Genomic DNA, 105300 nt, shown 5'->3' with positions numbered 1-105300 from the left:
CATGATTTTTGTTGTTGACTATAGTCGGGTAGCCACGTGTAATCTTGTGACTGGTAAACTTGGAAAAATTCTCTCTCCTGGTTGTTGTGATCTTCTGCACACCGCGTATTGGTTACATGGATGGATGGATGGATGGATGAGATGAGATGAGATGAGATGAGATGAGACAGATGGGTTTGGAAATAACCAAATACAGGGCTAAACCTAATAAACCACAACCACTGGTCAAGTTTCGTGTGGCATTTGTTTCATATGATCGATTCCCATGGTTAACAGAGGAGAGGAGAACCACTACTCGCCAACTTCCTTGCGTGGAAGGGTTAAGCGCATTTGGCGAGACTGTAATGAGGTGTTATAATGAGCGGAGCAAGTCCTTAATAGTCATCCGATTAAAATTCATTATTATCTATTAGTATTAAGTTTGTAGGGAGCATTTTTGCTCACTATTTTAACCCAACATGTACTTTCATCATTATTCTTAACATTTGACACATGTCATCGACATAACCATAGTTCCATAAATACAAAGCAAAGAGTTAACTATAGTTATATCTAAGGTCTAAAATATCGATGATTTTGGAAATATCCATGGTCCAAAAACATGAAAATTTTGATGGAAATATCGGGAAACTATCGATATCGGTAAAAATTGAATAAAAACCACGGAAATTGTAAGAAAAACTTGAAAAAATTTATTGAAACTTTGAGGATCTTTATTTAGTCAATTATCTATTAGTTTATCACAAAAAATTGTAAGGAAATGCACGGTGGGTTAAACTAATTTAAGTTGATTATATAACAAGCTGACAAACACTGCGAGTATAGAAAATGTGTAGTAATTAATGAAATAAGATTAAACACACCATAATCATTTACTACAATATTTTACACTTTATATATATATTTGGACGAAATATTTTACACTTTACACATTGCATGGTAAGATACATGAGTGACTTAGTACCACATAGAGTTACTGTGAGTTCAAATTTTTTACTGTCTTCATCATCTCTATGTGTAGAGTAAGTGCATTGTGAAGAATAGTTATCAAATGATAAATCCCCAAAATAGTTTTGCTTGTAGTAATTAACATGCCACCTATATGAATCTAAGATTGGTTGATGTTGTCCATATAGCGATATTTTTTATATTTATCAATATTATCGCAATATTTGGACTAAATGTTGTTGAAGCGTGTGAGAAATTATCGACTTCGATATTTTTCGATATTATCAATAATTATACGATATATGTATGGATATGTTCCAAAATATCCTAGACCCAAAAAAACCATAATATCCTCGATATTTCATAGATATTATCGATATTTTATACCTTGGTTACAACAAAAAACTTGTATATCAAGAGGTCAGTATTGATTTGTTATCCCTAATCAATCATGTTCTGGCGGACAATTTTTCTACATTACAGAACTTGATTAATTAAAAATAACAAACTAATGTTATCCTATGACATGCAAGTTCTTCTCATTAAAGGAGCTTTGTACTCTATTGTGTCATGAGTCACTTTTAGAAAAGATAATGGAGCATAGCTTAGCATAACAAGCACTAGAGCTGTATTCAAAATAGCACTAGCAAAAAGTGTCAAAATCATAAAGTGGCAAACACATCCATGCTTCCTCCAAGTTGATGATGACCATATATAATATATGTATATAAAAGAGACATCTCCATATATAGAGAGCTGTGGGCACTTGCAAGGTCTAAAATATCAATGGTTTCGGAAATATTGGTAGTTCAAAAATACGAAAATTTTAATGGAAATATCGGGATATTATCAATATCGATACAAATTGAATAAAAACCACGGAAATTGTAAGAAAAATTTGGAAATTTTTCTTGAAACTTTGGAAGATGTTTATTTAGTCAATTATCTATTACTTTATCACAAAAAATGGGAAGGAAATACGTTGCATGATAGGTTTAACTTATTTAAGTTGATTATATAACGAGCTGACAAACACTGCGAGTGTAGAAAATATGTAGTAATCAATGAAAGAATATTAAACACACCATAATCATTTATTTATAATGATTTACGACAATATTTTATATTTTATACATTGTATGGTAAGATACATGAGTGACTTAAGACCACATAGAGTTCCTATAAAGTTCAAATTTGAGTGATTTACACTAACACCTCATGAGGTTTTTGACTTTTTTACAAAAATCCTTGAGGTTTTATAAATTACAAGCACACCCCTGAGATTTTAAATTGTTTTCACAAAACTCCTTTTCATTGATTTTTCATCAAAAGAGTGATGATTTAATACAAAAAAATTCTCCAAATGACCAAGTTGGCCTTTGAGACTAGATTGCATATACTTCATTGAGGTTAATTTTGTCATTTGCATAAGTTTTTTTTTTCCAATGAAATCATCAATTTTTGGACAAACAATCAACGAAAAAGGGTTTTGTGAAAACAAAACCTCAGGGGGTGTTCGTGTAATTTTTGAGACCTGATGGGGTTTTGTGAAAACACAAGAAACCTTAGGGGATGTTAAATAACCCTTCAAATTTTTCATTGTCTTCATCATCTCGATATTATAGCGATATTTTGGCCAAATATTGCTGAAGTGTGAAAGAATTATCCACGTCGATATTTTCCGATATTATCGATACTTATACGATATGTGTACGGATATGTTCCAAATATCTTAGACCTTAAAAAACGATAATATCCTCAATATTTCGTCGATATTATCGACATTTTAGTCATTGATTATGTCAATATACACAAGTCAAGTTGTGAGAAAGGTAGTGAAGGTATACTTTGAGTTAAAGTGATAAGTAAAAATATTTCCAAGTTTCTAATGATCCATGTGAGAGCCCCGTCCAACTCACATTCCATGTCATCTCCACATAAAATCCATGTGGCATTCTTACTTTGGTAAAAGTACCAACTCTTATCCCGACTGATGGCGATTTACCTCTTCAGATATTGAAAGAGAAGTGTTAATCAAAATAAATCGGTGATGAACAGTTGGAAGAATAGTTGGTGTGTCTGTAATTACTTCTTTGCAATTTTTGTGTTACTTACAAATAAATGTGATGCCCTATGACCTCTTCATCCATTCCCAATTAGTTTTGAAGTTGGATACTCTTTAATGTAACTTGAGAACTGCGATTTGGTTTTGTCATATCTTTCTACAGAATAATCTGATAAACATGGCAGAAAATTTGTTTTATCAATCAATCGATTCCTTTCTACAGTGATCTGATAAACATGTGCTGTGTTTGATGAAGATATCTTCTTCATCACATGTCATTTGAGTTGGAGTAGAGATGATGTTCTCTGATGTAAACAATTACTTCATCTGCAGTCAGATATTTAATCGACAATCCTCTTGAAATGCAATCCCTGAAATACATTTGTAAGTTTTCAGTTCCTTCCACATTCCCCTTAACATGTTTGCCAATGAATCACATTGCCTTTACCTTATTCTTGTAGAACTTATTTGGTTCGGTACAACATCGTCCACGATTCTTATGTTGCCCTGTAATAAAAAAGAGAAGAACTAACATCAAATGGCCAAGAAAAGCAGCGGACTGTAAAGAAGCTTCAAATCAAAACTGTTCAAGAAATAAAACGTTTTGCACTATTTCAAACCATCACGAAACTTTCGATTTCACAATTTAGACCAACCCTTGTATACAATGCCAATTTGCATAATTTATAGTCAGAAGAGACATAGGTGTAGAACAGAGAAATATCATTTTGGGTAATAGTTAATTGATCTAGGTGTGTAACTAAGAAAATCCACTGTTTTACAACCACTGAATGACAATTTGATTGACTATTACAATATATGCGCCAAAAAGCACTAAAAAAAATCAAGAGATGTGATTGATTACCTTGTTTTCTTTCAAAATTTCATCATTTGAGATAATTGTATCAACATCTTGTCCCTCCCTGCGAATGCAAACCACACCATAATCTCTGCATATGCCTCTGACCTGACCAATAAGTACAAATGTTATGGTGGATTAACACCTTATTTGACCAGAAACGGACCAATTCAAAGGGATTAATTAAACCGTACCCCACTTCAAGTGTTATGGTACTTTGCATTATACAACAAAGATCCACCAAGTGCTCAGTTAATTTCTAGTCACACACTATACATCTCCATTCATGTGTGATTGTTGTTGGACATTATGACCAAATATTCTCCTAAGAATTATTCAACACCTTTTAAGGTTACTGAACTAAGATATAAGTAAAACTCTCCAGATGAAGTCGTTGTATTCTACGGTAAGTTAGTAATACAGGAAAAATGAGATGGTTATCTTGTAAGAATAAACTACACATGACCACTAGAATATAGAATTACAGACATACCTGTTCAGAAATCCAAACTCCAGGAATGCCAAAAGAGTGGAGTAGATCAGAGCCACACACAAGCATGCACTTAAGAGATTCTATCAATAGCAGAAACAGAAGTCAATCATGTTGCCTCCAAATTAACAATGAAGCAGCTTCTCAAAGGAAAACGAACGATAACAGTTTTGCAAATCTTACCACTGGGTATCAGCCCAGCCTCAGACAAGAAATCCTTGACTCTAGACAGAACAGTTAAAGTGCGTTGGAAGTTACTTTGTCTTGCCTGTAAAATTGGTTTATAACTTCTATTTTTAAGTACACAGAACAGAACCCTAATGGCAGTAAATAAATAAGTCACATACTGCACAACAAAAGCATCATCTCAGATTCTAGAGAATCTGTACAGTGGAGAGAAAGATACCTCCCAAGGATCAACCATTATAAATTCTGAACTCTGGCAGGCTAGATGGCACAACTGTATACGATGTTCGGCTGATATAAGGCCCTACATAACCAACCAAGTGACCATGTCAGTTTGTGGCAATAGAGGGATTTGTGATATCTGATCATATGATCTAGCTACAGCACTTACTCAGGCATAAAGAAGTAATAAACCCCATAATTGCATTAACAAACTCGAATAAAATGGAATAAATGTGTTGCTTCTACAACCCTGGTTGAAAGGGGTCCAGGAAGAAGTTGAGCTATGTGAATAACTTCCTAATGTAGCCTCATCCCAGAACTCTGTTAAAAATTGCCATGCATACTATGTACCTTAATCCATGTGCTTATGAAAGCTCTTTCTACTCCAATGCCTACAGAAATGCTATTAAAGGTTACATACCTTCTTATAGTACGCATCATTAACAGGCGACATATAACCTCCAATGACACAAAAGCCTTCTGAATTCAGTGCATCTCTCGCCAGCTCTGTGCACAAAAGCAAAATTGATCAAAATATACAATTGATCTGCAATTTCCAGTGAAAAAATGAGCAAAAGATCCCAAAGTCAAAAGTAGAAAATGAAACCCAAGGGGCAATTACCAGATTCAAATAGAGAGCGCAATTCACATATATGTTAGCTGTCAAAATGAGAAACTTACCGAACATTCGTAAATGCATATAAGTAGGAGGATTGAAACTTCCAGTTGCTACTAGAACTACATACTTTTTGTCCCTAGTTTAGATGGAGACAGAGATAGAGAGTCAACATATTTTCAAAAAAATTACACCTCCTAGTATTAATTTTGTCAACCTTGACATTCATGCTTGAAATTTAACCAACAAATGCAATTCTTCCCAAATGAAAATGTAATGCCCTTAAGATAGACAGGACTAGGATTAGCTAAGTCACTGATTAAAACAGAGAAAAGCATAAAACTAAATAAATACATTCCTTTTACTAAAGTTAAAAAGCCAAATTCAATCCTTGCAAGGCAGCCATATCCAACGATTCCACTAGTAACAAAAAAACAGCAAAAAACAGTAAAATAAAATTGACAATATGAACGTACTTGTCGTCGCGATTAACCAAATGCAGAGCTAATTTACTAAGAGGCAGAGGGATGTCCATGGCACCTGAAAAAGTTTTAAAATCCATATTAAAATTAACAAGGAAAAATAAAACAACAGATAACAAATGAAAAAGCAATAGGTCTCCGCATTACAAGTTACATATATTATCTGTAGTAATTTAAGATTAAATCAGAAGATGAAAAAAATAAAGCACAAGCAGCCTAAGTGAAAATTAACCCAAATCAGAAGCTAGTCCAAGACTAATATAAAAGTCTCACCTCGTCTGTCTGCAAATGGCTGGTCTATGTAGATTTTGGAAAACAGAGAACCTGCACCTGTGCTTTGACTAAGTTACTCAAAGATACATACACTATTGACAGAGACGAAACTGACTTGCTCTTCCAAATTAATCAAGTGGTGAATAACAATATAAAACAGAAAGAAAGGTTTGCAAAATTTGTTTTCACGCAGACAGAGAGGTTTTTCACGCAGAACACCGAGAATCTGGAACTTCTGTTTTTTGTCTTTCCTGGCAGCTTCTGATCGAGTTCTTCCAGTCAGACACGCCCAATCCCATCTGTTACCTAGGTAGTACCAAGCCCAATGGATCCATGGTAACCACCTATTGATGCGTACTGGGCCCTCCTAGGCGTAGACCCAAGAAGCCTCCATCTCTCACCACATTCCACATCATCTACATGTGCCATTCTAACTGCTGTAAACAGTCATCAATAGAGTTAATCATTTTATTAGTCTCTAAACTTAAACTTGATTTGCATTTCAGTCTCTCAATTTTCAAAATCGTTATCTTGGTTCTTCAATTTCAGTTTTTTTATGACAAATGGTCATGTTGTCAATTTTGTTAATTTTTCTGTTAAATGCAGGTGCAAAATGGTATTTTTGTATTAAATTGATTAAAATATGAATAAAAGATTTAAAATTAAACTATAAAATTAAAATTAAACTCTCTCTCCCCCCCTCCCTCTATCCAAATTTCTACTCCCCAAAACTTGATTTTTTTTTTGTTGGTTTTTTATTTGATTTTTAAAAAAAAAAGAAATGATATTTTTTTCAATTTTTTTGTTGTAAAATAAAAAAATACCATTTTGCCCCTGCATTTAACAGAAAAAAGTTAATAAAATTGACGACAGGACCATTTGTCCTAACGAAAATGAAGTTAAAAGACCACGAGAGTGATTTTGGAAATTGAGGGACTCAAATGCAAATCAAGTCAAAATTCAAAGACTAATAAAACGATTAAACCATTATCAATAATACTACTTGTAGTGAAATTATAGAATAGTACTGGAGTACGGTCATATTGAGAGTTCTTTTATTATTTCTTTTATAAACAGAATGCTTTTAATGATCCGTTTTTTTGTTTCTTTTGAGACATTTAGAAACAATTTTTTTTGTCCCCTACCGATGCATTTTTACATCCCATAGCTTCGGCAGATCGCTTAGCCCCGTTCATCTTCGGCACAAGAGCCCCTATCAGCCTTTTCCACTCGATACGCTATACCGAAGCGACGGTGGCTCCATACCCTGAAAGGCGGATGGGAGGACTCTATAGTATTTTTTGGAGGCTACCTTACTCCCCAATTACACTGCCCATAAAGAAAGCCTCATTAATAGGAACTTCTACTGTGGTATACCTTGTACATATATTATAATATGAGTGGATAACATGGTTGATATTTCCCCTTTTAGGAAATAGTTTCAACAAATATCCACTTATATTATAACATGTGCACAGGTTATATCACGTGACCGTATTACCGAAATATACTATAATTACTCTTATTTCTACCACATTTACTAATCACCTTGTTGATCATCTCTTTAATAGAGGTGAGCCTAGGTAAGCCACACTAATGTATGTGAGACTCACTTGTATTAGAGAGGTGGTCAACAATGTGGTCATGGGGGTGTATTCAATTGCGATTTTAATATATTGTAATTACATGATTTTAATGTAATGAATTTCAGCCGAATTTGTAATTATATGATTCTACTCATGATTTTAACAGATTGCAATTACATAATTTTTCTTTTGATTTTAATTCACTTAGGATTTTACTTTTGATTTTAATAGATTGCAATTACATGATTTTATTTATATTTCTATACAAGCTTGAACTCTATCACCCATCATCATTCACCTAAATACATAACTTGAAGGAATATACCCAATTTTTAGGGTTAATACAAAGATGGAGGCACAGTAACCATCAAAGATTAGTCTAGGGAGAGTACACCGAAATGAACAGTGTAACTCCCAAGATAGCCACACATGGCTAGAATGAATACGTTAAAGAAACGCAACACAACTGAGAAACCAACAATAGAAATACAAAAGCATAAGTAGAGGCTAGAAGCTACATCCAAAATCACCAACACCTAATGCAAAACATATAGCACCAGAAATACAAAATAAAGAAACATAGTGAAAACTCCTAGCCCAACCCCATGACTACTCCTAGTTTTTGTCAAAGCTTGCACCAAAATTGTGGAGTAAAAAAACACCTTGCATCTTATCAACGTCTCTTCTAGATCGTGGGTAAGGCTTCTTCTTTCTTTTTTTGTTTTGTTCTTGGTCCCAAACATTTTAGGACAGGAAATTAGAAAAAATATTTAGCCATGTATGCTGTATGCGCAGCAGCTACGCATAAAAAAAAGAAAGAAAAAAAAAAGCCTCTTTGAGGCATTAGATCAAGCAACTTGTAGGCACACCGACAGAGTTGTGGAGGGCTGCAACTCCCTGCGAGGAAATGTCTACAATGAGCAGGAAATTCTATAATAATAAAAAATAATTAAAAAAAGTATCAAAAATATAATTTTGCTCCAAATAAGCTTGTCTACAAGGAAAGAAGAGCTATTGGAAAATGCCCATTAGCTCCAGAAGATGCAATATCGTCTTTCTTGTTAATGTTTCTTTATCATCTCTCTTATGAAAGTTTTTTTTTTAATGTATAGTCGAAGAGTGGGTAAAAAAAAAGTATGAGAGCATATATGAGAATAATGCATAGGAAGATGAGATTTGTTATGTGATTTGGTATTTATATCACACACTCAAAAGTCTCACAATACATCATTTAATGAAATACCTCAAAATCAGTAAGTTTTTGAATACCACGGTACTTTTTCTTATATTTTAAAAGTCCTAATTGAATACCACTGGACTTGTATTGATTATTTAAAAATCCTAATTAAATACCACCGAACTTGTATTGATTATTTAAAAATCCTAATTGAATACCACCAGATTTTTATTGATTACTTAAAAATTCTAATTGAACCACCATATTTTTAAGCTTCAAAACAATCTATTAAAATCACAATTGAATACACCCGTAATTACAATCTATTAAAATTGCAATTGAATACACCCCCCTTATAATTACGTTGTCTCTATAACATTGTTGGAAGCCTATATTTTGAAATATTTGGGCCTGTTTGATAACTATTTCAATTTTTAGTTTTTACTTTTTATTTTTAAGAAATTGAAAACATAAAATTTATTTGGAAACTGATTGTGAAAACAGTTTAAAAGTTTTTTGGTAACTGATTTAAGTTTTCAGTTTTATGTGGAACTTGGAAATGACATTTTTTTAGGATCAAATTTAAGCTCATAGAATGAAAGTACGTGTTACAAAGAGTTAGTAATATTTTTCAGTGTTAGGATGATTTTTTTTGTCAATTTTGAATTTGGAGGTCCTGAAGCTTGGATTGAGTCAGCGGCCGAATGCAAGAGTCGAGCACTCGAGTCCAAGTCGAGAGGTCCCAAATATCGAGTTTTGGTAATTAGAGTGCAATGCATGTGTGGTGCTGTGAAATTGGTGAACAAGAAAGGAGTGCAAAAAAAAAATGAAAACAATAACTAAAAACTGAAAACACTTTCAAGTTCTTTTATAAAAATAAGGGTGATTTTGAAAACTAGATTTCATTTTTTAAAAAACAAAAAACGGAATTTGTTACCAACCATGTTTTTCAGTTTTCAATTTCCAAAGAAGTGAAATGTGAAAATGAAATGGATATCAAACAATTCCTTTGCAATTTGTATTTGCACTAGTCATCAAACTTTCACAAGCGAGTTGATCATCATCATTTCCCCCATTTTACTAAGCAATTTCTTCATCTCCTTCTCCACCGACACCCAACATATGAGTTCTCACCAACACATCACCTCATTAGAATTGTTCTCATGTTTTGTGTAAGTTGAGTCACGCATGAGGGGCATGTTGAGAATATAATCTCACAAAAGAAATGTTAAACCTTGCATTAGTACTACATGTAATGAATTGCCCTAGGCCGTCTTGATTCATTCCTTGTTAGATTTGAGTTTGGATATATACTCTACATTTTATGATACTCCATTAAGTGACTTGCTTATTCCTTGATAATTGTGATATGATTTTGCCATATCTTTTTTTCTTTTGATTAAAAACACCAGAAGATATGTTTTTCCATTCAAAGAGACGGCAAGTACATAGGATAAAAAGATCAAGATCTTCCATACATTGTAACAGAACAAAAACAAAACGCGCAAACAAGATAGTTGTGAACAAGTTCTATTCTATTTTGTTAGTTGGATCTGTAAGTTATGAAGTACTTGAACTATGGTTGTAACATCAAGCCGCAATTATTGACCCAAAACAAAAAAACATCAAGTAGTAAATTTACTTCATAACAAGAAAAGGAAAAAGTGTACTTTATTGTGGTGAACAAAAGTTGAAGTACACTGTTACTGGGATGAATGTTGATGTCTCTCTCTCTCTCTCTCTCTCTCTCTCTCTCTCTCTCTGTGAACACTGTTAATCTGCTAGCTCCAAATCACCTTGATCTGCTGATTGGCTTTGCCTTGTTTCTTTCGGTTGTTTTCTTCGGTACTTGTGCCTTGTTGCGTTGTGTGCTGGGTGGCTTTAATTTGGCGGCGGTTGGATGGTGGAGCCTTGTTTGTGGTGTCTCTCTTGTTGTGCAGACGAGTTCACACTTGACACTAATTATTCACATTCCCAAGAATCAAGGTTGATAAAATATATACATATATGAATGGGAATTAGATTATTTAAGCAAGAAACCCAATAAGATTTGGGGGAGAGAGAGAGAGACATGGGGCTGAAGGTGTGATGACAGAAGCATAGAGAGCACAAAGGAGAGAGATGCTGCCTGCCATGTCGATGTCCATGCATTTCTTCATCTGTGCTCTCTATCTTCTGTCAACAAAACCTGGTGCTTCTTCTCCCACACACATATACATATATACCCTATAAATATGGGAAATTTAAAACAAGAGTTCAACTTCTTAATTATAGTAAGATTCAAAGAGGAGAGATTTCCTTCTTCTTATCAAACAAATACCAATTAAAACTGCAAAAAATACAGTAGCTAGAATAGAACCCCTTTATTTAATTAGTACCTACCAGAAAAAGAAACAGACAAATCAACAAAAGTACGTCTTTAGATGTGATTGTACGAAAAACTATCCAAAAAGGGGAAATTCCAAATCATGCGTTACACAAAAAGCTTCTTATCATTTATGTGCATCCCAAGATTTACTGATGACATGCTTTTTATATATGTGCTATTACCACTTTATGCAATACATGAATATGGATAAATTTAATTATGGGAAATCAAATTAATAAGCAATAGCAAATAGGGGAGGTAAGGGGATGAAGGTGATGACAGAAGCATAGAGAGCACAAAGGATTGAGATGCTGCCTTGTTCATGCATTTCACCATCTGTGCTCTCTATCTTCTGTCAGCAAAATCACCTATGCCTCCTCTACTAGCTTAGCTTCTGCAGAAAACATATTGACAGGAAATTAAACAGATAAAACAAAGAAGTTAACACAAAGTAATTGGGTGCAAAACAAGCAATTCAAATTTTGCGTTTGTAATTGTCTGGGATAATTGCGTTGAAGGGTGGGGAAAGAGATGCAGAAAGAAAATGGAGAAAAGGGTTTCGAGAGGAGAGAAGGAAGTGAAGAGGTAGCTTTGGATGAACTTAAACGACTTCCAATGCCACTATTTATAGAAAAGGTCTATGTGCTTGTTGGCATGTCCTTCATTCTCATTTCATGCCATTTTTCGTGCATGTAGCCGTTTTTCGTGAGATGCTTAAACGAATAAAATGTTCCCCACAATTATTCACGATAATTATGTGCCTAGTGTCTCACGCAAATCGGTTGTGGTTGCCTACAAAGCAACTCCCCGAAAAGGGTAGCGATTTTCCTACTCACATTTTGTATGTTTGGACTTCTCTCCTTGTTTTAATATTCCATTCTATTTTGAGTGCTGCTATTTCCACTTCCTATCCTATTTTCCTATTCACCTTATCTTCCCAACCACCATGTAAATTTGAAAAAAAACACAATTCTATTTTTCCACCCACCATTATTCCTAAAATACCCTTCAATTATTAATTCAAACATTTATCCAGAACTCTCTCGCTCTCTCCCCCTTCCTCTGCCTCTGCTCTATGCTCCTGTCTCACTCTCTATGCCTCTCTCTTCTCTCTAATAAAAAAAAGAAAGAAAAAAAAAACCAATTGCCAGAAGCAACCAACGTGAAACTCCTCTCCCTTCTTTGTTTCCCCCTTTCAATATCTTTGCAAGCTCCCATCCGATTGAAAAGTAATTTTTTTCCTCATTGCAAAGCAAATTGATGGCCACAACTTTTGCTTGATTATATATCGCCCTCATCACTTTGTCTTCGTTTTTCTTCCCTTTTTCAATCTAAATAAGACGATATGGTGTACATCAAAATTCATTCTTTCTATTTCGTTAGAGCAGTTCTTTATGGAAAGGATTCTTTGGTTTAATCTCAAGCTTCAAGCTTTCATTTAAAATAATAATAATAATAATAATCTTTGGTTTCAGTTTTGGTGTTGGGTTTAGATTTGTAGTCAATTGTGGGATTCATAAATATAGAGTGTTGGGTATTCGTCTCTTGCCTGATCTTCTAATGGGAGATCCAAAATAGTTTTTTTTTTTTCAATTTCCTACGCTATCAGTACTCACACAGAACACAATCGAAATGAAATCATGGATTTTGTAATTTGACTTAAATATGATATGTGAACTGTTCTCATAAAAAGAAAATCGTACTAGGTATTTATTTAATTTGGTTATTTTGTGATTGAAAGGTGAACAATCTTAGGAGTAGATTTGATTCATGCTAAATGTAGAGCTCGGGATTAAGAATGGTAATCCGTTAAGGAAATCATGAGAGGAAAGGCAATAATCTATTAAGGAAGTCACTAGATGAGATGCATGTGACATGTTGTACATTTTATTCTTTTTTTATTGAGAAATTTTTGGATTGCATTTATAATTCAGCTAAAAAAGCCACTAGCTACAAAGAGCCAATACAAACCAGCCACAAAGGGTCAAGCGATCTAACATCAAAATTAAGACATTTTGGGGCCACTCCACTAACGATCACACAGGAGGATCGAAGAAACTCTGGCATAGGCATCCCAATTAAGAGTGCAAACTCAAAACAACCAAAAATAGATAAAGCTTGAAAAAATCAAGTCGTAAATAAAACTCTCGCAAAGGAGAAAGGTGGAAAGCTCTCACAAAAGAGAGGTGAAAAACTCTCACAAAAGGAGAGGTCAAAACTACACAGAAAACCCAAAGAGTCTCTGTGACTTATTCCAAACATGAAGAAACCTCAAAAAGAATGGTGGTAGAGATCCAATACCGAAACGCAGGTAGAGATTCGATGTTGAGACGCATTCGTGCCTGTGATGAGTGGAGGAAAGTCATTACAAAACGAAGACAAATAGGATAAACCTTCTGTCTCTGAAAATTAGGAAAAAAAAAAAAATAGAGGCGTGAAAACGATTGTTGAGGTACGTTGTATTTAGGCGTGATTTACCGATGCAATCTTAAAGGGGAAATGGATCCAAAGAAAGCATTGATAAATTTGATTTAAAAAAAGGGGCCATTATTGCTAAAATTTGGGTATGATTGGATTCAATTTTTATTTATTTATTATTATCTGGTCTATCATTCTTTGGTCTATGCTCAAAGTACTTGTATCGACTATTCTACTACATTTGCGATTGATATATCTGGAGGGCTCTTATGTATTGAGAAAGTACATATTATATAGGCTTATTTGTTGAAATACTCTTTGTGGTTTTTAAATTGTCTCAGTTTTTTCTTTGAAGTTTTAAACGACTCAATCTCCCCATGAACTTCCATTCCGTTACCAAAGTTGCCTCATTTCACTTATTTTCAAACAAAAATCGTTAAATCCGCTGATGTGGCATGGGTATTTTGATAATTTTAACTATTAAATATTAAAAATGTTTCAAATTATTCAAAATAAAAAACGTAAAATAATAAAATAACATAAAATTTAAAAAACAAAAAAAAAATTTAACATTTCCCCAAAGTTTTGCATCATCTTCTTCGGCTCCATCGCACCACCACCCCACTGTACACCCCAACCATTTTAGCAGCCGCCCACAACCACCAAACTGATCTTCCTACACAAACCCAGTTGTCGTCTTTCTAATTTTGATCTCTAGTCATCTTAACCCAACACTTATCGGTGTCCTACGAGATCCATTCACCTCACCCTCCATCGTAACCCCAATCGAGCCACAACTCCCCTACAAGATCCATTCAACCAATCTAACAAATATAAAATTGAACATCGATATGAAGAAATATGAAAAAGATTTTGGCTTTTTGAATTGGGTTTGTCGGGGTGGGGGTGGTGGGAAGGTGGAGCAACTTGGTTGGTAGGCTGGAATGTGGAGTGGCGACTGTGGTTATGGAGTTGTGTGAGAGAGATCAGCAAGGATGGATCTAAAACAGATCTTGTATTCTGCTTCCCTTTGCAACAGTTGGGTTGTCTTCCCTTTTTAATTTTCATTTTCTTCTTCTTTTCTAAATTGGAATGAACGATTTTCATTTGAAAACTAATGGAATGGGCCAACTTTGGTCATTAAATGGAAGTTCCCGGGGAGGGGGGTGGAGATTGAGCCATTTAAAACATCATAGGGATAAATGAGATAATTTAGAAACAACACGGAGTATTTCAACAAATAAGCCTATTATATCTAATCAATTTTAAGTGGTATGAAGTGTAAAGAAAGTAATTGCTATAAAAAAAAAATTGTGTTATAACTTTAGAAGTATGATTCAAAACAAGAAAAATAATCGATACTATGGTTTTATTCTTATTATAGTTTTCTAATAGTTTAGATGATCCGCTTTTTTCTTTCGAAATTGTCCTTAATGGCGGAACCATGAAATTTTCAACGGGTGGGCTAACTAAAGTTATTAGCTTAAAATCTAATGATTATATTTTTTCTTTACTTATATTTCTATAGTCTTTCTAGAAATAAAAGCATACATTAAATCATATAAACTATGCTAGTTCATAGCTCTATTGACTAATTTCTAATAAACTTTGATAAATAAAAAATTATATATTAAATGCAACTGAAAAACATATTATTAAAATGAAAATATGTTCATAGACATGGGCTTAGCCAAGTTAGCTAGAGCAGATGTGCTCCCAACTCTCCACTCGAGTTTGAATCCCCCTCCTTATAGTTTAGATTATATTAAAGTAGAATATCATTTGTTTAAAATAAAAAATAAAAATATATTCAACAATAGAATTGAAAATGTACCCATTTTAATGTGTATTTTTATTATTGCGCTGCAACTAAATTCATAAAGAACTATACTTTTTTGGACTTTAATAAATTAAAACATATTAGGCTATATTTAAAATATGTCCAATACATAAATTTAGGGTTAATCGTTTGATTAGTCCTTGAATTTAGACCCGATTTGCATTTGAGTACCTCAATTTCTAAAATGGTTCCCGTGGTCTTTTAACTTTAGTTTCGTTAAGACAAATGGTCCTGCCATCAATTTTGTTAACTTTTCTGTTAACTGCAGGGGCAAAATGGTATTTTTGTACCAAAATTGATTAAAATATGAATAAAAAGTTTTTAAAAAAAGTAAAAAATTAAAATTGAACTCTCTCTCTCCCCCTCTATCCTGATTTCTATTCCCCACAAACTTTATTTATTTATTTATTTGGTTTTCTTTTATTGTTATTTTAAAGATATAATTTTTTATTCATTTTCTGGTTTTAATATTAAAATACCATTTTGTCCCTGTATTTAACAAAAAAGTTAACAAAATTTATAGCAGGACCATTTGTCCAAATGAAACTAAAATTAAAGGACCACGAGAACCATTTTGAAAATTGAGGTACTCAAATGTAAATCGGGTCAAAATTCAAAGACTAATAAAATGATTAACCCTATAAATTTAATTTTTTCCCCCCTCCCAAAACCTCCCAGGGCTACAGCCCAGCGTAGCGCATAGGCTAGTTCCACCAATGATTGTCCTATACTAGTATATACAAAATGAGTGATTCACAATAATAGTTGGCTATAAAATTTAACCTAATTTTTTATCATTCGATATTGGGGGTGAGGCATCCAAACTCGAACTTTAAACTATAAAGTAAAAATGTGTCTAAACGCGAAAACTACAAGCCAACATAACCTCAAGATCTAGACAATTGAAAACACATTCTCCAAACATTGTTGATATTCTCCTTTATGGAGATAAATTGATATACTTATTTTTGTGAGGATGTAAAGTTAAAAGTTCGTTGACATTGGAAAGTTAATAAACTTTGTATTGCTTATGAGAAGTTTGACTACTCTTACTAATTAATTTTAATTTGAATAATTCAAAAAATATAACTTAGGCATAAATTACATTTTGCTAGTGGAAGGGAACCAAATTGTGGATTATGCAAAGATCCACGCGGCAGCCGGGCTCTAAGTGTTGAATTAATTGATTTATCTTCCCAAAAAATGAGCCAATTTTGAGATGGTTTGTATGTGTGTATGGCAGAGAGATGGTTGCAATATTGCATAAGCATCAAGTCGGTGAGCTTCTGGCCAAAAATAGCATCGTCAGGGATTATGCAAGGCATGCAAGTTGCCAAGAAGCATGGAGAAAGATTTGGGGACTCCCCCAACCAGTCCTTATCTCAAAATAGCCTCATCTTCTTGGAATTTTGCAATGATGAATTGGGTGGTGATTTGCTGGTCCTCTTCCACGGTCCACCTGTCGTCTCCCCATAGCTTTTCCTTTATTCGTGTTGTCGCCATATACCGTCCACCTGTCTAAAAAGTCTTATGCTAATATCTATAATCTTCTCGAGCTTCCCTTCAATTACTTCTCTTTCACTCCGCACTAAGACTTGTTATTGTCAAGGTTAATTCATGTTTATTGATTCCATTATAAGCATATCCTTGAAAGGTTTTCTGGTCAAGGGAAACACCGTTTTAGCATAAATTGTCTTCAAAGAACTAATTCATTGATTCCGTTCATGAACCATAATTTGGTATAAATGGTAAGTTCAATGCCACATGATTTCACATCACCTAATAAGTAGTCACTGTTAAACACAAAAATATGTCATGTGTGATAGTGTGAGATGAGAGTATTATCTCACACTGAAAATAGAAAGCCTTGCATGAGGAGTTTAAAAGATTTGGAGCCTCTCCACTCATTACTAATGGATTTTAGAAGTTGAATGCTCACATTCTAATATAACGAACCTTCTTATTTATCCTGTTGTGATTAATGAATTTTTACAATATACATGTCATGACCGTTTTCTCAATCAAATTCTGCTTCCGAAACTTGCTCCCTGACGTCGCTCATGTTCTCTTAATTTGATTCTACATCGTCTTTGATGAAGGTTGCTGCAAATCACCCAATTGTTCTTTGGCAAAGTTGTTGTTTTCGTGTATTTTTTCGCTCTTATGTGCAAGAAGATCTGTTACAGATGCGGTGGTGGGTGTGGCTGCGACGGCGCTTTATTAGGTGGTGGTGGTAGGGTTCGTCTAGGGTCATGGGTTGTTTTAGAGTTTTGGTTATGTTTGGTTTGTGGGCTTATGGTTAATTGTGGTGATGTAGGCTAATAGTTTTAGTGCGGCTTTTATTCACGTTAGTTGTGTTTTTAGCATGTTAGTTTGTTGCGCTCTTAGGATTGGTATTTTAGATGTCTTATTGATGTCTTTAATTGTACCATTAAAGTTTATCTAATAAAGTTTCTATTTGATAAAATAAAATAAAATAAAAAACTAAACCGATAATTTTTTGTATTAAACAATTAAGATCCTTATAAGGATTCTAATATGTGATTGGTTAAGAGAATATGTAAAGCAAGAATAAAGACAAGTTTGTATTATTGGTTGGGGTTGCGTTATTGGTTGGCATAGTCTCCCTTTCTGTCCATAATGAGAAAGCCACCGAATTCCTAAGACTTATCCTCTTTGGGAGCACAACTTTTCACCAGCATAGAAAGATTATGCTTTCCCTATTTGGGTAGGGAAAAGCTCACACTCACCATTCCCCTAAAATCCCTTCTTAGATATGAGCGCGTTTGAAACATTTTCCAGTTGTGAACTTGAAGCGCGTGTAGTAGGAATAGTAATCTAAAATGTTTGAGTGAGGGGTTTCAAAACTGGAAGAAGGAATGCGGATCTATTCAAATCGAAAAAGATGTGTGGAAGATATCATTCTAGAATTTCTGCTTTTAATCGGGTTATCTTTATTCTACTTCTTCTGTCTATTTCATTGTTATTCATTGGTCACCTCACCTTTTCCTTTGCTGGCGTTAGACGACCTTGACCGTATGTTCTTCTTTGAACTTCTCATGTGGGTCTATGTCTATTGATCATGGTTTATCACAAGGATGCATGCATTTGGGGTTATGAAAAATCAGTAAATGACTTGTAATATTGGATCACTCTGTTAATACAACAATAATGCTAGGGACACCAAATTTGTGCACCAACAATTTCTATTGGTTTTTAATTTTAATTTTTCTTGATTAGCAAGTAACACAATCCTAGCCGAGAAGAAGTCACCTACAATTTCTTACGAAGATTCAGAGTTTTGCGATGACTTGCTGATTGTTTACCAACCAAATCTCATGTTCGTTGAAAGTGTTAAGAGAGACTGAAGTAGATACAGCACACACACTCCTTTAATGAATTTTTCATGTATTTTGATGGTTATATGTTAATGGCTTTCTCAGATTCTGTGTTCGTCATGAAATATTGCTTCTGGTTTCATTTTTCTGTGCATCATTATAAAGGAAGTTCATTTATATATATTTTGTCATGATCTGGTAATGCTCATTGTGCTTTTGCTAATCTTATTTAGTTTATGGATAAGTATAAGCTTCATGCAGATGAATGGCTAGTTGGACTCTATGATGAAAGGCAAAGGTGGGTTCCTGCTTTTGTGAAAGATACTTTTTGGGCAGGAATGTCCACGACTACACAACGTAGTGAGAGAGAGCATGAATGCTTTCTTTGATGGGTTTGTAAATTCAAAAACTACTTTAAACAATTTGTGGAGCAATATGAGAATGCGTTGCTAGATAAAGTGGAAAAGGAGAACCGAGCAGATCTTCAACTGCATATATTCGTCGTATGACGCCATACGACTTTGAAACACAATATCTGGATGCTTATACGGCTATTTGAGTTTAGGGGAGTATTATGTCGGCATATTATCGTGGTGCTAATTGAGAAGAAAATTTTCCGAATTCTAGATAAGTACATTTTAAGAAGATGGAGGAAAGATGTGAAGCGGTCTCATAGCAAAGTGAGAATAAGCTCTGAAGATTGGACTGCCAAATCTGAGGCACAACGATTTGATAAGATGTGGCAGACCTAGCAATTGACTGCGACAATAAATGTAATATGGTGATGTCGATGTTACAAGATGCGAAAATGAAATTATCATTAAGTGGAGTTGCTTATGAAAATGATCAACACATGAAGTTGATTTACCCGAGAAGACAACAAATGACGGAGAGATTTTTGAGAAGGGCTGCAAGATTCTTACTCCACGGGCTATTCGAAGTAAAGGTCGTCCCCAAGTCAAGCGAAAGCAATCTAGGGTTGAGAAAGAAGTTCAGAAAAGAAAAGTGAGTAAAAAACAGATAAAATCAAACAGACAAAATGAAAATTTCAGAAGGATTACGAAAGAACGAACATTTCTGCTGATGTTTCTAGTAACAAAATGAAAAGCAATCGTTACAGTCTAGAGACCATACTCTTTTTGTACTAGTTAGCTTTGATAAGCAGTAATGAACTACAATGGATATATGTAAACATATAGTTGAACATGGAAAAGTTGAATGGATAGATATACTTGTTTTGGGGTTACATTCTAGTGATTTTGAGCAGTTCAGTTATCTTGTTTTCGTGGTTTAAGTTCTCTTCACTCAGCCCTAAGCATAACTGGTGAAATAATAAAACTACAATTGAAAGAGGCTCTATTTGTCCATTGCCACAAATAAGGCTTTCCAATCATAATTTTCATGTAAGATCACTCATACCACATGACATGAATTAGCAGTCTCAGGATATAGAACTCTTTTAAGCCCACTCTTTTATAGACTTTAGCACCATTGAAACGCGACTCGTACGAGGAAATCAAAAACGTTATGTAACATATCTATTGCAAGAGTTTCGTCAACGACATATGTATGAAGTTCATGAGAAAAAAAAAATCATATACACAACAAATTAAAGAACACTCTTTCTTGCTATTCAAAAGCCATTAATATGCTCTTCAGGAGCAACAAGACATCCTCAATCTGCACGAAATTGCCCTGATCGGGATGAGAGGATGATCCCCACAATGATTACGCTTCAAGTCATGAGAGAATAATTGCGCGAGATTACCCTACAAACCACAATACCAATAAATCTCATAGATAAGGGAAAACATGGTACAATCCAATGGCAAAAACAGAGAAGAAATAGTACGATCTAACTGCAAAAATGTAGAATAAATTTCCAGAAATAATTAATGAGTCGTTTCTTGAGCCTAAGTTGATTTTTTCAGAAAGAATTAATAAATTTCCGGAAGGAGGAGAAGGAGAAGACGCAAATAATCCCAACGACTGCTGTGCTTTAGCCTGAAAATAATCCCAACCAAAAGACGCAAAGCTTTTGCTACTGTATGTGGGTATGACGACGGCAAGGGTTGCAAGAACGTGGCTGCAGATTTTAATTTTTTTTACTCTTTATTTAAGTTTTAAGTTTTTTATTATTTTGTCCATAAAATAAATTAACTAATTAGAATTCAAGTTGGAATAGGTTTTTTAAGTATTGATGAGGTGGCATATGCCATATCATTTGAGATTTAAATTCGGTCTAATTTGGTTTTTTAAGTATTCAAAATCAAAACCAGGTTGAATCGGTCTGTGTCGGTTTTTTACTTTCGTTGATTTTTTAGTCAGCCTGATTTTGATTAGTTTTTTCAATCCGGTTCAATTCGGTTTTTCAATCTCGATGTCCGCCCCTACTACTCACCTATATAGCCAAAACTTAATAAGTTCAAAAAACAAAAAAAAAAAAAATCACAAAATTATGTAGGACCGAACCAAGAGCAGAGTTGTGCGTTAAAATCATCCCAAGAGATTTCTTCCATCTCTTATGTAGTTGGTACCGCATGCCTCTTTAGGCTTGACAGAACTAAGGACCAGGGCTAGATCTAACCATTGAAAATTTATATTTTTTGGGCAAATGAAAATATATTCAACTGTATGTAGTCTTAATCTATATATATAAAGCAAAAGACAGAGAATGGTGAAACATTCAAAATACCAGAAAATACCCTTTGTTAATTCAAACATTAAGAATTGAAATTATTAATTAAATGAGGATAATATGGTAAATTCACATTTTTTAATATTAAAAAAATTAAAATTAAAAACAAAATAAGATAATAGGTCCTACTTTTATGGAACATAACTACCCTGTTATCTTTTATTAATTCTAAAAATAAAATAAAAAAGAAAAAGAAAACCAATTAGCACATGCGTGAGGATGTGTCAAGGGGCTAGTTTATTAATATTCAATTGCATATTATAGACTAAATTTAGTGCAAAGTATATAAACTAAATACTTACAAATCATAGTTTTTAAATATAAAACAAACGGGTTTGGCCGAGCCAAGACGAATCATACCACATCGAACTAAAACATGCCAGATTATGGACTGGATTTAGGTTTTAAACCCATGATCCAAGTCGTAACCGAAATTTTTTTTCGAGTTCGACCAGAAGAGGCTTTGGCCCATTCGGTCTCAGCCAGCCATCTTTGAACGGCAAGCCGTGATCCAAATGATGATCCTAAACAAGTCCTATTTTTGCAAGATAATGAGTTTGCCTTGAGACTTTAGGACTCAAAGCTTCTCAAGGCCCATTTTGCTCTAAAATTTGTAGAAATTTGATATATAAAGGGATGTATGCAGTTGACATTGTTCTTTACTTTAGTTAGTTGCCTAGTCTTGCCTTCAATTTAATTACTCTTTCAATCTCTTAAGCACTATATTTCTTTTTATACAAGTGATATTGAGGAAAGGGAGAATGAAACCTATGACATCGGTCATTGGGTGCATAATTAAATTTACAAGCTCCTTATAAGCACTACAGTTAAAATAAAGCAAACATATACTAATATGAGTTTAGCCAAAGCAACCATCGGTCCTCCAACAACTAGAGACGTATATACATATATCTACATGGTCACCCAATCTTTGTTAAATTCTTAGTTAATTATCCTCAAATTTGATCATTTATTTGATCTAATGTTTTTTACTTTTTATTTTATGTTTAGAAATGGTGTATCATGAAGCTATCCTCTCCTTGTGAAATATTGACTTCCAACCAAGAAGAAGCTTGTAACAGCATAGACTATTGGCGTGAGCCAATATTCCTATTAGGAATAGAATTTGTTCCTATTAGGAATAGAATTTATATTTGATTGTAATTATCTAATTTGAGTAGAATTAGGAGATTTTGTACATATTTCCTATTTGTACCCACTCTGTATGTAGTATTATATTCCTCCTTGAGAGAAGAATAAATATATCAGTTTAAACCCTAATTATTTTGAGTTGGTATTAGAGCGGGTTCCGATCCGTCTCTACAACATCAAAACCTTAATCCTAAAAATACCTATTTTTGCTGCACCTACCCTATGCACCTATGTCGTCGCCACCTAATCTTTTGCTGCCACCGCCATCTATCACCATGTCAGATGCTATTGAATCTTCTTCTTCTACTCCTATTGTGACGGTTCATACCGAATCATCCGCCAACCTACCTATGGAATTCAAATTGAATGGATCCAACTATGAGATATGGGCTTCGATGATCGAACTTCATGCAAGTACACAAGGCAAATTGGGTTACCTCACTGGCGACACTAATGCCCCTGATTCCCAAGACCCGAAATTTGGGAAGTGAAAAATTGCTGATGCTGTTGGGAAAAGTTGGATGCTGCGAACTATGGAACCTAGTTTGTCGAATATGTTTCATACTCTACCTACTGCTAAGGAAATTTGAGATACTGTTAATCAGATGTTTTATGATGGCTCTGACATATCCCAACTCTATGAACTGCGGTGCCAGGCTACCCGTCTCAAGCAAGAGAGTCGTCCTGTCTTTACTTATTTTGCCAAACATAAGGCAATCTAGCTTGAATTGGACAAGAGATGTCCTTTTCAGATGAAGCGTGCTGATGATATGAAGACTTTTCAGGCTGCTGTTATGGTAGATCGTGTGTATGATTTTTTGGCTGGCCTTGACGATACTTATGATAAGGTCCGCAGTGATATTCTACGAAGTGATAAAGTTCCAAGTATCAAAAATGTATTTTTTATATTTCGTTGAGAGGCTTAAAGCCAGATTACTATGCTCGGATCCAGCACCAAGATTGGGGAACCTGCTGTTGAGTTTGCTTCCGAAAACACTGCTTTGGTTTCTCGGCCTACAGGGTCAGGCTCTTCTGTTGTTCCGCCTCGTCACCTAACTTCTGCAAAAAAAAGACAAACTGAAGTGTGATCACTGTGGTGAAAAAAGACATACTATCGACACCTGTTGGGCATTGCATGGGGTACCAGATTGGGAGAAGGAGCGGAGGCATTTAAAAAAAGAACAACTGGACAGTAAAGCTCATGTGGCTGTTAGGCCCACTTCTGTGGCTAACATCACCACTGGGCACGACCACTTTACTCCTACTACTCCTCCTCCGACCTTGACCGTGGTTTCAAGCACTCCAACACTTCTGCCTACAGGTAACTTTGGCAAGGCTTTTCATGCCCATGATATACGCGATATAGGTTGGATTATTAATTCAGGAGCTACTTACCATATGACGTATAATTCTGCTTTATTCTCTACTACTCTTTTGCCTCATCGTGATCATATTCTGATTGCTAATAATGCTGCTGCTCCTGTCACCAAGGCTGGTTCTATACTCTTGATACCTACTTTACCATTGGATAAAGTGTTACTGGTTCCATCTTTGTCTAGTAATTTATTATCTGTACTGCAAGTTACTGAGCAGTTAAACTGCGTTGTACTAATGTATCCGTCTTTTGTCTTACTACAAGATATCCAGACTCGGAAGATCGTTGGTTGTGGTACTAAAAATAGGGGCTTTATTATGTGGATAATGTGCTAACTAGTCGAGTTGTTCGTGCTGGTAGCGCTGAAACTTCTCAGCATCGTCGGATTTGGTTGATACATTGCCGATTTGGTCATGTCTCCTTTGGATATTTACGCTAGTTGTTTCCTGCATTATTTAGTGTTGTCAACAAGTCTGCTTTCCAATGTCAAACTTGTATTTTAGCTAAGAATCATCCGGTATCCTACTCTCCAAGTTGTAATAAATGGCTTATGCCATTTGACTTAGTTCATTCTGATGTTTGAGGACCTTTCCCTATTTCTACAGCCTTGGGAGTTCGTTGGTTTGTGTTATCTGTGGATGATTGCACTCGTATGATGTGGTTATATAGGATGAAAAATAAAAGTAATGTGGTCGAAATTTTTTTAGCGCTTCTATAAGATGATTCAGACTCAATTTATGCTTCCTATTAAGGTTTTTCGATCTGATAATGGTGTAGAATTTGGTAATTTTGCGTTATCCATTTTTTTTCACACTAAAGGTGTACTCCATGAGACTACTTGCCCCCATACACCACAACAGAATGAGGTTGCTAAACGTAAAAATGGGCAGATCCTTGCTGCTACCTTTGCTCTTCTGCTTGGTGCGTCAGTTCCAAAGCTGTTATGGATGGATGTTGTTACCTATGCAATCTATCTCTTGAATCGTCTACCTTCATGAGTTTTGGATTTCCAAACTCCTATGCAGGTATATACCCATCATATCTCTGCCTCTTCTATGCTGACTTTGTCTTCAAAGGTGTTTTGTTGTGTCGTCTATGTTCACCTCCACCAGAATCAAATGAGTAAGCTAGACCCATGTGCTCTCCGCTGTGTCTTTCTGGGTTTCTCTCCTCATGAGAAAGGCTATTGATGCTATCATTATGCAACCCGATGTCTATATGTCTCTATGGATGTTACCTTTATTGAGGATGAAATGTTCTTCTAATACACCCGAGCATGTCCTTCAGGGGGAGACTAGTAGTGAAGGACATAACTGGCTAGATTTACAAGGGGGAAAAGTATTGGATAGTTTGATACAAAGGGAAGAACTGACCGAACCGACCAACCTGCTAGACTAGCTGAACCTGCTACACCAGCTAAACCTGCTATTTTAGCTGATGTCACTACTGTCACTGAACCGATTGCCCCTTATGAAACTTCTATAATAGTACCCGATCAATCTCCCATGAATATTCATGACGTAAGTGCTTCTATGCATACTTCTGATAATTCTTATGTTTTACCGCCTAGACAGAACCGTAGCGTCCCACCTGATTGTTACTCACCAGAAAGCAAAGCAAGACATGCTATTGCCCATTACGTGTCTGATCACAGGTTATCTCCTAAGTGCAAAGCGTTTGTGACCATAATGGATAGTATTAAAATTTCAACCCGTGTTGAGGAGGCATTTCATGATCCAAAGTAGGTTGAAGCCATGAATATTGAAATTGAGGTGTTGCAGAAAAATAATACATGGGACATTGTTAATTTACCAAAGGGAACGAAGCTTGTAGGATGTAGATGGGTGTTTACAGTTAAATATAATGCAGATGGTACTGTGGAGAGGTACAAGGGAAGATTAGTAGTTAAAGGGTTCACTAAGACATATGGAGTTAATTATCATGATACTTTTGCACCTGTTGCTAAGATGAATACTGTCAGAGTTTTGTTGTCCTTAGCAGTAAACTTGGATTGGACCTTAAGGCAATTTGATGTAAAAAATGCGTTCTTACATGGTGAACTAGAAGAAGAAGTGTACATGAGTCTTCCACCAGGATGTATGGTTACTGGTGAAACAAGGAACATGTGCATAGTTTGGCAGATTTACTACAACTATGAAGAAGTTTGGTTACCAACACGCAAATATTGATCATACTCTATTCATTAAACATAGGGCTGGTAAGATGACTTTGTTGATATTTATGTTGATGGTATGATTGTGATTGGTGATGATACTGTAGAAATCTAGGAACTGCGGAAGCGTTTAGCATCTGAATTTGAAATGAAATATTTTCTAGGAGTGGAAGTCACTTGATCTAAACATGGCTTATTTCTTTCATAAAGGAAATATGTCATGGACCTGCTAGTAGATACTGGAATGTTTGACTGTAAACCAGCTGATACACCTACTGTTGAGAATCATAAACTTGGTGTTTATGTGGATCAGGTCCCAACTAACAAAGAAAGATACCAAAGGTTGGTTGGAAGATTGATTTATTTATCATTGACACACCTTGATATTGCCTATGCTATAAGCGTTGCTAGCCAATTTATGCATTCACCTAGTGAGGATCATATGGCTGTTGTGATGCGTATTCTGAGTTACTTAAAATCTGCTCCTGGGAGAGGTTTATTATTTAAGAAAAATTGCCACTTGGATCTAGAAGGTTACACTGGCGCAGATTATGCAAGGAATATTACGGATAAACGTTCTACATCAGGTTACTTTACCTTTGTTGGTGGTAACCTAGTTATGTGGCGTAGCAAGAAGCAAAACATTGTGTCTCGGTTCTCTGCAGAGTCTGAGTATAGAGGGATTGCCCAAGAGGTTTGTGAAATACTGTGGTTGAGGTGGTTACTTGTTGAAATTGGGTTTAGACCAAATGTTGCTACAAAGTTCCATTGTGATAATCAATCTGCATTTGAAATTGCTAACAATCTGGTGCAACATGATCAAACTAAGCTTGTAGAAGTTTATCGGCATTTCATTCAGGAGAAGCTGGAGCATAAGTTAATTTCTATACCTTTTGTGCCTTCTTTAGAGCAGCTTGCAGATATGTTGATCCATGCCGTGTCAAAGCGCCGATTTGAATACTCACTTAACAAGTTGGGCATTAACGATATCTATGCACCAACTTGAGGGAGAGTGTTGACATGAGTCAACGTTCCTATTAGGAATAGAATTTGTTCGTATTAGGAATAGAATTTGTTCGTATTAGGAATAGAATTTATATTTTATTATAATTATCTAATTTGAGTATAATTATGAGATTTTGTACATATTTCCTATTTGTACCCACTCTGTATGTAGTATTATATTCACCCTTAAGAGAAGAATAAATATATCAATTTAAACGCTAATTATTTTGACTTAGACTGCATGCCGCAGTTCATGGGCATTGCAGAAAAAGTGCTTAATACGACAATCATATGCCTACTACAAGGATTAGGGAGACTGGCATGCATAAATTTGGTGATTCAGTTTTTCGTTTTTTCTTTAACTATTACTTTTTTATTTTTTATTTAAAGATAACATTGTTTTATTAGGAATTAAGTGAAAGATAATAAAATACATATGGGATCGATGTCGCATTTACATATTTTACTATTTAATAATCTGTGCACTTACAAGTATTACATAAGGTTTAATTTGACTGATTGAATTCAATACAACACCGGCTCGGATTTGGTCCATTTTTACGGGCCTAGCAATTGATAAGATTTAATCCATAATCTCCTAACTTATTTGGATATTCATTAACCCACAAATACAAAATAGTTGGATTATTGCTAAAATTGTACTTTTTTTGTTGGCTTTGGCTATGCATTTATGTCCCTATTGGACTTTGGTCCTCCTTGTTTTGGTCAAAGCTATCTGCCAACTATTAATTGAAGAAAAAAACTTTACTTTCTAAGATTGAGGGGGAGCTCCTTCTCACAATTAATGTGGTTTTGATACATGTTAAATAATTTTAATATTCTTTTTATTTTTTTGTTGAAACTTTTTCAATGTTGTTGAAATTTGACAAACGCCAAAACTCGCTTGATTTTAAAAAGGAGCTCCTCTTCAATTTTAATAAGCCAAGTCATACGGGTCTTTTTTATTTTTTATTTTTTTAGGATCTTTCTTATTGAAAGGGACGATAGCATATTAAACTCACACACACAATACGAGTCTGTATTTAAGAATTGGATAATGTTTGACAAATAAAGATGTGACCAAGGAAAACAAAATTACAGCAAGAAGAAAAAAGAAAGATGTGACCAATTGAAAATGAACACCTTAATCAATTAGTTTCAACCAACCCTTCTTTTAATATATAATTATAAAATATAATAAAAAAATAAATTTATTTTTATTATTGAGTCAAGTCGATGGAGTAGGTGAGAATCCCCATCCCAAAAATTATAAAATATACTAAAACGAAAGATGAATTCTTGTGCTTGCATTTATCCTTTTTTCAAACAATGAAAAAAAAAAAAACTTGAAACTAAAATCAAGAGGCAAGAGCCCACCCCACCCCAAAGTCCAAGAATTGTAAACTTTTATTTATTTATTTATTGCATAGACAGGTACCCAGTTCGCAATTAGCCACATCTTCATTTCAAGAGGAGTTCCTCCTCTTCCTTCAGCAGGTAATCATTATTCTTAAAATAAGGTCATGTTTTTGCCAATGACGCCAAATCCTATTCAAAGATTTGCTCATCCTCCGGTTCTATTGTTGAGTTTTGGTGTTCATTTTCATAGATTGCATTGCGAACTCTTTTCTTTCTACATTTGGTCATTTTTCTGTATTTGGCGTTCTGCTTTGATCTATTGTGGTTATGCCCTTCTTAAAGAATAGTGTGTATAACAATCCTCCAAGAAAATTCAAGTAAATGGTACATAAATTGATGTCATTTCAATCCTAAATTGTGTTAATTATATAATGTGTCAGCTTTACTTCTGTGTTAGTGAATTGGGCTACCTTTCTTGATCTATTTATTTTATTAATTGCTTCTGTAGATCCTAGTAACTCTTGACTTTTTGTATTGATTTATTGTAACATTCTATCAATATGGTGTATGTGATTATTTATTAATGTCTAACTGAGTGTACTTAAGACAACATTTACATTCTCATGGCTAACTATTGAGTATTTTAAAATTATGCTCTTCTCCTAGTGGTATACAACGAAATTCTTTTGCCAATAAGGTCTAGCCGAGTAAAAAGAACCTTGACTTGTAGTGTGTGTGTGAAAAACTAGAGGTGTCAAATGAGCAGGAACGGCCCAACACTGCATGAGCCCAACCCATTTAAATTAGGCACGACACAACTCAAGTACGATTATTGGATGAACGTGCTAGGCACGACAAGAAAGCATGGGGCGTGCCGGATTTAAAAAATTATGCCCAATAGACCGAATCAACCTGCGGCCTGACATGGGTTGTGTTTAGCCCGAGACCACTTCAAGCCCAGCGCGGCCCACTTAACTTTCTTTTTTGTCAAGACCCACTTTACATAAACTATCTCTTAGGGCCAGTTTGGCATTGCTGTGCTGTGAAAATAATCGCTGTCAAATTTGCTGTACGAGAAATCAGCTGTGAGAGAAAGTAGTTTGGCGTTTGGTAAATTTTTTATTAAAAGTGTTGTTGGTATTGATTTTACTCATAATCAAAAAATGATTGTCAATTAATCATTAAACCCAACTCCTCTTCGAAATTGATTCCTGCATAATCAGAAAATGAAAACACTACATTAGCTGCTTTCCCTTATAGCTTTCTCTCACAGCAATTTTTAACAATAAGTGATTTTCTCACAGTTTACCAAACAGGTTGAGCTTCCCAAAATTTTTAAAAAATCACTTATCACCCCAAATAAGTAATGCCAAACGGGCACTTAGCCTCCTTCCCCTCTCGATAACTATACATATAGACTTTAATTTGGTGGCTTTTCCTTCTAACAAATCATAAATTTTTATATTAAACAAATACTACTATAAATCCTCAATTTTTAATCCCATATTAAATCATCAATAAATAAATAAAATTCTCATATTTTAATCCATATTACATATAAGAAAGGTATGAACATATTATAATTTTTTTTTAAATAAAGTTATGTGCAAACATGAGATTTTTATAAATAAAAAAAAAATCAAGTTAAATGGGCCAAACATGGCCCCACATGAGCACGGCCCATTTCAATGTGGATTTGAGCTTTGAGCCGAAGAGGGATTAATAGTTTTTTTTAATAAATGGATCGGCACAAGCACATCACAGCCCAATTAATTAAATGGGCCGATCCATCCCATTTGACACCTCTATAATGAAATAAGTCCACAAAATTTTATGAAGTACCAAAAATGGCCATCGCCTTTTGGAGCAATGACCAACAACTGGAAACTTAAGAACATGAACCTTTTTATTTTATTTTTATTTTATAAATTTATAATAATGACCATTCCCTTCCATCAAGGAAAATACTTGTCTCCTTCTCTAGAAGTAAGAGCTCATACTTTCTTGCCAATCACAGGTTGATATGTGTGTAGAATTCTTTTGCTGTTTCTGATGAATTATTTTACATTTATGTCAAATTGTGATTTGTAGGAAATAGAAATACCTCCTTCCAATTCCAGGGAAGGAGAGAAGTAGTGTCCTTCCATCCATCAAAAGCAACCACTTTTTTTAGTAATAATTGGACCAGTACAGCAAAAAATTTGCAATTAGTCTGTAATTTAAAATTTAGATTCCCATGTAGGGTTACAGTTATGCCGATGTCGATAGAATTATTAGATGAACATTTATGTAATCTTAGCACTTTGTCCTGTCCATAACTATGTAGAGCATGCTGAGAAGAATACATGTACATCTGCATGCTTACAAACTGCAGTGGGATGTAGTCCTTGCCCTGAATGTACTGAGATCAATAAAAACGCTTATCCCAAAAGTGATTCCTAAGACAGTATTCCTAAACACAAACCAAGGTTAGTAGCAACAAACTGCAAAGAAGGGAATATCAGGTCAGTAGCAAGGTAAATAAACCTCGAGTAACCACAAAACATGAATATGAAAATGAAAATGAAACGATTCATCACATACAAAATAAAATGTTGAAAAAAAGAACTGTATATACCTTGAGATCAGATGGTCTTGAATATGCATGAACATGAGTCTCAATATAGAGATGGAAGGGAAAGGGAGGAGCCGCTAGAAATCATTGGAATGGGCGGGCTTGGGAAGAAAATATCAACAAGAAAATTTTCTTAGTGATTTTCTTTCATCCCAAACAGCCCATTCCTACAATTCCCAGTAGCTCCAATCTCCCTTTCCCTCCTCTCAGTCTCCTTCTTCTTGTTTGTTTTTGCTCATAGTCCACATCTTCACCCCTTTATATACACCAATAGACTACCTCCCCACCTACCAAGCCGTCTCTAGAACAATCTATTTTGCAATGTGGTCCTTATATTTCTTACTATTTATCGGATACTTAGAGCATCTACAATCATACTTTTTATTTTTTAGTTAAAATTTAGCTCAAAACACACAAAAGTTATTTGCACTCTTTATAAAATTTGAACTCCAATCATACTCCCTAATTTAAATAGTTATAAATAATTTTAGATTTTTCTCTTTAAATACATACAAATATTTTTGTATAATATGTCAAATTAGAATCCGTCTATTTGTGAAAAGCCCTAACTATTTCTAACAACTGTGTGAAAAGGAGTTGGAAAGGCATCTATAAAGTCATTTTGTTTTTTCTTGAACGTGAGCGTGGTGAATACGCAAACTAAAACGACCTGTAGTAAAGTTAACCTGTGAGTCGCATGCGAATGGAATCATTTTTTCAAAAGGTAACGTACGACATCAAATATTCCCACTTTGAGCGAATCATATGCCCACTTCGTTTCAGTTTTTGTTTGTTTTGCCTTTTTCCTATTATTAATTCAATAGTGTTTGCTTAGCCGTTAATGCAATAATGCAAATTTGTTGGCCTAAACAGTGATTCCAATCAAGTTTGATCTCTATTTTTATAATTTAAAGTAATTTAGACCATCAATTGTATTAAATATTCTTCTTAATATTAAAAGATGTTTTAAATTCGAATCCCATCACCACTATTAATAAAGAAAACTTCTTAAAGTTTCTAAAATGATGTATTATTCACTTGTATTTTCCACAATTTTGTATCAAGCTTGTTTGTTTATATTTTTTTAATGGAATTATTGGGCAAAATTGATTGATATCTAATATTTAAAGAAAAAAACCGCTGTTAATAGAGTCTAGTCCAATGAAAAAGTGTCTTGATTTACAGACTAGTGGTCTCAAGTTCGAGCTCCCCCACCATAGTTAGTATGTGTGTGTGTGAGAAATTATCACTTATACTAAAAAAAGAAGTCAAAAAAAAAAAAAAAAACGATTGCATTAGTTGTAGAGATGTGGGCTGGATTTAGCCCAAAATGATCAAATGCGGTTTCTAATGGGGGGATTCAGCCTAGCCCAGATGGAAACTATGCTCAGTTATATGATCTGTTTTGGCCCAAGCTCAAGCCTGTGTTGGTGTCGAAAGGAGAGTATGTTAATTTTAACAAAGATCATCATAAGCTTCGTGCAACAGAGAAAAGAAACAATTGAACTTGAGAGCCAGAACAAGTGCAAGCTCAATGGCACTGATACCATCTTAACTATATGAGAAAAAGGAGAAACAAGAGAATGAAGACATAGAGACTTTTCTAGTAGAATGATTCGATTCAATTACACATTGATGTGATACTGGTATTTTCACCTAAACTAGTAAGATTACAATGGAGTATTCTCTCATGACCAGCTCGAATTTTATGTTATTACTAGAGATTAGCTTCGGTTGAGAACCGCTTAATCCAAAGGAAAACTTGAGAAAACCATAATTTGGAAACTTTTACACGTTGACCCTCCAGGAAAAAGAGCTTGCGACTTCATCCTGTTTCGCTTGTTTTCGATCACTGCAAGACAAACGAAAAATTTGGTTGATCAATCAACTTTCAATTTATATGACAAAATCGTTTTCGCCTATAATATTTTGAAATAAACCATGTTTTCTTAAGCGGAAGTGATTTAATTTCTCAAATTATTAAGCTCTTTGAAGTGCTAATAGGTGCATGCTCGCATTCAACACAATCTCTTAGATTATTTTCTAGGCCGATAAGGTTAGGGTAAAAACAAATGGTCTTAGTTAATGTGCCAAAAATAACGAATAGTTTAACTGTCAAATAATTTCAACAATAGATACTTGAACGCTTATATAGTGTCAGCTAGACTGGTGATTAAGTACCAGTAGTGGTTGAAAGTCTGGAGATAAAATAGTAATATTAATTAGCCATGGAAGTTGCACTTAGAGTCGTCTCATTGCGTTTCAATTCTTCATCTTCTTCTTCTTGAAAACCCTAGCTTCTTTTCTCTGTTATGATGGTATCAGCCTAAATATGTAGGGTACATAGATTTTGGTACCTAATATAGGGAATAAGAACATTGTAGGTAGTAACTGGATATACAAAATCAAGAGGAACTCTGATGGTTCAGTGGCCAGATACAAAGCTCGACTTATGGACTTAAGGCTCAGGGGGTTTAGCCAAGAACCGGGGTCCGATTTTGGGGAGACTTTTAGTCCAGTAGTTAGACATACAACAGTGAGGTTGATTCTAAGTCTTGATGCTATGAACCAATGGAAATTAAGGAAACTTGACGTCAAGAATGCCTTTTTGCATTGAGATCTTGAAGAGTAAGTTTTCGCGAAGCAGCCACTGGGTTTTGAAGATCCTATTCATCCACAGTTTGTTTGCAAACTTCAGAACTCTCTTTATTGTTTGAAACAAGCTCCAAGGGCATGGAATGCAAAATTCACAGGTTACCTACTCTAGGATTTAAATCATCCCATTCTGATCCAAGCCTCTGTGTGAAACATGTTGAGAATGAAATTGTGATTCTGTTATTATATGTTGATGACATAATATTTACTGGATCCAGTGATGAATTGGTTCAAAGTGTTATTACTGAATTGAGTGCAGTATTTGAAATGAAGGATATATGGGAAGACTCACATACTTTCTAGGCCTGCACATATCTTATGGCTCATCAGGAGACATATTTTTGAACCAAACTAAATATGCTAAAGATCTGTTGAATAAAGCAGGAATGAGTACCCTCAAATCTTAAGAGAGGCTGGTGAACCCTTGTTTGATCCCACCATGCTTTGAAGTATAGTGGGAGCATTGTTGTACATGACATTCACAAGACTATATTTAACTTATGCAGTGAATATTGTGTGTCAGTACATGACCACTCCCACTAATGTTCATTACCTTTTTGTCAAAAAGTATTCTCATATATGTTCAAGGTACATTAGAGTACGGCATCAGTTTTACAAATGGTCTTTGGCAGCTTAGTGCCTACAGTGATGCAGCCTAGGTAGGACTGACATGAACAATAGAAGGTCTACAACTGGATTTGTGGTATTTTTGGGAAGCAATCCAATTTCATGGCAGTCAAAAAAACAGGGGTCAGTTTCTAGAAGTTCAACAGAAGCTGAATACAGGGCCTTGCCCAATACAACAGCTAATATTTCATGGATTCGTAAGGTCTTACTGGATTTACAGATTTATCTTCCTAGCCCACTTGTTATGTACTGTGATAACTTGTCAAGCCCTGGCTTTAAGATCAAATCTTGTTTATCACTCAAGAATCAAGCATATGGATATTGATTTCCATTTTGTGAGGGAAAAGGTGCAAACAAAAGACTTGTTTGTGCAGTACATTCCTACAGAAAGAACAACTAGCTGATGTGTTTCAAAAGGCTTGCACTAGGGGTGGGCACAATCTGATTTTCCCCTCAAATTGGATTTGAAACCAGAGAACTTACACACGGTCAAATTTGGTTTGATTTTTATAGAAAATGTCTAGAAGAATCAAATCAAACCGAACCTATATGGTTCCGGTTCAATTCGGCCCGATTTCTAGTTTAGAAAGATACAAATATAAATATGTGAAGAAGAGAGAAATAGGATGTATAGAAAGATAGGTACAATTGATAAAATAAGAGAGAAAGATGTAGAAGAGATAAAATAAGAGAGAAATGGGTAAATATATAAATAGAAAGAGAAATAGAAAGAAATAGGTTGAAAATAGAGAAAGGCAGAAGCGCAAGAACGGATATGCTTCATTGGAAAAAAAAAAAAGAAATTGGGCTAAAGTATTTTAATTGAGTATAAATTGATACTAAAGCATTTGAGTATTAATTGGACTAAGATATTTATACATTTTATACCATTTTTTTAAGAGAAGAACCTAGAAGGGAACCGAACCAAAGTGGTTCAATTCGGTTTTTGAGCCTAGATTGACTTTCTAAGTCAACACGGATTGTTTTAGGTTTTTTTTTTTTTATACTCGGTTCACCAATTCACTGGTTCAAATACCCACTCCTAACTTGCACAGTCCTATTTTTCTGCAACATTGTCTTCACCTTCGACTGAGGAACTCGGCTGGGTAGGGGAAAATGATAACTATAAAATTAGTTAAGAAGGTAGTTAGTCGGTCAGGTTCAGCTCACGGGCTTTCGGTTAAGTTGGTTAAAGTGAGCTTAGTTGGATTAGTTAGACTGTTTAGCTTGATCATTAAGAAAACTCAATACAGAAACTGAAATACAGTCTTTCTAAGCTTCAATTCTGCTTTTCAAATCTTCTTCCTCTTCTTCTTCTCGAAATCCTAGCTTCTTTTCTCTGTTATCATAAGTATCCAGATAAAGCTCAAGGAAATTCATCAAGAAGCCGCAGTATATATATCACGTCCAAAATTCTCACTGAAACAATAAACTGAAAGAAATGAAAAGGAAACTGAGACGCAGAAGGGATGTTCATTGAATATCCCGTGGCTTGGAAAGGCCCCCAACCTCCATGCTTTATACTGTTCTTCGAAATCTTCGATCTCCTCCATATGGAATTCAACACCTTCACTTCATCACTTTGCTGCACCCTCTCATACAATAGCAAACTCCACTCATAAATCTAGGAATTAAATTAAAATAAAATTTCCTATCCAGCTGGTCTATGAGAACAGCTCTAATTCCGCTAGCAGAAATGGAATTTAATCATTCATCATCTGCATTGTTTATAAAATTATTCAGAAGAAAAATAAATAAATTAAGATGGAGGAGAAAGAGAAGAAAGTGCAATTTGTCACCTTCAAAATAGTCACGTGCGATGGAGTTCAGCGGAGGAACGGCGTGAACTAAAAAGTGAAGAAGCTCATCCTGCATAATTGCCCTGGCAGTGTCACAATGCTGCAACGTACGCCTCTTGCTTCTTTCAGTGTGCAGCCATGAACGAAGTGTGAGCTCCATAATGAAAAGCTCACATGCTTTCGAAAACAAAACCGGAGTCTCCGAGCTCACCTTCTGCAAAGAAAATTAACACACTTTCAAGTTAATCTTTTTGAAACATTACTCTCTAATTAATAGATAAAAAATAAATAAGTTATAAAAAGGGTTTTGCATATCAATTGGTGAATGTGAAGATCTACCTTGACTTGTCCATCAGATTTCATGACTCTTTTGACCCTGGCAAGAGGGAGTTCGTGATGTGCTTTTGCCACTGTATCATACATTATAAAGAATTACGTGATCATTAGTTATACTACATAGAAATTTAAAGAATAGCTTCCGATGGTCCCTAGAAGGGATTAACATGTGCTATAGCCCAGGTGAGTAGTTATTTTATCGGCCAAAAAATTTAATTTAACCCACCCATGCCTACTAATGACAATCATGCCATCACTTATTCAATAATACAATCAAGGAAAAGAAGACAAGACAAATTAATGAATTGATGAATTCTCTTCGAATATTCATAGACATTCTTTTGTGGGACATGTCTGTAAAGTTCTCTCTAAAATGAAAAGTATTTCCATATTGTTCTTACTTTTTTAGCATACTCATGCCAACTTCTTTTTATTTATGTTTATATTTATTTTATTTTATTATGGACAACCTAACTAATTTTCCTTTCACTGATAGACCTCACACATAATCCCTTTAAGTGAAAATAAATAAAACGAATTGCTATGCTGCAGTAGTTGCACCTTTATCTTCCACTCTCCAGTGCTTACATAAGAGCAACTCCACCCATTTTCCCTTAGCCATGGCAAAGGGGAAGCTAGGACAGCCACTATTCACGTGAATAGTAGTTGCCCTTGCAAATAGTATTTTGTGTTTCTACCCGTTGCTATGGCTAAGGGCAATTACTATTCATTTTTTTGTTTTTTTCACAAATTTTTTTACCTAAATAATTAATTTGGATAATATTTTCAGATTAGATTTTTAGGTTCCTACATGTCAATCTTTATTATAAAATTCATATCTCATAATCGGACAAAAATTTCGGATAAGATTTTTAAAAAATAAAACTTGAAAGTGAAAAAAATATTAAATAGAAAGTGAATAATAGTTGAAAGAGACGAAAATATATGAGGATTTGGTGTTAAAAGTAAAGAGTATTGGTTGGTATTTATAGAAAAAAAAATTCATTAATTTTTGGGTATTTTTTTTAAAAAATTTCTATTTTTTTCATTATTTTATTGCACAAAAATGCGCTGCCGTTAGATTGGAGGAAAAAATCCGATCTGAGAGCCCAGACAACGCCACGTGGATGCTGGCTATGGGCGGCACTGTAGCGCACTGACGTCAGCGCTCTGACATCATCCAAAACTCGGGCTCCAAGTCGGGCCAGCCTCCCCTGAGGGCCAACCCAGTTTGCTAGGGTCCACCTGTTGCCCGGGCAAGCCTCTGTTGTTGGAATCACTTTTTTGGCCCAAACTTCCCCCCAGCCCGCGCCTCAGCCTTACTGCTGGAATTGCTCTAAAGTAAATTTAGTCCAGCTCATTTTAAAATTTCGGGTCCATCTATATATATATATATATATAACCCTTTGGTAATGTAGGTCCTGATCAAAACCTTTTGTAATGATTTTTACTTCTTAAAGAAACAAAAGATTTGGAACATCTAAAAAAAATTCAAAACAATTCAAAAAATTGAAAAAAAATGATGGCTAACAACTACTAACGTGTGCTAGCGCTAACGGTGTTTTCAAATTATGATAGAAAAAATTAAAACAAGCACACTTCGACATAAATAAACAGAAATCATATGTAATGCTTTTAACTCAAAAGTACAATAAAAGTACAGTTTGGGTTCAATCCCTTTATTATTATTTTTTTAAAATTTTAAACTTTTGTATGTTTTTGTTTTTATTTTGGGGCACTAGCTTAAAACTGTAGCAATGACCAAAGACAGAAAAAAAAATCAAAATTTGGACCAAGAGAAAAAACAAACCTGTTGTGTTTTGAATTTCAAACAGTTGCTGATTCCAGAATATCTCTATCTCTTCCTTCTGAAGTTCCGTAAAACTGGATTGCTTAGCCTCCTGATCAGCCTCCTACTTAATTATTAGTAAGAAAAAAAAAAAACCAGAAGGAAGAAAATAACACATGATATATATCTTGCATAAGAAACTGGAAGGAAAATACTTGATTTATTTGAATGCAATCTCTAGTCTAATAGAAAATGGATGGCAATTAGCTTCACCTCTCTGCTAGACGGATGAGAGTAGTAATTGCGTAGCTCGAAAGAGCCCGTCGACATGAAACCGTGCATTTCTGGAGAAGTGTTTGAAGAGGGTGTGATATTGATAGAATGGTTCACATCCATAAGCACTGGCCTGAATTGTCTAGCTAGCTCGTTTCTGGTTTCAAAGGCTTCAAATGTTTCTAGTTCTGTCACCTGATTTTCATGTGAAGTGAGACTTTAAACAGTTTTCAGAAGTGAGAAAGCAACATTTTAAATCTGCTTTTACTTTATTTGTCTTTAAGTTAGAAGAATCCATGAGCAATTAAGTTTTAAGTCAAAAAGGAGACACGATGTAATCTGAAACTAGATATTGCTAATCAGGATAGTGTTTATAATTAAAAGAGAATCCAATGAATAGAGTCGTTTTGTGTGTTTGTAGCCCATTGTTTTTCTGGTTATTATCAACCGTTGAACTTTATTTTAGACAAAATCCAATAATTCATATTATCCTGCAACAAAAGTCTTATATAGAAATGAATTTTATTTTCAAAATCTAGAATTTTAGTTGAAAGAAAAAGGTGCTACTTACTTCCCCATCGGTATGTCCATGTCACTAAGGTAAATTTGTCATGGTATCCCTATTTTACTGACGTGGCAAGTCCAGTAAATTATGGTCTCACAATGGAGTAATTTTTTAGTATTATGGGTACATCACGTGGTTGGTGTACCATCCGATAGATGGAAGACATATGAAATATTGGCAATGCAACCTGCCACATGTTATAAAAAGAAATGCAGTAAGGTAGACAATAATTCCACATGTCCTATGTTCATTGGATGGTACAGCCACGTGGGGTACCCGAAACATATAAAAATTTCTCTTCACAATATGTACATGTACATTATGATCTTCTCATCTAAATAGAAATTGTTCTTTATTGTCTTTCTAACTGGACGTTGAGCAATAGAAAAAATAAAAATTGCAAAACTTTTGAGAGATATAAATATAGATGGTTCGTAGTAACAGTTTGGAAAATATAAATTTAGATGTCAAACTCCTTATATGAACTCCCATTTTATACAATGTATACGAATATGATTATAATCAAACATTCACAATTATATCCAGTGTTTTGGCCAAAAACTTTGGAATCATATCCCCCTCTTCAAAGCATTGTGACTCTTCAAAGACTTCCAAATCATATTCTATGAAGTCTTACTCATCTCCACTTGTCTTCTTCAATTAACCATTGCTCATCTTCTCTTGTCTTCTTTCAATCATGTGTTGAACCCTTGTTCATCTATATTTATATCACTTTCTTGGATTCCCTCATTTTCACATATCTTTTCCACAAGGGGAAATCAAGAAGACCCTAGATTAGTAGCAATCATATTTTTATAATAATTATAATTATACATACCTTAGATAGGTAGGATTTCTAGGAGTACTATATATAGGAGATGAGCCACTATTCTGTATACCTGAACACCATCCAATTCCTACACATTCATACCCATAGCCGAAATACCTCTAGGAGAACAAGAAAAGAGTTTGCACAACCTTGGCATTCTACTTGAAGAATTCGGTGCCTTCCATGTCTTCATCAATCATCATGTTTCTCAATAAGCCATTCATGAACTAATTTCTTTTTACTAGGGCTACGATGTAGCATAGCTATGAATACTTAAATTCTTTGATATTGTTAATTCTATATATCTATGCATACGGTTCTTAATGCTTTCAATTAATTGGCCGCTAATTGCATGATTAGAAGAATTAGGTTGCGACTGGAAGGAGATGCCTAATAAATAACTTATTGTAACAAGTACCATAAATTACATAGGCGACTCAGAATATGGTTTGTATAGTCTTTAATATTTTTCATAAACCTTAATGGGTTGTTAACCATCTAAATCCATAACTATAAAGTGGGTTGAGGGTAAAGAATACAACTAATATTACTCGGAAGAGAGTATTTCTAAGGTAAGGGAACATGACTATATCAACTTGTTAGCAAACTTGTCGGCTATGTAATTTATGGTACTTGTTAAAAGAAGCTATTTATTAGGCATCCCCTTGCGGTTTCAACCTAATTATTCCAATCATGCAATTAGTGGTCAATTAATTGAAAGCATTAAGAACAATAACAAACACTCAACATGCATAGATAAACAAAATTAACAATATCAAAGAATTTAAATATTCATAGCTAGGCTACATTGTAGCCTTAGTAAAAAGAAATTAGTTCATGAAAGACTTATTGGGAAACATGATGATTGATGAAGACATGGAAGACACTGAATTCTTCAAGTAGAAAACGACAAGGTTGTGCGAGCTCTATATATATAGTACTCCTAGAAATCCTACCTATCTAAGATATAATTACAATTATTATAAAAATAGGATTCCTACTAATATAGGGTTTTCTTGATTTCTCTTTGCTTGACTTGGTAAGATTTGAACCATCTTGAACTAGGAAATTTGACAACACTCTTTGTAATGAAAGGAATGATTTGGTTTCTTTCCAATTAATCTCCAATCTTCTTCTTCTTACCCCTTTTTAGCTCAATTTCTCCTATTTCAACAAATCCTTCACAATTCTCACAAAACATATTAAAACAAACAGTTTAATCCAAAGATAACGACATTCAAAATCTATGTGATGTTTGTAAAATTCAATCAAACTCAATTAAATTCAATTAAATTTACAATGAGTTCATCTGGCAAGAGATATACAAAAATTGTTTGATATTTCTTCGATATTTTGTTATTGGTTGATATTTCATCAAGAATTTATTTAGATTTGATTGATATTTTGTTAGACAATATTATCAAGGCCTGTATGCGTAAACTGATAACAACATGTACCATCAATCACTCCCCTAACTACATATGAGATGCATGGATAGAGAGAGATGTAGGCTTCCCCATTTTCTGACTTGGATTGAAAGTTGCGTAAAACTTGGTGTATACATATAATATATGTCATCATTGGATGATTAGAAACCCGAGTATTAATGTATATATAGATAATAATCAAATTAATTAAAGAAAATACGAGCAATAAATCAGTAATTGACATTTTTCCCTCTCAGAACCCCGTTACAAAAATTCACATTTTCCTTATTCTTGCTAATTTACGTTGGATTCAGAACATTTTTAGTTCCCAAATCTTTAAACGACTGGTCTATATACAAAAAAAAAAAGGGGGCCAATTTAAACAAAACCCAGTCCCATGTATATATCCATCATCCACTAATCAAAACGAGTCTCTGCTGCCATGGCCAGTTGCAGCCTCTCCTGCTCAGTCAGCGAGTGACGGAAGTGGCAGCGGTGACCGTACGGACACTTGCCGCCAGCTGCAACCATCCGGCAGAGCTGAGTCTTGTAGCGCGGGTGCCTCATCACCGGACGGAGCTCCCTAACGCCGTGAGCAAACTGGCAGTTCTCTCCGTACGGACACGTGCCAGTCTCCTCCCACTTGTTGCACAGCTCCGTCTTCACCATCCCCTGATTGAACACCTTCACTTGGCTCTGCTGCACCCGCACCCACAGTAACAGAACCCGCCCATAAACATAAATTTATCAGACAAAATAAAATAAAATAATAAAACGCCACGTAATAATTTAATTTATTAATTAATTACTCACAGTGGGCGAGCCAGAAAAGAGTTGGCTAGGGACACGTGGCCGAGTCGAGGAGCGGACGGAAATGCTCTTGGGGAGCGCAACCCGGTCTACGACGTCGAACCGGTTTCGCTCGATGACGCTCGTGGGACTGATATCCGAGGCCTCGTCGGAAACGACGCCGTCGCGAGGACCGAGAGATCCGAATCCGAGCCGCCGAAAGTCGTCGAGAAACGACGGCGTGGAAGGACTCTGATACGCGGACGACGAGGAGGATGAGAGGAGGAAGCTCTGGAAGGCGGCCTGCGACGAGAGGAGCTTGACGAGGTCGGAGTTCGCGGACCGGAGATGGGAGTTCTCCAGGCGGAGAGAGTCGAGTTCGTCGGCGAGGTCGCGGAGGTGAGCGCTGCAGAGATCGTAGTGGTCGCGGAGCTCCTGGGACTCGAGGATAAGCTGAGCCTGGGTGAGGCGCTGCGACGTAGCATTGTGATTATGGTGGTGGTCGTCGGAGTTGGAATCGGAGTCCGAGAAGGAGGAGCGAGTGGAGGGAGTGAGGGAGAGGGAGCTCGGGAGTGTGAATTTGGGCGGGAAAATGGAGCGGTACATTGAGGCGAAATCGGAGCCGAAATCTCGGGTCGACGAATCGGGTGAGGTTGGAAAGGCGGCGTTGGTCTCCATATAATAATATTATTATAATACCGAATGCTATAGAAACGAAGGAAACTGAGAGTTGAAAATGGAAGAGGCGCATCAAAACAGTTAGAGGCCATAACAGAATATATATGTTAGTGTTAAGCGTTAGTTGTGCAGTTAGAGAGAGAGAGAGAGAGAGAGAGAGAGAAGGCGTAGGGTTGTTGGTGGTGTTGCAGCAGTTGGTGGAGGAAGGGAATGTTTTGGCGTGGTGTTGAAGTATGTGTGTGTGTGAGGTGCAGAAGAAGATGGAATGGAAATTATCAATGGAAGGTGTGGGTGGATTAAGACATATGTTCGTTGATATAAGTTCTATTTTCTAAGTAAGCTTTTTTTTTTCCTTTTTCCTTTTTTAATAATAATGATACTTGTATTCTTCATGGTTTGCTTCTTTATCACAACTTTAACTAACTCTCTCTCTCTCTTCCTCTCTCTCTCTCTCTCTCTCTCTGGTATGGCCCCTCCTTTTGGTAATTGGCACCATCTCAATCAAATGCACTATGTGTCTATTTAGCTTCCCCTGTAACCAACACCTTGGGTTTCACTCTTTTTCTTCTTTTTTCTTCCTGATGCGGGGGTTTCACTCACTCACACAAAACAAAAGGCATTCTTATTTTATTAATTTAATTTTTGGTTTTTGTTTTAAAAAAATATTTGTTCTCAGTTGTTTATTTCTTAATCAAACTCTCAATTTTATTCCTATAATCCATTTTTAATATATTATTATCCATCAGTATTGTAGGAAAAAAAAAATCATTATTCTGTAAAAATTACATAATCATATGTACTATGTTTCCTTTTTCTTCTAAAATATCAAAACATAGTAGTGATTTTCAAATGTAAACTTTTACTGATGATCAAGAGGAAATTATTCGTACATAAATATTTACATTACCAAAATGACAGTACAAGTACACTTTCATTTTTCTAATGTAAAGATCCGAGTACTAAACACTTCGATTTAATATTGAAATTAAGTAAAGATCATCTCATCCTTGTGAACCTACTCATTAATTAGCTTAAAATAGTAAAAGGTGTAGCACCATGGCTCATACAATCCCACTAAGTACAGACCTTACAAAATGATTATACATAACATCGAGATAGATAACATATAATCAATTATAGCTATTTATGCACGATATATTACTTTTCTCAATGTATCATATTTCTTCGCATCTTAGTGAATCTCATAAGTGGATTACTGGTAACAAATCATAAGTCCTAAAATGAACCAAGATAAGCAACAACATGCTAGAGTCCGTAATACTCAAACATCTATACCTAAATGTTCAACTTCTCAAAACATGTTAAGTATAATTGTGGGAGCAAGTAATCATACACCAATAATAAGATGCCATGTGTACAACAAAGCAATCAAATGGACAAAATTGCCCTTAGCAAAGGGCGAGAGAAGATAAGAAGCATCCAATCAAGCATTAAATGACGATAGTTGAAACTATTGCCCCAAAGTTGGCAAAGGTCGCTTCCTCTGGTAGTTTAAGGCTTCGCCTGAGCCCAAGTTGCCCACATAAGCCTCACAAGGCCCTTCTGATAGACAAAGGCCCATGGACAAGCTAGTCCAATACAAGTCCAAATGCCTGTCGGATCTAAGCCTAGATTAGATAAGGCTTAGGAGATAAGCCCAACACGACTTATCCTTAGGCAACACACCACCAAAAGATCAACCCAAATCTTGGGTATATCCTCATTAACTGCAGTAGCAGTAATTAAGGAGATTACGCTCCACTACTTTGGGTAAATATCTCATACGTCCTAAGTCAAACGGCATATTGATTGGACGTGCACATCAAGGAGTCATGGCATCCACCACTTAGTGTCAAACATGTAGCCTCCAACGGTGGTAAATAAGCCACCAATGGGCCAAATTTAAACCCACCTCCATTTGTGGGAGAAGGCAATTGTTCATTGAACTAAGAAACTCTAACTCTTTCTCTGTTAACAGTGCTAACTTAGGCATAGGAGGCCCTTTGTCTCACATCACACTAGTGTGCTTGAGGACTTACGATTGTTTATCTTTTCTTAGTTTTCAAGGAACAAGAGTTCTTTCTCAAGGCTGATGAATTCATTTCTCACAATAATAGTGCACTATCTGAAGGGACTTAAGCCCACAACCAACTTCCCCAAAACTTGTAACTTACTTGAAGTATCTGTGTCATAAGCCCACTTTGTATAACTTCTCATGACAGGACCCGATCCAAATTCCGCTTTGGAATCCGAGCCGAACTCTGTGCGTGTCCTACACCTAGCGGATGTCGGGTATAAATGACATATTTGCCCTTATATACAAACACGATAAAATAACAAGGTTGACTTCTACCGAAAAACTGGCAGAGTTTCCCTTGTAACTGGTTCAATACCAAATCATTTACACCTGCCAAAACAAGTATATATATATATATATACAACCAACTGCCAGCATACATATATATACATTCCAACTGTTCAATTCTCAGTCTAGGGCAAAACATCAGGGCAACTACTAAGAATTTACAAAGGAGTTAATCCTTTACAAAATAAAAATCCTACATCAAAAGAAAGGCGTGGAAGATGGAAAACCGCTTGGTGGTGGATTCCTGTGCACGTCTACTGCTTGGGGACGCAAAACAACAAAAAAGATGAGTGAACCCAAAAACAAAGTTTAGAAAATAACATATGAACATACTAACCCCACGGTAAAAACAGTTATACAAACTAGCTTATTCTCTTTATTTCTGAAATCAATGCATGTATATAATTATACATTTTGAAAACAGTTTAAAACTATCACCTAGGTGTACCCTTATTTCCGTCAATTCCTTATATCCATCAATTCCTTGCATCACCATGGGTGACACATACTCGCAGGTTTCGGTGAAAGTCAATCCGAGCCGCAACACGTAGGATTCAGGGGACTGTAGTTCACCTGATCCGCATTACTCGCTCCACACGAGTTCGAGTACCAAGGAACTCGTGGGGCAACTGTCAAGTATGCTGATTAAACCGAAGGCAACCAATATAATCTGAAGGCAACATTTAATATCTGGGTACAAGGTGGTTTAAGAAAATATAAAGTTTATGAAGCAAAGCTGTTGAATAATTAACTTTCTGTAACCTTTAAAATTATGCTGCCATTTATCTGACAAGTAACTAGAATTTCTTTTCTTATATCCGTTAAAGGGTATTCCACTCGGCAGCATGCAAAATAAAATATTTAAAAGCATAAAACAGCTTATAACTGAAACTGAACTGCTTAAATTCATTTATTAAAACAAAGAGTCCACTCACTGATAGTCCGAGCTCGCTGGACCTCTTGAAGGTCCCTCCTGCGGGTCAACTGGTGCCCGGATGCCTGATTCAATGACCATAATATTCTATTAATACAATATAGTAGTAAATGAAAAACCCTGACCCCCGGCTCCTAAAAGTACGTGGGTCAATTTAAATTTATCCTTATGCCCATAAAAGCTTTCTTTCCACGTGGGATAGTTTAGCGGTATTTTGGGACTCAAAAAGCGCTAAAGTCCCAAAAAGATCAATCCGGGACCCCACGGGTCCATGACCTCACAATATGATCCTGAAGCCGCTAGAAGGTCCAATATATCTAGGACACATGTCTCGAGGGTATTGGTGTCGATCAGACAGTTGGATTGATGACGATCGTGTAATCGCATAATTTCTAAACCCTAACCCTAGGATTCGCGATTTCGGAGTATCCGGGACTCCGATTCACGATCCGTCGAATCCTACACGTTTTTGAAATTATCTAGAGTAACATATCTGAAAAAGATTACGATCCAACGGTTCAACAGTATTGAACTCGGAAATCGCACAATATGGAAAATCCGTTCGAGGCACAAACGGTATCCAAATTGAGATCCGCCACTGCAGTGCTCATGACAACCTAAGGATCGCATCAACACACAGTGCCACTGCACTACCCTTGCCCACGCGCCGCCGCACGCGCCGGCAGCGATGGGTGTCCAAAGCGATTACGCACCACGGCTCCAAACTCCTACTCTAGGTATAACACCATATTTGGAACCACTTTGGTTCTTGGATCTACCCCAAAAACTGACCGAAAGTGGCCAAACACGGAGGCTGAAAATCGGCCGAGTTCCAATTTGAAAACTGAGCTATCTACCGTCAAAATCGATGCAAACCTTCCCAACCATTAGCTAGAGCATGGAAAATAGGTAGAAATTCATACCTTACTCGACAAATTTAGAGAAGAATTGAGGAAGAACGAACGAACAGTTTGAAGTTTCGAAAAAAATCACCGGATTTCTGCAAATTCCGGCGACACCAGCAGTGGAGTGGAGCGGCCGAGGGCTGAGACTTGTAAAGGAGGATGAGCTGGTTCTTTTGGGACTGGTGCCGACGAAGATGACGGCCGGACGTGGTGGTGGCGAGGAGAAAAGCAATTGGCTGTGTTAGGGGGAGGCATGTTTGTGCGACGAGAGAGAGAGAGAGAGAGAGAGAGGGAGAGAGAGAGAGAGAGAGAGAGAGAGAGAAACTGAGGGAGGAGAGAGAATGAGGGTTTTTAAAATTCTGATTTTTTTTCAGATTACCATTTTGCTCCTTGTAATATTTTAACCGTATTTTCTTCGTTAAAGCTCCGATTCGAGCTCACTTCGTGTCTATGATTTCATTTCGTCGTGCTCTACGTAACGGTGTATGTGGAATTGTCAAATTTCTTTTCGGTCAAAAAGTCAACTTTTCGTTAATAAATTATTCCAATGGCAAAATTGTCTTTCCTCATAATAACTTACTAATTAAATATGAATTTTAGGTTTGGGTCATTACATCTCAAGACATAGATCATATAGTGCATAGTTGTGATACATAAGCATACAAATTGCAGCAAATGTGTAACCATAAGTTTGTAAGCACGTAACTAAGATTTCAACAAAAAATTTGTCTAAGCAAATAAAATTTATATTTCATGTAGATAGGGAGTATTTTTGCTCACCACTTAAACCCAATGTGTACCTTCACCACCCTTCTTATAACTTGACACATGTCCGTACCTGTAACCATAGTTAACTCTTTAATTTTAAATATTTGAAGTATTTAAAATTAAAAAAATTAAATAACATTTTAAAAAAACAAAAAACTTTTTCATTCTCTCTCCCTCCTTCCCGACGAGACCCACCCCCACCCCACAACCAGCCACCCAACCCTAGTCACCACATTCCCCTACAGCAACCCCAACCACTTCCAGACCTTGTTCAACCTCAACCATGCAACCCACCACTACCACCACCCACACCGACAAGATCCGATTGGGGTTCGTCAGTGACTCCGTGACTGGAGCCGTTGGAAGTGAACCATCCATCGGGAGACTCGATTTGACTGAATTCAGAGCATCCACGAACCACTGGTGCTCCGACTTGGTCTCATTGGAGCCGAAGCTAACGGGATGGTTGTTGCTTAGAAGAAAGAGGAAGAGCCTGAACCTTGCGGGCTTAGCGGAAGCTCGGTAGTGCCGACCTTACTTGATCATCATGTGGTCGAGGTCCTTGTCGTTGGTGATGGAGATGAGGGCGTCGAGATCTTTGTCAGAGAGCTGGTAAGTAGACGACGTCGTTCGGGGTGTCGCAGAGGGAGGCGTGCTTGGAGGCGAAAGCGGAGAGTCTTGATGTTGCGATCTACGGCGAGGATTTTGGTGTCATCGCTGAACGTATGCGAGCTGGTGGTCATGCGGGTAGGGCTGTTTGGGGTGGGCCTCGTCGGGAAGAGAGAGAGCGAAAGAAAAAGAGTTTTTAATGTTATTTAATTATTATTTTACTTTATTTTTAAATTTTAAACACTTAAAAATTTAAAATTAAAGAATTAACTATGGTTACAAGCATATAGATAGGTGTTAAGTTATAAGAGCATCTCCAAGGGAGATGTCAAATATCAAACATCAAATTTAAATTTGATGGCTGATGTGGCAATTTGACATCTTACACAGCTTTACATTCCACCCGATATGTCAAATTAAATTATTATTTTATTAAATTTTAGTGTTGATTTATTTTTAATTAAAAAGAAAAGAAAAAAAATAAAATATTCATTTGACATCTTGCTTTTGGAATGTCAAAAATAACATCTTAACTTCCAGTCTTCATTCTACATCAACTTTGACACATCGGTTGGAGTGATGTGAGATGTTATTTCTAGCCGTTAAATATCTATGTGACACTTTTGACACATCGGTTGGAGATGCTCTAAGAAGGGTGGTGAGCGTATATATTGAGTTAAAGTGATGAGCAAAAATGCTCTCTTATAGATAAAGCAGCTGCAAAATTCAGCAAAGTAGTACTAAGAAATGTTATAGCTATAATACCAACCATACATTAAGAATTATAGCAACTTTACTACTTATTATCTCCTTAATTTAAGACTAATGCAAATTTGGGCCACCTTAGTGACCTAATACAAAAGAAAATTTAAACCCCACAGACCAAGCCGAAAACCAAAATACTCCATTTATGATATCCTTATTAGTAAAGAATTTTATCACTAATACAAGCTACCAAACGAGGAAGAAGGCAAAAGAGGTACTCCAAACTCTATACGCATGTAAAAAAAAAAAAAAAAAAGTTTTGTTTGGTTATGTGTAAGGTGTAAAGTAGATAGTGGACCTGTATTTTGCATGTCTAATTATGTATTCTTTTTTGCTTATTTAAATTTCAAATGGGCTCTTTTAGTTTAAATTGGGTTTGTGAGTGTTTTATTTTATTTTATATAAATAATATCTAATCTAAATTATAAGGAGAGGGATTTAAACTTGGATGCAGAGTGAGGAACACATATGCTCTAGCCAACTTGGCTAAGCCCATGTCTACAGCTTATGAGTGCCTTTTTACTAAAGTCTAATGTTTTCAGGGACGTCTAGGTGAGGAGCTCTTTCGTTTTATCGCATACAATTTTGTTAAAGTCATAAATAAATTTCCTATTTCATATATGTCCATGTTTAGAGCCTGGAAACCAAGACTAGGAAAGTAACGGATTTGTGGAACGGATTTGGAGAAATTCCTTAGAAAGGATCAATTTCAAAACCGCATACTAGACGCAGATTAGGCCTGTTGTTTTTGAAAACCGCCATTCTAGAGTCCTCTTCTTCAGCTATAAAAAGTGACTTGAAAACTAGGTTGGTATGCGCAAAAGCTTTTGTCAATCTCCTTTCTTGATTACATATTAAGTTTTGGGTTCTATATAAATATGAAGGTTTCTCAAGCATGTGAAGGGCAAGATGAAGATGAAGATTGTGGTAGTACTCCATGCGTTGACACGAAGTTCAATAACATCGAATCAATGATTTACCAGAGGTATCTCTATTATCATAACACTTTGCCACCAAATTTTCTTGAATTTGTAGAATATATTTTGAATCTCAACTCAATGATTCTAACTTGATATGGTTGCATGTGAAGAGATAATGAAGACTTGGTATAATTACTAAATTTTTTATTATTCATCATGTAAATTTGCTAGCAGATTGGAATTTCTAAACATTAGGGTTGGGACTATGGGCATGAATTTCCCAACCTTCAAGTAAGGGTCAAGACTAGCAATTTCATATTACTATATTAGGCATTGATATATGTGTACTTTCACTTAGTAACTGACTTGATTATTTGCAAATTTAGTTCTGCTTATATAAATGATCAGTTTTGTGAAACTTTTCATTCTGGCGGTGATGGTTGGAGACATCGTGCTGTTCGTAGAATGGTGAGCAGGCAACTTCATCTTATGTTTTTAGGGGTTAATCATTTTATTAGTCTTTGAATTTAGACCCGATTTGCATTTTAGTCTTCCAATTTTAAAAATGGTTCCCGTGGTCTTTCAACTTCAGTTTCGTTAAGACAAATGGTCCTACCATCAATTTTGTTACCTTTTCTATTAAATGCAGGGGCAAAATGGTATTTTTGTTTCAAAATTGATTAAAATATGAATAAAAAATTAAAAAACCAAACAAATTAAAATTAAACTCTCTCTCTCTCTCTCTCTCTCTCTCTCTCTCTCTCTCTCTCTCTCTCTCCTCCCCTATCCCGATTTCTACTCCCCTCAAACTTGATTGTTCTTTTTCTTTTCTGTTGGTTTTTTATGTGATTTTCTTTTGTTGTTATTTTAAAGATATGATTTTTTATTCATTTTTTTGGTTTTAATATAAAAATATCATTTTGCCCTGCATTTAACAAAAAAAAGTTAACAAAATTGACAGCATGACCATTTGTCCTAACGAAAGTGAAGTTAAAGGACTACGGGAACCATTTTGAAAATTGAGGGACTCAAATTCAAATCGGGTCTAAGTTCAGGGACTAATAAAATGTTAACCCTATATTTTTATTTTGGTCTAATTTTTCATTTTGCATTATGCATATGCTATATGGATCAACAAAGTTTCTATTCATTTGATACCTTGTGCAGCCACTCCATTGTGGATGCATCATGTCATGCCACACATACACGGAACTGGACTATGGAGGTGTGAGTTCCACCGAAGACTTATTGTAAACTAAAGCATCTATTGATTCAGGTGAAGTGATAAGTGGCATAAATTTTTATCTGACTTAGATATTTTGTGTTGCTATGCTACTTAAATTATTTATTTAGTAAAATGATTGGAATGATCGAGCAATATTACTGACTCTAGCTAGTCCTCTACTTTTGCAGCTACCAACCAACGCACAAATCCATTAAAATTATATGATGATGATATACCCATTTTATGTATGTAATGAGACAATTGTTCAATCCCTTTTTCCTAGATCATTTCAACACAAGAGTTGTAGAGCACGCCAAGGGCTAGAGACAATACAGAATACACCAAGAAAGAAACCGTAGGGGCAAACAAAGAAGGACCCCCCAAAAAGAGCACAAATGCCATCTCCTTTGTTCTTAATACATATCCCTCACAGATAAGGCAGCGGGATCAAGAGTGGCCTCTTAGCATGACGAACTTCCCACAGAAGATCATCACAGTAGGAACATTTATCGGATGACAAGCGCACAAACGTTCCAACGAACACATCAGGGAGAACTAGGAGATCCCTCAAGGCTGGTCTCCGTTGCCCTATCAGCAAACTCGTTGATGCAAATTCTACACTCACTACGAGAATCTGTGAGCACAGGGTGTCGCCCGAAAAATTGCTCAAAAACAATAAGGGCTCTATCACCACCTGGATCCCAAGTCCCCATCACAAAAAAACCCGGAGAGATGGGAACATAAATTACAACCAACAACCCTAGCTGCCGAAAATCGTGCCCAACGCCGAGAATCCAAGAACGCACAAGATCCATATGGCCCAAGAAAAAACCTAGACGCCAACCACCTATAAACCCCCAACATGCACCGCCAGCACCTTGCGAAACCTTCCATATCACAACCCTCACCACCAAACCACCGAAAAAACCAACACGAGAGGGACCTGACCAAGAAGACGCCATATATCAACACAAGAACCCTAACTGAACCAGATCTCCACAGAGAAGGAACCACATAAGAAAACGCACTGCGAAAATAGGAGAAGGCATCCATGCAGAGGACCACAACCCAAGTGAGGGAGTCGACTGCATGGAGTGGACGGAAGAGAAGGACAAGAAACCCTAGCCGTTTCTCTTGGCTCTCCTCGTGTAATAGAGAGTGACCTTAAACTCCATATAAACTGCAACTTAGTGTGTGTTTTTATATTACTCTTATTTTGGTATTTTAATATAATTGAAACTACGATGTAATGTACATTTTTATGTTACTTTTATATTGGTACTTTTAAGTTTATAACCCAGAAATGGCAACAAATGTGCATTTTAATATTACTCTTGTATTGGTATTTTTATGTTTATATAATTAAAACTGCAATGCAATTTTTATGTTACTTTTATATTGATATTTTTAGGTTTAGTGACCTTTATATCATTACATATTATTTTACAATTAAATTGACAAGTTAAATGCCACTCCTTTTATGTTTTTTTACAAGAGAAAGTGAATTGATATGTTAGTAATGATACAAAATCAATTGCTAAGAAAACTAAGAAAAAGAAAAGAAAAAAATATGAAAAAAAAAACATGAAATAGCAATACAAAAAAAAGGTAGGAGAATAATAATAAACAATAATTATATAGTGTAGTTTCACTTTTTATTTTTACTTTTTATACTTTAATTAGATAAATTTTAATTCGTGAAAAATTATTTTCTAATTTGATAAGAAAAAATAAAATATTTAAGTTGATGTTGAACAATATAGTATATAAAGAATAAAATCTCATAATACCATGGACGGAAAGCCTAGCTTGGTTGCTCATATGCCTTTTTCTGCAAAGCGGAGGATATGGTTCGAGTCCTCTAAATGGCATATCTCGTATTTTTTAAAATTACTGAAGGTTATTTAGCAATGTGCCACATGGCTGCCACCAAAGGGACGGCGGTGGTTTGCGGCGGAGGCGATGGTTCTTGAGGGCGGGTGCTGGCAGGCGGTGGTCCAAGTGGTGGCCCAAACTTGGGGCACCCTTTTAAATAAAAAAGGTAAAACTGTCTTTTTCGTTATTAATAGAAACAGGCCCAATGAATTTGGGCCTTTTGATTGAGTTTTTGCAAAACAAAATTCAAAACCCAGAACCAAAATTAGTCCTTTATATTATGTGACTTATCTAATTTTTCCTAAGGTATATATGAACTTAGCCTTTTAATTGTATTTATAAAATAAAAAATAAAATAAAAATAGTCTTCACTATAACATATAGAAAAAAAAAAAAGTTAAATTATATGCTTTATTTTACCACGATGTAGGAAAAACATCTAACCGTCTAGCTCATAAGCACCAAAACAAACATACATGCACGTTTTGGTAATTTTGTGCTTTAATTTATTTCCCATTTGGATTGGGGTTGTTTTTCCTTTTGTTAACTAGATTTCCTTATGCTTCCTCGTTGCATTAGGATTTCCAGTTCCTAGAACCAATATATATACTAGGCCTAGCCTAATTAGAATTGTGTATCATTGAAACTCGAGGCAGCTTATCGCAATAACAAGATGGCTGGAAGAACGACATGCATGGTCATGCCTGCAGCTGGGTTTGTAATTATAACAATTCTCCTCGCTGCTAGTACCACCGCCGCCGACGATTCGACACCGATACCTTCTGATGGTTCCCAAGTGGGCAGTTGGTTCGATAACAACGTCAAGCCTTTAGCAGAACGCAAGGGCGCGCTTGACGCCGCCCTTGTGACGGCTGAGGATGGTCCAAAACTTATCAAGGTCATGAAAGATGGAAGTGGAAACTTCAAAACCCTCACGGACGCCATTAATAGCATCCCTGAGAGGAACACCAAGCGTGTGGTTGTGTACATCGGAGGTGGAGTGTACAACGAGAAAATCAATATCCCACAAAATAAACCATTTGTGACGTTGTATGGATCGCCAAAAAATATGCCAACTTTGATGTTTGATGGTACGGCTGAGAAGTATGGGACTGTCTACAGTGGTACATTGATTGTGGAATCTGACTATTTTAGGGCTGCTAACATTATTGTTACGGTACGTAATTATTAATTAATTAATTTGCTTTAGTTAGAGTAATGTTATATTATGCTAATGATGGTAATGTATGTATCACGGTCTCATGGAGCGGTTTAATATAATTTGCAGAATTCGGCGCCAGAGCCGGATGGGATAAGGTCTGGTGCGCAGGCTGTTGCATTGCAGATCTCCGGGGACAAGGCAGCCTTCTACAATTGCAAGTTTATTGGATTTCAGGACACTCTTTATGATTACAAGGGCTTGCATTTCTTCAAGGATTGTTACATTGAAGGCACGGTAGATTTCATCTTCGGAAAAGGAAAATCTCTCTACTTGGTATGTCTTGTAATAATAATGCATCATAGTATCATACAATAATTTCTCTGAGTTTAGATCGTATGCTTGTTTATGTTAATTTTATGCTTTGTAGTGTTTATTTAAAAAAAACATGTTGTTCTAATTAAATTTTCATTTATTAGCTCAAGTTGTGACACTAAATGATATAATATATTTTGGTGCAGAACACTGAGATACATGTCCTAGAGCGGAATATTACGGTGATAACGGCACAACAAAGGGATGCTTTGGAGGATAATGGATTTTCATTTGTGCATTGCAAAATAACTGGCACTACATATGTGAGGAGTACATACTTGGGCAGGGCTTGGGGGAGCAGCCCCACTGTGGTGTTTGCCTACACCGACATGGCCAACGTCGTTCATCCTGAACGATGGAATGACTTTGGCCACCCCGAACGTTCCAAGTAAGTAAGCAATTTTCATTATTTTTCTAAAATGTTTTCTTATTCTGGGATCTATTTTTTTATTATTATTTACATATATATATGTGGTAATTTTTGCAGCAATATGTTCTATGGAGAGTTTCAGAATTCGGGTCCAGGGTCAAACATAAGCGGGCAAGCACGCTACACTAAAAAGCTAAGCGATGTAGAAGCCAAATCCTTCCTCAGCCTTGGCTATATTCAGGGTTCCAAATGGCTTCTTCCTCATCTAAATACAAGATCCAGACATATATAGTATAGTTTAAGAATAGGAAATATATACATACATTTATAGTTCCCTATTTCTTAGGTGAGATTGAGCAAAGAGCGCCGCCAATCCTATACGTACATACAATACATGCACACAAGCAATATGTACATCTCATATACGTATTATGTAGTTAAGTAGTTTGCTGTGAAACTTTCAGTTTATGGTTTGAATTTATAGCCATGGAAATTTTATTTATAAGATGAACATGTTCACATTATTTTACAAGTTGTGAAGTTATTTCTTCATCTAGAATAATCACAAGAATTCTTAATTAATTTGTAAGGTTCTTAGTTAAAATCTACACAATAACTTTCTTTGGGCCAGCCACCAGAAATTAAAAATCTTTTTGGGCAAGAATTAGTTAGTCATTGAATTAAATTAATTAATTTGATCTAACGGTTACGAGATTGTGCCTTATCTGAAGACCCTCATTATAGAATGACTCATACCGAGTAGCTTCCTAGAAAGACCATGTCCATGCAAGGATACTAAAAGCCTTCAACTTTTGGAGTCCACTACGCGTCAATTTTGTCTCTCCTCTTTGTTGCCTTTTTTCTTTTTGGGTCTGATCTGAACACGTCAAATTTGTCCTCGGTTTTCTAGTTTCACATTACTAGTTTCCTTTTAATTTTTCGTTTTAGTCAAGTTGAACTCCCAATGGAGATACTTTTCCACAAACAATTAGACTTTGAGTTTAGCGACCTTTTAGTCAAGTTCTTTTTGTGATATTTACCCAAACAATTAGACAAGGAGTCTCTCGCATTGTTGGTGGGGCAACAGTTGGGTTTACTCCCAAATTTAACCCTCTTCACAATCTATAAAACAGGGTAGTTTTGCCACACAAAAAGCAACAAAGAAAAGAAGAAGCAAAAAAACAACAACAAAAAAAAAAAATCATGAAGGCTGCAGGCTCATTGGGTGTGGTTGTATGCTTGTTCTTGGTGGTGGTTGGTGTTTTGGTTGAGGTGGTTCCAATGGCAGAAGGCGACATGACGCCCAGCCAATGCAAGCAAGAGAAGGACCTTCTTGTAAGTGCATGCAAAAGCGCACAAGAAGAACCCGGGTTTCTCCCCGCTCCTCGGGTTATGTTGTGGAGAGTTTTTCTTTCCGGCTTTATGCTGGGTTTTGTCTATTACTTGCTTTTGCAAGGTTTTGTATCCCTAGTTTTCTCGGGGTTGATTACCATCTTTTTGGGGATAGATTGCTTTTAGATCTCTCTTTTTGGAGATATAGCTTTTAGATTTGGTTGGATCTACAATCATTGGTGCTTTTGGATCGAGTGGGGATTTGGAGATGCTGTGTGTGATATTCATTAGAATGTCCTATTGGATGCTGAGTAGTAACGCCTTCCACTTCGTGGTGTTTCCTGTCCTGAAGTACTGGTTTGCTGCAGGTTTTATGGGTCCTCCTCATTTCTAACTCCAAATGAGGTAGGCTTCAAGTTGTACATTTTTGTACTCACTCTCTTGCAATGTTTGTGCCTGTTTGTTCATGTTTTCTAGATTTTCTGTTTTGCAAAAACCTCCTTTGGGGCTATATTCTTCCTGTATGTATTATGGGTATTTACACTGTTTATCAATGAATTTTATTGTTTAAAAAAAAAGAAAGTATAATGTTAAGTTTTAGCTTCAATATTGACCTTGAAAACATTTTATAAAAAATCAAAATTGGCCTTATTGAACCTAGGAACAAAACAAACAAACAAAAGTGAACCTATAAAATATCCGACCGTACTGTGCTGCCATATACTACAGCCTTACAAAAGAATGCTTCCGTGAGGAGAGGATCCATTAAAGCATTGCAAAAGACAAGTTGTGTTTCTACCTATTGTCATGGCAAAAAGAAATTACTATTTACTTTCATTTTTATTTTATTTTATACTTAAATGATTAATTTGGATAAGATTTTCGGTTGTCACGTGTCAATATTTATTATAAAATTCACATCTCAAATTTTAGATAAAAGTTTTGGATAAGATTCTCTATTGCCACGTGTCGATATTTATTATAAAATTCAAATCCCAGATTTCAGATAAGATTTTCAACCTCTATAAGTGCGCCACATGTCATCTCTGTTGGAAAATTTGGTTTATGAATACTACTTTTTCTGTAAAGCATCACAAAAATATATATTAGAAAATTGTAGTTTACACTTATATATATAATACATAGAATAAATAAAATCAATGAAATTACAGCAAAATACATATCTTTTGGGATGTAGAAGTTGGTCTCCATTGAGACTTGAGTAGAAGAATAATTTTAAGTTGAGGCATGACTGTCCTTAAGAGTAGATTTCGCCCCTCAAAGACAATGTCTCGGTCTAGCAAGGTTGTATTGCTGCCTACTCTCCAGGATAAAATAGCCTATGACCCTCATATGCATACACTCGCAATACTTGGATCGGATGAACAACTCGAATCTTTCCCTTGATAAAAGAAAACAAATTGGAACACAAACTCAAGAATGTAGAGGAGAAAATAATGAAGAAATGTGCCAAAAATCTCCCACCAATGTTTTTCTTTTTTGGTGTATATATAAGCCTACTTACTCCAGTGAATGTTAGGTTATTAACCAAGCAATTAAACCACATTTGCACATTAAGAACAAAACTCAACGCTATTGCTCAAAATAGTAAAATCTGATCCCAACTAAGCAATTAACTCACGCAATAAAGCTTGGGAATCAAAACCTTCAACGACTACTGTAAAACCTAAGGCATTTAACTTATTTAAATGATAAAATAAATTCATACAAAAAGTTAACGTAAATAAACCAATTAAAACCATAAAGGAGATAGCAAAACAGACAACAAATTAATGTCCAATTTATTCAAAACCAATACGAAAGTAGTTTATAATTTTCATTAAATAGAATTAAACCACACATTTAAAATTTCACTTTCAACATAAATTAGATAAATTAATTTTGTATTTTGAAATACTCGCAAAAATTCCAACAATCTCTATTTTCTAAATACCGTGATTAGGCAATGACCAAGTTGGACCCAAGACTCACACAACAAAACATCTTCCATGGTTCTCCACGACCCTCCAGCTTCAATGGAATAGGCCATTTGTATTTTTACACAAATGAAATTTAGTAATAGAAAATTTGGTGTGGAAAGTGAATAATATTGGTACGTATTTATGAAAAAAATTTCATCTCCTTATGCCTTAACAAGTCCATCACCGCATAAATGTTTACATTATCAAGATGGCAGTACAAGTACACTTTCATTTTTATAATGTAAAGATCCGAGTACTAAACACTCCGATCTAATATTGAAATTAAGTAAAGATCATCTCATCCTTGTGAACCTACTCATTAGCTTAAAATAGTAAAAGGTGTAGCATCATGGCTCACACAATCCCACTAAGTACTGACCTTACAAAATGATTATACATAGCATCAAGATAGATAACATATAATCAATTATATCTATTTATGCACGATATATTTCTTTTCTCAATGTATCACATTACTTCGCATCTTAGTGAATCTCATAAGTGGATTACTAGTAACAAATACTAGTAACAAATCATAAGTCCTAAAATATACCAAGATAAGCAACAACATGCTAGAGTTTGTAATACTCAAACATCTATACCTAAAGGTTTGACTCCTCCAAGCATGTTAAGTATAATTGTGGGAGTAAATAATCGTACACCAATAATAAGATGCCACATGTATGACAAAGAAATCAAATGGAACAAATTGCCTTTAGCAAAGGGCGAGAGAAGATAAGAAGCATCCAATCAAGCATTAAATGACGGCAATTGAAATTATTGCCCCAAAGCTGGCACAGGTCGCTTTCTTTGGCAATTTAAGGCTCTGCCTGAGCCCAAGTTGCCCACGTAAGCCTCACAAGGCCCTTCTAATAGTCAAAGGCCCATGGACAAACTAGTCCAATACGTGTCCAGACGCTTGCCTGATTAAGCCTAGATTAGATAAGACTTAGGGGATAAGCCCAACATGACTTATCCTTGGGCAACACGCCACTAAAAGATCAACCCAAATCTTGGGTATATCCTCATTAATTGCAGTAGCAATAATTAAGGACATTATGCTCCACCACTTTGGGTAAATATCTCACACGTCCCAAGTCAAACGGCTAATTGATTGGACATACACATCAAGGAGTCATGGCACCCACCACTTAGTCTCAAACACGTAGCCTCCAAATGACAGTAAATAAGCCACTAATGGGCCAAATTTAAACCCACCTCCATCTGTGGGAGAAGGCAATTGTTCCTTGAACTAAGAAACTCTAACTCTTTCTCTGTTTAATAGTGCTAACTTAGGCATAGGAGACCCTTTATCTCACACCACACCAATGTGCTTGTGGACTTACTATTGTCTCTATTTTCTTAGTTTTCAAGGAACAAGAGTCCTTTCTCAAGGTTGATGAATTCATTCCTCACAATAATAGTGCACTATTTGAAGGGACTTAAGCTGACAACCAACTTCGAAAACTTGTGACTCACTTGAAGTATCTGTGTCATAAGCCCACTTTGTATTACTTCTCAAGACATAGATCATATAGTGTATAGTTGTGATACATAACCATATTAACGGTAACAGATGTGTAACCATAAGTATGTAAGCACATAACTAAGATTTCAACCAAAAATTTGTGTAAGCAAATAAAATTTATATTTCATGTAATTATAGATAGTAAGCATTTTTGCTCACCACTTTAACCCAATCTCCCTTCTTATAAATTGACACATCTCCATACTTGTAACCATAGTTAACTCTTTAATTTTAAATATTTTAAGTATTTAAAATTAAAAAATAAAGTTAAATAATAATTAAATAACATTTATAAAATAAAAAACTCTCTCCTTCTCTCTCCCCTCTTCCCGACTAGACCCACCCTTACCCCACAACTAGCCACCTAACCTTAGCCACCACATTCCCCTGTAGCAACCCCAACCACCTCCTGACCTTGTTCAACCTCAACCACGTACCCCACCACAAGCACCACCCACACCGACAAGATCCGATTGGGGTTCGTCAGCGACACTGTGACCGAAGCCGTTGGAGAAGAATCATCAGGAGAATCAATTTGACCAAATTCAGAGCATCCACGAACTACTGGTGCTCCAACTTGGTCTCGTTGGAGCCGAAGCTAAAGGGAGTGTTGTTGTTGAGAGGGAAGAGGAAGAGCCTGAGCCTTGTGGGCTTAGCGGAAGTGCAATAGAGCCGACTGTACTCGATCATCATGGGGTCGAGGTCTTCGTCATTGATGACGGAGATGAAGGCGTCGAGATCTTCACTTGGGAGCTAGTAAGTAGATGACGTCGTTTGGGGTGTCATAGAGGGAGGCGAGCTTGGAGGCGAAAGTGAAGAGATTGATGTTCCGATCTACGGTGAGGATTTTGGTGTCGCCGCCGGACGTATACGCGTGGGTGTGGTGTGGGCCCCGTCGTGAAGAGGGAGAGTGAAGGAGAGAGAGTTTTTTATGTTATTTAATTATTATTTTACTTTATTTTTTAATTTTAAATACTTAAAAATTTAAAATCAAGGAGTTAACTATGGTTACAAGAATAGACATGTGTCAAGTTATAAGAAGGGTGGTAAGGGTACACATTGGGTTAAAGTGGTGAGCAAAAATACTCCCTTATAGATAAGGCATATGCAAAATTCAGTAAAGAAGTAGTAAGAAATGTATTATAATCATGAAGAAAAATTATAGCGATAAGACCAACCATACATTAAGAATTATAGCAACTTTACTACATATTATCTCCTTAATTTAAGACTAATGCGAATTTGGGCCACCTCAGTGACCTAATACAAAAGAAAATTTAAACCCCACAGATCAAGCCGAAAACCAAAATACTCCATTTATGATAGCCTTATTAGTAAAGAATTTTATCACTAATACTTTTCTTTTGTTTGCATAATACATGCTACCTAACTAAGAAGAAGGCAAAAAAAGTACTCCAAACTCTATACATATGTAAAAAAAAAAATTAGGTTTTGTTTGGTTATGTGTAAGGTGTAAAGTAGATTGTGGGACCTGTATTTTGCATGTCTAATTATGTATTCTTTTTTTGCATATTTACATGTCAAATATGCCATTTTAGTTTAAATTGGGCTTGTGAGTGTTTTATTTTATTTTATACAAACGATATCTAATCTAAACTTTAAGGAGAGGGATTTGAACTTGGGTGTAGAGTGGGGAGCACATTTACTCTAGCCAACTTAGTTAAGCCCATGTATGTAGCTTGTGAGTGCCTTTTTACTAAAGTCTAATGTTTTCAGGGACCTCTAAGTGTGGAGCTCTTTCATTTTATTGCCTACAATTTTGTTAAAGTCATAACTAAATTTCCTAATTCATATATGTCCATGTTTAAAGCCTGGAAACCAAGACTAGGAATGTAATAGATTTGGAGAAATTCCTTAGCAAGGACCAATTTCAAAACTGCATACCAGACGCAGATTAGGCCTATTATTTTTTAAAACCGCCATTCTAGAATCCTCTTCTTTAGCTATAAAGGTGACTTGAAAACTAGGTTGGTATGCGCAAAAGCTTTTGTCAATCTCCTTTCTTGATTACATATTAAGTTTTGGGTTCTACATAAATATGAAGGTTTCTCAAGCATGTAAAGGGCAAGATGAAGACGAAGATTGTGGTAGTACTGCATGCGTTGATGTAAAGTTCAATAACATTGAATCTATGATTTACCAGAGGTATCTTTATTATCATAACACTTTGCCACCAAATTTTGTTTTGTAGAATATAGTTTGAATCTTAACTCAATGATTCTAACTTGATATGGTTGCATGTGAAGATGACGCTAAGGTAGCTCACGAAACAACGTAATTCTTTTAGGGGTCATTTGGTACAATGGATTGTCATGTACTGGATTAAATTCTGAGACTATCTTGGATTGGCTTGGATTGGACTAAGCTGGATTAAGTACCGACCTACATTTGGTCCCACGTTGGACTACGAAGCTGTATTGTAAAAATAGTGAAGACCTATGTTATGTCAGACTAAAAAATAAATATTGTGATATTTTTTGAAGGAAAATGCTAGGGATACCAACTTTAGATACCAACTTGTACACCAGCTCTCTAATAGAGCATGGGACCCATTATATTGGTGCGCTCCACCTCTATTAGAGAGATGGTACACAAGTTAGTATCTAAAGTTGGTCTCCCTAGCATTTTCCTTTAAAAAATATCAGAATCCTTAATTAAATTTAAATATTACAATATTTATTTTTTAGTCGGACCCTTTTTAAAAGCTTTCTAATATTTTATATGTAAGCTATTTTCAAGTGTATTTTTGTTAATTTATGTTAAAAAAAATAATTAAAATAATAATAAAATTCTATTTTTTTTAAAAAAACTAGATAATAACATCATAATAGATATAAACAATTGATAAATAAAATTTAAACTAAAAAAATTAATTAACTATAAACTAATAAAATATTTGAGAAAACCACAAATATCTTCTTCTCTTCCTCTCCCCGTCACCTCCCCACCTACAATCCTCCTCAAACCCATTTGTCTACCTCCCCAAACCACACAGCTCAAGCCATGCTTTCCACAAACACAACCATGCATCTTCTCGTCCCTACCACCCCATTTTGCCCCTAATTAAGGCCATTAGATTCTGACCCACATTAACAAAACTAACAAGATGGGGATGATTAGGATGATGATGAGGTCATATTGGATTGCTCACAGTTGGATGAGGCGATGAAAGAAGGAAACGGAACAGCCTATTAATTGGGGAAGAAATATTTCCAAAGGTGACAGACCCACCATTAATCTTCTTCTATTTTCAAGAATCCAAATTCTTCATCCCTTGATTTTTTTTTCCCCCAAAATATGTCACTCTCTGGTTTTTAATTTTTTCAAAATTTCAAATGGAATTATTGGCCTTGTGGGAATTGGTTGTCCAGGGTATGTTGTGGTTGTGCAGGAGAGGTGGAGACGTCAAGTTTCTGGGTTATGCAGTGAGTTGGGTGGTGTGTCACGCCCCAGACCCGGGGGTAGGTGGAAACCCCGCTCCTAGTGCGTGAGAAAGTAAAATAAAATAAAAAGAAGCTGAAACATAGGTTTAAAATAAACTTCTCTTATTAAAAAAAAATATCTCCAAAATCTTACAACTTTACAAGAAATAAATAAAGCTCTTATACTCTCTAATTCAGCCTCAACTAGTTTAGTCCTTGTCTTGCCCACTAATTCATCTGAAAAATTAAACAAGGTGAGGGATCAGCAACCACCGCTCAGTGAGTAAATTATGTAATATGCCAGTCAAGCAACGCCGTTTTACACACTCTATAAAATATCATGAAAATGTACACCAATCCAGATCATATCACATCATCCCTTCATATCTCAGTTATCCTTCATAGCATGTAACCAACCACATGACCCCTATTGGGCTTACTGCCTTATGTCCCCGTGTGGTACATCTATCCCTCGGATATCCCAACATTGAAGTTCTCATGTTCCATGAATAATACATACTTCACAAATATTCCAATATATATAGTGTGAAAGGTTGCATCAAATAAGACATGCTTGACTTGAAATAGAAAGATATTTGTAAATAGAACAAATCCACGATAATTCATGGTAAGAACTTTTAGAACACATTACATAAACCACTCACCTCGACAATGAGAGCCCTTAAAATAAATTGGCAAGACAACACATTTACCTATCTCGTCCAATATCAAATTTCCTTACATCTCTCTTTAGTCATCTCTAACAAATATCATATTGCATGTAGGTTATCTCTAGATATAGTACTAAACAACTTGTAAATGCAAACTCTCTATTTATACAAGAATAAAGGCGGCAACTTCTGGTCCTTGAAGCTGAGCCTCTGTTGAGGTACGTAATTTTTTGAAGTCCTCTTCCCTTCCGCACGTTACTTGCCATTCGGCAAGGTTAATCAGAGGTTAAAATTGGTTGAGTTTGGTTGTTTGATCTTGCAACAGGGTCTCGGTAAGGCGGGTCTGGGAACTCATCATTTTTAGAGGCTTCCTTTCTTGTTCGCACAGGTCTTGCCGTTCGACAAGGGTGCCTTGAACCCTCATCCTCATTTTACAAACCCGCTTGTTTGTGTGTAATCATCAACAAGTAGGCTAAGCCCACATTTGTCTACAAGACCTGCGTCCATAGTCTTTGGAGGGCAGACTTGGAAGTCTTGTGCGCCCGGACTGGGTCCTAAGGTCTTCAGCTGGGTCGTGAAGGTGGATTCGGAGAGCCTTGGGGCTGGGCCTTGGTGAGAACAAGTTTTTGAGAGCACCATTTAGTTTTGTATGGGCCTTCAGTTTAGCAAGGCCAGTCCGTGCTGGTAGTGGTGGGGCTGCAGGGCCCTAGGTGTGAGCGATTGGCTTCGAAAAAGTTTGTGGAGCTGGGCTCTTAGATTTTGGTCAAGGACTTGGGCAAGCAGATCAAACTTAGACTTGGTAAGACTTTTTGTGAGGCCTCCCGTTGTTTCTCCACGGGCCTTGCCGTTCGGCAAGGTCTTTCCAAAGTCCTTGCTCCGTATTTTTTTGTTTTGTTTTGTTTTTTTTGTTTTTGAATGTGAATTTCAAATTGTGTACGTGTAAGAAATTTGAGAGGAAAGATGAAAGGGTGATAAGGTTTTCTCGTAAACCGAGGCGTTGGTACCCTAGGGCTTTATAAATAGGAGTTTGAGGTGACGAAGGCATCACACTTGGAGATTTTGAGAAAAAATGCTTAGAAAGTGAGAAGGAGAAAAGGAGATTTTTGGTGAAATATTTCATGGTGGTGCTGTGGCCAAGGTGATTTCCAGAGTCCTTTCGTGGTGGTGCGAACAAGGTGATATCTCATTTCCCTTGAATTTTTGAATTGAACTGTCCTTTTTGGTGTGAACACATTGAAGACTAGGATGAACACCTTGAATATGAATATGAACGTGATGAACACCTTGAGCATTGATATGAACTTGTTGAATGTATGTTTCAATCTTTCTTGCATGTGCATTAGTTCCTTTTCCTTATTTCTGCATATTGTAGATGTCTGAAAGTTCTGATAGAGAAAGTCATGACCCACCCCTCTGCCTTTGGTGGGGAAGATACTGGGAGTCAAGAGCCCAGCCCATATGTCTGTTCTGAAGATGAGAGTACCCAGTCAGAGCACTTGGTAGAATGGATTATAGAGAGTAGGATGGTAGTGCATGAGGGTAAGAGAGGTGAGCCATCAGTAGACTCCCGAGAGGCTAAGTACAGGGAGATGCAGAGAAACTATAGTGTTTTAGAGGCTCTGGCTGATCGGGTTCTAGCCTTGCCTCATACACCAGAGGTAGGCTCGAGCAACCAGGCATCACCGTCGGGGTTCGTGGGTGTAGCCGTGGCTTCAGCTTCAGAGGGAGTGGACATACGAATTGGTGTTCCTTTGGCAAGACGGAATACACTTACAGAAGTAAAGTTGGCCGAGCTTCGGACAAATTATTGTATTCCACCTTACGTGGGCTTGAGGCTACTCACCACGGCTGATGTGGTTAGATATCCACCGGAGGGCTCTGTGATGATTTTTATGGATATGTACCGGCATGGCTTCAGGCTACCATTTCATCCTTAGGTGCAGATGATGTTGGCCAAACTGGGGTATACATCGGGGCAATATAATCCTAACTTTTGGATTCTTCTGCATAGGGTTTACATTGCGTGGTGCTTGGTTGGGTTGGGGGAGCCGATATTTGAACAGTTTATGTACTTGTACTCGATTTCGAAGCAACAAGTAAGTTTTGGCTGGGTACAAGTCAATTGCCAAAAGGCAAAAGTGAAATTGGCACTTAGGTGACGAGGGGTAAATTTAAAAGATATTCAACCAAGAACGCAACAAACTTCACACACTCTAGACCATGACCAAATACTCTTATGACTAGTCAACTGTCAGATATGAATTATACCAAACAATAACATACACAGAGCATACCAAGATGTACCTGCAAGCCTAGAGAATTACTAGTGACAACCTAGGCACTCAGAAGGACCCGTCAATCTAGGCATCCCCTGTGCTAGCAACAACTATGGTGAAAGTGTGTGAAGACAGCATAATCAAGCAAACACCAAACAGCTGAAAAAGATGACTAGTCAACCGCACAAACCCAGATGACTAGTCAACTATCAAGAACAGAAACCCAGAAAATTTACAGAGATGAAAACCAGAAATTGTTCACCCAGAAACCCACCATTGGGAAAAACTGGGGGTCATCAACCGACCAGGCATTCCACTAAGTAGAAAAAGATTCTTACAAAGAACACTAGCAAGCTCAAGAAATTCCTAGGTCTATTTAGGAAGATGAGCTATACCTCCTTTGTGCAATCTTCTTCTCCAACTTAGCAAAGCTTGAAGCTCAGTTCTTCATGGCAATGGCAGCTCCTTCTCCAGCTCTTTCATCCCATGGCACTAGCTTGCAAGCTCTAACTCAAACCGAAACCAAAATTTGGATTCAAATGAGAATGACCAATTTCCTCAAGAAACCATTCTCTTGAAGAAATTAGTCATGAATCTGACCTAGATATAAATGAGAGATTATTCTATGTAGCTAGATGCAGATTCAAAGTCAAATGCAGTTTTTCAAGAAGAAATCATTTTGGAAAAACTCATAGATGAAATATGGGATGGTTCTCTCGAAGAAGAAGAAGCGAAAGATGGCAAGCCAAACTTTCCAAAACTTCAACCCCAAAAGAGACAGCTGCAAAAGAGGGAATTGATAGCATTTAAAGACAAAAATTCCCTTAGGTCAGAATACCCACATGGCAGCAGAGAGAGAAAGGAGAATAGGACAAAAAGGTTTGTTATCCAGCTGGAAATCCTACAGAGCAAGGATGACTAGTCATACGAGAAATAGATGACTAGTCATCATTTTATGAAAACAGTTTTAATGCCATGATATGCAATGCATACTTAAATTTGTCAAATTGCTTGAACCTCCATAGGATAGATGTTAGTTTAGGAACACCTAGAGAAGCTATTCTTAAACTAAGCTTGAGCTTGATAGAAACAATAAAAATCCTATTACAAAATTGTCAAGGGAAGCCAAAAGAAATAACTCAAAATGCATACATTAACAATCTCCCCCTTTTTGGCTTTCCTTGACAACACACTCTCTAAATACACTCAACCCAAAATCGAACCTAGGGAGATGATTAAATGAAGTACCTGCAAAACAACGACCAAACTCCCAGGCACAAGACAAGCATATTATATCACAGAAATTTGAAGCAATATGCAATATGTGAATATGTGCAATATGGGGTTGAGAGTGTTCTCCCCCTTGTTGATAAGGAAAGAGCAAAAAGGCAAATAGAGAGAAACAGTAATCAAGTGAATTAAACACAAGTCACATAATCAGATTTGAACAATATGCACATGACACAGTTTGATTACAAAGCACAAACAACATTTGTTCAAAACAATACAAGACAACTCCCCCCTATCAACCTACAGAGGGTACAAGATTAAAATCACTACACAAATAGAAACTCCCCCTAAAGCAAAACGCCCCCTTGGAAAACATACTCCCCCTGAGTATCATATAGCATAAAAGAATTAACCTTTGACGTACTGATTCAGCAAACTTTCCATAAATAGCCAATAAACACAAAAATGCATCAGGCTAAAAAGAATAAGAAATAGAGCACAAGTTGCAAGGAATCATACCTAAAGCAATTAAAATCAAGTGGCTCAATGTGTACACATTACACATAAAGAAACTCCCCTAAAAAGACAGAGTTTAAGCAACATATTTATCAAAACAAGGGACAACCAATGAATTTTTCTTTACACACCATAGTGCAAAATCAAGACAAAGCACCAAAATATCAAAATTTAAGGCATCAATCACTGTCAAATTTGAAGAAAGCACCATGCAAGATGAACCCTAAATTTTTGCTCAAAATTGAGGACATGTGAGAAAGAATACAAGAAATAAGTCTCTAGGTTGTCCAAAAAACACAAATAGCTTCCAACAAGCACAAGGAGAAGAGAGTGGACTATGAAATGCACTAGTCACGCATGTCTAAATTTGAGGTGGCATCAAAAGATCAACAACCTCATAGACACAGCCAAGAACAAAGAGATCAAATCAATAGAGATAAGGCTTAGGAAGGCAACATTGATGTATGAAAATGATAAAAACAACCAGCAAGAATGTTGCCAAAACACATGCATCTCAAAGAAACTCCCCCAACAAAATAAATTAGCCAACAATCCAAAACTCATAGCAAGGTAGACTCTTAAGGATTTCAAGAATTATGTTAGGCTAAATCATTGAATATGGGAACACACCTTATTAAGATGACTGGTCATAGACCAAAATGGCGTCATCTAAACACGATCATACATAAACACAATACCAATGTTCGAACAGAAGGTGTAAATGAGATAAGGAGAAGACAAGTGAGCCTTTGTGTTTTGTGTCATAACCAATGGTCTTGGTTCTTAGAGAGTGAAAATTAATTTCACCAATAGGCACAAGATCCCTATTAAGCAGACGACTAGTCAACCACAATCCGCATGAGCATATGTTGACTAGTGAACTCAAGCAATATCATAGCAAGCAGCAATTTTAGTATTGACCCTGAAGAAGACATGATTTTGGTTTTAAAAACACAAACATGAACTAGCAAATATATCAAGTGATCAACGATGTATTAGCTACTATAGCCTAGTCCAAGTCTTCAAGCACAATAAGTAAGAGAGAGAGAAGATAACCACATGTGCAAACAAAATAATTCAACTAACTCTGATAGATAGAATATGAATTAGATTTCATGCTCAGAGATAAGTCAAGATGGACAGAGGAGGTTCAGAGCCAAAAGAAAAACACAAGAGATGAAGAAATATCGCTCTTGGAGAGACAAGTATATAATGAACTTTCAAGACAAACTCAAAGCATAGACTCAACCTATTTGATTTTCATCACTCAATCTGGCCATTTTTTATGTTTGATATTTGCACATCCCAGACTTAAGTGCATGAGTGGCCCAATTTTGCGGCTCTTGCTCTAGATTCTTCAATCAAATCACCTTATACCTTCCTAGAGTCGTGACTACATTGGTCACACTTCCCTTTTTCTTTTTCTTGTTTTTTTTTTTTTTAATTTATAAACAAATTGCCTAAGAGAGTGAGATAAGATAGGAGATTATAACAATGATTGTCCACAATGGATCACAACACTTGTCTCACCAAGAAGACATAAAAACACCAAAAAATTTCATCTAATGGCTCCAAACTAGAAGGGGGGAATTATGCACAAATCAGGCAAAGCATAAAATGATTCAAGCTTCACACCATCAGAGATCAGAAGAAACAGATATTTTTGACATTTGCACAGCAAGTAAACAAAAATTTATATTTCACTAGTCAACTAAAACGAAGATGACTAGTCAACAGTTCTGCAATGTGCTGAAGATAAGGAACAGACAAGCTAATCAATCAATTGAGAAAGGGCCAATGGACTACATGTTTTTGAAAGTCCAAGGCCTTGGTGAGTATATCTGCTAGCTGTTTCACAGAGGGAACAAATTCCAAAGAAAGAATTTTGTCTTCCACAAGATCTCTAATAAAGTGATGCCTAATGTCTATATGCTTAGTCCTAAAATATGACACATTAGGCTTTTTCCCTTTCCAAATCTCATAAGGTGTTTGTTTTGTACCAGATCTCAAAAATACCCTGTTTGAGATGTAACAGGCTGTACTTACAGCTTCAACCCAAAAATGTTTAGCAAGATTTTTGCTATTTAGCATCACCCTAGCCATCTCAACAAGAACTCTATTCTTCCTCTCCACAACACCATTTTGCTGAGGTGTAATAGGAGCAGAGAACTCATGTTTAATTCCCATTTCTTCACAAAATTTCAGAAATTGTGAATTCTCAAACTCAGAACCATGGTCTGTTCTAATTTTAACAAGAGGCAGATGACTAGTCATCTTCTCTTTTTGCAAGAGATGACAAACAGATTTGAACCTTTGAAAAGTATCAGATTTCTCAAGTAAGAATGAGACCCAAGTGAACCTAGAGAAATCATCAACCATGACGAGAATATATTTCTTTCCACCAAGGGACAAGGTTTGGATAGGACCAACAAGGTCCATGTGAACAAGTTCAAGACTTACATTTGTTTGAATGTGTTTGACCTTTTTATGTGACACTCTAACTTGCTTGCCTAATTGACATCCTTCACAAACATGTTGATCAGATTTGTCAAGCTTTGGTAGACCACTCACTAACTCTCTCTTGGACAGTTTATGCAAGTCTCTAAAATTCACATGTCCAAGTCTTTGATGCCACAAGACACTCGTTTCATTCACAACCTTGTTGCAAACAACTTCTTTTGTGTCATTGACACCATCAATGCAATAACAATTGTCCCTTGACCTTGTCACGCTCACAATCTCATTATCACCTTTTCCAATGATTTTGCAACCATGCTTGGAGAATCTAACTTCTACAATTCCATCATCACATAATTGACTCACACTAATGAGATTGGAGGTGAGACCCTCAACAAATCTAACATTCTTAAGCTCGGGTAAACCAGGGATACACACAGTACCTTTTCCAACTACTTGAGACTTGTGACCACCACCAAAAGTCACAGTGCCTCCATCAAAAGGAGTGAGAGATGAGAAGACACTCTTATCACCAGACATATGTTTGGAACAGCCACTATCAAAGTACCAAGAATTGGTGTTTGAAGTAGCAAAAGCATTAAGCACAACAAGACATTTGGTCTGACCTTTTGCAACCCAAGTAGACTTAGGAACAATGGGTGAACTCATTTTAAGGGAGACAAGTTTGGCAATCTTAGTTACTTCATTTAGCAAATGATCAACTTGATCTTGCAAAGATCTGGAATTCCTTTTAGATTTTGAAGACAGATTTCTGGTCTTATCTTTGCTGTACCTATGACAGACTGGTCGGATATGACCAGTCAACCCACACCTGTGACAAGTTGGAACAAACTTAGATTTCTTGACAACCTGCTGAACATCAAGAGGAACAGTGACTGGAGTTTTTGACTTGACAAACTTAGTGGTAAAACTAGACGAACTAGAATCAAAATGATTAAATCCAAGACCACCTTTGTCCCTATGAAGTTTTCCCATATTCAACATTTTGTCAATTTTTGAGGCACCAATGGTCATAGACAAAATCTTATTTTTTGCTTCATTCAATTCTCCTAGGAGCTGTTTGTTTGAGTTCTGAAAACCAATGTTACTTGCCTTGAGCACATTAACTTGATTTTCAAGATTACTCCTAATTGACACAAAAGTAGCAATTTCTTTTTCTAGAGACACAAATTTTTCACTCAACTCCTTTTTGGTTTCTTTTAGGATGAGAATTTCATGTTGAAGATCTTGGTTATTGACTTCAAGATTGAGACTCTCTTCTTTCAAAGACAAAGTCTCTTTGAACAAGCAATCATATTTTCTGCCTAATGATTCATATGACTGGTCATCTGACTCAGAGTCAGATTCATCAGACACAGGCTGCACAGAGACAACAAAGGCAACCTGTTGGTCATCATCATCAGAGGAAGATGAATCCTCTTGAGACACTTCACTTTCACTCTCACTCCAGGTCACTTTCATGGCCTTATCCTTTCCCTTGGAGTAATTTTTCTGATTGTTTGCACAGTCGGCAGCATAGTGTCCAATGCCTCCACAAGTGAAGCATTTGACAGATTTTCTAAAATCTTTAGTGAAAGGTTTGACAACCTTGTTCCTCTCATTAGACCAATCAGTTGATGGTCTAAAATGTCTCTCACTACCAGAGCTGCCCTCTCTAGCAAACTTACCCTTATCCTTAAGAATTCTCCTAAATTTTTTGACAAATAAGGCCATCTCATCCTCAAAAACAGAGGATTTTTCACTACCTTTCGGAGAGGCAACATGCACTCCTTGAAGTGCAATATTTTTTGATTTTTTTGTATCATTTTCTTCCATATTCAACTCCATCTCATAGGTTTTCAATTTTCCTACAAGTTTCCCAAGCTTGATTTCATTTAGGTTTTGAACCTCCATGATTGCAGTTTTCTTAGCTCTAAACCTAGAAGGTAGAACACGAAGAATTTTCTGAACAACAATAAGCTCTTCAATAGGTTGACCAAGACTCATGGCTTCATTTGTGATCATCTCAACTCTCCCATAGAACTCAGAAATAGACTCAGTTTCAGACATCCTAAGTTCTTCAAATTGTGCAAGCACCATCTGAAGTTTTAAGGTTCTAACTTGGTCATCCCCTTCATGAACCACCCTTAGTTTATCCCAAGCCTGCTTCGCATTAGGGATGTGTTGTATATGTGAAAACTGAGTACTAGACAGGGCTGTTACTAAGGCATTTCTGGCCTTCTTGTTTGAATGTGCAGAATACACCTCAACTTCAGTCCATTCTGCCCTAGGCTTGGGCACAACAACATTCTCAACAGTTTTAACTGGAGCAACCCACTCTTTTGTGAGATACTCACTTGCACACTCATCAAGAGCATTAAGGAATATCTCAAACTTTTCTCTCCATGCAGCGTAGTTATTGCCGTCAAAGAAAGGAGGGGAGTTGCAAGAACCAGCAACTCGATCCCTTTCCATAGTGAGCACACCTAAACACCAAAACAAATCCTAGGATCTCTCTATTTGTGTTAAGAGCTGATGCTCCGATACCAATTGAAATTGGCACTTAGGTGACGAGGGGTAAATTTAAAAGATATTCAACCAAGAACGCAACAAACTTCACACACTCTAGACCATGACCAAATACTCTTATGACTAGTCAACTGTCAGATATGAATTATACCAAACAATAACATACACAGAGCATACCAAGATGTACCTGCAAGCCTAGAGAATTACTAGTGACAACCTAGGCACTCAGAAGGACCCGTCAATCTAGGCATCCCCTGTGCTAGCAACAACTATGGTGAAAGTGTGTGAAGACAGCATAATCAAGCAAACACCAAACAGCTGAAAAAGATGACTAGTCAACCGCACAAACCCAGATGACTAGTCAACTATCAAGAACAGAAACCCAGAAAATTTACAGAGATGAAAACCAGAAATTGTTCACCCAGAAACCCACCATTGGGAAAAACTGGGGGTCATCAACCGACCAGGCATTCCACTAAGTAGAAAAAGATTCTTACAAAGAACACTAGCAAGCTCAAGAAATTCCTAGGTCTATTTAGGAAGATGAGCTATACCTCCTTTGTGCAATCTTCTTCTCCAACTTAGCAAAGCTTGAAGCTCAGTTCTTCATGGCAATGGCAGCTCCTTCTCCAGCTCTTTCATCCCATGGCACTAGCTTGCAAGCTCTAACTCAAACCGAAACCAAAATTTGGATTCAAATGAGAATGACCAATTTCCTCAAGAAACCATTCTCTTGAAGAAATTAGTCATGAATCTGACCTAGATATAAATGAGAGATTATTCTATGTAGCTAGATGCAGATTCAAAGTCAAATGCAGTTTTTCAAGAAGAAATCATTTTGGAAAAACTCATAGATGAAATATGGGATGGTTCTCTCGAAGAAGAAGAAGCGAAAGATGGCAAGCCAAACTTTCCAAAACTTCAACCCCAAAAGAGACGGCTGCAAAAGAGGGAATTGATAGCATTTAAAGACAAAAATTCCCTTAGGTCAGAATACCCACATGGCAGCAGAGAGAGAAAGGAGAATAGGACAAAAAGGTTTGTTATCCAGCTGGAAATCCTACAGAGCAAGGATGACTAGTCATACGAGAAATAGATGACTAGTCATCATTTTATGAAAACAGTTTTAATGCCATGATATGCAATGCATACTTACCTTTATCAAATTGCTTGAACCTCCATAGGATAGATGTTAGTTTAGGAACACCTAGAGAAGCTATTCTTAAACTAAGCTTGAGCTTGATAGAAACAATAAAAATCCTATTACAAAATTGTCAAGGGAAGCCAAAAGAAATAACTCAAAATGCATACATTAACAAAAAGAGAGGGGTTATTTTTTTGGTCACAAGCCTTCTACTCAGAAGTCCTGGAGGAATAGGTGGTGCCTGGCTTATGGTGATTGGAAGTGTCCGCCAGGGAAGATCATCACCAAACGCATTCCTACCCACTTCCAGTCTATAGGTCCTTGGCCCCATCATTTAAGACTGATTGTTGTGCTGTTGTTTATTTGCTTTCACTCTTGGTTCTCCATTTTTGCTTGTGCAAGTGTAAATGGCTGAGTAGTATTTAACCTTTGGTGCAGATTCAATGAAGTGGGGGCCGATCTCCAAGGAGTAAGAAGAGGAAGTTGAGAGGGTGAGGTCACTGCTATCATAGACCGATCGTGAGTACCGAAACCTAGTCATCCAGAAGAATATGTTTGAGTCTGGCCTTTTGCAAGGAAGCAAGTGCTTGGGTTACCTTTGTTGTTTGTCTTCTGATTCCTTTGTGTAGTTGCGACTAACTGAGCTTTTGATGTGCAGTGGCAGGTGTTATAAATGGAAGCATAAAGGTGGTTATGGATATTGATGACGCCGAGATGCAAAAACGATTGAGGGAGTCTTACGCCAAGAAGGTGGAGAAAGGGGGTGCCCAGCGGCAACTGGGAAGCACCCTAGGGATGACGATGAGGGGCAAGTTGCCGATGGTCTGGGAAAGAGAAAGGCGCTAGAGGAAGCTCGCCACAGTGTGATGGGGACGGAGCCGAGGCTTTCTTCTTTTAATCTATAGGCACCGTCGAAGCTCCCTTTCGGCATTGAGGATGTTTTTGCGAAGGGGGTGGAGAAGGTGGACTTCTCCAAGCTGCGTTGGCAGAAAAAGGAGGTGAACCTGGCCATGCATCTGCAGGAGGTTCCTCTGGTGATCGTCTTCCTGGAGGGCGTGAAGAGCGACCCTGAGGCTCTGGCGAGGACTCAGGCCTCTTTCTTTGCAGACCAGGCCCAGGAGACGATCCTTACTTCTGTTTATGTAAGTTGTATATGTTTGTGGATTTGTTTTTACCATTCTGGTTTGCTTTGACTGATGATGCTTTGTTTTGCAAGCCTTTGGCGAGATGTATGTCAACATGGCTAATGCAGATAAGGAGATACAGAGGCTGAAGAGGCGTGATGAGATGGCCAAGGGTAAGATGGCTGAGGTGCAGTAGGCCATCCGAGAGAGGAACACCCTGCTGTTGCAGAAGATGGCGCTGGCCAAGGAAGTGGAAGAGCTTAAACGGTCGAAGGCCGAGGAGATAGTTGATGCCCGAGCCGAAGTGGTCGAGTCGTTTCGTAGTTCAGAGGAGTTGCGCAGCTATATCATGGATCAATTAGTGGATGAGCAGCTTCGTTGGGAGGATAAGCTGGCGAGGTTCAACCCTTCGGTTGAGATCAACTTTAATACGAGCGGCGAGCCTCCTTCACCTAGTCCCTCTACCGATGTCATTGCTGTTGCGCCCGAGTTGGAGCCGGCCACTGCGAATGCCCCTTTTACCGAGTTCTGAAGGCATTGCCTTCCTTATGTGCTCTAGCTATTTGTTTGAAACACTTGATGTTTATTTCTGTTTTGTATGAACATTTTGCCTTGCTAGGGGCAAGGTTATTTTGATTTACTATGATATTAGACATGTTGTCATTTGATATCGGTTGTGATAGCAAAATAATAATCATGTGATTGATAAGAATTAGCCAGAGTCAGACGTTTCATTAGATAAGTGTCGAAAGGCAGAAGGTACAAGAGATGGTCGAGTCGAGGCTCAAAACGAAAGTCTAAAGAAACATAATGTCCTAGGGTCTAGGTATGTTTACTTATAATTGTACTTGAGGTAATCAGCGTTCTAACGGTGAGGCAAGGTCTTGCCCATGGGATTACGAAGTTGATAAGTGCCGGGGCGGCAGACTTTGGTGATCTCGTAAGGACCTTCCCATGTAGGACCCAAGGTACCTTCAGTAGGGTTTTTGATGGCCAAGGAAACCTTGCGCACCCAGTCCCCAATTTTGAATGCACGGGGTTTAACTCGGGAGTCATAGTATTTGGCGATACGCTGTTTGTACGCGACGTTACGCATGTTGGATTGGTCACGAAGCTCTTCAATGAGGTCGAGGTTCAGGGCTAATTGCTCCTCATTGACCTCGGTACCAAAGGAAAGAGAGAACGGTGTTTCTCCTGTAAAGGTACGGAAGGTGGTGCGGTAGGACCAGAGAACCTCTGGGAGTAGCTCTGGCCATCAACCCTTGGCTTTGTCAAGCTTGGTCTTCATAGTTTTTTTAATGATCTTGTTCACGGTTTCAACGTGGCCATTAGATTGGGGATGGGCTGGGGAGGCGAGGCAAAGACGTATCTTGGGTTGGAACAAAATTGCTTGAACTTGGCATTGTCAAATTGCCGGCCGTTGTCTATGATGATGGTGTTGGGGATGCCGAAACGACATACGATATTTTGCCAGACGAATGTTTCAATGCGAGCTGCAGTGATGGTCGCTAAGGCTTCAGCTTCAGTCTACTTGGTGAAGTAGTCCACAGCTACGACTGCGTACTTGACTTGGCCCTTGCCTTCAGGCATAGGTCCAATGAGGTTAAGTTCCCATTGGGCAAATGGCCAAGGACTGACTATGGCTGTCAATGGTTCAGCTAGAAGTTGTGAGATGTTGGCAAACTGTTGACACTTGTCGCACTTCTGGGTGAAGGCCTGGGCATCAGTATGAAGTGAGGGCCAGAAGTATCCTTGCTTAATGGCTTTATGTGCTAGTGAGCAAGTGCCGGAGTGATTGCCGCAGATGCCCTCATGAATCTCCCGAATGACATAATTACCTTCCTCTGGAGTCAGGCACTGGAGGTAAGGGAGGCTGAAGTCGAGCTTTTATAGAGCACCATTGATGATCAAGTATCTTGCGGAGCGATAGCGAACACGCCGCGCTTCAGCAAGATCAGCAGGTAGCGTCTGGTTCTGCAAAAACTGAAGGATGGGGTCCATCCATGTGGGGCTGTGATCGATGGTGCAAATGAGTGGTGCTTGTGTGCTGGGCTGATCCAAGAGCTCCATGTGGATGTTGCGACTAATGCCTTGCTCTATGGCTGAGGCTAGCCTGGCCAAAGCACCAGCATGGCTGTTCTCAGAGCGTGGCACCTGGCTTATGAGATAAGCGTTGAAAGTTGCAAGCAGGTGGCAGGTATGCTGGAGGTAGGATGTCACAGAGATGTCCTTGGCCGTGAAGTCCTGGTTGACTTGATGGACAACGAGCTGTGAGTCGCTGAATATCTGAATTTGCTTGGCGCCCATCTCCTTGGCTAGCCGAAGGCCAGCTAAGAATGCTTCGAATTCAGCCACATTATTGGAGGTGTGGAATTTGAAGCAAAAGGTGTACTCAAGGACAACCTTGTCTGGGGAGAGGAGAACGAGGCCAACCCTACATCCTTGGGTATTGAAGGAGCCATCCACATATAAAGTCTAAGGTGCCAGTGTTGGCGATGTGGTCTTGGCTCAAAGGAAGATTGGGTTCGGTTATGATCTTGGTAGTGGCCGAAGTTTGGGGTTCTGTGAATTCTGATATGAAGTCAGCGACGGGCTGGCCCTTTGTAGCTGGGCGGGGTTTGTAGTGGATATCAAACTCACCAAGTTCAATGGCCCACTTAACCAACCTCCTAGAAGTTTCTAGCTTCTGCAACACTTGCCTGAGCGGTTGGTTGGTTAAGACATGGATGGTGTGAGCTTGGAAGTATGGTCTGAGGCGTCTAGCCGAAACTACCAGGGTGAATGCCAGTTTCTCAATGTTTGGGTACCGAACCTCGGCATCTTATAATGCCTTGCTAATATAATGCACCGGGTGCTCAGCACTTTTCTTTAGCACAAATGTGCATTAATTTCAACAGTTTTGTATTCCTTGTTTTGTAAGAGTTGATTACCATCTTTTTGGGGCTGGATTTTGGTAGAGCTTAGTAGATCCGCTCTTTTTGTGCTAGATCACTTTCAAATCTCTCTGTTTTTGAGGTGGAGCTTCTAGATTTGGTTGGATCTACAATCATTAATTGGTGCTTTTGGATATCAAGTGGGGATTTGAAGATGTTGTGATATTCATTAGAATGTCTTATTGGATGCTGAGTAGTAATGCCTTCCACTTCCTGATGTTTCCTATTCCAAGTTGTTTGAGAGATTGTCCTATTGGATTCTGGGTATTTACCCTAATGAATTTAACTGTTTGAAAAAGAAAAAGAAAAAATGTATAACGTTAAAGTTTTAGCTTCAATACCGACCTTGAAATCATTTTATAAAGAATCAAAATTGAAAATTGGCCTTACTAAACCAAGAAAGAAAACAAACAAACAAAAGTGAACCTGTAAAATATCTGACCGGGCTGTGCTGCCATATACTACAGCCTCACAAGAGAATGCCTCCATGAGGAGGACCCATTATCTATCCATAAGAAACTATTTTAGCACTAGGAGGTGGAAATGGGACAAAATATGTGAAGTCGGTGTCAGATATCCATCCAATTCAAGATAAGAAACCTTTTTAGCACTAGGAGTAAAAGAAGACAAACAAAACCAATATTCAATCAATTAAACCAAAAAGTTACAATAACCTCTCGCATTTTTCCCTACACCATGAAAATCCAATCCAACATCAACGCCGACACTGATTCCTTCTGGACTTGGAAGCCAAGCCCTTTCAACGAGAAGCAGCAGAACGAAAATCGATTCTCCATCGCTGAAATTTTCCAGAGCAGCCAAAAAGCAGAGAGAAAGGTGTTGCTGGGGCCTGGAGCTGGAGCTGGAATTGGGTGCGGTGCTGGAGTAGGGTTTGGACTAGTTGGAGGGCTAGGATATGGTGCTTGGCCATTCAACCAAGTAAAGCTGGTGTTTGGGGTTGGGCTGGGTTGTGGGATCGGGGTCGGATTCGGGTTTGGACAAGGAGTTGGGTATGGAGTTAGCTCCGACTCTCTAGAGTCTTATGTATCCAAGGAGAGTTCAGATTCCAGGGAAGGGATTCAAGTGTATCAGAGATATTGATTTTACAAATGCTTTTATTATGTCCATGCAATTCACATTATTATGTCATATGTTCTTATTCACACTCGACCAATATTGTCACATATTATTTAACAATGGTTGGAGCAAAAAAAATAGTGAAATCATATCTCACAATGAGCATGAACCAAAACGTATCAATGCACAAATGGCACAAATTGGAAATTTCATTTGGTTTTTGTAACACCTAATAATATACCCTAGACCTATAAAAATATCAACACTCATATTATAACGCGTAAATTAATTTCGTTACATGATAATACGACCGCCGTGTTCGAAATTATTTCCAAATCGACTACCCTTAGCCCTTAGTTTTAGAGTGTAGATACAAATCAGACATAGTATGGATCCAAAAGCAACCTCATTGGGCAAAAACTTTTGAAATTTTGGTTACGAATAGGCCCAATGTCAATAGAAGGGCTAGGGAGAGCATTTGGAACACATGAATGAACCAAAACCAACTTAACGAGATGAAACAAAAACAGTTGCCTTAGATCACATTAAAAGAAAATAAATAGAAACCTACTTTATGGTAAGAAATTGATTGGCTGAGTTCACACATAGCAATTTTGATAAGAAATGATAAATTCTAGCATATATTCGTCAAACCATCCTGTTATTCATGACCACATATTGGTTGATATTTTCGTACGGTTCATCTTTGCCTTGAGAAGCATGCACTTGAACTTGATGAGACGAAACACCGGCCGCCGGCATCATCGGATACTGCTGCATGTAGGGCACAGTTGGGTGCATTAGCCGAGCATAGTACTGGCTCATGGATGAGGAACTTGGAGGATTAATGTTACCATTTAACATCATCATGTTCATATTCATATTGTCCACCGTGGACTGCATCATTGGATCATTGAAATTACTTTGATACCCCTCCAGTGGTGATTGAGAATGAGCACTGCTGGAAGCCCCTGAGCTGAATTGAAGAGTACTATAGTTATAGTTGCTCTCCATCAACATCCACATTGCCATGGGACTCGGATTATGAGCCACAAGACTATTCAAATATTCATTTGAATTGTCAAGTTGAAGCATTTGATCAGACGATTGATGATGATGATGATCAAATGATGAGACTGGATGCATATCCACCATATTATTACTCAAAGATCTCATAGGCTTTTGGTCCTCCTCACGCACATGGCCTTGCATGAAATAGTTACAAGGCTGCTTTTGACTTGGTGACTCACCAATGATATTATTATTAGGGTTTCCACCCATCAACATTATTTTGTTTGGTGCTGCTTTTCCCATGCAATGTATTTGATGCTGATGACATTCGGCTGATTGTTTCCTCTTGTTAAGTAATGTTCTCTTGCCAGACTCGAGCTTTGTGTCCAGCGTATTCAGAAGCGCCTCCAGTTGATTTTCGGAAAAACTTTCAATACGTTCATCCCATGTTGGATACTTGGCCTCATACATCTCCTTCCGCGCTCTGTAGATGTCAACATGGACCTTGGTTTTCCTGTCCCTCAACAAGTCAGACAAATCAAAGGTTTTCTTGGCTGGTTTGCGCATGATGCTGGCCTTGTACTTGTTGATTATGCGGTCAACCTCGTCGCGGTTTTCGGGCCACGTGTGGAGTTCAGGAGGCCGATCAGTCTGTTTAGGGCCATAGATGATCATGCAGACATCTAATTCGCAAAGAGTTGAAAACTCGTAGGCCTTCTTCATCATGCCCTTCCTTCTCTTCTGAAATGTTGTTTTTCTAGCTCGTTCGTTCGCTATCAGTTCCATCTTCAGCCTTCCACGGCCCATATTAATTCTTCTGCTCTAAACAAATATATGTTTCATAAATAGCCATTTTTTGAGTAGGAAGAATTGACTTCAATTTAGCCAATTTTAGCCTCGTACACTCTCTAAATTGGATTTTCTTTGTTATTTTTGTTTTTCCTTCTCATGATAAAACAAAGCTCAGGAAAACTAGTTAAAACATGAAATGAAATAGGTGGAAAATAAAATAAATAAATAATCCTACAGCATTTGTATGGATCAACAGCACGCTACAGACTTATCATAGAACAAATGTTTCATACATATCATCACAAGTAATTAATCAATTGCACTTAATTATCGAAAGCGTTTCGATCCCACATATGGGAAAACTCACTTAAAAGGCTGTGCAAACTAAAAGAAACATGAATGAACGTAATACATCAAGTAAAGAGAAGAGAATATAGAAATTGAACAAAGTAGGTACCTTCACTTAAAGGACTTCTAAGAACTTTTGCCGTTTGGAGAACAGAAAATGGCTTCTTAAACCTCCCTTTTGTTTTGTCAGATCTAAAAAAACTGGAGTTTACTTGACCTATATAGCAGAGTGGTTTGCTTGCGGTTCACTACATAATCTCGTTGTGCTCAATCATAATTAATTCCTGAATTTTTTATTTTTTATTTTTGGTTAAGGTATATAAAAAGTAAAGTCTACATACCATATATATGTAGAACCATCCTTATCTCAATTAGCCGTGTATCGAAAACAGAATCAATTACATTAATTAGCCCTTTAGACAATATTTTTATAATTTAAAAAAAAAGAATATATTTGTTTTTAATTATTATTAAAATTAAAATAAATAAAAAAAAGGGCAAGAGTAATACCAGATACACCAACCCATTATGCCAACTTTTAGTTAAGGACTGATATGGCAGTGTTTCATTTGCTTCATGTCTATCATTCACAAATAAAAAATGCTTTTAAATATGGTTACACAGAAGAACTTGATTAATAAGGGTGGACAAATTACTCTTTATCATTGTTTACACCATAATTAACCAAGCGTATTCAGCGCATTAAACTATTGCCAAAGGAAAGGAAACACGCTAAACAGGCGCATGGACAAGCCCTTAGAAAATGAGTGACACCACCTCCTTCTTAGCCTATCGAAGGAAGGCCCTCTTTTGAAGCGGTAAACACCTGCTAAAGCTCCCGACTACAGAACCTAGAGCTATGGACGCATGCCATCTCCACAACAGTTTGCACAAAGTCCCACATCGAAACTTTGTGCAAAACTTCCATTTTCACTTCTCTATAAATAAATAACAGTACGCGAGTAAAAAAGATAACTATTTTCTCACATTTACTGTTACTCTTCCAAAATTACCACTTCCTCCTCATCGTCTTCTGCAAGTTCTTCAAACACCAAAGGTCTACACCTTCTCTCTTGCTAATGATCCAATACTCCGCCTGAGTTGATTCTCCCAAAAAGAGCATCAACAATCATGTTCTTCAAACGTTCATGTCAACTCAAAAGACCCTTGTCAACTTAAAAGATAAGGGTCGGCTTCAACACAAGAGGGATAAAACTGGAATTTTGGAGGAAATTTTTGGTAGAGAAGTGGTTTCAACAAATTAGGGTTGTGAATTAAACTCCCCAAAAGAAAACTAAGGTAACATTTTTGTTTAGTTATTGCTCCGTCAAAAAATAAGGTAACAAATTGGGGCTTGTGTTGCTTTTGTTGTAAAAGTTTGAAGGTGGAGCCCACAGAGGAAGTTTCCTTGCATCTTCCAGGAACTTTCCCTTTCCTGTATTTATCAATTCAGGAAGTTTCCTTGCATCTTCCAGGAACCTTCCCTTCCCTGTATTTTGCCTAAACATTAGCCTATAAATAGGCATACCAATTGTAAAGGGGAGTGACCAACGGAGAAAAGAAAGAAAGGGGAGAAGAGAAAAAGAAGAGAGAAGAAGAAAAGAAAAGAAGAAAGAAAAGAAGAGAAAAAGAAGAAAGAAAAGAGAGAAGAAGAAAGAGAGAGAAAATTCAGTGAGCCTCACATATTGTAAACTCTAAAGTTGTAGCCCTATTATTTCATATAGTGAAAAAGTTACTGCTGTTGCTCTCCGAGGACGTAGGCATAGCCGAACCTCGTTAAATGCTGTGTCTCATCTACTTTTCGTGCAGCTCAATATTCGTACATATTCCAAGTTATTTTTATAACACGTTATCAGCACGAGAAGCTCTCAGGTATAATTTTTGTGCTGCACTATTATCTATACTACTAACCACTAACAAAAATGGACCCTTGGTAATACTAAACATATTATCAGTGGGAGACCGTTACTAATACTAACTTTTTTCTTATTTTATTCGGTGGTGGTTTTAACCCCACATTTATTTACTGTATGGTGTAGGTCTATTACCCATACATGCACCTTTACTTTATCGCAAATTTATTTTACCGCATTTTTATTTTATTTACTGTATGGTGTAGGTTTATTACCCGTATTTATTTAAAAGGGTGGTGCGGGTTTATCGTCCACGCCTTTACTTTTATTTAAATGTATGGAGCAGAATTAGTGCCCATACAAGCACAATTTACTTTACCGCACATTTAATTTTATTTGAAGTATGGTGTGGGATTAACGTCCATACAGCAAGCAATTTAATTTATGAATTTAATTTACCGCACATTTACATTTATTTAAAAGGGTGGTGCGGGTTTATCGTCCATACCAGTAATTTATTTACCAGCAATTTATTTTATGGATTAAATGTGCTGTATGATGAGTTTTTACAGTATGCAGATCAGGACCAGAAGTTCCTTGATCCTCATCATACAATTACATCAGGACTTGAAGATCCTTGATGATGATATTAATATGAGAGCTGGCAGTCTCTCCGGTACTGTATTTGTAAACATGTGATCGGACTTAAGGGTCCTTGATCCCTGACATGTAAATTAGGACCTAGAGTTCCTTAATGATGTAACAGTACCGTATTGGTTCATGGTGCCGTACACATTGATGATAACTGTACTGGCAGATGAATAGATACGTATTCATGACTTGATGAATAGTACTATTCACATGAATAGTGACGTATGCATAAATATTAACCATTTTGGGTAAACCGTCACTATATACAAAAGGGAACCTGCAGTTTCATGGTGCCATACACATGGATGATAACTGTACTGGCAGATGAATAGATACGTATTCATGACTTGATGAATAGTACTATTCACATGAATAGTGACGTATGCATAAATATTAACCATTTTGGGTAAACCATCACTATATACAAAAGGGAACCTGCAGTTCCTTAAACTCATGGATGAGCAATTAAATGAGATGCCAGAAGTTCCTCAAGATATGGACAATTATGTAAGGACTTGAAGTCCAGAAATATGTACAGAAAATTGTAAAAATGTCCATACCATGAGAATATGTGGCTTTGGCCTGAAGTTCAAAATTTACAGTGTTGAGAACCTGAAGTTCCAACAATTAAATGGACAACCCTTGAGGTATTATTGCAAATTGTGGTATGCCACATATTTCTTTGGCATAAGAAGATGATGAATTTAATAAAGTTCGATTTTGTTATAATCGACACCTCAAGGAAGAAATATATTTTGTGAATTCCGGTTGTTAAGAATACACCGCGAAATGGATAATATTAATATAAACCTCAAATAATGAATTGAGGCTCCCCACATATTTTGTTATATCTGGGCCGGAAGCCCATGGATCCAAATATATGAGAGATCCTGAACTTGAAGTTGTGGGTATATAGTAGTTAATGCTCTTCACTACTATATTGCGATATTATCATGGCTTTTACTCAATTCATATTTCATGTCCATTTGAAAAGGGCAAATAAATTCTGAGTTTGTGCCCAGGCCAAAAGTTCCGGGCTACCATGCGATAAAATATGAAATTTAGGAGAGACAATGTGGTTATTTGAACCTATAAGGCACAAGGTTCCAAATCGTCATTTTGAAAAGACGTAAAAACCACAGGTGCAAGTTTAAGAATATGCGCAATTATTATAACAGAAAAGGGGCATACAACAGATAGATTTTTTCCTGCAATGAAGGTGCAGGCTCTGTAAAATCTATAAAAAATTACATTATGTTCTGGAAGCCTCTGAAGGAAAATGACGGCGCCTCTTAAGCTTAGCCATGAGCTTCTCATGGTCTCCCAAAATTCTTTCATTCGAGACCTGCAGCATGTCTAGCCTTCTCAGTGTATCAACAGAGTACGAACTCACCAGTTTCAACAAGGCATTATTCTCTCCTTTAAGTTTCTCAACCTCCTGTTGAGACTCATGAAGCATTCTTTGGAGAGACGAATTTTCAGTTGTTAAATTCTCAACCTCGTTTGCTCTGGCACGCAAACGATCAGCCATGTTAGAAACAGAAACAGCACTCTGAATGCTAAAAGCCATTGAGTCATAATAGCCTCTTCCTCTGATCTCCCCGTCAACAACATTTCATCCATTGGAGTAATGAAATTCCTAGCTACTATGACAGCAGTAGCATCATTCATCATCACAGAATCATTAACTGTGAGATGACGATTTTTGGATACAAAGGATGGACGCCAAACTTGGGCGTCACTGGTAGTTGTGGGAGCATCATTTAAATTGAAATAATTTGGGCAGGAAGAAGAGGAAGCCATTTTTTTTTAAGAAGGTTTCGAAGAAAGTCTTAGAAAAACTAAAGGCTTGGAAAATGAAGGAAGTTGAGTTGAAACGCAGTTTGCAAAGGCAATATCTATAGACGAAAATGTGGCAACTTTTCAGGACCCCAATATCTTCTCGAATCCCCATATTATCTTTTTCTTTCCCAGAGTCCAAAACTTCACGTGGCCTCTAATAATGCCTGTCGGCACTTTCGGCGTTTTTCAAAGTATTATTTTCAAAGCCGATCTTGCTTTACGGATTTCACGGAACTACTTTTTCAAAAGTATCCCGAGAATCTCGCAATTTTCCTATGGTTAATTTGAAATTCACCGGTTCTACCTATTCATTGTATTTGTGTATAAATGTGTTACTAACGAAATTTTCTTTGCAAAAGACATCCAGTTTTCTCCATACCTAGTGATGCGATATCTACTTGTTTTTCTTATCAGTGAGCACTTAATATGCCTGAGAAGCAAGACTATCTCTGATCATCCATTCAGGAAGCAAGACTATCCCTGATCACGTTTCCACTACATCAGGAAACTGTGAAGGCGATCTTATGCTCTAATCTCCGGAAGTCCTTCTAGACTAGGAGATATGAGAGCTTATTGTCTGCTCCCACCAGCTTCCTTCCCTGATTGCTTACCTTCTCTTGCAATCAATATCACATTATTTTTGCATTTTTTCTCTTTTTATAACTCTCTGTTCATAAGAGATTTTATTTCTTTAGAATGAACATCTGAAGAATGAATCCATGAAGTAATCCTAACTATGAGGGTTATTTGTTTTGACAGAGGCAAAAGAGTTGTGATTTTTGCTCTTGCAGGATATAACTAGATCATCAAGCGCTACATTATATTTACTGGGCTGATATGAGCTTGAATGATACTTGAGAAAAGTTTCTCCCACCTAAGGATGTAAGCAATACTTGTGTTATTTTATGCTTATATACCTATTTGATATTTTATCTTGAAAGGTAACCAAATTGGGAGATAAGTCCGTTCCAAAAGAATGGCTTGTATGTATCCATGAATTATTAATGCAAATTTTACAGATTGTAAGATGGATACATTGATAATACACTGCACAGATTAAAGTCCCATAAGAACAGAATATGGGTATAGCAGTGATCAATATGGGTGCACGCCTGTTGCGTAGCAAATGATATGGATTGAAGTCCCGAAAGGACAATCCTTTGACATGTCAATATTGATATTATGCACGCCTAATGCGTAGCAAATTATATGGGTTAAAGTCCCATAATATGGGTTAAAGTCCCAGAAATTAATTGACATGTATGTATTAATCTGTGGCATGCCTGCAGCATGACAGATATATGGGTTCTCAATGTTCCAACTCCCTAAATGGAGATTATCCACGCCCTACTACTAAATAACGCTCCGATGGAGGTTATAATCCACATTCTCACATAATAAAAGCCCCCTGAAGTGGCTTGGGTACCCAAAAGCAAAGAAATGCTTATAATTGATGCATGCGCATGCACATGAGAATGGTGGGATCATGAATTGATGAATGACAATTTTTGGTTTTGGAGTAGCTACTCAAATCATCAATGGGCTGTGTTGATTGGAACCACGTTCAATTATCAAATGTCGACAATATCACTGGCCAAAATGGAACGAGGTAATTCCATTATAAATGAGAATGAACGTGAAAGAACAAACCCACAATACGAACCCCAAAATTTGTTAATACTGAAAGTTATACTTGGGTGTTCGGAATAAAAGGGAATATACCTACTTTGTATGACACACTGTTTCTGGCAGAAACAAGGAATGTTGGGTTTTCTCCATATTTACAGATTCAATTGTGCCCCCCCCCCCCCCCTTATTACACAATTACGGAGACCAACATATTATCTTTAAGGGTTATTAAATGCACGGAGCATATCGCCAGAAGCGATTTCCTAAAGATGTATAAATAGCTGGGTAAAAACTATATAATGTGTCATAAAGCTTAATCCCTTTTAGACAAAATCCGTTGAGAGGATTGATATTGCATAAAGCAAGTCCCTAAAGGACATGTGCTTGAAGCACAAAATTTGTACTCAATATTAATATGCATAAATTACCTCAGTGAGTACATTGATTATAATGTGATTGCAACACATTAAAGCTTCTGCAGAATTCATGAAATATTTGTCTCGATCGAGCATTATGCCAACGAGATTCTTGCTTATACTAAGAAAGTATTAAAGTATTTTTATGAGGATTATCCGTTGGACACTTTAATGATTTTCCGGAAGTATATTGGACCGGACATCATATTTTCCAGATAGGGCTCAACTCCATCACCATCATTTTGGGATGATGTGAGGTGTATTTGATGCTATCTAAGCATAACACCATATACGGGCATATTTTTAGTGACCTTATAAATAGCTCAAGTGTTCTAAGATATGCGGACTCAGGAAATCTCTATGGTCGCTTACTGAAAAAAGCTAGTCATGAAGTTTTCAGGGGGAGATATTCATCAGGGGGAGCATGGTATTAATAAAGACCTTCATACACTATTGACTCACAGCAGCAGTGTCAACTATGATATTCAGACAGATGATCAACAGTATGGCTTAAAGATATTTTGCCAAGCATCAGGGGGAGCGTGCTGTCAATACAGACCCTTACACACTGTACTCTTTTTCCTTCGTCCAGGTTTTTATCCCACTGGGTTTTTCATGGCAAGGTTTTAACGAGGCAGTGTCGCATGCGCGTCAATATACACAGAATTTTATGTTACACGCGATTATGTACTCTTTTTCCCTTCGACCAGTTTTTGTCCCACTGGGTTTTTTACTGGCAAGGTTTTTAACGAGGCATATTCCATATCATTTGTGGTCTCCAAGGGGGAGTGTTGTAAAAGTTTGAAGGTGGAGCCCACAGAGGAAGTTTCCTTGCATCTTCCAGGAACTTTCTCTTTCCTGTATTTATCAATTCATGAAGTTTCCTTGCATCTTCCAGGAACCTTCCCTTCCCTGTATTTTGCCTAAACATTAGCCTATAAATAGGCATACCAATTGTAAAGGGGAGTGTGACCAACGGAGAAAAGAAAGAAAGGGGAGAAGAGAAAAAGAAGAGAGAAGAAGAAGAGAAAAGAAGAAAGAAAAGAAGAGAAAAAGAAGAAAGAAAAGAGAGAAGAAGAAAGAGAGAGAAAATTCAGTGAGCCTCACATATTGTAAACTCTAAAATTGTAGCCCTATTATTTCATATAGTGAAAAAGTTACTGCTGTTGCTCTCCGAGGACGTAGGCATAGCCGAACCTCGTTAAATGCTGTGTCTCATCTACTTTTCGTGCAGCTCAATATTCGTACATATTCCAAGTTATTTTTATAACAGCTTTCTCTTATTTGGACTTGTTTCCATTTCTGTATCATTAGGATGAAAATTTAATCCATTCAATATGCATGTGGGCAGCTGGGCAGAAACTATAAAAATAAATAAAATACTAGCAGAAAATTTATATACCAACAATCATATTAAGTATGAATATAAACAGAGTCCTTCAAAAATTCCTCATGCCAAGCTTGGAAGAGAAGGTACAGTTCCTATCAATTTAGGTCGTGGCATTGCTCTACAAAATGTACACTGCCAGGAGTCAATCCCCGAGAGCTCCAAACTTTAAAGTAACCTTCATGTGCAAAACTATCTCCTCCCAGATTCCAGTTCTTCCAACGCTGAACCAGAATTATGTGCTAATGATAACCCCATGCATCCATGGATGCTAGTTTCGTCTTCTTGATTTTCAACCCGAGCCTCTGTGACCTGCACATTGGACCCATTTACTATAGTGGCTGCTTGTGTCACCGAACGTGACTCCTCCAACACCTGGAAGTAAGCATAAGGGCCCCAACCTACAAATGGATGTACAGAAAATCAGATTGCTACAAAATTATTAACACAATTTAGAACAAGGCCTATGTTCATTTGGGTATGAGAAATGACACTGTCTGATACCTAATTGTTATCTATTTCCATGGTACAAATGGCAATTCTCTTAAAATGCCGAGCCAAATTACCAAATTAACAAATGGCAATTCTCTTAAAATGCTGAACATATTTTCTAAGTTGCCAGTTGTATTTGTGACACCTACACACACACTCATCAAAACAAATGCAATGGACAGACATCAATGAGTAAAACTTGTGGTCAGTTCTAGAGAAGACTGAAGTGACCACTAAAGGAGCATCATCATTGATAAGCAAAGAAAAAAATGTAACACATCTACGCCATTGGAATTGAGTTATCAATTCTGTCAAGAAAGAAGAAACATAAAAAATATCATTCTAAGAAAATGTTACTAACAAAATGTCACAACACCATAAAAGCAACATCTCTAGAAACTATTTCCCCAAAACAAAAACACCCATATAAAATTTTCTTAGTAAAATGTACCTTGAGCATGATATGGGGGTGGAAAGAACTGCAGATAGCAAAATGAAGCAACTATAAATCCTGAAAAAAAATGTTTCCATGATAGTTATTGACCACGTAAGGATCAGTGAGTAGTTAGTTATTATTCATTATGACACAAACCTAGGAGACCTCCAGCAAACACGTCCTGCCAGTGGTGCCAGTAGTCATCTACACGAGAAACGCCGACTAGTGATGCAAAAAGTAGAGGAAGAAAAACAATGCATAGCTTTGCGACATGGCCTTTGCGGTCAAATACTTTTATTTTTCCCGACAAATACAGTGAGAGAAATCCTAGACCAGCAAAGGACCCTGCACATTGTACCCAAATTTCCTCAAAGTGAACAAGTCTACAAAAGATTCGGGTAAATATGGTGCTGGTATCACATGATCAACCAAGTGGTATTATGCATTCCCTCATAATGCCAAATTTATCAACAATATAAAAAAAATTTCTTGTTGGCATGTAAACTATAGAAAATACCAGACAGTACACTGCTGCTTACACGAAGTATGGCCACTTGGAAAACTCTTGTGCCCCTCCTTTATGACACTCTTCTTACCATGGCATACAACATTTCCCAATTGATCGTACACCTGAGAAGAAATTAGTTATTAACTTCCATTGCCAATAGCATCATAGATTAATCTGCTAAAAGAAGACTGCCCTCCAATAACAATAAAGTAACTGGGAACCTAGAATGCCATACATCCTTTCCATCTGGAAAACAGCGCCAAAAGAAGTCTGGCCGGGGTCGACCAACTGCATCTTTTATAGCATCTGTAATAACCCCAGTTATCAGAACAGAGAATAAGAGACCTGCAGTAACAACTTCTAAACATCAGTTCCTGTCTTTTTATTGTATCTTCTTCAGCAAATGGGGTATCCGATGACAATCTTACTTAAAATAAAGCAATAGTTAGAAAATTGATCACCTAGTATGGCATGGTGAAGGTCATAGACGTCTCTCCTACGAAAATAGACAATGAAAAAAATTGCTATGGGCAGTGCAACTGCATACATCTAACCCTCCAAGATGGGGGCAGGGAGAGGCATCACATCAGTTCAGTATTCAAATACTATATCTGTAAATATGGGATAATAAGATAATAGCAGAACGCTGAGAACTTACAGGAATGGCCCAAACAGGCACTGTGTTACTTTTCAAGGGATATTTAAGATCAGTCATCATATCTTTTCCAACAAAGCGATAAAAGGGATGAATCACATTCAGGATGACAACTATCAACCCAAGAAGCATTAGTATCACCCAATCATGCATGTGTGTCCTTGCAACTGTCATCCCATGGGACCTTACAGTATGCGAACCAAGCTGAACTTCCTGCATTTTATTCTGTGTAGAAAAAAAAAAATAAAAATAAAAAAAGGCAACCACAGCCACAGAAAAGAGAGAAGATTTTAAAGAAAATACTTTTATCACATTTTATAAATAACACAACCAAACAATGATACTACATGTGAACATAATGGAAAAGTTTTCAGAAGAAAACAACGTTCCAGAAAATATGTAATAAGCTATGAACACGATAAAAGGCAAGTAGAAGAAAACAAATATAGCTCACATGATAAACACAAAGAGAATGATCCTAATACAAAACAGGAAACAAATCCACAAGGTGAGCTCTAAATGCAATAAAGATGGCACATTATTAGGAATAACAGCCATCCAACATTGAAATGACCACGAAATTATGAACCATTAGAGCAAATGAGCTGTGGATTGCACAAGTTGGTAAACCCTGCCAGAAGATGAAATCGAAACAAAAACCGCCATAAATAATCTGTACAAAAGCAACAACTATCTGAAACAGTGTAGGGTGTGTCAGAATCCCAAGACGGATACAATCAACACTGCATGAAGAAGCCGAGTTGAATAATAATATGGACTGACATTGCTGCTCTTACATTGAGTAAGATGCAGAAATTATAATATAAATAATCAATACCAGACATGTGAAGGAGACATTCCCCTTAATGTTAGATACAAATTAATGTTTGATTATTGTTTGGTTCAACTTTTCATGTGTCACAGAAAAGGTACTAGCCTACAATATCAAGGACACTTCTTCATCAAAAAAATTTCCATGTTGGCCACCTTAGAACCCTGCGCTTGTGTCCAACCACTGGCCACTCATTTGGATGTTTACAAGGAATTCAACTTCATTTACCTCAAAGGAGTGCAGAATTATCAACATTATGCATTTTTCTCAAGAAATAACATGTGGCTATATTTTCATAATAACTTAGTATATATAGGTTCTTTTCCAAGAAAATATATGCTCAAATAGAAAGATGATCACTTAATTTTCTTCCTCAGTTAAGATTTTTTTTGGGGGGAGGGGGAAAGGGTGGTTAACAACTACGCTATGCACAAGCCATATAGATTTTCACAAATTCAAAACATGCACAATATATTGGCCAGTATTTGTGTTTTTAGATGTTTGAGACACACCACATCTATGTCAAACATGATTTCTTTTCATTTGTCTGCATAAACGATGAGGTCCAAGCATAACTGCACAACTCATTCAGTGTGGTACAACATCATCATTCATGTGAGACCCGATTTCTTATCAACCTTGCACAGAAAATCGTGAATTCCAATCTTAGTGCTTGAGAAGATGACAGGACTGACTCACATGTTGAATGGTCACAAGGTAAAATCCTGTTACTTATATAACTCAATAACTTTCAAACAATTAAAACGTTTATGCAACAAAAATGAGTGGCAAATTAACTTGATGCCTGCCGAAGATAATAAAAACAAAGGGCTTTTCTCATTCCTACAAGTATTATCATGTATTTATTTATGAGAACCAGATAGATGTTGCTTCGTCTTAAATCTTAAAGAACGGATAAGTGAAAGGAGGGAATAGATCTATTCTTACATTCTATTTTTCAGATAAATTCCAGCCAGTCAACACGGGAAGAAATCCATCATACATCACATTATTTATCAATTTACATTCCAGCCAAAGAAGCTACATCACACGAGAATCATAATTGTATCTTTCAGCTAAATTATATTTTGTCCATGTACTTTGGGCACAATTCCACTAATTCCTGTAGTTCTAAGTTAAAATTATATGCACTTGTAGCCTGGTAAGGTTTGCAATTGGTCCAAAATTACATTTCTGTCAAATTGGTTGGCCGAAATAGCACATGCCTCTTAGGTGATGACTTTTAGCTCTCTTCTATTACATATGATTTTGAGAAAGAGAAGAGGATTTCATTTACAAATTAGGGATTCTGAAAAGGAAATTTAGGGATTGAGGATATTATTAAAAAAAAAATTTAATGGGTGAAAGCTGAAACCTAATCTTTAATTACACTTTTCCCTTCCACATGACTAACCCATGCCATTTTGTCAACCAAGTTGGTAGAAATGTTATCTTGGACCCGATTGCAAACATTAGTAAACTAGGATGGCATATAAATGTTTAAACTGAAACTACAGAATGAGATTCGGCTTGTACTACAGTGACCAAAAATATAGTTTAGCCCATGTTTTAATGAAAAAAACTGTGATTTAACTTTGTCTTGAACCCTTCCGCCCACCAAACAGAAAAAAGGGTGCTGTGGGGTTTAAATTTTATCAACTCAAGATATAGCTATGCTCACTGCACCAATAATTTAGCAAAAGAAAATAAATACCTCATCCTCCCTGTGTCCTATCAATGGAAGGTCAATGGGTGTAAATGAATCACTATTAACAGCAGAAATCTCCGGCTTCTTGCTTGACACATCCTAGATAACCCCAAAAAAAGAAAATCAACCTTCAGGGGGATAAATATCAGGGCACCAGATTCATTAGACTTAATCCTGAACTCAAACTTTGAGTGTAACGGATATGAACTTTGTTGATTCTGGGCTTGAAATATTTATGGAATCAGCGGAGAAAGTTTGCCAATCTACTCTAACTAACAATTTAACATCCACCTCCCTACAAGATCCCTGTATCACCTAGAAAAACACTAAGAAACCTAAACTTCGAATTCAAGTATGAGGAGAAGCAAAAACCATTGATTTTGATATCTATTTTAAATTGTTCTTAAGAATGTGAAGTTTGCAAGAAAACTGGAAATCGCTTCTCATGATGTGAATGTTTGAATCATCTGTCATGTGTGGGGTTTGTTTGTGTGTGACAATACATATAGTAATAGTATGGTAAATTGGCATTTCATGCTTACTATCTTTAGTTCAATCCAATCGCCTAACAAACTACTGGCATATGCACTGTAGAAAAAGCACCACTCATTTTCTGTTACCCAAAAAAATAAAATGGGAAGAGTTCGCTACACAGAGAGATAAATCTATGGCACAAAATTCAGTATCTTTAGATGCACAGCTACTAAAAATTATGTATGACTAAAATCCGCATACTAAGTAATCCATTATGTCATCACAAGGTATGTCAATCCAGAATAATAGTGGCACATAGCCCAAAGAAACTACAGTTGGAAGCACAGTATCTAGGACTGTCCAGGAAAAGCGGAGGAAGAAAGAACAAATTATTGATTAATTACAAGTTCCTTTGAACAATATAAGGAGACAGAAGATACAGCAGAAAAAATCTTCTCAAGCATAAAGAAAGAAGGAACGAGCACAATGATGAGGCTGTAATTAATAACAACGTTTAAGAAGCAGCTTCTAAGGCTTTGAAAATCCGTTCTACCATTCCTTTACATAAACCTAATGTACAACAATGAACTACAGCAGTCAAAAACTTTATCACTGAAGCGCAACCCAAATATTTTGTTACTCTAAAGAGAACATTAGAAGTGGAGGTGAGGGGATGTACTAGTAAGACTAGTCCAACTTATAGATCATTTTCGTTTTATTTTTTTCTATCTCTCTTTTTGGGTTTTTGGTGGTAAGGCTGATGGATTGAAGCATTCTAGCAGTCAACTGAAAATTTCCATTTGAAGTCTAAAGTTAATGAACAGTTCAAGATTCTAAAGTTCCAAGTTGATTAGCAGTACAACAGACTCTCATCCCTTGGAACATTCATTCCAAAAACAACCAACCTTCACTTATCTAGCAACTTTTACCTTCAACCAAATTATCCAAAAATTTAACATCACCCCAGTCATCTATATCACTTTAGAACATCTACTAAAAGTTTATAATATAAAGATGCCACAAACCCATCACAGTATATATAGGTTGCAAAACTAAAGGGACAAAGAAGCCTGGTATGCAAAAGAAAGTGAGCTTTTGTTCATAGAATAACCACACAGTTCAATCAGTAACGCACTAACTTGAGCAAAGACACAAATCATCAAAAACGTCACTGAATTACATCAAAAACAGCCAAACCCACATGGTATTTTACCCATATACTTCCGTAATATGCATCCCATTATGCCACGAACTTTAGTATAAAAGCATAAAACCCACTAACCTGAAAGAGGCCACTGAAGTTTTTAAGACGAGAAAGCGATCCCAAATCCCACCAAGGCATTGTACGAGCCAAACCAAACACTCCGATACAATAGAAACGATTGCTGTTAAGAGAACCGACTCTTGGAATAAAATGTGACCAGGAAAGTGGCAGTGGCCGTATGAGGTGGGAAGGGAAGGGAAGCTTCCTATTTGTTTGATATTTTAGACGAGGGTAATTTGGAGCAAAAATTATCGATCAACTCAACTATTTGCCACATGTTTAGTTATTTTCTTTACTTTTGTTAATTTTCTGTCAATTTTAGGGATAAAATTGAATTCACATTAAATGCAAGTTTAGAGAAATACTACTTAGGGGTGTATTCAATTAGGATTTTAGAGCATTTAAAAGATTTTGTTTAATTGTCAACTTTTATAGAACTTGATAGAACTTTAGAACTTGTATAAAACTTGATAGACTTTCAGAAGACTTCTATATAATTTTTTAATAAACTTTCTTAAGATTTGTATGGCTTTTATTTTAGACTTCTATAATTTCTTTAGCTGATATGTTCCTTGTTCCCTGTAGTCGTAATGAGAGAACTCCAAATCAGCTGACTGCCAGAGAAAAAAAATGAAGTATTATAAAATGGCAAGGCCTTGAAGAAAAAAAAACAAAAAAAAACAAAACAAAAGACGTGCTCAAGTAGGCCTCCATCTTCTACAGAAACTTTGAGCTTGTGGCCATCCTTGTTTTGTTTGCTTTGAGATCTCATCAAAGCCATGACTTTATTAAACTCCTCCCTATCAATGTCTCTGTTAATAATACATGTAACAAGTTAGCTTTCTATCAGAATCAACTACACATGAAAAGATTTTTACTTATAACTTGACCAGATGGAAAGTATACAAAGTAAAATTATTTTATATAGTAACATTGCTGTCAATGTATCTAATGGTGATCCAATTTTAAACAACATGAAATAAAATTTTAAACTTGATTTGTACCAACATGAAATAAAATTTTAAACAACATGAAATAAAAAACCAAATTCATAACATCTTTTTCTTCAACAACATGAAATAAAATTATGTTTAACGAAAAGCAAAATTCATAAGAAATATAGTGACAAATGTGTTACAAATTTGAAAGAAAAGTTTAAGGAAAATATGTAACGTTCTTTCATTATCCTTGATTCTCATTGTCGTCATTGTGCCCAGCATCTCTCCACATATCCAAAGCTATACCAACTCTCCATTCATTAGAATTCTGTCGTTGTTGTTCTTGTGTTTGGAAAACTAGCTCAGGATCCCCTTCATTAACCGGTAATGAAGAAGATGAGGAAGATTCATTCTCCAATTCAACAGGAAATTCGTTAGATCTACACTCTTTTCGAAGAAAATTGTGTAGTCCTACACAAGCTAACACTATCTCTGTTTGTGTCGTATATGGGAATGGAGGTGCAGACTTGAAAACTATAAATTGTGACTTAAATATACCAAATTTCCTCTCAATGACATTCCTCAAGGACGAATGACGAAGATTGAACAACTCAACTTCATTTACAGGTGCACGACCTTGACCACCAAACTCTTGGATATGATATCGAACACCTCGAAATGGAGCCAAAAATTGGCATCGATTTGGAAATCCACAATCCACTAAGAAAAATTTACCTGATAATAGATTACACATATGTTAGTATCTAATGTATGACCTAATGTAAACTATAAGAAAAAATTTAAAATTTAAAAATACCTTGTGACACCTAAGTTTTTCATTAATCTTGGGGAGTATTTTGGTTTCTATAGTTGCCTTGCTTAGCATTCCATTAGCATCACGCCATCCACAACTTGCAGCATCAACCATGAGTTGCAACAACATTCTACTCTCTTCCACACTCCAAGCATTATAATCTTGTTTGCTCTTCCCTTTTTCATTTACTTGTTGTGTATTTTTAGACTCCATTTGAGTGGTGCAGCTATGAATTTTTTCATGTCAATCAAAAATACAGCATAAAAAAAATACAAAACCCATAAAACACTACACAAAAAATGTGCATCAGCAACCACAGATCCTAACAGACACGACACATCTTATGTTAAATACAAACATGAATGATGTAGAACAAATGACTGAATGGATTGAAGAAGAATTGGAGTGAAAAATGGAAAAAGAACGCAGTATGAATTTACAGATTTGGCTTCCGAACTCCGTTTTGGGTGTATGATACTTTTCTGAAAAAGGAACGGTGCCACGAGTCAAACTCACTACTTAGCTATGATATATGGTAGATTTTGGGCTTTTGAGGTCGTTTAGGCTTCCAAAACAGCATTCAAAATTTGTAGTTAATTTTTGGCTTTTCGTTTTTTTACTGTTTATCTATATTTGTCTCAGTTTTTTTGTTCAATTATAGAAAGGTTGTCAATTATTTCAATTTTCTATCTAGTGATTCAATGAACAATTCTTATAAAGTCGTATATAGATATTTCATAAGAAAAACAAGCAGTAACAAGCATAAACCCTAACCCTAAACTATAACCTAATAACAAGAAAAACACGAAGAAGAAAAATCATGGAAAAAGAAAACCAACGAGGTATTGATCAAAGAAAAAATAGGGAGCATACCTTCACAGATGGAGGAAGGAAGCTATTCGCCTTCTGTTGCAGAGAGAAAAGCTAGGGCAAGAGAAAAACGTCTGATGAAAATACTTTGGGGGGAGGTTGGATTTATTATGGTCTTTGTTATTTATAGCTCTCCCCTTAAAACCTAATTGCATACACCCATATTTGAATGGACTTTTTAAAAGTTCATACAAGTCGCAATTGAATACACCCAGACTTGTAAAACCTCTTTTAAAGTTTGTATAAATCCAAATTAAATACACCCGGATTTTTAAAATCTTTTTAAACGCTTTATAATCCTAATTGAATACACCCCCTATATTTCTCAATTTTTCTTTGAGGTACATTTTAGTTCATCAACTCCTTTTTCAGTTGTTATAATCCTTGAAAATTAAAACCAAAGATTAAATAAAAAGGGCCAACAGGTCTAAGCTAGTGAAAAAGGATCTTGCTTGCAGATTAGTGATTTCGTGTTCGAATCTCCATGGCACCATGGTAATGTGTTTGTGTGTGAGAAGGATCTCGAGCCTCTACTTTTAGTGATTGTGCATTTACCCCCATTTTACAATATCTAAACCTTTCTAATAATCTAACAACTCAAGATATGACACGTCAATTTTTAAATTTTGACACCTATCCATATAATTAGAGTTTTGGCTTATTATCACAAAACGTCTCTAAGGTTTACGAAACTATCAGATTGCATCCTTAATGTTTTTTTTTTTTGTCATTCGTGGTCCTCAAGGTTAGTATGTGTGATCACAAATGGTCTCTCCCATTAGGTTCCGTCAAAAACTCTATTAGTTTGCTAACGTGGCATATACATATATCACAAAACATCCCTGAGGTTCACGCACCTATCACAAATGGTCCCTACGAAATTTTTTAAATTTTAATTTAAATTCATAAAATTTTGGTTTTCTTTTTTAAATTTTATGAATTTTAAATTATTTTAAAATATATTTTATATTTTAAATACATGTGACACTATATTATTGTAGATGTGGGCTCCATATATACGCCACATCAACAAACTAATGGAGTTTTTAAAAAATAATTTAAAATTCATAAAATATAAAAATGAAAAAATAAAAGGTTTAGGGTTCATAAATGGTTCTCAATATTAAAATCCTTCTATAAATGGTTTTTTCATTAATAAATAATTTTAAAAGGAAAACCAAAATTTTATGGATTTTAAATTAAAAAAATTAAAAAAAAATTGTATGGACCATTTGTGAAAGGTGTGTGAAACTCAGGGATGTTTTGTGATATATGTATATGTCACATCAGCAAACTAACGAAGTTTTTGGCGAAACCTAACGGCAGGGACCATTTGTGATCACATATACTAATCATGAGGACCACGAATGATTAAAAAAAAAAACATTAAGGATGCAATCTGATAGTTTCGTAAACCTTAAGGACGTTTTGTGATAATAAGTTTTTATCAAAAATAACCAAAATTTACCTCATACTTTCATAATTGCAATTTTCATAAACACTTTCAAAAACAGCCAAAATCCACCTAAATGGACTTAAATGCTCTCAAAACTAAACCCACATAAAACTGCTACTATTTTTTTTTAGATTTTTTTTTTTCGATGAATTCGGTAAACATTAGGAAAAGGAAATCGCACGAGTGGGTTTGATCTTCTAACTTTCCATTCCACTCCTCCCATCCTCAACCCCAAATGCAACCCCCTCCTTCATCTCCATACAGAGCACTGATCACATAAAATACACACTTTTATATTCAAGTCAAAGTAGCCAACAGAACAAAACACGTCAAAGTAACTTATTTGGATCTCACATCAATCTTTCTAAGTCCAATGAATAATAAGGGCTGGTTTGGTTTGGAAATGCCTCTCTCACAACAAATTTTTCAAGTCTGTTTAAGTCCAATTGAATAACAAGACTTTGCTTGATGTATCGTAGTCCTTCCTACAAGTGTTAGGGAGTAGTCAAAATATTTACATATTGCTTTCTCGTTGCTTAACTCTGCTAGTTTGGCCAAACAATAGGAGGTTCTTGATGTGCTTTATCGAGGTGTCATTCATGAGGTATTATGAGTTCAGATTTGCATTGCTGATTCATTTTTAGGTTTATGTGGGTTTTAGTTTTAAGGGTATTTAAGTTTTTTTGGATGTGTTTTTGGCTATTTTTGAAAGTTTTTATAAAAACTAACATTTATGAAAGTATGGGGTAAATTTTGGCATTTTTTTTAATTTATAAAAACACATATAATTAACCCCACTAGTGTAGTGGTTTGGAGTATTTACTCCCTCAGGCAAGGTCCTGGGTTCGAATCCTAGCATCCGTATTGTGTGTGTGAATTTAATATGTTATCGTCCCTTTCAATAGAAAATGTCCTCAAAAAAAAAAAACAAAAAAAGTCTAAATAAATTTTTTTAAAAAAATAAAGAAAAAGACATAAACCTATCAGCCACCCATGACACACCCCACCCCACCCCACTCATGGCAACCTCATTCCCTCCTCACAGCCAACCTCCTCTCCTATTCTCTCTCTCTCTCTCTCTCTCTCTCTCTCTCTCCACAATTCGATGACTCAGCAACTATGATTACATCTTAATCCTTGCTAAATGCCGATGCTGCCATTTTTTTTATATGATGGCAGTCGGGGTCGGGTATTTAACTATGATGAAAAGATAAACCTACGATGAGAAAAAATCGTAGCTACTATAATGCACATTCATGGAAGAGAGGGAGAGATTTGTGGACATTGGAGAGGAATTAGGGGTGGGATAGGATGGCAGTCACGGGGTCGGGTAGGTAAGTTGGATGTTATGTTTTTAATTTTTTTCTTTATTGTTTTGTTTTAATTTGCTTTAATAATTCTTTTAAACTTAACAGTGTTAAGTTGGAGCTAATTAAATAGATACATGTCTAAAGTTAAAAATTGACGTGTCATATCATGAGTCGTTAAATTATTAGAATGGTTTAGATCTTGCGAAATATAGGTAAATGCACAGTCGCTAAATGTAGAGGCTCGGGATTTGTGTAAGAAATCCTCCTCCCCTATAATTTAGACTATTACTTGTATATATATATATATATATATATAAATTAAATAAAGTGAAAAACTTTGAACCAAAAAAAAAAAATTTCTCTACCGTCACACCTCGTGAGCCCTCCCAACTCAAGGGGAGGAGAGATCGGAATACGGAGAAATTAGTGGGGGAGTGAGGGATAAGATGGGTTTCAAGCTTGGGAAGGATGGGAGATTATAGAATTGTGGTGTTTGTTAGCTTGCTAGGTATGGGTAGCCCAGTAGGGTTTGCGTGCGGCAACTTCAACGAGCTTATAGTGGAAGTAAAAACTAAAAGGATAAGATAGGCATTTACAGTGGAAGAGGGATGAATGTTTGCAATGGCTTAACTTGAGGAGCTTAAGATGGTGGAGCTCAAGAGGTCACAATATCTTAAGCTCCTCAAGTTAAGCCATTTTATCCCCATTGACAATTTAGAATTACAATATATCATTAAATGCATTCTTTTTTTATTTGATTTAATATGGGTATAATTGAAAATTTATACAAACTTTGTTTTCCATTCCTACTCAAAACAAACATGGGAAAGGAAATAAAGTGATATTTCCCGGTTACTTTCCCAGCATTACCAAACGTAGGAAAGGAATCTTCCATTCCCATATCTTAGGGAATGACATGGGAAATGATTTCCCCTCAAATTCATTCCATGAACCAAACGGGGCCAAAGGTGTTTATCGAGACTTTCAATAAAGTCATGGAGGCAAATGAATGTACAACGATGGATAAATTTTTATTTAAAAAGTATGTAATTTCATTATTGTAATCCATTCAAATTTATAACACAAATTATGATTTTCCAAAACTTATTTATTCATTGCAAAATATTCTTACACACCAAATAAAAAACTCATAAAAGCAATCTTGCACACCAAACTAAAAACACTTCTAAATTGCAAGGACATTGGAATTTAGTTAATAAAAATTTAAAAGGACATTGCAATGATAAAAAGATAACACGCAATATTCTCGACTCCATATTATGCCTAGAGGTGTTGAATAATATCAGCTCAAAGCATGTAGTGGGCAATTAGAACTACCATAATCCTTCAATTGGATCTACCAAGAGATCGGGTAAGTGCCCCTGATACCTAGTGCCTAATGTGAGGGAGATTACCATTTACCTTTATCATCGGCGCACTATTGATGATGTTCTATATAGTCAATTTGGGTGAAGCATAGATTTCTGTCCTTTTTCCTAACATGTTGACACCGCTAAGGATGTGAGAAGGCATGGGGTAGTGATTGAAGAGATTCCAGTGTATGATCAAGCAGTGATCAAGCATTGCATAAATATACAACTAAGAATATAATTGAAGTAAATGAGAGTAGTGATGTAAGGCAGAAAATTCATGCGAGTCGAAGCGAAGGCAAGGAAAAGATGTCCAAATATTTTGAGGATTTGACAAAAAATGAAGTAATGGATCAAATTCAGCCAAGTAGTTTGAGGAGATCTAGTAGGACAAAAGTTGTTCAACAACTAACTTTAGCGTAGAAGTATCCCTCACTAACCAAATCATGTGAATGCCCTGTACAAGCTTCTTTAAAAACATATAAATCTTCTTATTTACTATAACCAATAGAAAAATAGTCTGGGCTACCCACCCTCGTATTCACCCTAGGGTTCTTAACTCTGTTTTGGAGATCGTACCACCTTTGGTGTCTTCTGCCTTTCTTTGAAGAAACAAATTTTCGTATTCGAACCTGTCCATCTTCCCTAAACTTCAAGTTGACATTCGTCACGATAAAGTTAACTTCCTTTGCATATCCATAATAAAAGTTAGTTCACTACAACAAAAACACACAACAGTCACTTTTTTTTTTCGTGACTTTTGGCAGTATTAGCCATGAATATTCGTGACTAAAGCCATTAGTAACTGTGCAGTTACAAGTTTTGATCCCGTGACTTTTGTGGCCTTGATTATTGGGTTTTCTCACGATTACAAACACCATTTCGTAACAAATTGGGTTGACCATCCAATTGCTCCAAAGTGGGCCCCACATCATGTCTAATCAAACTATATTTTTATTTTATTATTTTTATTTTATGTGAGTGTCTTGTCCAACATCATTTCATTATCTTTTTAAAAAAAAAAAGAAATCCTTTCCATTATTGTTTGTGTATTATATTTCCAGACACAATCCAGCTACATATGAGACGACCCGACCCAAATTCCATTTTGGAATCCGAGCCGAACCATCCGACACCTGGTAGGTGCCGAGCACAAATGACCAAAAGGCCCTTCTAAACCAAATCCAAAGAATTCCAAGCTCGACTTCTACCGAAAATTCGGCAGAGTCTCCCCTATAAAATGAACATTTCCCCTAAAACTTACACATGTCAAACAAATAAATACAAATACAAATACAACCCAACTGCTAGCATATAACAAATTATAACAAATAATCAAGCATCATCTCGTTCTGGCCTCAAGCCTCACTAAATTGCATAAAACACTTTGCTAACAACATACAAATCACATTTTTAGAACATCCTTAGAGCAGTGTTAGATTTCATAATCACGTAACTGGACTACCTTTTACTACCTGTCCTCATGGCTGCACCTTGTACTACTAGGCTGCTTACGTACCCTTACAGAGGGATCAAGCCACAAATAGTTCTTTCCTCTACTCATATCAGTCACTCACTGAATATAAGTATGTCGTACACTGAACTCCCTTATCTTAGTTTAAGAATATCTTATAACTGAAATTATCACATCCCGGGATCGACTCCACCATAACACGATATTGTCCTCTTTGTGCCCCCCTCTTTGCCCTCAAGGTTTTGTTTCTAGGAGCTCACGAGCAACTTTCCAGTGGGTCACCCATCCTGGGATTGCTCTAGCCCCAACTTGCTTAACTTCGGACTTCCCATGACTCCGAAGCCAGTGAGCTCCCAAAAGGCCTCGTGCTAGATGGAGGCGGGCATGTGCATATAAGGCACATCACCCCCTACCATTGGTCGATGTGGGATGTTATAGAAATTCTCTCCACCTAGGCGTACCTCTAATCCTGATCCGTCAACTCACACATATCGAACTCGAAAATCGCACACTAGGCGAAATCCGTTCGGGATTCAAACATTATTCGAAATGAGATCCGCGAAATCCTACACGCTCGTGAGAACCAATGGATCATTCTAGGACCCAAAGTGATCCCCACGCTCCGCCACACGCGCCGGCAGCGCGTGGGTTGCTTGATCAATTTTCGGCAACCAGAAATACTCCAAACCGCTGGCCCAAACTCCTATCCTAGGTGTAACACCCTATTTGGAACCACTTTTGTTCTTGGACCTACCCCAAAAACTTGCCGTAAGTGGCCGAAAATTGGCAGATTTTCAATCGCTTATTTGATTTGCTAAACGCAGAAATTTCTCAAAACTAACACAACTAACAGCAAGAACAGCTCGAGAGGTTGAAGAACCATACCTGGATCGTTGGAAAAAGTGGCCGAAGACGCTCAAAAGAGCGTTGGATATTTTTAACAAAATCCAGCGTGTTTCCTGCAGATTCCGGCAACCTGGCTACGCTGCGGGGGCAGCGACAGGGTGGGAAAGGTCGGGGGAGGGGCGGCGGTTCGAATGGAACTGGTCTCGGCCCAGGAGGCGGCCGGTGATGGCGGTGGCGACGGTGAAGCCGTCGCTGCTGTGCTTCGGAGGGGAAGGGGCTCGCGACAGGGAAGGAGAGAGAGTGAGGGAGAGAGAAATCTGGTTTTTAAAACCAATCCTCCAAAAATTACAATTTTGCCCCTCTTTGAAATTTGATTGTATCTCTCTCGTTACAACTCGAAT

At 36.6% G+C, this 105300-nt stretch overlaps 8 protein-coding genes and 1 long non-coding RNA gene across 13 annotated transcripts; 2 read left to right on the top strand and 7 right to left on the bottom strand.

Annotated features, from left to right (window-relative positions):
- Positions 3007-6437, bottom strand: LOC18784451 (nicotinamide/nicotinic acid mononucleotide adenylyltransferase). The gene is made up of 10 exons (XM_007216624.2): positions 6142-6437; positions 5863-5926; positions 5452-5525; positions 5192-5277; positions 4769-4852; positions 4546-4630; positions 4366-4445; positions 3879-3980; positions 3462-3520; positions 3007-3384 (listed from the first exon to the last, which is right to left on the bottom strand). Exons 2-10 carry the CDS (start codon positions 5919-5921, stop codon positions 3282-3284), a joined length of 732 nt encoding a protein of 243 aa, XP_007216686.1. The 5' UTR covers positions 5922-5926; positions 6142-6437; the 3' UTR covers positions 3007-3281.
- On the bottom strand, positions 30777-31484 carry LOC109948173. The gene is made up of 2 exons (XR_002270778.1): positions 31248-31484; positions 30777-31082 (listed from the first exon to the last, which is right to left on the bottom strand). It is a non-coding gene; the product is annotated as an uncharacterized LOC109948173 (long non-coding RNA).
- LOC18783562 (nuclear transcription factor Y subunit C-2) lies at positions 35741-38799 on the bottom strand. Of its 2 annotated transcripts, none has more exons than XM_020560730.1 (5): positions 38724-38799; positions 38472-38574; positions 36665-36735; positions 36326-36539; positions 35741-36244 (listed from the first exon to the last, which is right to left on the bottom strand). In XM_020560730.1, the coding sequence occupies exons 1-5, from the start codon at positions 38790-38792 to the stop codon at positions 36234-36236; spliced, it is 468 nt and encodes a 155-aa protein (XP_020416319.1). In that variant the 5' UTR covers positions 38793-38799; the 3' UTR covers positions 35741-36233. The 2 variants fall into 2 exon arrangements, with proteins under 2 accessions (XP_020416319.1, XP_007217824.2); XM_007217762.2 differs by having other exon boundaries at positions 35741-36118.
- LOC18782763 (zinc finger CCCH domain-containing protein 14) lies at positions 41615-43787 on the bottom strand. 2 transcript variants are annotated; one of them, XM_020559060.1, is made up of 2 exons: positions 42358-43787; positions 41615-42240 (listed from the first exon to the last, which is right to left on the bottom strand). In XM_020559060.1, the coding sequence occupies exons 1-2, from the start codon at positions 43009-43011 to the stop codon at positions 41962-41964; spliced, it is 933 nt and encodes a 310-aa protein (XP_020414649.1). In that variant the 5' UTR covers positions 43012-43787; the 3' UTR covers positions 41615-41961. The 2 variants fall into 2 exon arrangements, with proteins under 2 accessions (XP_020414649.1, XP_007216918.1); XM_007216856.2 differs by having other exon boundaries at positions 41615-42243; positions 42358-43785.
- On the top strand, positions 53612-55573 carry LOC18783425 (putative pectinesterase 63). The gene is made up of 4 exons (XM_007216054.2): positions 53612-54554; positions 54666-54872; positions 55058-55299; positions 55399-55573. The coding sequence occupies exons 1-4, from the start codon at positions 54051-54053 to the stop codon at positions 55571-55573; spliced, it is 1128 nt and encodes a 375-aa protein (XP_007216116.1). The 5' UTR covers positions 53612-54050.
- LOC109948093 lies at positions 70039-73191 on the bottom strand. Its single transcript, XM_020560017.1, has 2 exons — positions 71991-73191; positions 70039-71894 (listed from the first exon to the last, which is right to left on the bottom strand). Exons 1-2 carry the CDS (start codon positions 73189-73191, stop codon positions 70039-70041), a joined length of 3057 nt encoding a protein of 1018 aa, XP_020415606.1.
- LOC18784124 (protein TRIGALACTOSYLDIACYLGLYCEROL 5, chloroplastic) lies at positions 78899-79613 on the top strand. The gene has a single exon (XM_020560376.1). The coding sequence runs from the start codon at positions 79143-79145 to the stop codon at positions 79545-79547; it is 405 nt and encodes a 134-aa protein (XP_020415965.1). The 5' UTR covers positions 78899-79142; the 3' UTR covers positions 79548-79613.
- LOC18782366 (MADS-box transcription factor 50) lies at positions 80172-81341 on the bottom strand. The gene has a single exon (XM_020560016.1). The coding sequence runs from the start codon at positions 81339-81341 to the stop codon at positions 80172-80174; it is 1170 nt and encodes a 389-aa protein (XP_020415605.1).
- LOC18782849 (lipid phosphate phosphatase 2) lies at positions 89421-96037 on the bottom strand. 3 transcript variants are annotated; one of them, XM_020560761.1, is made up of 9 exons: positions 95840-96037; positions 94090-94182; positions 91547-91768; positions 91350-91437; positions 91124-91233; positions 90920-91010; positions 90537-90584; positions 90396-90455; positions 89421-89853 (listed from the first exon to the last, which is right to left on the bottom strand). In XM_020560761.1, exons 1-9 carry the CDS (start codon positions 95897-95899, stop codon positions 89645-89647), a joined length of 981 nt encoding a protein of 326 aa, XP_020416350.1. In that variant the 5' UTR covers positions 95900-96037; the 3' UTR covers positions 89421-89644. The 3 variants fall into 3 exon arrangements, with proteins under 3 accessions (XP_020416350.1, XP_020416349.1, XP_007215692.2); XM_020560760.1 differs by having other exon boundaries at positions 90537-90725; positions 95840-96032; XM_007215630.2 differs by lacking the exon at positions 94090-94182 and having other exon boundaries at positions 90537-90725; positions 95840-96032.

This window comes from Prunus persica, chromosome G3 (genome assembly GCF_000346465.2).
Source record: "Prunus persica cultivar Lovell chromosome G3, Prunus_persica_NCBIv2, whole genome shotgun sequence".
Taxonomy (NCBI): domain Eukaryota; kingdom Viridiplantae; phylum Streptophyta; class Magnoliopsida; order Rosales; family Rosaceae; genus Prunus; species Prunus persica.
This window is presented reverse-complemented; position numbering and strand designations above follow the sequence as displayed.

What these genes read in the sequence shown, in the direction of transcription:
- LOC18784451 (XM_007216624.2), bottom strand. Translation starts at nt 5,921, where the DNA reads ATGGACATCCCTCTGCCTCTTAGTAAATTAGCTCTGCATTTGGTTAAT. An exon ending in TATGCATTTACGAATGTTCG is followed by an intron (nt 5,278 to 5,451) that starts GTAAGTTTCTCA and finishes TTTTGTGCACAG; the next exon opens with AGCTGGCGAGAGATGCACTG. An exon ending in GGCTGGGCTGATACCCAGTG is followed by an intron (nt 4,446 to 4,545) that starts GTAAGATTTGCA and finishes TGCTATTGATAG; the next exon opens with AATCTCTTAAGTGCATGCTT.
- LOC18783562 (XM_007217762.2), bottom strand. Translation starts at nt 38,792, where the DNA reads ATGCACGGTTTCATGTCGACGGGCTCTTTCGAGCTACGCAATTACTAC. An exon ending in CTCATCCGTCTAGCAGAGAG is followed by an intron (nt 38,575 to 38,723) that starts GTGAAGCTAATT and finishes ATAATTAAGTAG; the next exon opens with GAGGCTGATCAGGAGGCTAA. An exon ending in CGCACGTGACTATTTTGAAG is followed by an intron (nt 36,119 to 36,325) that starts GTGACAAATTGC and finishes ATTGTATGAGAG; the next exon opens with GGTGCAGCAAAGTGATGAAG.
- LOC18782763 (XM_007216856.2), bottom strand. Translation starts at nt 43,011, where the DNA reads ATGGAGACCAACGCCGCCTTTCCAACCTCACCCGATTCGTCGACCCGA. An exon ending in TCTTTTCTGGCTCGCCCACT is followed by an intron (nt 42,244 to 42,357) that starts GTGAGTAATTAA and finishes GTGCGGGTGCAG; the next exon opens with CAGAGCCAAGTGAAGGTGTT.
- LOC18783425 (XM_007216054.2), top strand. Translation starts at nt 54,051, where the DNA reads ATGGCTGGAAGAACGACATGCATGGTCATGCCTGCAGCTGGGTTTGTA. An exon ending in CTGCTAACATTATTGTTACG is followed by an intron (nt 54,555 to 54,665) that starts GTACGTAATTAT and finishes TATAATTTGCAG; the next exon opens with AATTCGGCGCCAGAGCCGGA. An exon ending in GGCCACCCCGAACGTTCCAA is followed by an intron (nt 55,300 to 55,398) that starts GTAAGTAAGCAA and finishes TAATTTTTGCAG; the next exon opens with CAATATGTTCTATGGAGAGT.
- LOC109948093 (XM_020560017.1), bottom strand. Translation starts at nt 73,191, where the DNA reads ATGGAAAGGGATCGAGTTGCTGGTTCTTGCAACTCCCCTCCTTTCTTT. An exon ending in TTTGTCTTTGAAAGAAGAGA is followed by an intron (nt 71,895 to 71,990) that starts GTCTCAATCTTG and finishes TTGTGTCTCTAG; the next exon opens with AAAAAGAAATTGCTACTTTT.
- LOC18784124 (XM_020560376.1), top strand. Translation starts at nt 79,143, where the DNA reads ATGAAAATCCAATCCAACATCAACGCCGACACTGATTCCTTCTGGACT.
- LOC18782366 (XM_020560016.1), bottom strand. Translation starts at nt 81,341, where the DNA reads ATGGGCCGTGGAAGGCTGAAGATGGAACTGATAGCGAACGAACGAGCT.
- LOC18782849 (XM_020560760.1), bottom strand. Translation starts at nt 95,899, where the DNA reads ATGCCTTGGTGGGATTTGGGATCGCTTTCTCGTCTTAAAAACTTCAGT. An exon ending in TAGGACACAGGGAGGATGAG is followed by an intron (nt 91,769 to 94,089) that starts GTATTTATTTTC and finishes TTTTCTACACAG; the next exon opens with AATAAAATGCAGGAAGTTCA. An exon ending in ACCCCCATATCATGCTCAAG is followed by an intron (nt 89,854 to 90,395) that starts GTACATTTTACT and finishes ATCCATTTGTAG; the next exon opens with GTTGGGGCCCTTATGCTTAC.